Source organism: Vipera ursinii, assembly GCF_947247035.1.
Source record: "Vipera ursinii genome assembly, chromosome: 1".
Taxonomy (NCBI): Eukaryota; Metazoa; Chordata; class Lepidosauria; order Squamata; family Viperidae; genus Vipera; species Vipera ursinii.
The window spans coordinates 158,861,380-159,005,558 of record NC_139512.1 but is presented as its reverse complement, the minus strand read 5'-3'; the positions used below and the strand labels follow the sequence as shown (position 1 = coordinate 159,005,558).

The 144,179-nt window shown below is 40.8% G+C and overlaps 2 protein-coding genes and 1 long non-coding RNA gene across 8 annotated transcripts in view; 2 read left to right on the top strand and 1 right to left on the bottom strand.

Annotated features, from left to right (window-relative positions):
* OLA1 (Obg like ATPase 1) overlaps positions 1–1,370 on the top strand; it is a 108,908-nt gene extending 107,538 nt beyond the window's left edge. For all 4 annotated transcript variants that reach the window (XM_083348098.1, XM_083348099.1, XM_083348097.1 and 1 more), the window contains one exon: positions 851–1,370. In XM_083348098.1, coding sequence (XP_083204224.1) covers positions 851–952 — 102 coding nt within the window. In that variant the 3' untranslated portion in view covers positions 953–1,370. The remainder of the gene's footprint in view (positions 1–850) is intronic.
* A 49,888-nt stretch (positions 1,371–51,258) lies between these two features.
* On the bottom strand, positions 51,259–70,603 carry LOC310631570. The gene is made up of 3 exons (XR_014490664.1): positions 70,460–70,603; positions 52,400–52,814; positions 51,259–52,049 (listed from the first exon to the last, which is right to left on the bottom strand). It is a non-coding gene; the product is annotated as an uncharacterized lncRNA (long non-coding RNA).
* On the top strand, positions 69,086–93,576 carry SP3 (Sp3 transcription factor). 3 transcript variants are annotated; one of them, XM_083348085.1, is made up of 7 exons: positions 69,086–69,574; positions 70,016–70,167; positions 70,422–70,523; positions 79,827–81,183; positions 90,896–91,088; positions 91,407–91,603; positions 91,839–93,576. In XM_083348085.1, exons 1-7 carry the CDS (start codon positions 69,568–69,570, stop codon positions 92,153–92,155), a joined length of 2,325 nt encoding a protein of 774 aa, XP_083204211.1. In that variant the 5' UTR covers positions 69,086–69,567; the 3' UTR covers positions 92,156–93,576. The 3 variants fall into 3 exon arrangements, with proteins under 3 accessions (XP_083204211.1, XP_083204210.1, XP_083204212.1); XM_083348084.1 differs by lacking the exon at positions 69,086–69,574 and having other exon boundaries at positions 69,737–70,167; XM_083348086.1 differs by lacking the exons at positions 69,086–69,574; positions 70,016–70,167; positions 70,422–70,523 and adding an exon at positions 76,689–77,204.
* The last annotated feature ends 50,603 nt before the right edge of the window (positions 93,577–144,179 follow it).

The following is a 144,179-nucleotide window of genomic DNA, read 5'->3' as shown; positions in this document are numbered from 1 at the left end:
TTACAGCTAGGACATTTTCCCCAATGAGCTACCAAAATCTACTTCCTTGTAATTTAATCCCATTCTTTATTGTCCTGTCTAATTACCTGAATGTTTCTGCCCCATATTCTGTATGACAGTCCCTCAGATGCCTAAAAATATGAAGTCTTGCCTTCTCTTGGTCAAACCTAATCAATGCCTCCCATCACTCTTCATAAGCTTTTCTTTCCAGGCCTCCTATCATTTGAGATTTTATTTTTGCGACATGCTGTATTTCCTTAAATCAGGGGTCCCCAAGCCCCAGTCTGCACCGGGTCGCAGCATACTAGCAACCAGGCCACGCAAACAAATGAAGCCCCATCCGCTGGATGTAGGCAGCACACGAAACCACACCCCCTCTGGTCTGCGGAAAAATCTTTCTCCACAGAATTGGTCCCTGGTGCCCCAAAGATTGGGGGCCTCTTCCTTAATTGTTCTTCCTAATTGTGGTGCCCCAAAACTGGTGAACTCAGGCTAGCATAGCATACTAAGAATGCAAGAGTGTGGTCACTCTTATTCAGTAAGATGATTTTGGAAGTTTTTTTAAAAAAAAAATCTCTTCTCTATGTGTACTTTTAATATTAAATCATACCTATCAATGTAATGGAAATGCAGAATCCTGGTTACCATTTACCTGTACAAGTCAACTTCATAGCAGTGAATAAACAGTGATTATTTATGCCAATCAAATTCTGCTGAAATCAAGAAGTTTAAAGTTACCAAACATTTATGAATTGTACTGAAAGTACATACTGTTCTTTAAAATAGTTATTATCAGCTCTTTATACAGACACAGTTTTAATACCATCATCTGTTTTTCTATGTCTCCTAGGCTGCTGGGAAATACAGACAACAAGGCCGAAATTACATCGTTGAAGATGGAGACATTATCTTCTTTAAGTTTAACACACCTCAGCAGCCGAAGAAAAAATAACTACATCTGTTCATTATTCAGAATTAAATTCTATTACTTAAAAAAGCATATGAGTTTTTATTTAGATAGGGATATCATTGGGGTGGGTGGGGGCAGGGAAGATGCAAAGTGTATTTCTAACAATAAAGAATCCCCCCATATTAAATCCCTCATGTTTGTTTTGAATTAAATCAAGACACCTCCACTGAATGTACAAGTTCACTTAAATGTGAACAGCTCTGCATTTCAAGTGATTAAGACTACTCCAAATTGCAGCAGCTTTCCAGGAATCATATTACTCTCTTGATACTTCATTAATCTCCATCATATATGCCAAGCCTGACATGTTTGACAGTGAGGACAATGTGGCTTGCTCCTTTTTGAATCTACAGATAATGCATGTTTTACAGTACTCCAGATGTCTACACTCAATAAAACATTTGACAAAACCAGCCTCTGTGTGTTTGGGGATGTCTGTATTGACTGAATGGGGTGTGCTGAATGCGATACGGCACCTGGTGGATGCTGATTACAGAAGTTTAAGACGTGTGTATGATACAGGAAGTGGCGTTGTGGGGCAGCTACAATTGTATCTTAAGAGAAAGCCTTTTGCAATCAGTTGATTAGGACGGCTTAGCAAAGTTAATGTATTTGTAGATTGTGGCTGCAGTTCACTAGAAATCTAGAAGAAATTGTGTTTCTGTAGGAAACTGACTAAAAATCTGACAGAAATTATGATTTAAATGGCTTTTGAGAGAAAGCAAACTGCTTTTGAATCCAGTTCTTGGAATACTTGAACAAAATACTCTGAATGTGACTTAACTCGAAAACTAAATTGTAGGGTTTTAATGCACCGTGCTGTCCTCTTGAGAATAAAGTTACAGGTCATGGGCAGGGATGCTGAAAGTAATCTTCTGAAGAGAGAGGCCATGTTACTTCCACGAATTCAATATTTCCAATGAGAATCTACAGTTGAGCAGATGAATTGTGGAGGAACAAATTAATGAATAGGCTGTTTCATATTCTCTTTAGCCTCTTGATCACTATTATAGTTTGTTTAGGTATTTTGAAAAATAGATCCCAAGTGTTAAAATTTTAATCAGTATTTGAACACAAAATGTAAAGGAATAATAAAAATGTGCATGAAAAACCGGGGAGAAATATTTCCATGAAGCCCTGAACATTGCATATAAGGGCCCTACAGTGAAAAGGATGCCTGAACAATAGAAAATGTGGAATGTGGGGACAGAGCAGGTGGCATGAGCAGAATCTTACTAAAATGAGTGGGTGCAAGATGGTTGAGGGATTGGCTGATTAGGCATATGCTAAATTATAGATACTTCTATTTTTTCCCCCCAAATAAACTTCTTGTTACAAAAAACAAATGCTCCCAAGTCAGTACAGGCAGTCTTCAACGTACAGTGACGGTTTGAAATTACAACGGCACTAAAAAAGTGGCACATGTCCATTTTTCACACAACCTTGCAGTAACCTCGTGATCATGTGATCAAAATTCAGAAGCTTCTGGCTCATAGTTAACGACGGTTGCTGTGTCTCGGGGTCATGTGATCCCCTTTTGTGATCTGACAAGCAAAGTCAATGAGGAAGCCAGATTCACTTAACAACCGTGTTACTAACTTAACAACTGCAGGGATTCGCTTAACTGTGACAAGAAAGCTCATCAAAGGGGGCAAAATTCACTTAGCAAGTGTCTCATTTAGCAACAGAAATTGTGGGGTCAGTTGTGGTCATACGCCAAGGACTTCCTGTAGTGTACTTCTGAAGTAATCTATGGTACTTGTGGTCCTTGTAAGATCCTTAGAACATGCATCCCCATAATGCTCTTCCCTTTCAAAGTAAGCATCACTCCGCAGAGCGCCGAAAAGGAAATATTCAGCTAAAGGAAAGGAAGAACTGAGATGAGAAAGAGGAAAGGAAACAGAGCTACATTTACATTAATACCACTCACTGTATTTCCTTGTCCTTTTCTATCCTTCCTTTCTCCTTATCATCCTTGCTTTCATCATGTTCTTGTGTGGTTTCATATATTGCCTTAATAAGCATGACTAATTTCAGGGTTCACATTGAAATAGCTGTACATCTGCTTCTTCAGTGTACAACATACGATTAGGAATCTATGTCATTTCCCCAGCGTTGGCTATGGTCCCTGAACCTTTTCCAAAGTCGCTTCTGAGCTATACTTTTTTTAATTCACAGAAGGGAAATTATTAAATATTATTAAACATTAAATATACCAGGAGTTAATACATATTAACTATATCATTAATTTTAATTCCTGCCCACTCCCGGGTTGAAGGAAGAATGTGACCCTTTGCATTTCACTGAAAGGCTGAGGATATTCCTTTCCCAGAAAAACAGTGAACCATTGTTCTAGATCAGGGTTCTTCAAACTGGTCAATATCAACGCCTCCCCCAATGGTTGATGGGACTATCCAAGGCATCAATGTTATGATTCATAATACTATTAAATACTATTATTTTTTCATATAATAAATGTTTGGGGGTTAGTGAACAATCTGAAAGTTTATGAAGGGGTTGATGAGCTGAAGAGTTTTGGGACCCCTGGTCTAGATCAAAGTCCTTATTATAATATTACTGATACTGGTGTCTGTGTCAGTATTACAGTTGATGCTGGGAATGCTGTTCCTATTGTTTGAGCAGTGTAGCGGAATAAGACATTTATATAAAAATTGGCTCACAATAAGATGTGCTTATTCAATACCCTGTCTTGTAAAGTAGGGTATAGGTTTTTCCCCTTTCCCCTGGAAATTTAAGCCTTGCCACCATCACCCCGATACTAAATATGGTTTCCAATAATTGTAAATTGGTGCCATGTTTAACAGAATTTGGTACAGAGGAAAAGTCACCACAATGGGAGCACTAGCTTGTGCAGTCCAAACTGTTGGGAAGCAGAGCCCTTGGTTGACCCTAATATTTTGGACACCCATAATTCAGAGCAGCAAAATCATTTGAGAAATCTTTTGATATGATCACTGGCGCAAGCAGATGTGATATCTTTGAGTAGTTTTCTTTTTTCTTTTGGGAGTGGGAATCCTCCAGTTTAACTTCTTCCTCTAGTATGTTATATTCCTCTCATTTTTGCCTTTCTTGGATTGTGACTTTGGAAGCCGAGCTTATTTTAGGAACATCTCATCCTACACATTTCATGTGGGACCATGACTTTCTAAGATGTTGGAAAGCTGTTTTGTAGAACAATACTCAAAATTAGCAATCCAGTTTGCTTTGAACCCGGTATTGTTGTCTACATATTACAAAGAGTGTGGCCTGGAGGTTGATTATCAATTATGGACTAAAGATCCAGAGGCTTTGCCACTGGCCTATTATCCTTTTATTGACATAGAACTATATACAGAGAGGATGTTACAAAATCTAAGGTATATATTTTTATTAGTTTATAATATCAAATATAAAAATATGAAAGCAAATAATAGGAAAAGTAGGAGAGGGAAAAGGGAAGAGAGGTGTAGAGAAGAAGGGAAAAAGAAAAAAAAAGGCATTGCCTTCCAACTCCCTTGGGTGCAGTAGAATAAGAAGTAACATCAACCCTTCAATTTTTACATAGTACTATAAACTAGCCATTTCTATAAAAACAAATCTATCTAGTAATCAGTATAACCCTAAATCAGAGTTTCATTATTTTCCCCACATCAAGCACAAATTCCAGAAATGGTTTCCAAGTAGAAACACAAGTACTTCTGTTTTTTTTAATCAAAGCAGTCAATTTAGCCATCTCTGCTAACTCCATCAGCTTTTGCAACCATTCATCTATTGTGGGGATTAAAGTCTCCTTCCATTTTTGTGCATAGAGTAATCTTGCTGCCATCGACATATATAACATCAAAGTTCCATTATTTTTCCAAGTCTTTTTCCATTAAACCCAAGAGAAAAGTTTTTGGTTTTATCTCTATATTCGCTTTGAGAATCTTCTGTATTAGAATATGAATCCTACTCCAATATTTCTTAGCTTTATCACGTGTCCACCATAAATGATAGAAAGTCCCTTCTTTACATTTGTACTTTCAGCATTCATTTGAAATACCTTTATACATTCTTGATAGCTTATCTGGTGTTAAATACCAATGGTACATCATCTTATAAATTTTTTCTTTCCAATTGTAATTTAATGTAAATTTTAAACCTTTTGTCCACATATTCTCCCATTGTTCAAGCTTTACATTATATCCAAAGTTCCTTGCCCACTCTATTCATAAAATGCTTTACATATTCACTCTCCAAATTCAAACTCAATAATGTTTTGTAGACCCTAGCAATAATATATTCATCACTACGACACAATAGGGGTTAATTGGGTTATTTCTTACTGACTAAAGGAGTTGAAGTCCATGAGTCATAAAAGAGCCGAGGTTGCCTACCCATGCTCTAAAGTACGAAAAGGCCAGAAATGTATTTTTTTAAGGCTCTGAAGATGTAAAGTACCAACCAGACATCAGTAGGATGCTATAGAACAGCTGAATCTGGTTTGAAGAGGGTTATGGGTGCTGATCTGTGTTGCCAGTTATACCAACAGCCATCTCCTAATAGCAAAGTATTACATCTTTCTCTAGGCTTTTCACTCGAACGCTTCCTTTCATCCTAGCTTAGTTTTATAAAATAGTTGGTTTCCAGTGTTAAGGTTCCAGATAGCTGAATAACAGTATACAGATGCACCCGGTAGGAAAATTAGAACATGATTTCTCTTACCCTAACTCACCTCACAGAGTGGTGGCTGTGGGGATTTATAACGCAACAGACAACAACAATACTTTTGCTATGAGTAAAGTATTAACAAAGTAAAATCTGATTCTTAAAATGTTTGTGGTTGGCTGCTGTGGTCTTTTCAGAAAAAAAAATGCCCTACCTTGTCAAAGAAGCACTGACACACACAAGTGGGTTTTGAGAGTGGAAAGAGTAGCTGCTATGCGGAGTAATTTTTGGATTATGGCCTAAAAGTACATCAGTGCATCCTCATGGTACACATTCTTCTGGCATCTTCTGATTAAGTTTTATATTGCTATGTGGAGCTACTTTACCTAAGAAGCTGAAGGCTTCCTTGTTAAATATCTAGTTTGATATGGACTGGAGGAATATTTATTCAGTAGAAGTTGGAGAAGCCACACTAATAGATTGGATGCTTATAGCTAATTATATTTCACTGACTATTCTCCCTTCTGTTTCAGGATGTCAAAGGCCGTTCAGTTTTCTGCCATCCCATCTGTCACTTGGCCTCTCTCCCTGTGCCCACTCCTTTCTTTGCTTTGTCAGTTAAGCAACAGAAGAATAATCACTGTCTAATGCAGTCTTAAAAATAAGCTGGTTGTGAGCACATGTACAAATACATAACATGAACTCTGAATATCCATAAGCTACAAACACGGAAACAAGAAAAATAATAATCAGAAAATCCAATGGTGACAGGTTTAATATTTCAAGCGTATTAAGGGGGGGGGGAATCCAAAGCTTTTGTTTAACCCAAACTGGAATCTGTGCTCTGAGATAAAATTGTTAGCAGCTTTGGATCTGTGAAAAACTCTTCTGTTTTAAAAATCTAGGAGTTCTTCTTTCTGTCTAGAGTACTACTTAGAATGTCAATGAATTGATTTGGAGATGTGTGGCAGTTCTTAACAAATTGTTGCTTGGTCAAATTTAGGCATTCATCTTTGAGGCAATACATAGTCATATCCTATTGCCCCCCCCTCTAGAATCAAAAAAGTGTATTGGTTTTTATAAATAAGGTTTTTAAAAAATTACAACAGCTCTGTAGAAGTTTTGCTTGTGACATAATATTTGGAGTGAATATCATGTTGTAGTATCTACATTTTCCTGCTTAAATGGATAGATGAGAAATTTGGGAGGCATGGTGATCAACAGTCCATCATTGCAGGTCTGAAGTGGCCACAGCAGAAACTCAAGCAAGAAGCTCTATTCAAATTTTGATAATGCAGAAGAAAAGGTCCACTTGAGAACATTTGTTATGGCAAAATGGGCTGTAGAGGAAGTGTTCACGTGGGCACTTGATCGGTAAGTTTGCGGTTTGCTGGATTGTTTCAAGTTTGGTATATAATGGTGGCTTTTGATGATCCCTTGAATGAGATTTTGGCAGCAACATCCCTGCAGGCCATCTCTGGATAGCATTATGGTATCCATGGCAATCATTTAAGAGGTCATTTGGGAACTCTTCCTGTAAACTGATTGGATCAATTTTAATTTGTGGCACTTGAGAACATATACAGGTAGTCCTCGAGTTACGACCATAATTGAGCCCAACATTTCTGTTGCTAAGTGAAATATTTGTTAAATGAGTTTGCCCCATTTTACAACTTTTTTTGCCAGAGTTGTGAAGTGAATCTAGCTATCCCATTGACTTTGCTTGTCAGGTCGCAAAAGCTGATCCCGTGACCCCAGCACACAACAACCGTCATAAATATGAACCAGCTGCCAAGCGTCCAAATTTTGATCACGTGACCATGGAGATGCTGCAAAGGTTGTAAGTGTGAGGAACAGTAATAAGTCACTTTTTCAGTGCCGTTGTAACTTTGAACGGTTACTAAATGAACTTTTGTAAGTTGAGGACTACCTGTATTGTAGGCTTACTGAAAGTAGTATATCCCTCCACCTGATTTCTTCCTTACCCAACATAGTTTGTAACTTGCAAGCCAAAAAATAATTAGTGGTGTCCTAATTTATAAAAGCCTCTTGTTGTATAAATCACCTCCATCCACCAAATTGTTTCTGTAATGGTGCAGGGTAGAGGAGAGCTCACCTGGTTATATATTTTCCAAATCTATTCTGTTACTGCTGTGTGCTATAAAGTTGGAATAGCCAAAAGCCACTCTCTTTGGGAATCTTGCTAATTACCCACAACATTTATTCTAGTGGCTTTGAAAAGTTCTCTAATTATTATATAGATACTGTATGTCAGGGGTGTCAAATTGCCCACCCGCACGCCAGATGTGTCATGAGGAAACCATGCCCACCCCATTGCCAGCAATGGCGAAAAAGCTCTGATACATTGTGTGACATCACGTGATGTCGCGAGTTTGACATGTCTGCGTAGTTAAGATGTATTCTTATCCACAGTTCATCTCTCCCTCCCTCCCTCCCTCCCTCCCTGCTTAGGCTTCCTTTTTACCTCATTTGGACAATTAACTCCTTTAATGTTTACTGATTTTAATAAATAAACATCAAATTTTGTTTACTGGCTTTACCAAATATGTGTGCTTGCTCTGATCTGGAGAGAGAGGGATTGATTGGGAGTTGCTGATGGCAAACTAAATTGGAAATTATCCATGGTAATTTTGCAACATCTTCAAAGGATGGCAGAATTATTACGTCTTAAGGTCTGCATCAGACAATTTTTAAATGATGTAACTTGAAGGAATTTGTTCCTTGACCTAGAAATTACTCTAGACTAACCCATCAGTTTACATTCCAATTCCAAAGAAAGGCAGTGCCAAAGAATGTTCAAACTATCGCACCATTGCACTCATTTCTCATGCTAGTAAAGTTATGCTTAAAATTCTACAAGCTAGACTCCAGCAGTATGTGGATCGAGAACTACCAGAAGTACAGGCAGGATTTTGAAGTGGCAGAGGAACTAGAGATCAAATTGCTAACATACGCTGGATCATGGAGAAAGCTAGAGAGTTCCAGAAAAACATCTACTTCTGCTTCATTGACTATGCTAAAGCCTTTGATTGTGTGGATCATAACAAACTGTGGCAAGTCCTTAAAGAGATGGGCATACCAGACCATCTTATTTGTCTCTTGAGAAACCTATAAGCAGGCCAAGAAGCAACAGTGAGAACTGGACACGGAACCACTGATTGGTTCAAAATTGGGAAAGGAGTCCGGCAAGGCTGTATACTGTCGCCTTGCCTATTTAACTTATATGCAGAGCACATCATGAGAAAGGCAGGGCTAGATGAATCAAAAGTTGGAATTAAGATTGTCAGAAGAAACATCAACAACCTAAGATATGCAGATGATACCACTCTAATGGCAGAAAGTGAAGAGGAACTAAAGAGCCTCTTGTTGCGAGTGAAGAAGGAGAGTGCAAAACTTGGGTTGAAACTAAACATTAAGAAAACCAAGATCATGGCATCTGGCCCTCTCAATTCCTGGCAAATAGATGGGGAAGAAATGGAGGTAGTGACAGATTTTATTTTCCTGGGCTACAAGATCACTGCAGATGGGGACTGTAGCCAAGAAATTAAAAGATGCTTGCTCCTGGGGAGGAAAGCCATGGCCAATCTAGACAGCACACTAAAAAGCAGAGACATCACCCTGTCAACAAAAGTGCATATAGTCAAGGCTATGGTCTTCCCAGTTGCAATGTATGGCAGTGAAAGTTGGACCATAAGAAAGGCTGAGCGCCAAAAAATTGAAGCCTTTGAACTATGGTGCTGGAGAAGACTCCTGCGAGTCCCTTGGACTGCAAGGCGATCAAACCGGTCAGTCCTAGAGGAGATCAACACTGACTGCTCTTTAGAAGGCCAGATCCTGAAGCTAAAACTCAAATACTTTGGCCACCTTATGAGAAGGAAGGACTCACTGGAGAAGAGCCTAATGCTGGGAAAGATCGAGGGCAATAGAAGAAGGGGACGACAGAGAATGAGGTGGCTGGATGGAGTCACTGAAGCAGTAGGCGTGAGCTTAAATGGACTCCAGAAGATGGTAGAGGACAGGAAGGCCTGGAGGAATATTGTCCATAGGGTCGCAATGGGTCGGACATGACTTCGCAACTAACAACAAAAACCCACAAGGCCCAGGTCTGTCTTCACTCCATCGGAAACCTCTGGAGGAAATCACTCCCAAGTTTGGAATTAGAACTTTTCAGTGAGAGGGCTGTGAATGCTTTGAAAATGATCAGGGAGAAGTACTTTATAAGCACAGCAAATATCTGCTAGTCATTAAAACATGTGAATCTGAAGAAATGCTGCAATAATAAGCAGTAAGTTCACTGAAGTTAATGTAACTTGGAGCCTGAAAAGAGATAGGCTGCTTTAATGAATAACAGAGAGAGACTATGTTTGTTCTTGACAAACTCTGGAGAATTTCTTTCAAAGAATTTCTCAAGGGTGTACAACCCTCTTGTCAAAATGTGGATCATGTCCCCAACACCTTCTCTGTGACATCTCCATTGTTGCTTAACTTCTCTAAATACCCGCCTCAGCTGGTAACAGGTCTGGATGAGCGATAGTAAATTTAAAATGAATCCAGAGAAAATTGTTATTGGCATCATTAGTCTTACTTCTACAGTGGACCCTATCTGAAACAAAATGGCATATATACTGTGATTGGTCTGTGGGAACAAGATGGCTTGTTACACTTTGCAAATAGGGAGCATTCTGACATGAGTTTTCCATCAAGATCCTTCTTTTTCTCTCTCTCCTGTTTTCCACCTGATCACAGCTGTTGTCTTAAATCTTTAGGTCTGAATGTTTTTCAATACAGATCTCTTCTGGTGTAGCTGGTTATTGCTTATCTGGATCCAAAGCTGGAACTCATGTACTCAACTCTTGAACATAAGAAGCCACTTCAAACTCATTGAACAGGGTAACCTAAAATGAATCCATAGTTCACTGAACCTTCCCCTTCTAACGTCTCCCCATTGTTATATGACATTACACAAAAATGTAAAGAATTGCCAAAACATGCCAGAATCTGGAAAATTCACTTGAAATGGGATTTTTCAAAATCACAGCTATATTGTTTATTTTTATTAGATACCATTCAGTCCATAAATTATTACTACTAGTAATGGGTTCAAAGACTTGAACCCATTAAATATTTCTAGAGTCTGGGATGGTCAAACGATTTCTCCCCCCAACCCTTCTACAGAAATGTATTGGTAATACAATTAGAAATATTTATATTTCTTTGAAATGACAATTGCACTTTCTAATAAACTGGAAGATAGCCCAGAGTTACATTAGAACAAATAGCTAGACAAACACTGGAGGAGGAGGAGGAGGAGGAGGAGGAGGAGGAGGAGGAGGAGGAGGAGGAGGAGGAGCTAGTTTACCTGTCACCCATTGGAAATGTCAGATTTATTTATTTTCTTTGATATCTTCTTTGAGATTTCTTAATTCCCTAAATTAATAATCAGTGGTGTTTAAATGTACCTGCAAGTATATGATAACATCACTGATAAATGCAACAGATTGGCTTTTCTATGACAATTGCCCCATTTTTTTTTTCTCTAGGGCTCCAAGTGAGCCAAGGAGAAAGAGAATCAAACAAGACCAATCCGCCCAACAATGTCTCAATATTCTATATTTTATAGCCTTTGTTGTACGGTATTAATAGTTATAATGATACTATATTAAGATGCAAACAGCATCTTATGGTAATAATTGCACAATATAATATTAGGAGGTTGGCTATGGATGGTAAAAATTCATGTATATTTTAATGACAGCTGTTACATACAGTAGTTTCTCCAAGGTCATCTTTGTTGTCCCCTACAGCTGCAAGGATCTAAAGCAGGGGTGTCAAACTCAATTTCATTGAGGGCCGCATCAGCATTGCAGTTGCCCTCAGGGGGCTGGGTGGGTATGGCCTGGGTGGGCGTGGCCTACTGGGTGGGCGTGGCTAGAGTGCACATGGCCTACTGGGTGGGCGTGGCCAGCTCTACATCGTTCGCATCAAGGGTGCCTATGGGGGGCCTGGGCAGGAGTGGGACAGATCTGAGGGTCTCTGGCAGAAGGAAGGTCTCTGGGCCAGGGCCAAGGCAGTGGGAGCCGTTCCCTCACTGTTTCCAGGATGGCTTTGCGGGCCACATGAAACCACTTCGCGGGCCGGATCTGGCCCCCGGGCCTTGTGTTTGACATGTCTGATCTAAAGTGACACTTGAAACAGTGGCAAAAATCTTTAAATACTGTGTTTGATTCAGCACAGAACAATATGCAAACTGGTTCCTTTCAGGAATTTTGTCTCCTCCTCTTCCTCCTCCTCTTTTAGTAAATGGAACACGATGATACCTTATTTGCTTTCTGAATTAGGACACTGACATTTAATCCTATGGTGCATAAAGAAGGAACACCAGAAAAAGGAGAACTGGAATATATTAAATAATGTTAGCAAATTAAAATTCCTGATGCCTGTGGTAGACGTGCTTGGAAGGGAGGTGGGAGGAAAAAAACATCAACCCAAATGCAAGGGTTGGAAGACGCTTAGAAATGGCCTGTGATTTTTTTAAAAATCAGCAATTTCAGGTTCTCACAAGAAAATTCCTGATGCTGTCAGTAGGCACATGTAAAAGGAAGGTTAAAAAAAATCAGCCCAAATGAATAGGGGGGTGGGGGGAAATGAGAGTCAAGAAATTTTAGTGCACATATATATATATATATATATATATATATATATATATATATATATATATATATATATATATGTGTGTGTGTGTGTGTGTGTGTGTGTGTGTGTGTGTGTGTGTGTGTGTGTGTGTGTGTAAATTACTAACAAAGAATTTAGGGAGGCTGATATGCATTTCAGACTCATTAGTCTTCATCAGTCAGTCATACCCTTCTGAGATTCGAACCTGGGCTGCTTGCACGTTAGGCAGTGTTTTTACTTCTTGAGCCACAGGTTCTCTCTCGCTTTGTTAGCTTTTTTGCAAGGGGAGAAATATGTGTCATATGTTAACTCTTAGATTACCTTGCTAGGCCCCAAACATGGGGCAAATCTTTATTTCCTGTTTTCAGCCTTATCTCAAAGGCCATCAAACAGGCTGTAGTCACACCGGACAGTTCATATATTTGTGTAAATTACTAACAAAGAATTTAGGGAGGCTGATATGCATTTCGGACTCATTAGTCTTCATCAGTCAGTCATACCCTTCTGAGATTCGAACCTGGGCTGCTTGCACGTTAGGCAGTGTTTTTACTTCTTGAGCCACAGGTTCTCTCTCACTTTGTTAGCTTTTTTGCAAGGGGAGAAATATGTGTCATATGTTAACTCTTAGATTACCTTGCTAGGCCCCAAACATGGGGCAAATCTTTATTTCCTGTTTTCAGCCTTATCTCAAAGGCCATCGAACAGGCTGTAGTCACACCGGACATGTTTGGGGCCTAGCAAGGTAATCTAAGATTTAACATATGACACATATTTCTCCCCTTGCAAAAAAGCTAACAAAGAGAGAACCTGTGGCCCAAGAAGTAAAAACACTGCCTAACGTGTAAGCAGCCCAGGTTCGAATCTCAGAAGGGTATGACTGACTGATGAAGACTAATGAGTCCGAAATTCATATCAGCCTCCCTAAATTCTTTGTTAGTAATTTACACAAATATATGAACTGTCCATTCCATCACCTCACACGTACAAAACTCATTCCAATTCATAGAGATCATAAGTAAACTAAACTTACAGCCCTGTGACCTACTTGTGAGCTTCGATGTCGTATCCCTCTTCACCCAAGTGCCAATCAAAGAAGCCTTGACAGCTATCCGAAATAAATACAACCCCCCAAAACACATCCTAGATCTGACCAACCACTGCCTATCTAACACATACTTCATCTACAATGGACAAAGATACAAACAATTGGAAGGAGCACCCATTTGATCACCCCTTTCACCTGTCATCGCAAACCTCTACATGGAACACTTTGAAACCCTCGCTCTAGAAAAATCCAACCACAAACCCAAACTCTGGCTCAGATACGTAGATGACACCTTCGTAATCTGGCCACACGGCAAAGAAAAACTGGATGACTTCCTCACACACCTCAATACCCTACACCCCAAAATACAATTCACCATGGAAACAGAAGCTAACAATCAACTTCCCTTCCTTGATGTCTTAGTCTACAAGAAATCCAACGGCTCCCTAGGACACACTATCTACCATAAAAAAACACACACAAACCGCTATCTGAACGCACTCTCACACCACCACCCAGCACAGATCAACTCCGTAGCCAAGACACTCATCTCCAGAACAAAACACCTAGCTGAGGAACAACACCAAAAAAACGAACTACACACTCTCACTAATGTACTAACAGCCAATGGATTCCAAAGAAACACGATTACCAACTTAATCCGAAGAGAGACACCCACAAAAACCCAAGACAGAGAACAAGAAAATGGCAAAGCCCTCCTCCCATACTTAAAAGGGACCACAGACAGAATCAGCAAGGTCCTCCAAAAACACAACATCAAAACAGCATTCTACACAGACAGAAAAATATCCACCATCCTAAGAAACCCCAAGGACATAATTGGCTTAGAAAACCAAGGAGTATACGAAATCCCATGCACCACCTGCCCCACCACATACATCGGACAGACCAACAGAAGAATAAGTGCACGCATTGAAGAGCACAAAAACTCACTCAGAAAAGGAGAACAAACTTCATCCCTGGTCCAACACTTTGAAGCCACGGGACATGAAATTGATTTTAAAAAAACCAAAACTATCGCCAAAATTGAACATTTTAACAACAGAATAATCAGAGAAGCCATTGAGATAGAAAAACGCCCCCACAGCATAAACAAACGAGATGATACCTCTCGCCTACCAACCATTTGGAAACCCGCCTTGATTGACAGACGAGGCCCAACCACCAAGAATGATAGACCCAAAGTCATGACAACACCACATGACATCACCACCACACAACCATTCAAAAAGCAAATCCGAACCCACAATGATAACGAGGCACAACCACAAAACAGAAACCTAACTACAGCTGCAACATCAGCCACTTTAAACCCCTCCAAACCACACAATAAGCAAACTGACACCCACTATAAAAACATGGCACCACCACAAACACGAAGCCGAACAAAAGCAGCACAACTCACCAGCTCAGGTCTAAGGCTGGCAGCTGAGACCAGCCCATCCACTCAAAACACACCCCCACCCAATCAGAACACACCCACCATTCAAAACACACTCCCACCCAATCAGAACACACTTACTCCCCCACCCAATCAGAGCACACCTCCACACACAGAACACACCCCCTCTGGCAGTTTAAAAAAGAGGAACAAACAGCCACATGCTTCTCCCAGAAGAAGGAAGCAGAAGCCACCAGCCTGATGATGACGGATGGGATTCCGTCGAAACGTCGCACCTACACCTTTAGTTCTACGCGGGAAGAAACCCGAATGACCGAAGATCCACATATAAACACCCGCGAAAACCTCAGAATATATATATATATATATATATATATATATATATATATATATATATATATATATATATATATATATATATATATATATATATATATATACACACACACACACACACACACACACACACACACACACACACATACATATATATAGGTTTTCTGAGGTTTTCGCGGGTGTTTGTATGTAGATCTTTGGTCATTCGGGGTTTTTCCCATGTAGAATTGGAGGAAATCTCATCCGTCATCCTCAGGCTGGTGACTTCACCTTCGTTCTTCTGGGAGAAGTTTGTGATAGTGGCTGTTTTTTCTTCTTTTTTAAAGTGCCAGAGGGGGTGTGTTCTGTGGGTGGAGGCTTGGCTTTGTTCTGATGGGGTGGAGGTGTGCTCTGATTGGGTGGGGGCTTAGCTGTGTTCTGATTGGGTGGGAGTGTGTTTTGAATGGGGGCTGTGTTCTGATTGGGTGGGGATGTGTTTTGAGTGGATGGGCTGGTCTCAGCTGCCAGCCTTAGACCTGAACTGGTGAGTTGTGCTGCTTTTACTGTATATATATATATATATATATATATATACACAGTAAAAAAATAGCTAACGGTTCTGCTGAATTGGTGCAACCTGGCTGAATCCCAACACTGCACAGCAGGTGGAGGGACATCTGATGATGAAATGGTGATCAAGAAAGGGGCAGAATGCCTAAGAATTCCTCTTCCTTGTCCCAGTCCACAGACACACACACAGTACGAGTGCGTTTTCTTCCACACAACCAACCCTTAGTTATACCCCAGACCACAACTCCATGTGTGCAGTCTTTTAAAGTCCGTTCCAAGTGATCGAAACAGAACAAAGGCAACAGGAGCAAAAAGTTCACAGCCTTTTCTGCATCAGTGGCTCAGGAACAACACCAACCCAAGAACAACACTGGCAGGAAGACAACCCCCACAGTGCTCTGGGTTCAAGGTGTGGTTAATGCAAATGCAGTTTCAATGGATTCACCGCTCTCCTCTCCCCTCCTCTCTCCCCTTTCCTCTCCTCTCCTCTTCCATCTCCCTGTCCCCCTCCCCTTCTCCTTCCCTTTCCGTGTACCCACTGTCCATTTCCCCCCACCCTCTGCATCTTCATCCCCATCATCCCTATCCTCCCCCTCCCAATCCTGCTTCCACTTTATATCCACCTGCCCTCTCTATCTCCCTTACTCATTCTCTACCTCCCCTCCCTAATCCCAACCCTCACCCTTATCTTAAACTAACCCATACTCTAAACCTAAAAATGAAAAAAACAGCCTCACTCTAAATCTAACTCTAATCCTGGCCCTCATCCTAATTTACTTGTCTGAAAGTTGCTACAAAAAAGACAAAAGGTTCTCCAGAATCCAGGAGCCTTACTGAAGATCAGCTTACCTGTTTGAGAGCATCTTCCCTCTGGTAACTGACAGCAACTGACAGTTTAACTTGCATGGATGAAGTCATAAAGCCATTAGAATTCCCAAGTTCATGAAAATCCATCTTTCTCCCTCCCCCTCCCCTTCCAATTCCTCTTCTTCTCCCTCCCCTTCCCACGCTCCCAGCATACATGTCCTTGTCTTCCCTCTCTCTCCTTTCCCCTCATCTCCCTTTTACCTCCCCCTCCCCTCAACGCCCTTCTAATTGCAGTCCGCTACCTCAATTCCCTCCTCCACCATATAATCATTCCTCTTCCCATTCTCCCCTTCCCTTCCCTTCTCTCCTCTCTTCTCTCCTCTTCCTTCCTCTATCCTCCCCCTCCCGTCCCCTCTGCTCTGCTCTCCCCTCCCTCTCCTCCCCTCCCCTCTCCTCTCTGCTCTATCTCCCTGTCCCCTCCCCTTCTCCTTCCCTTTCCGTATACCCATCCACAGTTGCATTTCCCCCTACTGTCTACATCTTCATCCCCATCCCTATCCTCCCCCTCCCAATCCTGCTTCCATTTTTTATCCACCTCCCCCCTCTATCTCCCTTACTCATTCTCTACCTCCCCTCCCTAATCCCAACTCTCACCCTTATCTTAAACTAACCCATACTCTAAACCTAAAAAAAAACCAGCCTCACTCTAAATCTAACTCTAATTCTCACCCTCATAGTAATTTACCTCTCTGAAAGTTGGCTGCAAAAAGAGAACAGGTTTCCCAGAATCCAGGAGCCCTATTGAAGACCAACTTACCTGTTTGAAAGCACCTTCTTCACTATGATAGTTGACAGTAACTGACAGTTTAACTTGCATGGATGAAGTCATAAAGCCATTAGAATTCCCAAGGAGAGAACAGGTCTCCTTTGACATCCCACCCAAGGTCACCAACCTTTTCTACACAAGAGTGCCAGGCAAATGTCCCTAGCTAGTTACCAAACTAATCACTAAAGCTGCATATTTCTCATCTTTTTTAGAGAAGGTATAGCTCTTCGAATGTAGATTGCCATTTTTATAAAGGTTCACTAAGCCAGCTCACTGAGGAAGACTCCTGGCGGGTGATGCTGCGTTTTCGATAAGAAACCCAATGACATGGAGGATAGAAATGGGGAATATTTCTACAGGAATAAGAATAAGGAATAAATAATAAATAATAGTTAAGGAGAGGTTAATTTGGTGTGCGTGGGAAAAAGAAAAGAGGGATAATCATGCTAATATATTGTATAATGGTGCTTCATTTTCTGTTCTGTGAGCGGTAGCAGAATTTTATCCAAATACAGTGATTCTGTCCTTTGGGGAAAAATTGTTTTTAATATTTATATCCTATCGTAAATGGTAAGCCATTTCATTTCAGTAGCAAACAGCTATTGGGCATAAAAAATGTTCAACCAAGATGAAAGAAAATTGTTGCAATACAGTATTAGGAAACTGTATTGTCAAGTTTGTTTTCATTAGAAATATAGAGCAATATTGACTCTTATTCTAAATACATCAACGCTCTATTTGCTGTCTATAGATTTCAAAACAGCAACCAGTTGACAGAATGCAAACTACAGTAAGAAAGACAGGAGAGGCAGGGAGAATCTCCTATTTTGTTTCTCCTCTTGTTCCTAATACATTAATATCTTCTGGGTAAAGCCTTTACGAATGACCCTTTTCCATCTCACAAATAAGCAGTTCACGTGATGGGGTTAGCCAACAAGCTTAGACTTAACAGTGATACATTATAAATTTGATTTGATTAATGAAAGGCTATGATTACTATTACGAAATAGCTAGGGGAGATTCATTTAGTGACCATTCAAAGTTACAATGGCATGAAAAAAGTGACTTAGGACCATTTTTCAGACTTATGACAGTTGCAACATCCCAGTGGTCATATGATCAAAATTTGGCCGCTTAGCAACTGACTCATATTGATGACGGTTGGAGTGTCCCGAGATCAACTTTTGTGACCTTTTGACAAGCAAAGTCAACGGGCAACTTTAGTTTGCTTGTTTTTAAATTTGCGGGCTGCTCAGAGTTGCTATGATTCGGCAGTCATACACATCTACGTTATTCATGAAGGATAAAGAAATACCCCTTTCGGATGTGGCGCAAGGAAACATAAGAGATAAGGATCCTGCTTCAGATCAGGCCTAACTGTGAATGAGGAGAGAAGGGCAATTAAACTGAACATTTGTGGGGAGGGTTAGGGGTTTCCCAGAGGAAAAGACTGTAAAATGAATTGGCAACCCAGGGTAATTCATTAGGATCATCAGAATATGGCCACAGGTTTTATCTTAACAAGGCTGATACTGTGAAGAAAAGTTTAAGTTTAAGTTTATTGAATTTTTATACCGCCCTTCTCCCGAAGGACTCAGGGCGGTGAACAGGGCATATGAATAAAAATACAAAAGTACAAAAGTTAAAAAAGGATTAAATTATTGCCCAAGTTAAAACAATCAAAATATACAAACATTAAAACCCTGACTCCCCATCAGGCCAGGCCAGCTTGTTCGAATAAATGGGTCTTTAACCCGCGCCGGAAGGAGCGAAGATCTGGTGCCATCCGGAGCTCAACCGGCAGTTGATTCCACAAAGACAGGGCGCCCACAGAGAAGGCCCTCCCCCTGGGGGCCACCAGCCGGCATTCTCTGACTGGAGGCACCCTGAGGAGGCCCTCTCTGTGGGAACGCACAGGGCGGAGGGGAGTCGACGCCGGCAGCAGGTGGTCCCCGAGGTATTCTGGACCCATGCCATGTAAGGACTTAAAAACCATCACCAAGACCTTGAACCTCACCCGGAAGACAACTGGTAACCAATGCAGCTCGCGGAGCAAAGGTGTAACATGGGAGTACCGGGAAACTCCCAAGACAACTCTCGCGGCCGCATTCTGTACCAGAAAAGACAGTAAGTTCAGGGTTAGGTGTCAACGCTGCTAACATTGGATGTTCCCGCTCTGACAACTGAAGAAAATGCAGCCATTTTCTCTTCTCCTTTAACATGCTTTTTCTTGTTTTTAGAAATCAGGTGCAGTGGGGGGGGAGGGGTTGGAATGAAAGCTCAGCTAGCTATAATAATAACGCTGCTGTGGGAACCCAAGGACAAACTGATAACATTTTGGCGGGCTGAGGAGCTAAGGAGAAAGCCTGCACTTTAAGCTAATGGGGGGATGTGCTTTATGACAGTTTATTGTGGGGGTGGGAATTGCACTTTGTTACTTTGTATCCGGGGGAAGGGAATTTAGTTTTTGGGTTCAACTATGTAGTGCCGATACTTTGTTTCCCGAATAAAATGTTCTTTAAGGAAGAATTTTGCCTCAAAGTTCTTTTGATGGGTTTCATCTATCAGAATCATGACTTTATGATTATTATGAAAACATGCCAGATTTTAAATCAGCTTTACTAGTTTCCATTACAATGTATGATTATAATTGTTATGGTTATTTATACCTCTCCGGGAGTTATGGTTATATATGTTATTACAGTTACAAGCTACCACTAACCATTTGCTCTATGCAAATATGGAAATAATGTGCAAATTACATGATACATAAAGCACATTACTGTGCAGTTTCCCTATGGATTTTCTTTATTCCACTGTGGCCTAATCTAGATCAAGACTAGTAGATATGGAACTGGCAAGCTTAATTCTTCTCTAGAGTCTTGTTTTTGTATTTTAATTCCATTTGAATTAAGCAATATTTTTCAAATATTTACTAGACCTTTTTCAAGGCTAGCCCCAAGTCAAATGTTGAAATAATATCCCAGGAGAAACAATGGTGCCAAAATGACTATGTCGTAATCAGGATAGGTCTATAGAATCCAGAGAAGTAGAGCTTGCTTGGAAGAAGACTTGATTTTAATCTTGATGCACATATTCTAAAATCCTTTTGGCCAGGAGGCAAGAAACATTGTTTAAGGCAGAAGTCCCCAAACTTTTGGGCACCGGGGACAAGTTACGTGGAGAGAGGTTTTTCGGTGGACTGGAGGGGGTGTGGTTTTGTGTGCTGCCTACATCCTATGGACAGGGCTTTTCTTGTTTGTGCGAACCAGTTGCTGTACCCAGTACTAGTCCACGGACCTGGGATTGGGGACCTCTGGTTTAAGGAAAAGTGATGCTGTCTTGCATTTGGAACAGAACCATGCAAAAACCATCTCAAGGAACACCCTGCTCTTGACCCCAATAGGTGCAATGAAGAGTCTCTGAAGATGCTGTGAACAGCTGAAGCTCTGAAGATAAACTATTGGTGTTGGAAATAGGAACCAGCAAAGATGGATTAACACTGGCAAAATACATTTAAAATATTGGCTCTGACTTAATTTCATAATGCTAACAGTAGTTTACTTGTACAATAAATTAGGATAGCTTTTCTCTAACTTTTATTTTTTTTACCCTGGAGGAACCCTTGAAATCATTTTCAGGTCCCAGGAAAGCCCTGCATAAATATTATTATATCTACAACTATAGCATTGTTCAACACGCAAAGTTGAAACACTTTTTTAAAATGATCTCTTGTGGAACCCCTAGCACAATGGCCTATGAGATGCAGCATGTAAAATTTCCAGAGTGTAAGTGTTACTATTATTCAGTATATGAAGTTTAAAGAATAACCTTTTTCACAGAATGCCTCTTGGAACCCCTGGTGACCTATCCTGGAACTCCTGTTTGACAAAGTCTGCTTTACAGAATCTCTTCCAAGGCAGTTCTCCCATAGAATAGATCAGGGGTGTCAAACTCAATTTCATTGAGGGTCGCATCAGCATTGCGGTTGCCCTCAGGGGGCCGGGTGGGTATGGCCAGGGTGGGTGTGGCCTACTGGGTGGGCATGGCCAGTTCTACATCATTCGCATCAAGGGTGCCTATGGGGGCCTGGGCAGGAATGGGACAGATCTGAGGGTCTCTGGCAGAAGGAGGGTCTCTGGGCCAGGGCCAAGGCAGTGGGGGCCATTCCCTCACTGTTTCCAGGATGGCTTCGCGGGCCACATGAAACCACTAAGCAGGCCGGATCTGGCTCCCGGGCCTTGTGTTTGACATGTCTGGAATAGATCATCTTGTAAATCACTGAGCAAAATACAATGATATCTGTCTAAAAGTGGATTGCGAAGAAAAATCCAATATCCCAAATGGAACTGAGGAATACACTTGCTACAAGGCAGCGTATTTTTAAAAACAGAGTTTTAACAGAAAAGATCTCATGAACAAAATCTGCATGGTTTCTGAGAGTTGACAATGACTTGATAGCAATCGAAGCTTAGGGATGACCTTTTCTAGCATTATAATAACGCTACCACATATTTGTCAGTTTCTTGCTGTTCTTGGAACCTGTTGTTTCATTACTAGGCTAGGTAATATCATTCATGGGAACGAGAAGGGGGGATAAAGACACCTGATAGGCGCCATCAAGGAGGAAGTCATCACCCCATTAAGACTAATAGGGCAAGATCTTATATATAAGCAGTCTAAACCTCCACTCTCCTTCACAGTTGATGATATCTAGCGTGGTAATGAAACTTTTGCAGGGAAATGTCCAAATTCAGAGAGCCTCAAGAATCTAAACAAAAAATTTGCTTGTTTACAATGATAATATTCAAGTAATTCAAAGTATGAGAAATTTAAACCAATAAGTTTAGCACTTTAAACGCACTTAGCACCCTCCCCCCTTCAGCTAATATCTGAATGATTTTCAAAGGAGCATTCATGGGAGGGATCTAAAACAAGGACAGAACAGAGCTAGTAATGCTAGCAATTTACAATCCCCATCTTTTCCCATTGTCTGTTTCTTTTTGAAGTCAAAATCAGCACTGAGGACTTGAAAATAAATGGAAATCATTTTGTTACTGTGAGGTGAACCTTTAGTCTCTCTCCCCCTTTCTAATATACGTGGGAGTGTGTGTATACAACGACGGATAAAAACATATTTCCTAAATCTAAGTTAGCAGCTTCATCTTTAAAGTAAGTTCATGGAACTTTTCGTAGCTACAGTATAAGCCAACTTAAAAAAAAAGATTGGCTCAAAGCTTAACTGAGTGATACAACAAAGGCAAGGACTGAAATACATAGAGCGAAGGATAGTTGACCTTTGCCCATTGCATCAAGAAAATGAAGAAAGGGGTGGGGGGGTGGGAAGAGAAATTTCTGGGTTGTCACAATGTCCTTCTTCAAAATGATGGGTAACCAGCCTATTAGTATTGGTGCAGGGAAGATAGCTTTTGTGATATCACCAAACACACATCCACTAGTCTGCTAAAAGATCAATCCTGTTACCTAAGATATCAAATTTAATTACAAACTCACTAAAAAGTGTAGTCTGGCCTCTAACCTTCACTTCTCAAAAGGATAAAGGGGGTGTTTTACACCATGTGTGTTACTTAATCAAAATTGATATTCTTTAACAAACCCTTAACCTCCAGCATGTTGGAGCCACTTGAGGCCAAGGGACATGTCACAGATCCAACTTGGGGTGCCACGTCCTTTGATTAAGAGGATAAAGATCCCTTGTTCTCGATCAGAGCCACACATTGTGGAGATGCTCCTTTTTGATTTGTCAGCATAAATCCCATCAAGAGGTTCAAGCCAAAGAGAGGCCAGGAAGCAGTCTTTGGGAGCTAATTTCTAAGTACCCCTTGACTTTAATGATCCTGTCACCTTCTGATATTCCACAGGCAGGTTTTCCTAGACAATCTGGATGTAAACTGATGCAAGCCTTGCTTTAAATTTGGGTTGTTTCTCAAAGGTGGTGGTGGGGAGTGTCTAAATGCACTTATTCTACAAAGCCCAGATCAGACCTCCCCATCCTTTTTTCTTTGGGCTTTATTATTATTATTTTTCAAAGAGACAGTGCTTCACGTGAGTGCTTTCTCCCCCTCATGGATTTTCTGGTTCAAGAGGTTTCACTGATTTTGCTTTCATGCTACTTTAGGCAACAATTTGAGGAGGTTCTGCTCTCTATAATAAAAATGCTACACATGGTCATTAGATTAAAAAAAAAGTTGCAGTGTAGTTTCACAGTGTTGTTCAAGGCACTTGCCAGCCAGCCAGACTTTTGACTATACCAGGGGTAGGCAACCTTGGCTCTTTTATGACTTGTGGACTTCAACTCCCAGAATTCCTGAGTCAGCATGGCTGACTCAGGAATTCTGGGAGTTGAAGTCCACAAGTCATAAAATGAGCCAAGATTGCCCACCCCTGGACTATACTCTTCTATTCCCCTCCTCCTTAGTTTCCCATTCCCTCCCAATGGATAATCAGTATTCCTATGGAAATCAAATATGCCCTGGCAAAAATCCTTGGCCTGCTATCTCCCAGTGACCTTGCCTTCAACCCCACCTCAGCCCATGGGAGTAGCTGAACTTCTACGCTGGCCTTAAGGAATATTTTCTCCGGCATTCTAAGTCTGTCCAAGGGCAGCTTCAAAGCATGCAGAATCTTTTAGGCTTTGTCACTAATGGCATCCATAACTAGCTGGGACAATGGCAAAGTGACAACAGGTGTAATGACATCCTAATAGAGATATAAAATCAAATTAAAAATATGCATTACTGTCTTTGACCAGCCTTTACAGTAGAAAAAGAATAGTTTAATACCACAATTTGTTATGGGGGGAGGGGGGAGGGAGAAAAGAAATCAATAAGAGAATTAAACAATGTGTCTAATTAAACATTCTGCACAATTGTGTGACTTGGCCACCTGGTATTTGAGTGTAGAATTAGCATCCCTTAAAAAAGTAATACACTTTAAATTTATCAGTATGAGCCTCCAATTTAGAGATGATTGGGATGATCAGAGCAAGTCCTGGGCCGTCATAAAAAGGGCACCATTTGAGACATGAGCAAGAGTTTCTACCTTCCTAGATCCACAAGGGCAAAGTCTCTGTGAATAAAAAATATGCCATGAAATATTTCTCCCAGTGGGGCTGAATGGAGATCATCAATGCAATAGCAATAGAATTTAGGCTTATATATAGCATTAGCACTTAGACTTCTGTACCGCTTCATGGTGCTTTACAGCAAAATCAACATATTGCCCCCAACAATCTGGGTCCCCATTTTACGGACCTCGGAAGAATGGAAGGCTGAGTTAACCTTGAACCGCTTGGAATTGAATTCCTGGAGTGAGTTAGCCTGTAGTACTGCATTCTAACCACTGCACCACCACACCTCTTCACTCCAGAATGCTTATAGCACTCTCAGGGCACTTTACAATGAAGAAGTATTATTTACATACTGCTTCAAGTGCTTTATAGCCCTCTCTAAGTGGTTTACAGAGTCAGCCTATTTCCCCCAACAATCTGGGTCCTCATTTTACCAACCTCGGAAGGATGGAAGGCCGAATCAATCTTCAGTCCATCAGGATCGAACTCCAGGCTGTTTGAGAGTTTGCCTGCAACTGTGCTACCAGGAGTCATAAAATCAAGCTCTGGGAAAAGACCTATCTAGATTTGCTTAAGGTTAGATAGTATAGATGCCCTACAGTAGAAGGCTTCTAGCTATTTAACATTTGGCAATAGGATTCATGAGAACTGGTGATATCATTTTGACATCAATGTATTTTTAAAAAAATATAAAAATCAACATTAAAAATAGATTAATTAAAATTAAAAGATATAAAGAACCCAATGAGAGACTGAGTGCAATAGTGGAGCCATCTAAATAAGTATCAGTTTTCCTGGGACCTCTGATGGCATGTTCAAGTCTTGAGGGACTTCTAGAACATCAAAAGGATGCAACTAACATACTGCCTAGTAGGGGAGACTGTTCCGTAAGGCGGATGCCCTGGTAGAGAAGGTCCACTGCCTGAGACGTGACAAACATAGGTCCCTGGCAGAGGTATCTGCAGCAAGTCCTCTCTTCCAGATCTAATGGACTAGGCTAATATAATCAAGGAGACGTGGTCCTTCAGGTAATCTAGTCCCATGCCATAAAGGGCTTTAAAACCAGCTCCTTGAATTGGACCTGAAAGCAAACTGGCAACCAATGCAATTCACAGAGCAGAAGTAAAATAAATGCTATCCTAGGAGCACATATAACTGCCTCCGCTGTTCTATTCTGTATTATCTGAAGCTTCCAGATACTCCCATGTAGACCTTATTGCAATAGCCCAATCCGGAGGTGTATAGAGCATGAGTGGCTGTGAACAGTACTTGCTGATTCAGGAATGGGTGCAACTGGTGCATATTGGATCCAGCCTAATTTTCTTCAATTTCTCCAAATCCTTTCTTCTGAAATCTGTTAGGCAGGTCTAACTCTTCTCAATTGTTCCTTCTCTGGATACGCAAATTCAAGGGTAACATGACAATCACTTTCTTCCCAAATTCACTTCAACAATTTCCCTCATTGGTGAGGGTTATGTCCAGGAGAGTATAAAGTAATGGTATGTGGGAATGACCTTGGGAGATCTGGACAAAAGATGCTGCCTATGGGATGGTCAGATAAGAGAGAGCATAGTCCACAGCCGCATAGTGGGCAGAGCAAAAGGCTCAGAAGGGACTCTTTCTTAATTACAGGGAGTCCTTTGACTTACAACAGTTCATTTAGCGACCGTTTGAAATTACAACAACACTGAAAGAAATGACTTACGACCATTTTTCACACTTACGACCATTGCAGCATCTCCATGGTCATGTGATCAAAATTCAGACACTTGGCAATTGACTCATATTTATGACAGTTAGTTGCAGTGTCCCGGGATCACGTGATCACCTTTTGTGACCTTCTGACAAGCAAAGTCAACGAAGGGAGCTAGATTCCCTTAACAACTGTGTTGTTAACTGAACAACTGCATTGATTCATTTAACCAGTGTGGCAAGAAACGTCGGCAAATGGGGCAAAACTCACTTAACAAGTGTCTCACTTAGCAACAGAAACGTTGGGCTCAGCTGTGATCATAAGTCGAGGACTAAACTGCATTCAGCTGTAAAAGTGATGGCAGGAAATTATACACTCAGATTCGCAAGATTCTGCTAGTGTAGCTTTACAATTAGGTATAATTAGCTTCCTTGCCCCTATTTCCTATCTAGTCTACATGGTAAGGTTGACCTCAGTCTTGCAAGTCTGAAGGACATGGAAAGAGTTGGGAAGCAGCTCTCATGCTGCCGCAGCGGAGATGGTCTCTCCACCTACAGATGAGAAGTCTGGTTTGTTTGGACCCAAACAGACTGCCGTTCTGTCAACATGCCTAAGAGTGCAACGGTAGGCCGACTGCTGTTCGTTCCAAACCACCTAGTCTATTACAAGAACCTTTCTTGAACTTTAGATTTATTATGAAATAAAATTGCTGGAAAAGCTGCTTTCATATTTGAATATGGAACAGCTGTAGGACAAGGTAATTGGTGCGAGGGTCCACTTGCCTGACAGTAATTCTTGACATGAAACTAGAGTCAACTGACTTTCCGCTCCATTGAAGGCCATTTAAGAGAAACCATTTTTAACTTACAAAGATGCACACAGTCTCAAATAAGAGGCCCGCTAACGGCAACTAAAAGAGAGGCTGTCAAGAGGCAAAACCAAGGAAAGGGAGGGAAAAAAAACCACCACTATTAGATGGCAGGGAATTTAAAAGTAAGGCTGTCATCTGTCGACTATGCATTCCAGCAGAATATAGACAAAAGGCATCCATTAAGTTGTATGACGTTACTGCTCAGTGTTGACATTTCATGTGTCTGAAATGTCGACAAATGTTAATAGCAAAAACTCAATTAAATATTAGCTTAGAAAGCAAACTCGGTTTTGTAATAGCTTGATGCTTCAGGAAGAGGGAGGGGGGACATTTTGAAGGACTAGGATGATGGGTCTGTTTAAAAAAGCAGAAGCATTCTTGTTTTCCAAAGAAATGACTATTTCTACTGCAGCTACAATTGAGGCAAGAGGAAATTGCTGGCAGTTCCCCCCGCAAATAATCAGCATGTCCTATTGTAAATTAAAATTAAAAGAAGGGAAATGTTCAAATGACAACCTCTCACCAAAGTCTGATTTGACCCGTTATAATGACATTGAAAATAATGTGTCATTCTTTGTATTGAGTCAGTGGAACTTTTTAGAATTCTTCACCAATGAAGTTATAAAACTAAGAAGGTATGTTTTTTTCTATAACAGTTATGTAATACAATGGCTGCTTTTGCTGAAAAGTCAGACTGGGAATATATACCTTGAATTGAATTGAACTGAAATGAATTAAAGGCTTCAATGAAATCTTCCCAATCTGATTGCCAAATTAGATTCCATTGACAAATAGGTTTTAACTGGGCAGATATGCCCAGCTGTTCAAAAACCGAGTTGATCTCCATTTCATCACCAGATGTCCCTCCACCTGCTGTGCAGTGGTGGGATTCAGCCAGTTCGCACCAGTTCGGCAGAACTGGTAGCTATTTGTTTCTTGCTCAGGCCCAGAATGGACTTCTGGAAGCGGCATCCACACAGTGAACTAGTTGTTCACATATTTGAATCCCACCATTGCAACTCTGGGAGTTGAACTTGTAACTCATCGATCGATCGATCGATCAACCAACCTCCCCCAAAATTCATCCATTTCATTACATTTGAATATTAGACTAAAGTTTTGCTGCATTTTAACTTCTAACTGTATCTTCAAGGCCAGATAATTATTTGAAAGTCTTCTGTATATTTAGTGGGATGTTTTACTCCCATGAAATTGTGTGTATAGCTGCAGCCTTAAAAACTTCCAAACTCAGTTCAAGAGCTTTTCAGTTTTTCTAATACAAGTAATGCTTCAATTATGACAAATTATAGCCCAGATCACATGTTTAAATACTTTCCGGAATTTGCATTATCTGTGTTTACTGATGTTTTCTGTTAAATGGCTTCCTTCCACATCTTCGATCAAAGAATCTGTTCATGTAGGAGAGGATTATTATCGAATTAATTGGGAAGTTGCTTTACAACTATTTTTTCCAGATGCCAGTCCTGGCCTTCCCCAGCTGCTGCTGCTGTCCATTTCAGTATTATCTACATAATTTCCAGGACATGCAGTAGCCGACTATTAACATTACCATATGGATTTTTTTCCATTCTCATGTTGACATTGCCCAGGACAGGGGTAGGCAACCTTGGCTCTTTTATGACTCGTGGACTTCAACTCCCAGAATTCCTGAGCCAGCTGGCTCAGGAATTCTGAGAGTTGAAGTCCACGAGTCATAAAAGAGCCAAGGTTGCCTTCCCCTGGCCTAGGACATGTAAAGAGCTTCCTTTATGATTTTTAAAAATCAGTTTAGGATTTCCCTACCCACTTTGCCTAACTGCTTTCTCTGCAAAAACTACAGGATTCCTGAGTTAAATTGTGACAGGCTGCCATCATTGTCCCACAAAAACAGGCTCTAATTTTGTAGGACATCATCTCCTTTACATTTCAACCAGCATGACCAATGCAGAGGGTAAAAGTTGTAGCATAATAACTCCAGAGAAAGTAGGCTGTGAGGAAGACTCTACTAAAACTGACAATAAGGAAGTCTTAAAGACCTTTGGGTGAGGAAAAATATCTCTTAATAAAAATGGGGGGAGGGAATAATATTATTGGGTGAGGAAAGATCCTTGCAGTGATTAATTTGTGCCAGGGACAAACAGGAGTCAATTTTAAATACATATTTAGGGGCAAGGTATTTATTCACCCTGGTTTATAAAGTGGTCCAGTCATAGAGACTTTGAATGACATGATAAAACAAACCAATAGAGAGTAGAATTTTTTTAAAAAAAACTGAAACAATTAGAACCAAATACACAGCACTGGATGACATCCCTCTCAATACACCTATATTTTGGAGTAGCAATGTACACCTACATCACTTATCCCTAAATACTCTGCTGAAGAGCTATATATCCATGGCTCTCTGAATGCTTCAAGGTTGACTCAGCCTTCCATCCTTCCGAGGTAGGTAAAATGAGGACCCAGATTGTTGGGGGCAATTAAGCTGACTTTGTAATAATGCCGCTTAGGGGTGTGTGTGAAAGCCCTAATAAGCAGGCATATACATAGAATGAAGGCTATTGCTAAGCTTGTAAGCCGCCCTGAGTCTTCGGAGAAGGGCGGGATATAAATGGAATTAAAATAAAAAAATAAAATAAAATGAGTCACATTTTATTCTCTGTAGTCTCTGCCCAGCTACTCATGAGCACTCCCATCATCCAGCAAGTCAGTCTTCTGTAATGCAGCTTTTTCCATGCTTCTGCATTACCCAATACAGAAACAAACAAACAAACAAAAATCGATAGGAAGAGATTACGCTGCCCCACATTTATGCCAGCTGCATCATTAACTTGGCCTGTCATACGTGGGAAAGATACTACGGATATCAAGTCGAGATGGAGAAGATGGAAAAAACCTTGGCAGCATTAACCTTGGAATTCCTGGTAGCTTTCCCCAAATGTAATTACAATTGGGGGGGGGAACCAGGCAGGATGTTCATGTGTACCCAAAATTATAAGACACAACACTAGAAGCATTGCAGAAAAGGTCACCTGTATTTGACCACTTACAAGCACTGCAATCATAAGCTTCAATTGCTAGCTTTGCAGAATGCTTTCTGTTCCCTCCACCCAATCCTTTCTATTGGAAAAAAATACGACAATATCGGAATGAATTGCAAGACTTGTTCATAGCTTTGGAGGTGCACAGTGGATGTTAGCAGAGGACTACTCTACCTAGAGGGCTTTGTATGTTCATGGTTATTTTCTAATCTGGCTGCTTTGTATAAGCCAGATATTTTTGAATTGTGTTATTTTTATAGGCTGTATCAATTGAAGCGCTGTGCAGGTAGTCCTTGACTTGCGATGACAATTGAACCCAAAATTTCTGCTGTTAAGTGAGACATCTGTCAAGTGTGTTATGCCCCACTTTAGGACCTTTCTTGCCACAGTTGTTAGGTGAATCTCTGCAGTTGTTAGTAACCGGGTTGTTAAGTGAATCCGGCTTCCCCATTGACTTTGCTTGTCAGAAGGTCACAAGAAGTGATCGCATGACCCTGGGACCAAGCAACATTCATAAGTATGAACCAGTTGCCAAGCATCTTAATTCTGATCACATGATCATGGAGATGCTATGAAGGTCGAAAATGCAAAAAAATGGTCATAAGTCACTTTTTCCAGTGCCCTTGTAACTTTGAAGGGTCGCTAAATGAACTGTTGTAAGTCAAGGACTATCTGTATCTATGGTCCGCCATCTGCTGATTCACAGTTTTTCCCCATGAATCCCCAAAGATTCTCCAGAGGGCTGTGGGGTTTATATAAATCCTTGTAAGAAATAAAATAGAAACTAACATTGTTTATAATCTCAAGGTGCATATTTGAATAACTCAATGTTCACCAACCAGTTACCCTACAAAAGCATCTACAACAAACCAGGATGACATGCTAGGAGAGATAACATCATCCCACAAATGTACTTATTTACCTGTGTCACAAAGTTTGATACAAGAACAACTGTTGCTGCATTTGAGTAATGACATCATTGCACAGATATTATAATTTGCCCTCCTTGCCCTCCCCCCTGGAGCCCAGGGAATCTTCATTATGTATAGCCATGGGATCTATTGGATGAATCTGAATAGCAATAGCAATAGCACTTATATGCTGCTTTACAGCACTCTCTGAGCAGTTTACAATGTTGGCATATTACCCCCAACAGTCTGAGTCCTTATTTTACCGAAGGATGGAAGGCTGAGTCAACCTTGAGCCTGTCAGGATCAAACTCCTGGCTGTGGGCAGATTTTTGCATGCAATACTACATTCTAACTACTGTATCACTAGGGCTCTTGGTGTTGTGATTCCGTGTCTGCCTGTGCTCTCAGCAGCTGAGTCCGAGGGATCTGAGGAGGAGGAGGAGGAGGAGGGGTTTGGAGAGCCTTTGGTGTCAGAGGGAGGCTCTGATGCATTACAGGACTGTCAGTCAGAGGAAGAGCCAGGCCCCTCCAATCATGTTCTTTATGAGGCTCAGCTGTGTGAGGAGGAGGATTCGGACTCTAAGGCTTCACAGATGAATCTATTCAGAGATGCTCAAAGTAGAAGGCAGTTTAGCAGAGCAGACCAGAGAAAGTCTATGAGGCAACTCAGCAAAAGGAGGAGAAGGCATTGAGAAGCCATGCCTTGGGGCTGCTAATGAAAGGGGAAGGTGTGGGTGGTGCTAGTTGCTGAAGGCAACCATTCCTAGAAGTCCAAAGGAAATCCTGGTCTGTTTATGTTCTTGCTGAACTTCTTGTTTAACTCTTGTTTGCTGTTTGAACTAATTATTTTGCTAAGGCAGTGGCGTAGCGTGGGTTGTCAGCACCCGGGGCAAGGCAAGTAATTTGCGCCCCCTAACCCGTGGATTTTAGCACTCGAGTCTCTTCCACTAGCTCAGGAATTCTGGGAGTTGAAGTCCATGAGTCATAAAAGAGCCAAGGTTGCCTACCCTTGAGTTAGGTTCAAGGCAAAAAAGGGTCTCTGGAGAAGAGGGAAAATTCTAGTTTAAAACTGAAACAAGGCAACTTTAAGGTGCCTCAGCTGTGATTTAGGATGAGACAAAGAGAGGACATGGCGTTGAAAATGGTTAATGGGGCATGTTTGTTCCACTCTTAGTGGATGTCAAGATAAACCCCACGAGAGAATGACCTTACAACAGATGTGAATAGGCTTGGACTACTGCCAAGCCGCCTCCTTCTCTTTGGCACCTTGCCCCAAAGATTCGCCGGACTGGCTGGAAACTCTCGCTGCTGGCGACGTGTGTCGGGGGGGCGTCCCGATCGCCTCCTGCAGGGGGAACCCAGTGGCCACAGAGAGTCAATACGGCAGGAGGAGGAGGAGAAGGAGGAGGAGGAGGAGCAGCAAGCAGCCGCAGGTGCGGCGGCTGCAGTTGTTACCTTTACCTCCGGGAAAGGAGGAAACGGGGGCGGGAGCTGGGTCGGGGGGGGCCGGGCTTGCAGGTTGAGAGCCAAGCGGAGGAGAGCCGCGGCGGGAGAAAGTGAGGGAGGCGAGACGCCGCCAAGCCTCCCCACCCCCACCCGAGAAAGGAGGCGATCCGCAGCCGCGAGAGGACGGGATCCCGCTCTGGCTGGGCGCAGCGAATGCGGTTGCTTTCTACGCTCCGCCCACTCGCTCGCTCCTCCGACCCTCGGCGAAGCAGAATCGTCCCCCTCCGGCGAGCTTAATGGGTGCCCCCCCAGATGTTGCGGCCGGTGCGGCCGGCCCCCCCTGCACCCCCCACGCTACGCCACTGTGCTAAGGAAAATATTCTGCTGCTTTTTGTTTTGAGGACTTCATTATTTTGAACTGTATATAAATAAAAGGGTTGGTTTTTTCCCCCAGCCTATTGATTTAAAAAGGGGCTTGTCCTTGACACGCAAACTGGGACGGTCGTAGGCTGGAACAGAACACTTGGGAGGACGTTGATGTTTTAGGTATCATATTGTTACATATAAATTGGGCTACCTGTCCTGGATCTTCTAAGTAATCTGCCATATCTAACATGACAAGTAAAGCTAGTCCATGACTTACAACTGTAATGAGTCTGCCCATTATGGTCATAAATTGTGACAATCATAAATCGGGTCACCCCTGTGACTGGCCTGATTTTTCCAACCTTTTTTGTCTGTGTGTGATTGTTGTTAAGTGAATGCTGTGGTTGTTAAGCAAACTCCTGGTTCACCACGAGCTGGTTTTGTCAAAAACTGGAAATAAATGTCCATTTTTCAGTATTTTAAGACACGGTCATGTGCCGATGGGGCACTGCAAACGGTTGTAAATGTGGCCTGGTTGCTGAGTTCCTGAAGTGGGGGGTCACATTACATGAGGGAAGGGAATGGTCAGAACTTTGAATCTGGATCTCTAAGCGACTGGTCGTAAGTCAAGGCCTACCTGTATTAAGAATTTTAAAACCATAGCTCCCAAAGCAGTTATTGTATTAAATAACAGAGTTCATTATAACTGAGCGATATGCCAGATTTTCACTTATCATCCTAAACGTATCTCCTAAGAAAGGAAAACTCTATGTAGAAATTCCCAGTACAGGAAAGGGCTGGCACATCATCTGTCCTTATTCTCCACTTAACAACAATTTAGTCAGCAATGCCATCCTGTCATCAGAACTGAACAAAATAAAAATGCTTAATTTTTCTTAAGGACATGATTTCCCAGGCATTTGATTTCTGTTGTTTTTCATTTGAACGTGGCATCCGTTGAATAATGACTGAATGCTTCAGATTATCTAATAATCAAACTCAATTTAAACTCCCATATGTCCTGATGAATTGGGCCACAATGACCTTGATTCCTGAGCTAGCTGTCTTACGAAAATAGCAGCATCTGTTCAGTATTTCAGTGCTTACTAGACAATCACACTGCTGAAACGTTTTTTGGGTTCTGTAATTTAACACCTTTTATGATGATAGCCAGTTCCTGCGATGCCCCAGGTAATCTTACACGGTCTTATAAGTACTTTGCAGATTGCTATATGCTGTAGGTGCTTGGTTCTAGGTGATATTGGTCATTGTCACAGCAAGTGTTACTCCTGCTACTCTCATCTCTTGTCGGAGGGATTGATACTCAGCCGGCTCCCACAGTTAGTTCTTCCAAAAGAATGGATTCTTGCAACTTCTATAAGCACCATCTGGGAGAGTCTTTTTCTGTGTAGCAATTACTTGCACAGTTGAGGTGATCCGCCTAATGCACTGAGTGAAACAATGTCGACTTCCTTTTTTTTAACAAAAGAAAGAAAGAAGGGCTTGGCTTTGATTCTCCTGATGCTCTGTACTGTTTTAAGGGAGCCATCTTCATGAGGGTTTTCTGCACAGGATTTCATCTCAGTGTCCCCCTTTAAGACTGCAGCTCCGAGTGTACGGATCTGAAAATAAGCATTTCTGAACTCAGTGGGATCTATTCTGAATAAACTCTCTTTTTATGACCCTGTGGTCTAGGTAGGCTCAGGATTGAGAATGGATGGAGCTGAGCATTTACTGGCTGGATGCCCTTCCTAACACCTATGCGGAGTACACAGCATTTTTTTTCTTTGATCCCTAGGAGAGAAACATCTGCTGCTACCTAGGACTGAACTCTCAATATTCCACGTAGGAATAAAGCTGCAACGTTATTTTTTTTATCAGCATCTCCATACCATGTGTCCATCGAAACCAATAATCTAAGGACAACTTTTAATCATGACATCCTTGGGAAATTAGTGTTCAATCAAGAATGTACAGTACATTTTTCAGTGATCATTTTTTGAAAACATTTTTTGATGTTACCAGGGTGTGACGTGGATATGGGAAAACTTTCATGGTTCCCTCTGGACCTCTGGAGGGGAAGGGGAGGGGACAGTAGGGGAGGGGAGAGCAGGAGAGGAGAGGAGAACTCAGTGCATATGAAAGCCAACATCAGCTAAGGAACTGGAAGTTATAATTTCACCTTGTGCATATAACAATAACCAATAAAGGCCTTGTGAGAAAAATAATATTCTCTTTGTGTTGGCGCACCAACTTTACACCAAGGTTTGGAATCACAGGACAAGAGAGCGTCTCCTCTCCTCCTCTCCTTTCCCCTCTGCCCAGAAAGATTGCAATTTTAAATACAAGTTATGAAGCCTAAATCTAAAAGGAAAGCATCCTGCGACTTCAATGAAAACAGAAAACAATGTCAATGCCTCAACTAGAGCAGTGTGTTGCCCAAACAGGGAGAACAAAAATAAGCATGCCAGGACAAATGCATGAAAAAAAGTGCTCTACGTAGTTAATTCTATATTTTTTCCCCTGTTGCTTCTTTCTCAGCTTCAATGAAATATTTGTATTTATATTTTCAAAAAACTTATTTCTGCTCCTATATTTATTGCACTGAATCAGCACAGAGGGAAACAGTGGCTTAAAATGATTCATTGTTGAAAATATAGACCCAGGGACATGATGATGATGATGATGATGCAACGTCAGAATCTAGACAATGTAATAACTTATTTTTAGAAATATTTCTTGTACCCTATTCAAACATAGGCTCCAAGGAGTCTCCATTCCAGGCCACTGAGCACCTGCTTAGTTCCAGCATCCACATAATATCTCATGCCTTCCAATCAGACCGGAATTCAAGGTTGCCCATTTCCCCTCTTATGCAAAAACACTGCATAAGATTTATAACCAAAGGAAGAATTTCAGAACAGTTATCTAACAAAATACAAATAAATGACAAATGTAATTAAGAGCAGACAGCCAGAGAAAATGTATTCATCAATCGTTCAATAAATATCAATGTACACAACATTCTATCATTGCCCTTTTATTTCCTCATATTGAATTAGGAAACTCGTAAATACAATGTCACACAAAAGCCAAATATGCAATATCTTATTATTTCAACAGCGAAGAGAAATTTCATAAGTCATTCATACTCAGTTGAATTAATGGTAAGGCTTACTGCTGGCTGTTAATTATCCACTATAAAGATTTGGGTATTGTGCTGAGCCTTAATAGAGGGAACAATTGCATGTTGAAGGAACAATACCTGAAGGAGGGCTGTAAAAAAATTGTGAAGAATTTTAACAAGTAAAAAAAAAAATCATACTGTGATTTTTGGATTTTTGTAATTCTGAGCTTTGAAAGTTTAGTAATTGCAAATAGTAATGATTCTAAATAATTGAAAATGATGTCTTGGTAAAATAGCAAAAAAAAATAGCAAACCTTCTCAGTTCATGGTTCAGTTCGGGCATTGTTGTAAGCCCTAATATTAATTGTTATTCCTTAATATATTTTGTGACCCAGCTACCATGATTTATGGCACTGTGTAATGCATTAACTCAGAAACTTAAAACTTATCCAATAAACTGGGTTAAAAAAAAATCCATAGCATTGTGTGAACCAATCACTGAGCTATATTCCACTTAGAACTGTAATGAAAATACACTAATTTTTCAGTTAAAAAAAGGCATTACAGGGAGAAACAAAGCTGCTCAGTTGTAAGTACTGTGATAAGGGGAGATGGCCTGCAAATCAAATTGGTGGGTAGGGTTTTGGTGTCTGAGCAATGGCTGTGAAGTGAAAAGGCTATTCAATTCCTGAAATAATTTGCTCTTCAGTGAATTTAGGACTTTTCTTGAGGAATTGAGATAGCAGTTGGATGTGGTCTGCAACTTTAGGAATGATCTCCCTATAAAAAAATGGCAAAGCCCATAAAACACTGCACATACCGTACTTCACATTTCAAGGTCATTTCTACGAAAATATGGATTGTACATTTGCAGAGTTCCTTTGTATGCTTTCTGTTGAGATCCTTTAACCCAGAGGTCCCCAATCTTTTGGGCGCCAGGGACCGGCTCCGTGGAAAGAGTTTTTCCACAGACCAGAGAGTGTGTGGTTTTGTGTGCTACCTGCACCCCACAGATGGGGCTTTGCTTGTTTGTCTGGACTGGTTGCTGGCATGCCATGCAGTGGTGGGATTCAGCCAGTTCACACCAGTTTGGCAGAACCGGTAGCTAATTTTTTGTTGCCCAGGCCCAGAACGGACTTCTGGAAGCAGCATCCACACAGAGAACTTGTTGTTCACATATTTGAATCCCACCACTGATGCCATGGCCCAGTACCGGTCCATGGAATGGGGGTTGGGGACCCCTGCTTTAACCCAGATAGCTTCAACTGGGGAACATTAAACATACATTTCTACCATTTAGAAAAAGAGCTTGTGTTTGTGGAGTCTCTTTAAGACAATTTTATATGACTTGCATGGAAGGTAAGATCCTCCAAAAAGATCCTGAATCTAGATAAAACTGCCTCCCCCCCAACAATTAACCAAGCTAAAAGACATCACATGTATTCAAATGTCTATATCAAATGCAGTTAATTATGCCTCTCTTTCATCCTGATCAAATTGTATGCACTTTTCAGATCCAACTTCATGAAAACATGTGCCCTTTGGAGGCGGTCCAGGAGACCTGGAATAAGATGCAGTAGATAGGGATCCCTAATGGTATATTAAAAAAAGTCTAAAATCATAAGTGCCTTAATAAAACCATAGTGTGTGTGTGTGTGTGTGTGTGTGCGTATGCGTGTGCGTGTGTGTAGGTGGGAAATTAAAAAGGTAGTTGTGTATCATTGAGATTGAGGAGACTATATCCTTTCTTCAAATTGTCATTCAGAAATTCCTTCACAATGGCTAAGTCTTGAATAGACATTTGATATTGCTTTGATCAGTGGAATCTGGGGTCCCAATTTCAAGTAGATGGTGCCTTTACACACTTTATGGGGGAAGCAGTGCCATTGCCTGCTCCTTCCCAAACACATTGTATTTCATTGGCAAAGCAGGAGAATCACTGTGCTAAATGGGCATGGGGGTGGGGGCGAGGGTTAGAGTAAAAAGCTTGCAATCAGTTTTGTTGACATTTTGGTGATGGAAAAGATATAATTCCTTCTTCCCAGTGCACATCTGAATTATGTAATTGTGTCCAATCAATTCTCAGTGCAATGGGACCTATAAGGAAGTCATCACCTAGAGTGGCAAATATTCCATGTCATCTTGTGTCATCAGCTGCAAGAAGATAATGCATCATGGGCCCAGTTCTGAGCATCTGCCCTTCTATTTTTCCCCATGAGCATCAGCCTTTCTAGTGTCTAATGGATAAACTCTTGTATTGTGGTCTCATCTATAAAACTGACTGTCACCCCCCTAGTCCACAAGGACAGAGAGTTGCATTTTCCAGCCTGAGTCTAAACAAAGAGCAACAAGAACAATACAATGCATTTGTTGGCTGTCCTTAATTGTCTCTTTAATTATTTCTCTTGGGAAGGAAGTCTGTAAAGTTTCTGATGCTATGGCCTTGGAGTTATTTGGGCACTGGCTTGCTAAGCAGCCTGTAGATCTACAAGTGCAGCCATTTTGTAGCTGAGTTAAAAGCATGAAGATTAGCTGTGCATGATCAGCAGGGCTCTGTAGTAAAAGCATAAAGTGAGATTGCTCCTTCTTCGTTTCTCCCTTGGTGACAGAGATTTCTTGGCGGCTCTAATGTGCAAGGATTCTTTGGTGCATCATCAGGATGCCATCAGAGGAAGGGCATGGGTAAAAATGTAAAAGCTTATAAACTGTCTTTCCTTTCATTTCTCCCTTTCCTCTGTTCCGATCAGCCATTTATTACTGCTCAAATGATCCTGGTGCCTTATCTCACCAATTTATCTCTCAGCTTGTCTACAAGTTCTTCTCTAAATTGGTCATTCAGAGCCAAATCGGGTAAATAATTTAAAATCTGATTTGGCAACCCAGAGTCTACACTGACCTTGCATGAGTTTGCAAATCTCACAACTGGCTATTGTTCCCCTAGTCCACAGGTCTGCAACCCGCGGCTCCGGAGCCGCATGCAGCTCTTTCAGCCATCTCCTGTGGCTCCCAGTCCTCTGCCATGTGCAGTCCAAAAAAAAAAAGTGGGACTAAAAAAGTTCAATTAATTCAAATATGCAGGGTAGGTGCATATCTCGCCTTGGCTCCACTCTTCAGTCAAATCCTGTTCTGCGCATGCGCACATGTACACGCATGCGCACACATTTTTTGCGGCTCCCAGTTTTTCCTTTTGTGAGGGAACCGGTTCTGAGTGGCTCTTTCACTGTTTCAGATTGCTGACCCCTGCTCTGGTCGAATCATCAAATGTAACTCTAAATCTCTGCATGATGTCATAAACATTGTCCAGTACTGGGCCATTGCCATCAATGACGGATATGGCAGATTTGGCTGCATCTTCTCTCAGCAACTTCAGCTCAAAATCCAGTTTCATATGGCCTGTGGGAAACTGCTGGTCAACCCAGCATAAACACTTCACCCTAAATTATGAAAGTCAAGAACTGGTCCTGGTTTCCTCCAAATGTCTCTAGCAAAATCTCATGAGAACTATGCTATAGGCTATGGTACCACTGTTGCCCAAGATAAACTGTGTTCCAAATACTGTGTTAGTTGCATCTTGGCATTTTGCAGGTTAGTTATTTGTGAGTCCATCTGTTGTTGGAGTTACAATAAAGATACAGCAAGGACAGTGGAGTGCCCTGACAATCAGATACCATTTCTACTAACAAAGCAAACATCCTTGGCCTCTCTTGAAAGAGAGTAGGGACTTGCACAGGGTCTTCGTATATCCCACTTCTGGCAGTCTGTCCAGAACAACACCATGATTAATGATACTGAAAGCTCCTGAGAGGTTAAGAATGACCAATAGGATTGCATGCCTTCTATTTTGTTTCTGGAATAAGTCTCAAGTAAACCAGGCTGGTTCCTGTTTCTGAATCTGGATTAAATGGCACTTGGATTGAATAGCCATTACCTGCTCAAACACTTTGCCTAAGAAAGGAATATTTGCCATTAGCTTATAGCTAGTTTCAATCTCTGGGCCCAGGTTTGGTTTCTTCAAAAGTCTGATCACTGCCTCTTCTCTCCTTCTCTCAAGTAAGACATCTATGACCTCCTGGACCCAGTCCCTTCTTACTAGATTTGATCAGGCACCTAAGTTGTGAACTGAACACATCAAAGTCCCTTGGCCATCTCAGGTCTCAATCACTAAAATCCCTCCGATAAAACAGTACAGGACTCTGGACATTTTCCTTATAGCATTATTAGCATTATAGTATTATAGAAAAGGGACGCGGTGGCTCAGCGGGTTAGGACACTGAGCTTGTCGATCAGAAGGTCGGCAGTTTGGCGGGTCGAATCCCGAGTGCCGCGTAACAGAGTGAGTGCCTGTTACTTGTCCCAGCTTCTGCCAACCTAGCAGTTCAAAAGCACGTAAAAATGCAAGTAGAAAAATAAGGACCACTACGGTGGGAAGGTAACAGCGTTCCGTGCGCCTTTGGCGCCTTATCCCGGCCACATGACCACGGAGACGTCCTCGGACAAGCGCTGGCTCTTCGGCTTTGAAACGGAGATGAGCACCAGCCCCTAGAGTTGGAAACAACTAGCACACATGTGCGGGGGAACCTTTACCTTTACCTTTTTACTCATTTCATAAAATAGGATTGTACAGCTAGAATCAATTCCTGCAAGCATTGCTTTCCAAATTTAGGGTTAAATCAACTGGCCAAACACAGATATTCTTCTCCGTTGTACATGACCAGGGTGTGTTTGAAATTTCTTGAATAGATAGAATGGGATCATCACCTTCATCGTCATTGTCTTCATCACCATTTTCTTTGTCATCAAATAAGATTATTTTCACATGGTAATGAATGTTTTCATCAGGGGTGGGGAGGGGGGGGGAAACAGACCACACTCCCAGTTCTGTTTCCTGCAGGGAAACCCATTTAAATATGCTTCTGTACTTGATTATGGGTCTGTTTCTATTTTAAGAAAAACATGCCCAGGCCTTAGGCCTATCTAACATCATCTGGATTCTGTCCAGTTTCCTTTTTTTCTAGTGAACATCAGTTCTGCAATTTTTAACAGCAAATTTTATTTTGGGGTGGGGCTGAATATTTTTTATATGTCTGTCAAGTTTAAACACATTTATGGCGTTAATGAGCAATGCCCAATCTCTTGTATAATGTTACAGAAGAAAAAGGAAGGAAACCCATGTTTTGCAATGTGCCAAGTTCGTGGGGAACCTTTTGGCTAATGCCACCTCCTTATCGTAAAGTATAGTGAACTTTGATCCTCTAGTCAAACACAGCAAGATGTCAGGTGAGATATGATGAGGCTGAGGACACTTCTTGATAACACTAGGACACATTCTTTGTCCTTTGCCTACAGCGTTCACTATTCAGATTGGAAGTACTGATGGAGGAATTGTCATTTCCTGCTTCTGATCTTTATATCTTTATATCCGGAGAGGAATGTGAGACAAACAGTATGTTCTTCCATGAGACTTCTATACCCACTTTGCTTTTTTGCAGTAGTATAATTGTGGAGTACTTGGTGCCCTCTGAACCTGGTTGTTTGCTTGCCGATGTTTCATTACCTGAGTAGGTATCGTCGGTGCTGGATAATGAAATATCAGCAAGCAAACAACCAAGTTCAGAGAGCACCAAGGACTCCACAATTCAATCCTGAGCTATAGATAGTTTCTTTGATTGATAGTATAATATAGTATAATATAGACAAGCTCCTATGGTTCCAGATATCACTAAAAGCTTCTGAGATAAATTATGATCAAGCTAAAGATGGGTAAAAGTGGACATAACAATTTAAACAAATAGAAAGAACTGGATGCTACATAAATTCCCAATGATAATAATAATAGCAATGGCTTTCAGATTCTCCTGACCCTTCAAGAAGAATTTTATCCCATTTAAGTACAAAAGTACCGCCCCAGACGCTTAATGGATCCTGATAGATTCCAAGCGGCGCTGGGGTCCCCACCTGCCTCCATTGCTCACAGCTCGGCGGATGCCTTAGTGGAAACCTGGGAAAGGGCAGCCACTGAGGCACTTGACCGGGTTGTACCCTTGCGGCCCCTGACCCGGCACAGATCCCAGCGAGCTCCATGGTTCTCCGCGGAGCTCCGGGAGATGAAGCGTCGGAAACGGGGCCTAGAGAGCTGTTGGAGGTCGAGCCAATCCGAACCCGACCGGTTGCGGTTAAGAACCTATATTAGGTCTTATCTCGCAGCGATGAGGGTGGCGAGGTGTAATTACTTCTCTACCCTCATTGCGTCCGCAGATAATCGCCCGGCCGCCCTGTTTAGGGTGACTCGCTCGCTCCTTAATCAGGAGGTGAGGGAGGATCCCTTGCAGGGTCGTGCTGAGGAATTTAGTCAACATCTGTCGGATAAAATCGCTCGGATTCGGACCGGTTTGGACTCCAGCTGGGCAGAGTCAGGCGATCAGGACACGGACGGTCTTGTCAATGTTATCTGGGAAGAGTTTGATTCTGTGACCCCTGATGAAGTGGACAGGATTATGGGGAGGCTGAGCTCCTCCACATGTTTGTTGGATCCGTGCCCTTCCTGGCTGGTTTATGCAGCTAGGGAGAGGACACGAGGCTGGCTCCAGGCGGTTATATCTGCTTCTTTGAGTGAGGGTTATTTCCCCACCGTCTTGAAGGAGGCGGTGGTGAGACCTCTCCTCAAGAAGCCTGCCTTGGACCGAGCTGTATTGAACAACTTTCGTCCAGTCTCCAACCTTCGCTTTCTTGCGAAGGTTGTTGAGAGTGTGGTGGCGCATCAGCTCCCTCTGGTCCTGGATGAAGCGGATTATCTGGACCCCTACCAATCGGGTTTCAGGCCCGGGTACAGCACGGAGACGGCATTGGTCGCTCTGGTGAATGATCTCTGGAGGGCTCGAGACAGGGGATATTCCTCTGTCCTAGTCCTATTAGACCTCTCGGCGGCTTTCGATACCATCGACCATGGTATCTTGCTGCGGCGTCTCAGGGGATTGGGAGTGGGAGGCACGGTTCTTCGGTGGTTCTCCTCCTATCTCCTGGGACGTTCGCAGTCGGTGTTGGCAGGGGGGCAGAGATCGGCCCCTAGGTCTCTCGTTTGTGGAGTTCCTCAGGGGTCGGTTCTCTCGCCTCTCCTGTTCAACATCTACATGAAACCGCTGGGTGAGATCATTCGTGGTTTTGGAGTTGGGTATCATCAATATGCCGATGATACCCAACTTTTCTTTTCGACCCCAAACCACCCCAGTGATGCCCTCGCTGTGATGTCCCGTTGCCTGGAGGCGGTTCGGGTCTGGATGGGGAGGAACAGACTTCAGCTCAACCCTGACAAGACTGAGTGGCTGTGCATTCCGGCATCCCGGGACATTCAAAATGTTCCATCTCTTTCTATGGGGGGTGAGCTCTTACCCCCCGTGGATAGGGCTCGCAACTTGGGAGTCCTCCTAGATTCACGGCTTACCCTAGAAGATCATGTAGTGGCCGTGACTAGGGGGGCTTTTGCCCAGGTTCGCCTGGTGCGCCAGTTGCGGCCCTATCTGGACCGGGATGCCCTGTGCACGGTCACTCATGCGCTCGTGACCTCTCGCCTTGACTACTGTAATGCTCTCTACATGGGGCTTCCCTTGAAGACCACTCGGAGGCTCCAACTGGTACAGAATGCGGCCGCGAGAGTTGTCTTGGGAGTTTCCCGGTACTCCCATGTTACACCTTTGCTCCGCGAGCTGCATTGGTTACCAGTTGTCTTCCGGGTGAGGTTCAAGGTCTTGGTTATGATCTTTAAGTCCCTACATGGCATGGGTCCGGGGTACCTCGGGGACCACCTGCTGCCGGCTTCAACTCCCCTCCGCCCTGTGCGTTCCCACAGAGAGGGCCTCCTCAGGGTGCCTCCGGTCAGGGAATGCCGACTGGCGGCCCCCAGGGGGAGAGCCTTCTCTGTGGGTGCCCCGGCTTTGTGGAACCAACTGCCGGTGGAGCTCCGGACGGCATCGGACCTCCGAACTTTCCGTCGTGGTCTGAAGACCCATTTGTTTGAATTGGCCGGTCTGGCCTGATGGGGGAGCTGGGTTTTAAATTGTTATTTTAGATTGTATTATTGTTTTTTAATTGGGCATTGATTTAATCTCTGTTTTAACTTTGGTATAGTATTGTATTTTTATTTATATGCCCTGTGAACCGCCCTGAGTCCCCAGGGAGAAGGGCGGTATATAAATTAAATAAAACGTAAAACGTAAAATTATGTTGATTCCTGCAGCTTAACTGGTAGCAATGTTCAGAATACTTAATGTATTCCATTTTTCAGTTTAAGACTTGGCCCCTATGGAAAGCTGCTATGGCAATATATATGACATTGATAAAACATAAATCACAATATATGAAGTATACAGTAGTTTAAAAGCAGATGCATAATTAGAAAGTATTACTTCACAAAAAGGGTAGCAGAAGCTTGGAACCAACTTCCAGTGGAGGTAGTGGGTCAATTATTAGTAACTGAGTTTAAACGTGCTTGGGATGTGTATCATCTGGCTTAGGCCCGGGATACTTGCAGGACCGTCTGCTCCCAGGAATGACTTCCCATCGCCCTGTGCGCTCACACAGAGAGGGCCTCCTCAGGGTGCCGTTGGCCAGACAATGTCGGCTGGTGACCCCCAGGGGGAGGGCCTTCTCTGTGGGGGCACCTGCCCTGTGGAATCAGCTTCCCCTGGAGCTCCGGACGACTCCAGACCTCCGGTCCTTTCGTCGTGACCTTAAGACATTTCTTTTCCAACAGGCCGACGTGGACTGATGATAATGGGGGTTTTAATCTGGTTTTAAGGTTTTATTAATTGGGGTTATAGATACAGTATAGTTTAATTTTAATTTTAATATTTGTATTCTCTTGTATTCTCTTGTTGTTAGCCGCCCTGAGTCCTTTGGGAGATAGGGCGGTATATAAGTCCCATTAAATAAATAAATAAAATCAATCATCTGACAAAAATTAATAAAATAAAAATAATAATAAATAAAAATAATAAATAAAAATAAAACAAAGGTCTCAATGGACCACTTGATGGACCACTAGTTTTTTTCTGATTATGTTTCTATAATCAGCATTGCAGATTACCCAGTTCTCTGCCGCAAATTGCATGTGTAGCTATTAAACGTTATGGTTAAAACAAGCTAATACAACAATTCAGCAATAAAACAGGCTGAAAGTACTGTAACGCAAAACTTTGCTGCAGTCATTTTTCTCTATGAAAGTGGAACGTTTAATTCATATGCAACTAAATATGACCTCCCGTTTAGACTACTGCAACGCTCTCTACATGGGGCTGCCCTTGAGGACCACTCGGAGGCTTCAGCTGGTGCAGTATGCGGCTGCGCGAGTTGTGATGGGGGTTTCCCGATACTCCCATGTAACACCTCTACTCCGCGAGCTGCATTGGCTCCCAGTTGCCCTCTGGGTGAGATTCAAGGTGCTGGTGATGACCTATAAAGCCCTAAATGGCGAGGGTCCGGGATATCTGAGGGAACACCTGCTGCCGGCATCAAGCTCCCTTCGTCCAGTGCGCTCCCACAGGGAGGGTCTTCTCAGGGTGCCGCCGGTAAAAGATTGCCGGCGGATAACACCCAGGGGGAGGGCCTTCTCAGTGGGTGTGCCTGCCCTTTGGAACCAGCTGCCAGTGGAGCTTAGGACTGCCCCCGACCTCCGTTCATTCCACCGGGACCTAAGGACCTGGCTCTTCGAGCTCTCTGGCCCAGGCTGAGAATTTTAATTTTATGCAATTATACGCTAGCTACAAATTATTTCATTTTCCTGAGATATTAGACAATAGCAGTTTTGTGAATGAATAAAAACAATTGTCATTACCAGAATTTTCACATAATATAAACAAGTCAGTATAAGGCTCACAGAACCAGCAAATAGATGTCAATAAAATTTTTATTTTATTTTATTTTAATTCCATTTATATCCCGCCCTTCTCCGAAGACTCAGGGCGGCTTACAAGCTTAGCAGTAGCCCTATACCCTTTCAGAAAAATGGTTGTCCAATCTCTTCTTAAAAACCTCTAGTCTTCACAATTTCTGGAGGCAGGTTGTTCCACTGATTAATTGTTCTAACTGTCAGGAAGTTTCTCCTTAGTTCTAGGTTCCTTCTCTCCTTGATTAGTTTCCATCCGTTGCTTCTTGTCCTGCCTTCAGGTGCTTTGGAGAATAGCTTGACTCCCTCTTCTTTGTGGCAGCCCCTGAGATATTGGAATACCACAGCTATCATGTCACCCTTAGTCCTTCTTTTCATTAAACCAGACATACCCAATTTCTGCAACAATTTTTCATGTTTTAGCCTTCAGTCTTAAGTGCCAAATAAAAGCATTTTGGCACTTCAATTCTGTGCCAAATGCTTTCTACACATCATACCTGTGGAAGGGAGAATCACACCCATTGTTGTTAATACAAGACCTGCTCTGAAAAGAGCAGTGTAAAATAGCTGGTTTGGGCTGTTCCAGAATGGATACTTCTCAAAAAAATCATTTAATTGACTCTATGGTGGGATGTGCATTAATTTGAAGTCATTAACCCTGAATCTGATATTGTATTGATTTTATTGACATCTATTTGCTAATTCTGTGAACCTTTGTACTGACGTTTATATTATATGAAAATTCTGTATGACAATTGTTGCTTTTGTTCATTCACGAAACTGTTATTGTCTAATATCTCAGTAAAATGCAATGCTTTGTAGCTAGCATATAATTGCATTGAATTATATGTTAATTCCTGCTACTGTATTGGAGTTTTTCATAGCTGATAGAGATTTGCAATTTTAAGTATTGTGTTACCAGAACAAAGATTGATGATCTGAAATTTCAGTTTCATGACAAAATCAAGATGAATACTTCAAAGTTATTAGTTACTGCACTTCTAAAACAAGTAGCAGAATAGATGGGAAAAAGCATTATATTGCATATAATCAAGAAATACTCTACTGTATATAATAATTGCTTAACCAGAGATAAAAAGACAACCAATAGTCTAATATTGGTACAGTGTTTTCTATGCCACCTTGTTTTATATATATGTAGATTTATTTCGGAGCTATTAAAGAGTTTTAAGGCTGTATAGCTTGATCCCATGATAGATAGATATTTATTTCCTCGTAAAGTTAAAATAAGGAAGCTGGTTACGAAGATTGTAATTTAATTTCATTGCTGTGATGCCTGGAGATTCTTGTTATAGAGCTGATCATTATTATCATTATCCCAGCAACAAAAGATTAAAAGTAGACTGCATGTATTTGTGTTTGTGCACACACAATCTCTCTCCAATAGTAATGTGGAGAAGAAAAATGAGTTTATCTTGAATTTACTGATGCCTTATTAGTTCATCTTTTGGAGGAATGAAGTAGCAAATTGTAGCATTTGGCTGTTAGTTTGCTGTTGGATTCCCACTTACCTTTACTCGTGTACAGATAGGCCCAACGGTGGGAGAACTCATACAGAGCAGAATATTGTAATTCAATTGATTCTCTTTAAAGATTCTATCAAGGGCATCAGCAGGGGATTATTGCATCAAAATCTGCAAGATGACAAATGTGACATTGTGTGTGTGTGAAAGAGAGAGAGAGAGAGAGAGAGAGAGAGAGAGAGAGAGAGAGAGAGAGAGAGGGAGGGAGGGAGGGAGGGAGGGAGGGAGGGAGGGAAGGAAGGAGATGTCGCTGCATGTACGAAGGTTGGGACTAGGACTGTGATGTTGCACCCACCGTTTTGCAGAATTTTCTATGGCTATTGTTGAACTCTCACTAGCCTATATATCCTGTTAGGTTCCAATTTGTCTTCAGGCTAATTAATAGCCAAATATGCTCACTGAGTTAGATGTCAGGTGCCACATTCCAAAAAGTAGGGGAGGGACAAAAGGAATGGAGGCAGAACAAAAACTGAATTTGATTTGAGGGTAAAGGTATAAAGCGTTGGGTGGAATGATGGCACCAGTCCCTCCCTGTCCCAAACAAAGCACCTAGGCCCGTGGTGGCGAACCTATAGCACGCGTGCCACAGGTGGCACGCAGAGCCCTCTCTGTGGGCATGCACCCTGTCGTCCCAGTCCTAGGCCTTCAGCTGGGTTTTATAAAACCTTTTTGTTTTAGGCCTTCACTGCTGTGTGCAAAAAAAAAAAGTTTCAATCAATCAATCAATTTCAACTTCTCGCGGGGAGAAAAAGATCTTGCAAAGTTGGAATTGATTGAACTTTTTAGTCCCACCCAGTCTGCCGTTACCACCGCAGCCACGCCCAGCCAATGGGCCACACCCACTCGGCACCCGATGATAGATAAGTGGGTTTTGGGTTGCAGTTTGGGCACTCGGTCTCCAAAGGTTTCGCCACCACTGACCTAGGCATTTGGATGTGATATTTATTGCCTATAAAAAGGAAAGAAAAAAGGGACAGAGAAAGCAAACTTAAGCAAAAGCACCACCTGGGATTCCGCTTCCTTCAAAACTCCGATCTGAAATAAAATAAATAAAAAATTCTTCACCTGTTTTGGAAGAGTTGTTGTAGGAGGGGCACAGGGAAAAGCACGGAGATGAAAGACAGAGAGACCAGAAGCCAGAAGGGCCCAGATCCCTTTTCAGCACCATTGCTGGCAGAATCCTACAGCTCCAGCCTGTTAGAACATCACCACTGGCAGATATTTTTCCTGCTGGGTGGTGACTTAACGTAGGGAAGACAGCTAAGTGAGAGACATCAACAGATCACTTTATTGTACCCATCAGGCCTTCTCCACGCAGTATTGGGACTGAGTCACAACAAAGTTCATGGAGTCAGGATGGGTCATAGCAACAAAGGCAGAAAAATTCATGATAGGGTAGTTTGCAAGGGTAGCGAATAGTACTTTAAACTAGTAAAAGGGATAGGTCCAAAGCTAAGGCATTTGAAGATCTCAGATTTATACATGCCTGTTTTTCTGCTCCCCCCCCCACCTTTATTTTTGCCTCACATTTACTGTAAACTTAATCAAATCAAATACATAATTGATACTTGTACGTTGTGAGGGCATTTTTCCTTTTAACTAAATAGCAAAATGCAGAGATGAGGTTCTGGATCAAGTCCACTTTATGGAAGAACGCTTTTCATCTTTCTTCAATCCTAATCTAAATTCCCCACCTGCATATATCTGCTGAGGAGAAAATTACTATTGGTGATAATGGGAACTGCCTGACATTCCGTAGATGTAGACTTTCATTGTGGCGACTTTTGAAAATTAATTTGAGCTGTTTGGCTGACTGGTAGTTCTTGATAAATGGAGTACGGTTGACAATGCAAGCAGCAACATCTTACAATAGGAATACAAAAGGGAAAACAATCATGACTTGTTCCAGTTTTTTATTTAGATTTTTAAACATTGAATAGTAATTTACACAAAGAGAAAAGTATTAAGCAAACAAAGAATGTACAAAGCTGTGAGGACAAATACAAAAAAGAAGATGAATAAATGAAAGGTAAAAGTCACCACTAATTTAAAAAGTCCAAAAGTTGTTCACCATATCCATATATAACAAGAATTGACAAGATTACACCTGTTGCAATTTTGTGTTTTGGAATTTAATCTGTCCAAGTATGATGATTGATTCTTGCCTCTGAAAGGTCATTATTCTACGTTTTATTAGCAATTTTTTTTTCTAATAAGGGAATCAAGAAAGCATTTGTAATTGAAAAATCAATTGTTACATTTTCAAGAAATTTAGGAATGTCATGCAATAAAGAATGTTGTTGCCTTAAATAAATTGACAATCAGTTTATTTTAAGTGAATTGTTGGATTGTACAAATAGATACAACAAACCTAACTTGGGAAACCATTTGAGAGACTGTTTTGTAATCATACTAATTTCACTAAAACTGAAATGTAGGTCCTTTCCAAACTTAATTTGTTTCAAATCGTTCCCATTTGAAACGCCAGACAAAATACTAATGAAATGGCAACAAAAACTGAAGGCTATAGTTTCAATTATAAGAAAACAATAGAAAGATTTTGTATCAGTCACAGGGAAGTTGGGGGCTCACAAATAATTATTATAAATCAGCAGGATTAAGCTATTTGATTCCATTTATAGTGAAGCACCCAACTAAGCAGAGGGCTAGTACAGATATTATATCAGAAGCTGGCAATCTTTTGAATTATTGAATTATTGAATTATTTGAATTTTTCCAGATGAAAAATTTCCCCAAAATATACAAAATTAATAATACTTGACTGGCACAATATTACAAATTTTGAAAACAAAAATAGTTTTGATGGGTGGCAATTTCCTCTAGTCCTTCTAATGACTTTTTACAGAACTTTAATATGGGTTAAATCAATTAAAATTTTTGAAGAATTATAACTTTTACAGGATTATTTATTTCTATACCAATATTGGGCCATGAAATAAGAGACTGGGCTGTCTGCCAGTTATATTGCTTTTTCTGGCAAGAGCTTAACACTGAAATATTAGGTAAAGTCAAGAACCTGCCCATATATAGAGAGTCTTCAAGTTACAACCATTTATTTAGTGACTGTTCAAAGTTACAACGGCACTGAAAAAGTGATTCATATTTATGACTGCTACAGCATCCCCATGGTCATGTGATCAAAATAAAGGCCTTTGGCAGGTTGCATGTATTTATGACAGTTGCCCTGTCTTGGGGTCATGTGATCACCATTTGAAACTCTCGTAGACTGCTTCTGACAGGGGGGGAAGCCAGATTAGCTTAATGATTTCATGATTCACTTTAGAACTGCAGCGATTCACTTAACAACTGTAGCAAAAAGGGTTGTAAAATGGGCCAAAATTCACTTAACTGCCTTGCTTAGCAACAGAACTTTGGGCCTAACTGGGGCTGTAAGTTGAGGGTTACCTGTACTATTTTTGAGAATTTAATATTATTGGACACAACCAAAAGAAATAATGTCAAAGATTGATACAGTATGCTATTATTACAAATTATGAAATTGTCTTTCCAGTTTAAAAGATGCTTGGAATACAGAATTAAGAAATCCAATAATTGAACTAGACTGGCAAGTGGGGAAATTAGGGTATTTTCATATATGTATGTATGTATGTATGTATGTATAGGAATTTGTCAAGTCTTTTTGAATGCACCTTGCTAATTAACTCTTTCTTTCCTGCTTTGGCCTGACTCAAGGCTTATCCACAGGATATAGTCAACTTATGACAGCTCATTATTTGTGTAAATTATTCAAATTGCTAATAAAGAATTTGGGAGGCTGAGATGATCATTTTGAACTTATTATGTTCTCATCAGTCAGTCATACCCTTTATCTGAGATTCGAACCTGGGTTGATTATATATTAGGCAGTTGTTTTAACTTCCTGAGCCACAGGTTCTTTCTCTCTTTTATTAGCTAGAAGGCAAGGGAAATATGTGTTAAGGATTATATATATATATATATATATATATATATATATATATATATATATATATATATATATATATATATATAATTTGTTTTCTGAGGTTTTCGCGGGTGTTTGCATGTGGATCCTTGGTCATTCGGGTTTTTTCCCACGTAGAGTTGAAGGTGTAAGAGCAACGTTTCGACGAAAATCCCATCCGTCATCATCAGGCTGGCTGCTTCAGCTTCCTTCTTCTGGGAGAAGCAATACATATTGAAGCCAGGTGATAACTGGGAAAAGGGATAATTTAAAAATATCCCAGTATTTTTCAAGGAATTTTCCAGCAAAAGGTTGTTAGGATAGGCTGCTAGAAATCAGCCTGAATCTCTTTTGTTTGGTTAGGGAGTTCCACACTAGGACTTCTTTTTTCACCTCATCTCTAGGAAAAATAGCAAATGCTGTGGCTTGTCCAGCCCTAAAATCCAGAAGTACTATATTTAACAATTTAGTGCCAATCTTTAAACACAAGGGGTAGCTAACCAACTGCCTCATCTTGCACTCAGGAAGCTAGTAAAAGAAAATCTCTGGATACAAAACACTTGGGGGGGGAAGGGAAATTCAGAAACGCAACAAAAGGCAACAACTGCCCAAACAGAATTCCAAATAAAACTACCATTAGATTAGCTAGTTACAAACTTACCTGCTTAATAAAATCTTGGGTTTCAACATGTGTTCTGAGTTTATTGCAAAGAAACTGGAAAGAAAAAGACCACAGGGGCTTCCAGACTGGATGTTATTAGACAGGCCTTTTTTTCCCCTCTTTTCCTTCTCTACCAGATTTGGCTGCAGCACTTTGAATAACCTTTAGGTAAAGGTAAAGGTTCCCCCGCACATGCATGCTAGTCGTTTCCGACTCTAGGGGCCGGTGCTCATCTCCGTTTCAAAGCCGAAGAGCCAGCGCTTGTCCGAGGACGTCTCCGTGGTCATGTGGCCGGCATGACTAGACGCCAAAGGCGCACGGAACGCTGTTACCTTCCCACCGTAGTGGTCCCTATTCTTCTACTTGCATTTTTACGTGCTTTCAAACTGCTAGGTTGGCAGAAGCTGGGACGAGTAACAGGCGCTCACTCTGTTATGCGGCACTCGGGATTCGACCCGTCAAACTGCCGACCTTCCGATCGACAAGCTCAGCGTCCTAACCCACTGAGCCACCTTTAAGTGGCAGCAAAGAGTTAAGAATGCTGCCACCTAAAGACCTTGGGGGTTCAGCAGCCAGTTTTCACCACTTATACTGTATACGAAGGACAGGATCTGAGAAAAAATTTAAGAAAGAAAAAAACAACAACTCCAGAAGATGAATTTTCTCTATTCAGGCTATACAACAGATGCTTGCTTGTTCTACTAAAATCTAGACGTTGTTTGCACCAAGCAAGAGCAAAACATAGAGAAAAATGAATGAAACTATAAATGTCAACAGAATTATCACTCCATAATCTTGATAATATTCATCTTCACAACATAGAGCTAACAGCTCTCTCCAATGTCTCTGTTAGGTTTGCAGCTTGTTCCTGGCCAATGGAAGGACATTCTCAGAAAAAGTCCACCAACTGTATTGAGAATATGTAACCTAGGAAGAAACAATTGTTAAATTATTTTAAAGGCAGTGGGTGGATAGAGGACAGACTCTTAAATGTAAAAGATAAGATAATGTGGCAATAGGTGGCAAATTGTACACATGAAAGTAATATTAATGTGTGGTTTTTTTCTTCAGATCCATCTAAATCCTGAAGTTTGGGTTGCTTCCATTGTTTTTTCTTGTTGTCACTGCACAATAATGGAAGAGGATTGTAATGGCAACACCTTCCACCTTGATAATGTCTTGTGCTTTTCTCCTAATTTTCCCTGCATTTTTTCTTAGCAGAGAACCACAATTTAGAATGGAAGATGGAATTGGACAGGGCTTTGGATTTAATAGTGCCAGGAGTGCCTTGTCTGGTAGCATTATGAATCAGATGTGAACATTTCTGCTTTTTAACTAGGAAGCTGACTCATGGACAAGTTAAATCCAGTTGAAAATGCTGTGTTTGGCAGCTGGGTGGGGGAGAGGTGGTAGTGGTGAAATTTCTCTTTTTCATGTAAACTCCCTCTCACAGCAGGAGCTCAGTTAGCTTGCTAGCTTGTTGAAACATAGCAGAACACTTGGGCCCTTGATGGGTAAAAATTCTTGTTTCATCCTAAAGCCACAAGACTGTAAATAACCATATTAAAGAGAGCACGTTTTTCTGGAAGATGAAAGTTCCTGTTAACTTTTGAAATGCTCTCAAAATCCACAGTCCAGAAATTATTTGACAGATTCAGTGGATTACAACATCATTTGAAATGTTCGCTAATTATATTCAAGATATACCACCTGCTAGTTTTCCTGTTTGCTATTTAGATCCACATAGTCATGGGTTCAAGGCATTGACCTAAGATGACACATTTACCATTTATAACAGGGATTCCCAATCTATGGGCTGTGGCCCGGAACCGGGCCGCGGGTTCTTGGCCAGTGGGTTGCGGAAATGGCTGCCTGGTGCGTGCATGCATGGGTGTGCATTTCCCCCCCCACTCGTGCTAGCACCCGCAGCCCCATTTGCGCATGCGAGCAGGCATAAACGGGGCCACTAGCCACCATGGGGGGGTGCACAGCTGTTTGTACATGCACACAGCGCCAGCGCATGCACGAACGGGGCTGTTAGTGCCGCGCCAGTGTGCGTGGCCCCGCACGCGCGTGCACGCGCACACCAATTTTGAAGCTGCTCTCCTTCCCTCTGGTCCGCGAGCCCGGAAAGATTGGAGACCTCTGATTTATAAAATAGTTCTGTAACATTAATTAGTAACCTAACAAATAGGTTATATAAGTTAGTCCAATAGGAATAAATGCTTTTATTCTCTGATTCTGATTAACCTTTTTATAGATAGAAATGTTATAACCATAAATATTCATGTTCAGAAGTTTAAAATTACTTAAAAATAATACGTTGGCTATTTTTAAACTAATATTTATATTATCATTTTTCTGGGCTATTGTTTATCATTAAAAACCTGAAACATATGTTATTAAGCAAATAAAAACTTTCCTTAATGCATGTACATTTAAAGCACAACAGCTGAGTTATCATAGAGACAGGAGAAACCAATAGAAGAGAATATCCGAGAAGGTAGTTCTTGATTTATGACTGGTCACTTAACAACAATTCAAAGTTGCAATGGACTTAAAAAGTTACTCATGACCTGCCCTCAAAGTTATAACTGCAGCACCACCCGTGCAGTCATGTGATTGCATTTTAGGTGCTTTTTAAATTGATTGGACCATCCCGTGGCCACAGGATTGCATTTTGCACTCTTTGGATAAGCTGAATTTAGAGTTTTCACCATGTGAATCATTTAACAGCCACAATGACTTAGTTACCAATTATGGCGGTAAAACTGAGTCTGGTCCTGTGATGATTGGACTTGCAACTGCAATGACTTACAACCTAAATTCTGGACTCAGTCAAATCAAAGACTATGTGCAGCTGATGACTGAAGTGTGGAGTCCTTGGTTGTCTGCTTGCAGACGTTTCATTGCCAACTAGACAGAATCTTCAGTGCCAAAGGTGTTTCAGGTAGTGCTTAAAGACGTTACCTCGTCTGCTAATGAACTATCTTCAAGCAAACAACCAAGCTCAGAGATGATTCCACAGAGGAGAATCTGTAACCTCAGCTTACTCATACCAGGATATAAAGTGTGGGCATGCATTTTGTTTTTTAAAAATTTTACTTCCCCAAGGCAACTTGTACTGATGCTAAGGCTACTTCCTATGGCCTTTTTACCCCTGAGTTTGAGGGAACAGGGCATTTCCTGTTGGACTGCAGTCTCCCTCAACTTACTTTTTCTTCCTTATTCGATTACATGGGGAAGATCAACGGTGGCACTTTTTTTTTTCTTGCACCCTCCTCTGTCCGTAAAGGTTGCAAGCTACCGTAAGTGTTTTTTTAATGATTCGAGAACTGTCCCCTAGCTGAAATTTTCAGGTCCGCTACTTTAGGTTACAAGTAAAACAACAACAACAACAACAACAAACTCTTCAGGTATCTCTACAGAACATAACATTAGGAATACACTTGGGTGATTCCAAGGCAGCCGCCTTCTCTCAGCCAGCTCACCTCACAGGGTTGCTGCAGTGGGGAAAATAGGAGGAGAAGCAGTATTGTGTGTTTTGAGTTCTTTATAAAAATAATAAAGAAGGAAAATAAATAAATTTTAAAAAGGCCAATTAAGTGAAATCTCCATAGGTAGAGAGCAATGGAGGTGGTGGGGGGGAGAGAATCAGATTCAATCTTTTGTAGCAAAATCCACATTACTGAATATAGGGTATACTTTTAATACATTTTACCTTTTAATAAATTGGAACGTACAGTATAGTAATTCTTGTTCACATCCCATTACATTAGATGAAGCCATAACGTTAAAACACTATATAGACTTAATATGCATTACAGAGCACAGAGCCATCTGGCTGGGTGCTTGGAAGCCACATCCCAAACCATGGTCAAAGTGCATGAAGCAAGGGAGTATCAAAAGGGCGAAATAATCTTTGTGGCTAAGACAAAAACAAAGTCTGATGTAGAACTGAGGTCAAAAATCTATGATCCAGAACTCTTCCAAATGTTCTTGCCAATCTGCGCTTTTTAATATGACAACAGAAAATGATTAAATACACAGGGGCCATCTTCGTTAAATTTAATGTAATTTTTAATCAGTCCAGTTTTTGCCCAGGAGATGCCACTCAAGGACCATTGGCTGAATAAACATTGCATTTCCTAATGTATGAGGGCCACATGGGTTTGAGGATGACACCAGGATGTAAAAAAAAAGTGCACGTATTAAAAAGTGGCCATGTCACCATACAAACTAGTGTGGAACCAGCCACTATGACAGATACCACTGATAATGTCCAATTAATTGTTTGAGACTACTACGGAGGGCGCTAATGAGATGCTATTCACCACTGCCTGGCTTCCTACGTTCAGTGGGCAGCTGCTACGAAGTCCTAAATTATGAAGTCTTAAATGTCAGACTTGCCTTGGGGTGACAGAGGGTCAAGCTGGATGGGATGTTAAATTGTGTGACAGCAATTAATGGGCTGCTTTAAAGAGCTATAAATAGAAATTACAAGGGTATCCAGAGAAGTCAGACTGCAGTGAATGGGAGGGAGAGTGGAAGTATGCTCTTCTTTTCTTATTTAACTCCAGATGAAAATGGTCCCATTGACGCGATCAGCCTAGTGTTCCTGAGTGCCAGTAGAAGGCCCCTTTAGTGCAAATGCATGTTTCAGTAGAGCGAGTTTTAATGAGACACAACAGAGGAAAGCATTTATCCCTCTCTCTGTCACTTCCTGCAGCTCTTCTGCTATTCCACAGCATTGCACTTTACAGCAGGGCAGTAAGTTAACAGAAACTGGGCCCCCTAAATGGCACATGAAGAACCCTGTCGGCTGTATATTGACTTAGAAAACCACACGTGACTTAGAAAATCACGTGACCACGACAGGCAGAGAGTCTTACTTGACCTTTGGCCATTCACTTGTGATTTTACTTCCGCCTTCTTTGTTTGATATGTCTTTCATCGAAGATTTTTTAAAAGAACAAAAACGGCACAAATTTTGGGGGAAAAAAAAGTAAAGAAAGTAATAAGTAGGTGAAAAAGAGACAGAGAAAGAGTAAAGAGAGGGAAAAGTTATAAAGAAGCAGCTTCCAATTTTCTTAACAGCGGTTACCTTCGTATTTTACCCTCTCTTTAAAATTACAACATAATTGCCTTCTTTACATATTCTACCCTTTCCAATCATCAAGTCCATAAATTAACAAATTCATTTTTTTCTTCTTTCAGCAAAAAGTCCATAAGGAGTTTCCAACAGCTAATAAAGGTGGTCATTGTTCTTTCTCTAATCAGACAAGTGCCATCTCTGTTAATTCTGCCATCTTCACCAGCCAGGTCAGAGCATGGGCACTTGAGAATCTTTCTATTGTTATGTACACAATACCCTCGCAGCACTTATTATATACAAAAACAATGTCCATAACTCTTTTCTAATTTTCTATCCATTAATCACAGCAAGAAGAATTCTGGTTTCAACTGAATTTTAACCTTTAATTTTTTTTCTGGTATAATTTTTGGACCCACAATTTTACTTCCGCCTTCTGTATTAATTCTGCCTGTTTTCCAAGCCAAACCTGAAAATGGCAATCACGTGACTGCAGGACAGAGCAACAGTCATAAATATAAGGACTGGTCACAACATTATTTTTTTTTAGCCATTGTAACTTTGAACGGTTGCTGCACGAGGCAGTCAGTAAGTGAGGACTACTTGCATTTAGTTTTAAAATGTAATGTTACGTTTTGTTGTATTTCGATTTTCCTAAATATTACCCAACAGGTTTTAATCTGGTTTGGGCTGTACCCAGGAGTGTTGTGGGCCACATGCCTGACACCTCTGTCCTACCGTGTCAATCCTCTGGAACCCAAATGATAAAGAATATGAAACAGGCCTATACATTCTAGAGGTCCAAAATCCAAACTATAATTAATAGCCTATCAAACTGAAGAATGCGTGAGGTTAATGACACCCAAGGCAATCAAATACTGTAATCATTTAGTGTTCAGTTGTTGCTACTAGCACTTTAAGGTTTACACAGATATTAAGCAGTTAGCAGTTTAGTGGGGGGGAAAAAAGGATGAAGACCGAGTTACTGTGACGATCTCACTAAGTGCATAAGACTTAAAAATGTTAACTGTTAACCAAAGTTAACATGGAAATATGGAACTGCAGTATCTGATTGTGATTACTGTATTTGAGAGTCCACCTCTCTCATTACATCTACCTGTCTTATCAGGTCGGCAGGAGGGGCTGTGGGAGCTTGAGTTGGCCAAGGAGCTTCATTCAGCAGGATGCAGAAAAGTCTTTTTGCCAAGGCACCCACCCACTGGAACATTTCTCCCCCTTTTCCCCCAAAGTGACATTGGCCCTTAAATCTTGGTTTTACCATTAGGTCTGGGGGATCCTGTGCCAGTGTAGAGCCCATTAAGAGGTTGTATTGTGTGTAGAATTAAAATGCACTCTCCCTTTGTTGTTATCACAGTTTTAACAGTTTTAACTTTAAAGGTTTTAATTATATAGTTTTGACGTTGTGTTTTTAATTGTGTGCCCCAGCCAGAGTCACAGGCTAAGACGGGCAGCTGTTTAAATTTAATAAATACATAAATAATGAACAGCACTCTGTGTCCTAGATTGGCTGTAGGACCAGAGGCAATAATGCTGGGGGTGTGTGGATGTCAGCTGACAAAACACTGCACTGACATCATACAGGCTCTGCACCTTCTGTCTATGGTTTTACATGCATCTGCAAAAGGGATGGAGCTTATATTGCAATGGCACAACGCCACTGTTGTCATTTTGATGAAATTGCCAGAATCTATGGGCCCCTCTCTTTTGGACAAATAGCAAGGCAAGTGGACAAAGCAAGATTAGGGTGGGGGTGGTTTGCTGAAATTGGTTGAGTGTAAAAAAAACCCCTAAGAAAATGATAAAGAAGGATCGATTACTTTCTGGAAAAGAGTCACCTGTCCTCATTCACCATCTTGTGTATAATGGACGTAGGTTCTCCTCTGACTAGCTGGCAACATTTTTCTATTGTTCTTGAGGAATTTAACAAGAGGGAATAAAATGAAGTCTTCACCTTAGGATTTGGGAAGCTGATGATTAAACTATCAGATAGGAAGAACAAACAGCTGAGAGGTGCTCGATGCTCTCGGGCCTTGGATGCTTTCTTGCAGATGTTTCATTACCCAAACTAGGTAACATGATCAGCGCTAGTGCTAGTAACATCACAGGACTGATGATGTTACCCAGTTTGTGCAATGAAACGTCTGCAAGAAAACAACCAAGCTCAGAGAGCACCAAGGACCCCTCATTTCAACCCTGTTACAAATATTCTCCTTTATTAGGAAATTCCTGAGCCCAATGAGTAAAACAACAGGCAGGATCTTGTCACTGATTCTCCTAAGCAGAGGACTTTTCTGAAGTGGGGTGAATTGGCAACAACAGCAGAATACGATAAAACTCTGAATGCTGGAATTAGCAATTGTACCAAGATTTAGTCCGTATTTTCATATTCAAAATCCAGAGAAGTATAAAAGCCTTTGCCTAAATAGGAAGTAGCACACATCTTGCTTGGCAATTCTGTACGTCTTGCTCTTAAGCAATGCCTGCAATTTTACAAGGGTTACCAGAAGGATGGAAACATTCAGAGCCTGCATCAGGGAAATTCTGGTGCATATTGCTTGGAAAGTGTCTTGCCTAAGTTTCATATACACTGACTGGAGGGCTTCTCCTGTGGCCTTTCAAGCTGGAGCGGAGCCTCTCCTTTCAGCTGCAGGCTAGAACGTGTGTGAACTTCCTAGCAATTCCCCTGTTGGGGCGTAGGCATCTGCAATAAATCTGCAGCAGGGTGGTTGCCAGCTCTCCTGCCTCCTCCTATAATTATCTGCATAGCCGATATTACCACAGTGGGGTAAAATGCAATGCAGAAATTCCAACTGCAGTCAAGTATCTCACAAATAGGTCTCCAGCAACTGTTTCATACATTAGCTAACATATGATTGATTGGTAATTTGACGAGCTTAAGGGCAATGAGGGATCTGACCCAAGAGACAGCAGGTACAGTGTACACTACTGTATAGCGCTGGCCAATGATATTTAGAAAGACACCATCATACAACAGCCGTTCCTTAGGGCGCGTGTTTACTGCGGCAAGTGTATTGTTGGAATAATGGGAATGACAAACCAGATCAGGGAAAAACCCAGGAAATATCAGGGGCTCCGCAATTAAGCAGAGTACCAAATTAAACTTCCTGGCATAAATGATGTGTGCAATAGTGTCTGTGGTTTGTTTAATGGCTTTCCTGATGGGCTGGAACATAATAAAGATGGATGGAATTTTCTAGACTCCTTTTCATTATTCTTTTTGACAAAAAGGTTTCCGAAGAGCTGCTGAGTAACTGCGTAATAGCTAGTAGTATCATGGTTTTACGAAAGGTTGATGATGTGGAAAAGCATGCTTCAATGTCTTTTAAAGAGTCACACCCTTGCCTCAAAGTGTTAGGCCCGAGATTGCTTTTAGTATCGTTTTTATTTCTTATTGTGTCAATGTTTTGTTGAATTGGAAGCCAACCCTTTGAGGTAGGCCAGACCACGAAAGAGGCATAAAAATATTTTGATTGAGATTAGCTACTATAGGAACAAAATTCTTGCAAGTCTCAAAGAGCTTTCCTCCCTCCTTCTTTTATATATCATGAACTAGTGGGGTGTCCCAAGATATTATTGTAACTCTGGGCTTCTGCAACGTTCGTCTACCCTGACATTTATTTATTTATTTTGACTTATATACCGCCCTATTCCCGTAGGACTCAGGGCGGTTTACAGGGCAATTAAAATCATACCATACAAAAGTTAAAAAATTTAAAACAATTAATTAAATTTAAAGCCCAAAATTTAAAAAGTTAAAACCCAATTAAAACCCCTCAGTCTAGGCCCGACAGCTCAAAGAGCCAAGTTTTCAGGTCCCGGCGGAATGAGCGGAGGTCGGAGGCAGTCCTAAGTTCCATCGGAAGTTGGTTCCAAAGGGCAGGCGCACCCACAGAGAAGGCCCTCTCTCTGGGAGTCACCCGCCGGCAGTCCTTCACCGGCGGTACCCTAAGAAGGCCCTCCCTGTGGGAGCGCACAAGACGATGGGGAGTTGAGGCCGGCAGCAGGTGTTCCCTCAGATTAATCTCTCTCTGCCCCCCCACCCCATCAAGGTCATATTCCTCTCTACACTGGGGGAGGGAGGTCAAGGTAAGGGCATTCCAAGGAAATCTGGCTTCCCAAGGGCCCCTTTCCAGCACAGAAGGGTCCCAAGCAAGTGAGCTGCTCACTGTGGTATTTTCAGCCTCATAGCAGTATTGGAAGGAGTTATGCATCCTCTGAGCCAACCTGAGCATACGTAGAATGCGTACGTTAACTGTATTAACTTAAGTAAGATAAAGCTTGGTTTGGCCCAGAGAGCGATAGAAATTCCCCCAGTGTTCCACGTATTTTAATCAACATTACGAAGTCCATCTGTGACTTTAGCAATGGCAAGTATCAGACTGTTTTCTTTACGCTGATAATCCAATCGTCATTTCAGTCATTGTCCCTCTGTTTTAGGAAGTCTGCCAAGTATACTATTTTAATGTGATTATTAGAAATATCCCAAATGTTTCACTCCTCATTAAATAATTTTTCTCAAGGTATCTTTTAACTACAGTGATAATTTATCCCCTTAATTAGATGTAATAGGCTAGCAAATGAAGTACAGACAGTTTGCTGGCTCAAAGATTTTAGTTCTACACTCTGCTCCCAGAATGGTCAACCAAATCCCAATGGGACATCCAACTGCATCCTCCCACTCATTTCCCAGGCAAGTTCTCTGCCTCCAGACCTGACTGTGAGTGTTCTAACCCTTGCAACCAGTAGCAACTGATTATCTATCTAGCATGTAATCCCAGACTAAGGAGACCACAGAGCTGGAAATATATCTTTACATTCAGGAACATAACTTAAAACAGTTTGTTTTCCTCACAATGCACACTACATGCCGTTGCCAGCAATGTCCTGAAAAAAAGCTTATCTTGTGACAATGTGCTTCAGTTAAGCACAAAAGATGTCAGTTGTAGCTCATTGATATACCAGAAAGCAGATTTTTGGTCAGGATTGTGGCAAAGAAGGAAGCATAGTGTGCATTATTTTCTTTAAAACATTACCCAAAGCATTCAAAATATTTAACTTTCCCCCATGCTCATCAAAGCCCCCAGGTAATTTCATACTGAGGCTAACTTTTAACTTTTATTCTAGGGCTCCCCACTGGAACCAAGGTTGTTTCTGTCCCTTAAAGTAGTATTGTCAGCACCAGATTGCCAACCCATTTTCTCCTTTCTAAATTCTACAATAGATCAGAGGTAGACATGGCTTTCAGTCTGTGACCCTGAAGGATTGACTGAGATGTGCCCATCTTGCTTAAATCTTTCCAGAAACCAGAGCAAAAGAAATGAGGAAACTGAGTTATAACAGAAATTAATCAAATCTTTCTTCATTGATATATCCAGAAATGTTTTGACTGTCATGGCTACTTAAAGTGAGAATTGTGCTGTTGAGTGTTGGAGCAACAGCATGATTGATGAGGAATAAATCAACAATTACTGAGGGGAAAGGGCTGTTCAATCTATTTTTAATTTCAATAATCACATTTCCATATCTATATGGATGAAGCATATATATCTATATGGATGAAGCAAATAATGGTTGGTTATTTTGATATTTGATATTTCCTTTTATCCTTTCCTCCTTCTCCTTCCCAAGCAATAGGCAGCTCAGGTCTGAACTGACACCTTGTACAGATTTGAAAATCTGACCCTGGGATGGATATGCCCACTCATTTGGAACACAAATTATTAAAGGGATAGCAGACTCGACTAGAAAGACTGGGGGATAAAAGATGAATAACAGAGGAGAAAATAAAACAAGTAATCGTAATTATCATTTTTCAAGCAAAAATACAGACAACATGAACATATTGAACAATATTCTGAATATTTACCAAGTTATTGGGAGGAGTATTAAAATACCATTCAAAAGATATTATGCAGCTGTTTGTTCTAATGGATTTTAAGCAGGTAAGACATAAGAAATTTTGGGAAGCCCTGGCTAATAAAAGGAAGAAGGTAGCATCTGGAATCCTATAAAATTATGTGGACTGTATTAGAAACTGTATCCTTAGCATAAGCATCTAACTTAATAGTCACATTGTTATTTCTGTCCCACGTTTATTATTTTTATAAGCAACTCAAGGTAGCCAACATACGTAATATCCCTTCCTCCTATTTTGCCAACAACAACCCTGTGAGGTGGGTTGGGCTAAGAGAGAATGACTACCAGAGTCACTCAGCTAGTTTTCATGATGCAAAAAAGGTAGAAATATGGGAAGAATACTGTGATTTCCCCCCATTTTCATCATTAAAACATTGGGGTGTCCCACAGAAGGCTCTGGACGGTCTTATAGCTTCCTAGGAAGCGCCTGTGTACTCCGCCTATTTTCCCCCAACATTAACAGTCAACGGTCTGTTAGAGGAGAGAAGCCAAAAACACTACCCAGATTTCTGGGAAGGAGAATGAAATCGCAATATGCAGAAAACATTAAGTGTGGTTTTTTTTTCAAACTGAAAATATCATGTCTCAGAAGCTCTGCTGAGCTATTCCAGGAAGGCTGCAAAATTGAATCTTGGAGCACTTCAGATTTCCGCTGAAAACAAAAACAGAAATGGAAAAAAAATCACCTGGAGGTCTAACTGGGTGAGGACAGCAAGGCTGGCATGTCACTCTTCTTCTCCTGCACGGCTTATGTGACAGCCATCCCAGTGCCTTCCTTAAGTAAAGACAACGGTGATGGTTAAGGGCAGGGGTAGGCAACCTTGGCTCTTTTAATGACTTGTGGACTTCAACTCCCAGAATTCCTGAGCCAGCCATGCTGAGGAAAAAGGGAGAGGTTTCCAAGCTGAGCCATACTGGCTCAGGAATTCTGGGAGTGGAAGTCCACGAGTCATAAAAGAACCAAGGTTGCCTACCCCTGGTTAAGGGGAAGCAGCGCAAGGAAGCCTTTCATAAAATCAGAAAGGGGGCAGGAGAGTTTCACTGTGGGACACCCATATCCTTTGCTTTTTCCTGCTCTCCCTCATTCCTTTGAAAACACTTCTGTCCAGAATACATGTTTTGGCCCAAGCCAAAACCAGACAGACATTTCAGTGCAAATACAAACCACTCCACCATTAGCTGTTCCATACATGGAACAGTTTCTGCACATGACCCTTTGCACATCCTAGAATAAAGTCTGTAAAAAGGAAGCGGTGATATTCAACAGGATTGCTTGAACGGAGGTCAATTGCTTCTCTCTCCCTCCCACCTAACCTGTTCAGAAACTTTTCTATAGCCATTTTTGCCCACTTTTGCCTTAAAATTATTGGGAATATATTGAAATAACACTCTGAAAAAGTTGGAAATAACATGTTCGGGGAAAAATTTGATGCAGTTCCTACTAAGCTGTAGTTAGTAGCTGGTTTTTTCCCCACTCTCCATGATATTAAGTCATTATAAATTTTCAAAAAAAAATCTGTGAGACTGCTACACCTCAAAGATTATCTATATATGAGCAATATATTGGACTTAGTGTGAAGTTCCTTTTTTTCTATAGCAAAGAAAGGGAAATCTATAGTGTGAAGGGTTTCAGAGGTCTTGAATGTGTCTCCAATGGGAGCAGATTCTCTCTTTTATTTCCTCAGCTTTTTCAGATTTTGAGGTCAGGAGAAATTACTTGTTTTATGCTTGTTGATGGATGGGAATAACTGGATATGGCCCAAGCCTCCTTTTGCTCTCTTTACCTCAGTTTCCAGGAACTGCTTCCAGCTAGATATTATTTTGTTGTTGATAAATCCATTTATATTATCACTATGGAAATACAAAATTTCTATTAAAAAGTCCATTTCAATATTTATATTATACAAGTTATCAATTTATCTAATGTGTTGCTGGAAATACCACTTTAACATAGAGGATTACTCATATGCTTTTCATTCTTTTTTGGATTATTTATATTTCTGTTATTGTACTTATTCATTCTGAATTTTTAAAAGGATGGTGTTTTGCATGTAATGCAACTAAATTTTGTCTTTACATCACTGCCAAGTATTCAGCTGCCTCCTTTTTCATCTGCAAAGTCTTTTAAGTTGCACACAATCAGTTTAATCAGCTTCCATTACTTGTTGAACTTACTCTGAAACATTTATTATCTGTATTGTGAGTCCGTCTATTGAACAAATGGATAAACTGATCTTATTTCTAAATTTATTTTAGGACAAGATATTTTTCAAGTAAATATACCTTAATATTGTAATGAAGTAACCATTTGAAACATATGAAACCATTCCTAAAAGTTGTAATTATAGTAATGTTACTTTATTTGAGCAAGAAGGAACAATCCCCATATCCCCATCTTCCTTAGTAATCAGCTTGTTCCATGAAACGCATGTTGCAGGATGTGGTATTTATCTAACACATTTGGCAGGTCTAAATGGACACTATTCCCTCAGCTTCTAAATGTCTAAAAACATTTCTTCAAGATCTGCATTTTTTAAAAAAGCAGACATTACTTCATACTGAAGTAATTTATGATAGTAAAAGTAGAAGAGAATTAAAAAATTGGGAACACTGAAAGAACTACAGTGGTAAAGGTCTAAAAAATCTACATAAACCACAAAGGATTACTAAGCCAAAAATGTTTCCATCCTACAACTCTTGGGAAACATTTTTCCTCCTGAGATCAGCCTTCAATCTTGGAAGGGAAATCCAATAATAATCATAATAATCATAATGATGATGATGTTGTTGTTGGAAGGGACCTTGAAGATCATCTAGTCCAACCCCCTGCTCAGGAAGGAAATCCATTTCGGACAAATGGCTGTCCAGTCTTTTCTTAAAAACTTCCAGTGTTGGAACATTCACAGCTTCCGGAGGCAGGTTGTTCCACTGGTTAATTGTTCTGTCAGGATGTTTCTCCTTAGGTTCTAGGTTGCTTCTCTCCTTGATTAGTTTCCATCTGTTCCTTCTTGTCTTGCCCTCAGGTGCTTTGGAAAATAGCTTGATTCCCTCTTCTTTGTAGCAGCCCCTGAGATATTGGAACACTGCTATCATATCCCTCCTCGTCCTTCTCTTCATAAACTAGTCATACCCAATTCAAGCAGCTGTTCCTTATATGTTTTAGCCTCCAGTCCCCTAATCATCTTTGTTGCTCTTCTCTGTACTCTTTCTAGTCTCAACATCTTTTTTACATCGTGATGACCAAAACTGGATGCAGTATTCCAAGTGTGGCCTTACCAAGGCCTTTTAAAGTGGTATTAATACTTCACGTGATCTTGATTCTATCCCTGTTAATGCAGCCTAGCACTGTGTTGGCTTTTTTGGCAGCTGCAGCACACTGCTGGCTCATATTTAAGTGATTGTCCACTAGGACTCCGAGATCCAATAGTTACTACTATTGAGCAAGGTACCCCCTGCTATACCTGTACATTTGGTTTTTCTTGCCTAAATGTAGAACCTTACTTTTTTCACCACTGAATTTCATTTTGTTAGATAGCGCCCAGTGTTCAAACCTGTTTAGATCCTCCTGTATCTTAAGCCTATCTTCCTGAGTGTTCGCTATTCCTGCCAGCTTGGTGTTGTCTGCAAATTTGATGAGTTCCCCATCTATCCCCTCGTCCAAATCGTTGATGAAGATGTTGAAGAGCACTGGGCCCAGAACAGAGCCCTGGGGCACCCCACTACACACTTCCCTCCATGTAGATGCGGTTCCATTGAGGACCACACCACACTATATCAGCCGTCAGTTTTCTTTATGGCTGTTTCTTTCAAGACAGAAAATTTCAACTTTGGAAAGCTACAATATAAGCTGGTAGATCATTTTCAGCATCCTCAGCCTATTTAGATCTGGCATTTGCATGTGGATTTCAGGGATACTAATATACTCAATCACTTTTCCTTTGGTTTGCCAGGTCCCACTCCTGAATTTTTACATTAAAAACAAATATTTTAACTACAAAAAAGAGGCATATAGAAATTTTAATGGACAGCTGTATCTGTATATTGTTTGGAATTGTGTTTACATCCCCCCTAAATAGTAGCCTTAGTAGAAGAGTAAGGAGCATCCTATTGCATGGATGAGGGATGTTAGTATTCTGATAAATTGGTTTCCTCCGAGTATGCCCCCAAAAGCAAGCATTTTGTGAATGGGGAAGCTACCCCAGCAGGATGACAATATATTCTCAAAATACTACAAGCCCTAAAAGGTTGGGGGTTCCTCATTTCAATCATTGAGAATGTCCAAATATTTTCCCTCATTGCTACTTAGGGAGGGAAACATTTAAACTTTTTTTAAAAAACAAAATTTGGTAAATTACACCAAAAAAAGCTGTTTCCAATCTTGTATCTGGCTTATCAGTCTTCAACCAATAAGGATTTGAGCGTTGCTAGTATTTTGAATTAAACAAGAGTTCTTCCTTAATTTTTTGTAGTATGCTTATTAGATTGATTCTCTTACAGAGTTGTGGGTTAAACTTGTACTTTTTCTTTAATTACTGTGCTATGTGTGATAGCAGATGCAGAATAAGAGTTGGAAAGGACTTTGGAGATCCTTCAGTGCAACCTCCTGCTCAAGCAGGAAATCCTATACTATTTCAAATGATTATCCAATCTCTTTTTAAAAACCACCAGTGTTGGAGCACCCACAACTTCTGGAGGTGTCATTCCACTGATTAATTGTTCTAAATGTCAGAAAAATTCTCCTTAGTTCTAGGCTGGGTCTCTCCTTGAGATAATATGCATAATGATTCAGTTCTAATGTAACTTTTTAAATTGATCTTTAATTTATATACTGCCTGGGGAATTGAAAATCACATATTTCTAGAGTTTCTGAGGTTGAGAAACATTGTAGATGACAGTCTACATAAAGGAATGTTAAACATTTATCTAGCTTTGTGATCATTGTTTACAAAACCAAAATAGCAGGAAATTAACACCTCAAAAAGTGGGTCTTTTAGAATTAGGCTATGACCTACTTAACTCCATATAAACACACAGCATTCTACATGGCAGATTGAGATTTCAGGGTTAAGTGCAAGTGAAATTCAGTGAGACCCAGTAACTAAAAAATGCCTAAAATGGATGTTGTGATATAATATTTTGTAGAGTGGGATTTCTAGCAATGGAAAAACCCCATGTAGATATAAAAATGCCATTTCAACCAAGGTTTCATTAAAAAAAACACACCCGCTTTAACTTCACTGGAGAATCAATCCCCAGATCACTTCGAACCAATGGTTATTTCTCCAGAGTTCACTGAGATGCAATTGTTTCTCGGAGGAACAATTCGTAAGAATGAATCCCAATGGAAGTTTTGCCATTCAGTTTTAAAATGTGGATTGGGCCTTCTGTTTTTTTTTAAAGCTAATTCTTTTAAATAAGGCCATTTTACTTGAGGGTGTCTTTTCTACACTCTTTACCAGGATCTGCGAACGATTGTTCTGAAAATCTGAGAACCGGGGCGCTATTTTAAAAACAAAAGGATGGAAAGGCCAGCTCTCCGTTAAGAGAACCCGCAAAGAAAACGACCCCTTGGGGGCCTCGGTCTGAGGCACATCCCTAAGCCCGCTTGGGCCCAAAACGCGCGGTCTGGTGGTATTTTAATGGGGAGGTTTGGGTTCCTGCGCGCTTCTTCTCGTCCTTTCTGTAGCGCAACGGCTGTGCGGGTTCCACGTTTCCTTCCCGCCCTCAGTCCGCTCTGACGAGCAGTTTTAAGAGGCATCCGGGAGAGAAGTTTCCAACCTCTCCCCATGTACACTGAAAGCGGACGCGACCCGCTTAACACCCTAGCGCTCCTGGCCCTTCCGAAGGGCAAGGGGGAAAGCAGCGGCGGGCAGAGCAAGCGTAGGCCCTCCGCCGTAACTGGGCCCTTTTAACCCCGACTCTACGGTGTTTTCGAGAGGGGAGCGGTCTCGCCGCTCCCGCTCCTGCCTGCCCTTCCGTGAGGCAACCAAAGCCCCGGTCTCCTTGGCCCGCAGCGCGGATACCTCCGAGAAGGCCGCGCTCATTGTCTCTCACACAAACCCTGGCAAACAGGAAGCCACCTCGGCAAGAGAAGGAAGGGGGGGGCACCCGCAGCGCAGGAGCGACAGCCCGGGCCAGCCAGTGACGGCGCGGAGCTCGGCGGACCGCAACCAATCAGCTGACGGGAGCGTCCTGGGAAGGCGGAAATTCCGGGCTGGCGGGCAAGGCGGCGGTGGTGGCGGCGGAGTCGGCCGGGCCCCCTCTTCCCTTGCTGCAAGCCCCACCTTTCGGCTTCCTCGCACCGTCAATCAAAATAGGGGAAAACCCCGGAGTGGGCTCCAGGCCGCCGCCGCCGCCACCTCCACCAGCAGCACCGCCGCCGCCCGCGCGCACCATAAGCATGTCCCCGGCAGCGGCCGCGGCCGCCTCGCCTTAGTGGCAGCAGCGGCGGCAGCAGCAGCAGCGGCGCAAGCGGGGCCTGCGCGCGTCGGGCAGGGGAGGGGGGGGAAGAGAGAGAGCGCCTGCCGCCAGCCAGCCAGCGCTCGCTCGCTCTCCTTCCTTCCTTCCTGCCTCTCTCGCTCCCTCCCCGCCTGCCAAGTCGGCAGAAGGCGCCGCTGGCTCCTCCACGCCATGACGGGTACGTACGGGCCCCGGCGGCGGCTCCTGCTGCTGTCGCTCCCGGGTCCGGCGGGCGGGCTGGCGGGCGTCTGCTCGGGAGTGTGGCTCGAGCGGCACTGAGCAGCAGCAGCAGGAGGAGCAGAGCCAGGGGGAGGAGGGAGAAGAGGGGCAGGGGCAGCGGCGGCGGCGGCAGCACGGAGGGAGGAGGAGGAGGAGGAGGAGGAGGGCTGCGCTTGGCGGGCGGGAGGAGGAGGAGGAGGAGAGCAGGGCGGGCTCCTCTGCGCGGGAGGGAGCGCTGGGGCGATGGGGAAGGGAGGGGGCAAGCGCTCCAGTCAGTGACTCCCCTCCCCTCCCCCGCCGCCGACAACCGGCCCACCCCCCCACCCCCCACTCCCCGCTTCCCTCCGCCTTTCTCCTCTCCTCCCCCCCCCGCGCCTTCGCTTCCCCGTTATGCCCGCAGCTCCCGAGAAGCCCGTGAAACAAGAGGAAATGGCTGCCTTGGACGTGGACGGCGGCGGCGGCGGCGGCCCCCACGGGGAGTATTTGCAGCAGGGAAACGGAGCCGCGGCAGCCGCTTCGGCCGACGCCTCTGACGAGGCCGGAACAACCCAGGTAAATGCGGAGCCCGACGTCTCCTCCCTCCCCCGCGGCGATTCTCCCCCCCCCACCCCCCGTCCTGCCCGGTGACACGTCGCGAGCGCAGGACTCGCAGGCGCCCCCGCCGCCGCCGCCGCGCGCGCTGTCCGGAGGGAGGGGGAGGAGGGAGGCGGCGGCGGCAAAAAAGGCCGGCGGGCGGGCGCCCTTCTAACCTCCCCTCCCGCTCCTCTCTCTCTCTCTCCCCCGTCCCCGGCCTGCCCTCCGCCTAGGACACCCAGCCGTCGCCGCTGGCGCTGTTGGCGGCTACCTGCAGCAAGATCGGGCCGCCGTCGCCGGAGGAGGACGACGCCGCTTCTCCATCTGCCGGAGCGGTAAGTGCCCGCCCCGCCGCGCTCGCACGGCCTGCCGGGGGGGGGGGCGAAGAGAAGAGAGGAGACGGCGCAGATCGCCCGCCCGCCCGCCCGGGGGGAGGGACGGGGAGACACCGCATCGTACTGCCCGCCCGCCCGGGGGAGGGACGATCGCAAGGCCGACCTGCCGGAGAGGGGTCCCCAGGCTCCCCTGCCTCTCCAGGAGGAGCCGGTCTCCCTGAGGGATGGAGGAGGCGGCGCTGGGACTTCCCCTCGCCGCGACGCCTTTCCCTGCTTCTCGGCGGGGGTGGGGGACGGGCGGGAGAGAGGCGGGAAGACTGCGGGCTCTCCCCCCTCCCCGGCAACTGGGAGGTAAAGTCGGGGTGTGTGTGTGTGTTTGTCCCCGGAAAAACCGAACGGCCCTCTTTTCCCTCCTTCTTCTTCCTGGACGTCAGCTGTCACACACACACACACACACACACACACCCGGCACCCCACAGTCAGACAAAATGAAGGCTGGGCTGAAAGGCAGGATGCACTTTAAGCAGTAAAATGGCTGTTTGAAAAAAGGAGTCAGTACTCCCTAGCCCAGGGGTGGGCAACCTCGGCTCTTTTATGACTCGTGGACTTCAACTCCCAGAATTCCTGAGCCAGCTATGCTGGCTCAGGAATTCTGGGAGTTGAAGTCCACGAGTCATAAAAGAGCCGAGAGGTTGCCCACCCCTGCCCTAGCCTAGTGGAAGCGAGAGAGCTGCTTTTTGAAGGCCGTTTCTGGGCTGGGTCAGTGTGCGGTTGCAGATGGTGGGAGATAAAAAAGTAGTCAAAACTTTTTTCCCCACCTCCCACCCCTAATGTTTTCGCCTCTTTATGTCCTTTGGGGATTCCTTTAAGAGGGCTTCGGTCCTTGAGGTTACTAGGAACATCTGAAAGGCTCCTGGGGAAAAAAAAAGTTTGTTTTGCCAACTTGAATGAGGAGAGGATTACATTTGACGTGTGATCGTTTCTTGATGGATGACTTGTTTAGTTCATGCCTCAGGAATTTAGCCGTATAAGAAAAAGCAGAAGTGCAGGGTTTTAATGTTGAAAGACTGTGGTGAACACTGCACTTATACCTTGAATGAAAATTTGCACCATTGTTGAGTTTTCTGAGTTTCGTGTTTATTTAGGGTTTATGTTAAATGGGGTAACTATACTATAAGTTATTATCAACTTTGCTGTAACTTAAAAATACACTAATGCAGAGGTTCCCAACCTTTTGGGCACCAGGGACCGATTCCATGGACAGAGGTTTTTCTGTGGATTGGAGGGTATGTGGTTTTGTGTGCTGCCTGCATCTCGTGGACGGGGCTTTGTTTGTGCAGCCTGGTTGCTGGCATGCCGCAGCCCGGTACTGGTCCATGGACCGGGGATTGGGGACCCCTGCACTAATGGATTAAGCATAATAGCTCCATGTAGTAGACAGTATTATCTTCTGAGCACAACAGAAAAGTAATACATGCTTCCAAGTTTATCACTTCTCCGCAGCCTCAATGAGCTAGTGCCTGGAATGAAGCCGGTTTTACATGTTCATACACGTCCTTCCAAATGTGACATAGTGAAAAAAATAACACAGTGTGATCTCACATTTTTAGGCAGCGGAAGAATCTGAATTGAGGTTCTTTGGCATGATAGAAAGTTTTCATCCTAAAAGTGGTCTTGGCCTACAAAATTACTTATGACTTTTAAAGCAGAAAATTGGGAATTTACTGTGTGAATTCGGGACCAAAAGGTGCAAAGAGGTACATGAAGAAAAAAATCAGGAAAAGAGTTTGCCATGGTTGTAAGTCATTGCGGTTGTAAATTGAGGCATCATGCGATCAGATTTGAAGTTAGGATCATCGCTTACCATGGTCATTTACAGAAAACCAGCAAAAAATGACACAGATCATGGCTATGTGGTCATGGAATGCTGTGAATGGCCATAAAGATAAGCTAGTTGCCAAGTATCCAAAATGTCACCTGCCTGCAGGGATATGTGTGGCCATTGTAACTCTGGAAATAGGCTGTAAGTAATTCTGGGGAGGTCTGTCATAAATTTGAATGGTCATTAATGACCAGATGTTAGTTGAGGACTATCTGTAATGCACAAATCAAACTAAAAAAATAATCAGTCTCTGAGTAGCCAAAATAGAAGTTTAGAGAAACAGGTATGCAATCAGCAGTGGACAGGTTTTCAGGCCAGTTAAACACACCTGCTTGGAATCCGATCATGCTCCTAGATTCAGCTCTGGAGTTGTGTGCCTAGCTTTCATCGGTGGGTAGCAGCATAGTATACTATGACTGATCTTGCAAATGGTGTCCCTGATCATAGCGGTACATGCTTTTCTTTAGACCAGGGGGGTAAAACTGCCGGCCTGCCGAAACCGTGCCCACCCCATGCCGGCAATGGGAAAAAAGTCATGATACGTCACGACATGTCATGTGATGTTGTGAGTTTGACAGCTCTGCTTTAGACCCTGCTTTGACTGTTGTTAACTTACGCTAATTTAGAAAGCTAACCAGGATTCATCTTGGTGAATGAGAGACCATCTGAGAAATCTAGGGCTGCAGGCTGACTAGGGGATCAAAATAAGCATTCCAGAAAAAGCAGCGGTACATCACTTCCATAACTCATGAAAAAATTGTGAATGTCCATGTAAGTCATCAAGAGCTGAGACCATCTTGAAGGTGACTTGATTTTTTAAAAATATTTTTTTTCTTGTGAAGTGTCCTTTGCTAGGTGTCTGGAAACAAGAAGCATATGTCTTCGTTTCTAAAACAGCTGTGCTAGTTATTCGTCTACATCTCAGAATTCTGCTTGTGCCCTATGCAAATTGTGCCCCGATTGGCCTTTGTGGGCATGCTTGCTCCACTGCTGAATTAGAGATTTAAATTAGTTGTTTCCAGACAGTGTTGCTGATATATTTTAATGGAGTTATTTTATTTTATCTCCATTTTTTAAAATAATTTGAGTCAGGTTGAAGTGTATGTGTGTGCTATGGTGCATGGTATTCTTTTTGATAGAAAGGCATTTGGGAATTTAGTAAAAAGGGTGATGTTAATATAATACAATGCATACACATTTACAGCAGCTCACTTTGTTTCTTTGTGTAATTACCGAGTGTTAGAAAAAATAATAGTTATTGCATTAATTGCTTATGTTTTTTTTAGTGAAATTGTTTCTATACATTTTGCTATAATTGCTTTTGCTGCCTTTATTTTTGTTGATTTACACACACACTATGTATGTATAGTGTGTATATATAGTTATGTTATAGTCTAGCTTTCTGTCATAAGTAATTCATATATTTCATTTATTCTGTTGTTTACTTCCTGTAGTGATTGTTTTTTCTCATCTGTGCCATTTTCTCCACCCCTGTTCTTTTTGTACATTTGGAAGTTGAACATGAAGTTATTCATACTTTTGGGCCAGGCACCATCTAGGGCTGGATCCAGGAGTACTGTGGGGTAGGCTAAAGCATCCCATCCTGCAAATGAAAATTTGATTTCTAATTAATGTTATCAATAAGGGAAGGACAGTATATGACTTACATACCATAATCAATGTATTTAAAGTCTTTTTTGCATTATGATTTAGAATCACTTAATAAGAAAGTAAAGTTCATTTGAAGTTGATTGGATTTGCTTCTAATTAAATACATTTAGTTTGGGAGTTAAATCTAATAATGTTTACTGTAGATTTTAATTGTATGCACTTGTCCCAATTACATAGTGGCAATATGTATCTATTTTAATTATGTGTTGTTACAAAGACATATTGGATCGTTGAAGACTGACTGCTTAAATCTTTACTATGGAATCTTGTCCATAGTAAAGACTTTAAACAGTCAGTCTTCAAATGACCACCCAGTATGTCTTTGTAAGAACACATAATTAAAATTCCCCAGAATAAATGACTATCAAAATAATGATTACTGGCATCTTGTGTGAGTTAAGCACTTGATTTAGGTTCTGACATTACAAGTAATAACTGTGCTTTTCTTATACTTCATATAAGCTAAAGTTTTTGGTTTCAAGTAGCTTCTGATACCTTGATGATGTTAATTCTCAGAAACAGAGTTGATATAAGATTGTTTAATGTAGTGTAGAACCAATTTGTTTAATATAAACATGTCAAACTTGTGACATCATGTGATGTCGTGCAGTGTATCGGGACAGTTTTGCCATTGCCGGCAATGGGGTGGGTGCGGCTTCCAGATGACGTGTCCGGCCCGTGGGCCGGCAGTTTGACACCCCTGGTTTAATACATTCCCTTAGGTTAACTATTTGAAAGTACTTCTGTAAAATAATCACAAAAGCATTTTTGCCTATTTTTGCCTTCTAGACAATGTAAGTTGTACACGAATGGATAATTCTTTCCAAATAAGCTAAGCCAAAGCCATTAATTAAGCAAATAATTAATGCAGTTCAGAATATATCAAATATTGCATTTGGATATTGATTGGTTGAATTAAGAGTTAATTACAGTTTTTTTGATTGCATAAATAGTCAACTAAGTAAAAAAAAATGGAATCATTTTTCCTCCAATTTCTGTGAACCCAAGACTCATTCCCTCATTTACGATAGTTTAGAAAAGAAACTCTGTGTGAAATAGGGTAGAGTGGAGATAATGCAAAAAAAAAGTGGCCTTGGGGGACTATGAAGGGTATAGCCATGTTGTCTTTAGAAAAAGGAAAGCTATAATTTTCAGCCTTTTAGGAAGGCTTTACTTTAAAAATAACCCTCTCAAAAAGGAAATGTTCTGAGACAGATGGACCTTGGGTGGCTATTTAAAAGGAACATTGGTTTTCAACCCTGACAAGTTACTCTGGTTGCTGGGCTCCACCCTGCAACCCCCAACACATCATCTCTTCGGGTGAGGTATTCAATGTGTGAGCATACTCCTGGTAGCCTACTGGTTGGAAAGCTGCAGTAGAGCCTTGTATGTGGCAGCTTTCTTGGTTTCCTGCTGCTAGTAGTGAAGGAGAGCATATGCTGCTGTACTGAATCAAGATGACTATAATGGAAGGAAAGCAATATGACTGCCATTTTTCCTTCCAGCTATGTTGCTCGGGACATTGGTGGTGGTAATGTAGAGTCCATATAAATATGATCGGGGTGATGTTTGAATTAGGGAAGGTGCACTGAATGGATAGAAGGACTTCTTGAAAACGAAAGTTAATGACAAAAGGAAATTTGTACTTAGGTCATTCATGCCATATCCATACACATTCTTACCTCTCTTTTACCTATCAACAATTATAGCAGATCTTATACATCTATTACTGCCTCTAATAATAGAAACAATAGGCTTTTTTAAAAGAAACCCCCCCCCCCATGAAAATCTAACGTTTCATAATTGTGGCATTTTATTATACAAAACATCATAAATTGCTAAGGTGTTCTTTGTGAGTGACTTAAATTGCTAGTTACTTGCTGACAATAGGAGTTCTGCCGTATTGAGAAGGGAATGAAAAAGTTAAGTCACTTTAGATCAGTTGCTGTGACAAAAGAGTGTTTTAATTGTACACTTGTGTATGAAACACATTTTAGGAAAGTCAACCAGCTGCACATGGAAGACACTGGCAACGGTTACCTGCTTCCTTTGGCAGGACGGATCCTGCTGACCTACAAGTAGATACTCTTCTAGTTATAGAATGTGAAATCTGGGTTCAGACCGATGTGTGCTGCTACTGTTAACCTATAAATACCATTTTATTTTGCTTTCCAATTCTATGAACGTTTTTACTAAGGCAAATAAGCATTTCCTTTATATCCTTAAAGGTAAAGGTAAAGGTTCCCCCGCACATGCGTGCTAGTCGTTTCCGACTCTAGGGGCCGGTGCTCATCTCCGTTTCAAAGCCGAAGAGCCAGCGCTTGTCCGAGGACGTCTCCGTGGTCATGTGGCCGGCATGACTAGACGCCAAAGGCGCACGGAACGCTGTTACCTTCCCACCGTAGTGGTCCCTATTTTTCTACTTGCATTTTTACGTGCTTTCGAACTGCTAGGTTGGCAGACGCTGGGACGAGTAACAGGCGCTCACTCTGTTACGCAGCACTCGGGATTCGACCCGCCAAACTGCCAACCTTTTGATCGACAAGCTCAGCGTCCTAACCCACTGAGCCACCACGTCCCTTTTTTTATATCCTTATTTATCTATTATCTGATGTGTTGAAATGCAAATTGCATTTATTAGTCTGTGACCTAGTTCCCTTTCCTTTTTATTTATTTAGCTGCTCAGTGTCACCTTATAGGGCAGATGGGTGGCATAAAAAATTAATAACTATTTTTACATATCATATTTTATCTTGAACACAACATTAGAACTGACCATACAGTACTTCAGTAATTCCGAACTTGAAGTAATCAAGCGTGCTTATAAGATTTATTCACATTTCTGCGAGAGCTCCAGATCAAGAAAAATGCCAACAAATGTTGAGATGGCAATGCCCATAGATAACAAATTTAATTTTTTTTTTAATTTTGGAATTTCTTGGGATCCCATCTGTGGAGACCATCTATGTGATGATGTGCACAAGTGCCACATTGCCAGCTCCTAACATATTAGATGGTCCTCAAACACTTTGAAAGATGATGGAATGGATTGCATAAAAGAAAAAATTAAGGAGGTCTATTCTTGCCAGCGACATTTTGGAACCAATAAGAATTGGTATCTCACACATGTAAGAGTTCTTTCCGTTGTTTTTTATTGCATGAACATAATGAGAAATGTAGGGTTTTTTTTTTTAAAAAAAAAACAACTACATTTTTACTGTGACTTTTTAAAATGCCCTTTCCACATTCTGAAGTTTCAAGAAACCCCTGGGGAGGAAAATAGCTACAGGTGTGCAACTTTAGCATTTCAGAAAAGTTAGAAGTAGTTAAAAACATTTTCAGTAAGATCATAAGAATCTTGGAAGATGTGTATCTTGCGCATAGTCACTCATGCGCTCGTGACCTCCCGATTGGACTACTGCAACCTCCCTTCGTCCTGTGCGCTCCCACAGGGAGGGTCTTCTCAGGGTGCCGCCGGTAAAAGATTTCCTGCGGACAATACGCAGGGGGAGGGCCTTCTCTGTGGGTGCACCGGCCCTTTGGAACCAGCTGCCTGTAGAACTTAGGACTGCCCCTGACCTTCGCTCATTCCGCCGGGACCTGAAGACCTGGCTCTGAGCTCTCTGGCCTGGACTGAGAATATTAATTGGGATTTTAATTGTATTTTAATTGGGAATTTTATTTCAATTATAATCAATTATAATCTTTTAAATTGTTTTTAAGTTTTGTAATTTGTTGTATTGTTTTTAAAAACCTTGTGAACCGCCCTGAGTCCTACGGTAGAAGGGCGGTATATAAGTCTAATAAAATAAAATAAATAATAGAATCTGACTATATAGAAATCATAGAGCTGTACAACCCTGCTCCTGGTTGCCACATGTATGAAGATACCTTTCAGACTTTAAAGGAAAGAGAGACTGTCATTTCAGTTTTTGAAACTCTGCCCAGAGCATGAGAGAGGGACAGAGAGAAGCTCTGTTGTTCCTTATACTTCTTTGGCTTTGTACATCAAATATTTTAAAAATAACCATGCGGGAAGATTCATGCAAAGGAAAAATATAAGCACATTTGAGTTCAGAAGAAATAGACACCTGTAAGGCCAAGACTAGAAATCACGTATCATTTCCAAGGTTGGGCATAGATAATCTTTGGAGAGTTTCTTAAGTGGGAGATGATTAATAATGTAAACTGTAAGGAGGAAAACTTTCCTATTTTCAAAATTTCTCCAAAACATTTTTAATAGCTAAGTTATAGTGGCTGCGTCTTTTGTACCCATCTTGCATTCTTATAAATGCAGCAGCTAGTATTAAAAAAGGACCGAAGATGTTATTGTGTTAGATTTGTTCATTTTTCTTCCTTGTGAATTTTTTGACCAGCAGAAAAGAGTAGGCTGTGTGTAGTGTTATCTGAAATTTCCTTAATTTATAGAGCTGTGTTTTGAGGGGGAAGAAAGCTAGAATGATTAAGATCTGCAGTTGAGAGTTATAAACTGAAATACCTTGATTTCCAGTGCCCTTATTCAGGCTGACAGTGCCCTTGGTGTGGGTGGAAAGTACTTATTGCTGCTATTTATGCAATGTAATTTTAGCTTAAAATATATCTATTATAAGTATCAGTATAGCTGTGATTCTCCTGTAGGTTCCTGAATCATATATTTCTTAATCTCCAAAAACAAATCACTATCACTTTTAATGACTCTGTAAACCATTTTTTCATTATGCATCTGTCTTAAAACATACTGATGTTTTGAAAATGTAAAGGTCAGCATTTTATTGCTTCAAATGTATTTTTGCTAAGGAGCTACATGTGTAAGTGCAGTATGCATTAATAAAGTCTGAATTGAAAAAGTTTTATAAAGAGGGACATCCAATACACCATAGATGGGGCTAAGAAACTTTGGGATAGGCAATACCCTGATATATGCATATTTGTACAGAATTACTTCCGTCAGGTCAAACTGTTCATATCAGAGGTAATGTCAAAGAAAAGACCTCTTCTGTTTCTTAATGTAAGCAGTCATAACTTGTTAACACAAGAGATGCATAAATTTTGGGCTCCACTTTGGGACAAGTTGATAAACAAATAGGATGTATCTTGCTAATGATAGTTTCCTTTTTATTTTAATTGAGAAATTATGATTAACAACCTCAGAACCTGACAAGTTATCAAACTACCCTCAAACTATGGTTTAATGTTCCAGAGCTGTTGATTATAGTTTTCTAGTTCAGCTAAAGTAGGAATTAGTATATAATAGACATTTTTCTAATTACACTTACTGACATGTAAAAATGAAGAGGCTGAATTGATAGGATTATCTTGTTTGCATGCTGGCATAACAAGTCAAGTTCTATTTCTTGTTCTTCAGTTATTCAAATATATGTATCTAAATGCACAATTTTGGAACTAGTTTCTTTTTAAGAACCCATTGTTTAAACAAACAGTATACTAAGTTAAGCAAAAGCAGGAAAAATACATAAAATACATGTAGCTACTTGCCTGTTATAGGTACTGTTCTACAATTAACAGTTCAGAATTTAGATTAATGTAAGGAATGAATGATTATAAAGTATTTAAAACAACAATGGAAGAAAGATTTCTGTGTGGAGAACAATTGATTTTTTTCCCCATTTAACTTTATGTGGCACTAAGGTTGAACTATTTGGCCTACTAGGTATGTGCAAGTAATGTATTGCTCATCTGTAGTTTGCACAGATGTTTAAATTTGATTTTTTGTTTTTGCTTTTGTTTAGACAGGAGATTTGGCCTCTGTACAGTTAGCAGGAACACCAAATAGATGGGAGGTATTGTCTGCTACACCCACAACTATTAAAGATGAAGCTGGCAATATAGTGCAGATCCCAGGGGCTGCCACAGTAACTTCAAGTGGACAATACGTTCTTCCTCTTCAGAGTCTGCAGAATCAACAGATATTTTCTGTTGCACCTGGTTCGGATTCATCAAATGGCACTGTGTCCAATGTCCAGTATCAAGTAATACCCCAGATACAGACAGCTGATGGTCAGCAGGTTCAGCTTGGTTTTGCAGCTTCTTCGGATAATGGTAGTGTGAATCAAGAAACTGGTCAAATTCAGATCATTCCTGGCTCCAATCAAACCATTATTGCCTCTGGAACATCCTCTAGTAACATCCAGAATATTTTATCACAGACTGGCCAAGTCCAAGGGGTTACAATTGGTGGTTCATCTTTTCCTGGACAAGCACAGGTAGTTGCTAATGTTCCTCTTGGACTGCCAGGAAACATTGCATTTGTTCCCATCAATAGTGTTGATCTAGATTCTCTGGGACTAAGTGGTTCTCAAACCATGACTGCAGGCATTAATGCCGATGGACACTTGATAAGCACTGCACAGGCAATGGATAATTCGGACACTTCTGATAGGACTGCAGAACAGGTTTCTCCTGAAATGACGGAAACAGCCACTGATACAGACTTATTTGTGCCAACATCGTCATCCTCACAACAACTGCCTGTAACCATAGACAATACTAGTATATTAGAACAAAATTCAAACAGTTTGCCCTCTACTAGTGGGCAGGTCCATAGTTCAGATCTTCAGGGAAATTACATCCAAACATCTGTCTCGGAGGAGACACAGGCCCAGAATATTCAGGTCTCAACAGCACAGCCTATTGTACAACATATACAGCTTCAAGAATCTCAACAAACTACGAGTCAGGCTCAGATTGTACAAGGTATTGCGCAACAGACAATCCATGGTGTGCAAGCCACCCAAAGTATATCACAACAGGCTTTGCAGAATCTTCAGCTTCAGTTGAATCCTGGAACTTTTTTAATCCAGGCACAGACAGTGACCCCAACTGGGCAAATAACTTGGCAAACATTTCAAGTCCAAGGAGTGCAGAACTTGCAGAATTTGCAGCTTCAAAATGCTCCTGGCCAACAAATCACATTGACCCCTGTGCAGACCCTCACTCTTGGTCAAGTTGGAACAGGTGGGGCCTTGACTTCGTCTCCTGTTAGTCTAAGTACTGCTCAGTTGCCAAACCTACAAACAGTTACAATAAATTCTATAGACTCTGGAGGTATTCAGCTGCATCCTGGAGACAATGCTGACAGTCCTGCAGGTATTGTAAAACTAATGCTTTGAATTATGGTAAAATTAATCAGAATTATTGAAGCGCACAAAACTTGATGTTGCCATTTAGGAGAAACAAATTATTTCAGCTGCCAAAATACATTTCACTTCATACAGTGAAAAATTCTGATGTTTTTTTCTTGGTTAAACGAATTGGTGATTTGTCAAGTTGACGTTTTTAAAATTATATTTTCCAAATTTTGGATTCCAAAGGATTTTGATACCAGATTTGGACATGAGTCCATTAGCTCATGTCATTTTGGATAGGTTTGAAACAAAAACAAGCTGTTAACAGCATAAATTGATTTTAGAACTGAAACACTAAAATTGGTTCTGAAACAGAAAGTCCAGATGTGTTTTTCTCTTAACCTCATTTTATGAAACCACTTGGCAAATTTATTTTGAAAACGAGGGGTTTCACAAACAGTGCTCTGATATGTGGGCTTGGTAATTATTTTATGGGAAAAAAATTAAGGGGAATATGTATTATTTTTAAAGCACTGTGAGATGTGAAGAAAGTTTTTTCCTGTCTCCAAATAATACAAACTAGTGTCATGAGATGAAGCTCAGTGGTGGAAGACTTGGGCAGGCAATAATAATTGTTATGTGTAATACTTGAATTGTGCCATTTGCTTTGCCAGCAGATAGCTTTTTAATTTAATGTTTTGTCAATGAACGTATCAGTGACTGCTAGTTATGGTGGTTATATATTGTATGTCCTCAGGATTCTGGAAATACGTCATGCAGAATAAAAGTGGAAGTGGACTGTTGCATTCATATCCTCTTTTTGAGCTATACTATTGGCTTCTGTCGCAAACAGGATGATGGACTACATAGTCTTTTGATCTGCTTCTGCTGCATTCTCATTTAAAATGGAATAATCTTTTATCTGGAGGGTTACATGCCACACATTTTTATTATGGACAATATGTGTGCACACGAATATATGTGTGTGTTTGTGTGTGTGTGTGTGTGTGTGTGTGTGTATGTATATATATGTATATGTATATGTGTGTATCTGTTTCATCAGTGGTAGTAATTTATCCCTCTAAAGAGATAGCATTAGAACTTTCCCAACAAACCACCAATCACCTAGTTTGCTCCTACCAATCTCCTGTTCAGCTGTTGGTGAATTGTAGAAAGCACTTTGGAAAAGAGCATGCTATGATAGTTTTGCAGGATACTTACGCCAAATCTTAAAGCAGCGCCTGTATATAGAAGTTGCAATATAAGTTTGAATGGCAACTATTGTATAGGCCAGGGATCAGCAACCTGAAACAGTGAAAGAGCCACTCGGAACCGGTTCCCTCACAAAAGGAAAAACTGGGAGCCGCAAAAAATGTGTGCGCATGTGCGTACATGCGCACATGCGCAGAACAGGGTTTGACTGAAGAGTGGAGCCAAGGCGAGATATGCACCTACCCTGCATATTTGAATTGATTGGTTGAACTTTTTTAGTTCCACTTTTTTTTTTATTGAAAAGTTTTAAGATACAATTTTCCTTTAAAAAACCCCCCTTCCCCCTCCCTCCTCCCCCCCCTACCTCCCCCCCTCCCCCCTCTCTCCTCCCCCCCTCCCTCCCCCCCTCCCCCCCTCCCCCCCCCCCCGGCTTCCCAGAGCTAAATACAAGGTATATATATAAAAAAAAGCAAACATAAACAACCATATACTAACAACTATAAATTCTAAAATCCATCACTCTCTAGCTTATATAGGATAAAACAAACCTTAGCAATATTAAATATATATAAAAAACTAAGATAGAAAAAGAAACACTCTCTAGCTTATATAGGATAAAACAAACCTTAATAATATTAAATATATATTAAAAACAAAAAAAAGAAAAAAAACCCAAGATAGAAAGAAAAAAAGAAAAAGAAAAAAAAGGAAAAAAGAGTTATTCAAATACTACATAACACTTCTTAACCCTATACTTATCCTAAATAGACTCCATCCATTTTGTCCATTCCATGATATAACGTTCTTACAGATAATCTTTCAAATTAACCAAAATCTTCGCCACCTCAACCAAATCAGAAAACTTTAAAGTCAACTCTTCTGTAATCGGCAGTTCCTCTTCCAGTGCCACATCTATAATTATTCCAAACAAAAAAAAGATTGCAAACAAAACTTTAACCTCCATTTAAGAATCTTCTGTATATTCCACCAAACTTTAATCCAAAAAACCTCACCCTTTCCAGAAAACCACCACATATAAAAATATATTGCGTCTACACCCAAATCTTTTCCCACCTCCCATTACTTGACTATAAATACGTTGTAAAAAATCCATAGACTTCTGCAAATCCTGCTATTTTCTCTTTTTAGATCGTTTTGCAGCAGCACGCGTCACCCTCTGTTCTATAGGATCATCCGACGAAGTTGTATCTTGATCTCCTCCAACACCGTTGTCTTCTATCTGACCATCTTCGGCCTCTTTATGCACTCCTTCTCCAGATCCCTTTTCAGCTTCCAGAAGTGTTAATGGCGTTGCCTTTAAAACATTATTGTAGAAATCACGCGCTTGCATCACAGTAACCAGACGGTACCTTTTACCTTCGTGCGTCACCATCAACCCAACTGGGATCTCCCATCTGAACCTTATATCTCTTTGCTTGAGCTCTTGCACAAGAAATGTAAAATCCTTCCTTCTCCTTAAAACCTTTGGAGGAATTTCTTTTAGGACCAAAACTTCTTGATTAGCAATCACAACTTTAGTATCATAAGCAGCTCGTATAACTTCATCTCTAATTTCCCTTTTTGCAAAATATACCACCACATCTCTAGGCAACTTTCTCTGTCTAGCAATCCATGAATTCACACGAAACACTTTATCCATGCCTCCTTTTATTTCAGATGCTGGCTGTTTCAATACTACTTCGAAAGCCTCAGAAACCAGCTGCTTTAGATCTTCCTTAATATTCTCCTTTAAGCCTCTAATTCTAATGGCAAACTGCATCTGGTAATATTGAGCAAGACTCAGTTCCTTATCCATTTTGTCTTCATTCTCCAATACTTTTGCTTCTAATATAGCATTCTTTTGAGTCAAATCTTCTAGCTTTTCCTCCAATTCTTCCACACATCCAGCCACTTTATACACTGAAGACAAGATGTCTACCTTCATCACTCTGAACTTCTGTTCCATCCTCTCCTCCATTCTCTCCTCCAATTTCTCCAATTTCTCCTCCATCTGTGCAAATCTATCATTAATTGATTCCAAAATTACCTGGGTGTGTTTTTCAAGAGCATCTTGTAAGTCCTTTGATGTCAATACATCAGGAGGATGCAGCGCCTGCAGTAATGATTGCTGCACCGGAGAAGTTCCAGCACTCCGAAGAGTTTTAGGGGGTGGTTTAGCCGCCATCTTTTACCAATTGTGACGCACTTTCACTTCAGATTTAAAATCCAAAAAAGTCCATCAAGCTGGAGAGTAAAATATAATAATCCTCTTCACCTTTTCCTCTTGTACCGCTCTGCCTGCTCCTTTAATCCATAGTCATTCCTTCAGGCAGGGGTGGTCGCAGACGCCTGGCTCTGCTCCAAGAAATCAGGAGCAGAGGCGCTGGCCAGCTGGGAGCAGCCCAGGCTACGGGGGAGTTCAATCCTTCAGCCGCCCAAGCCACAAGCTCAGGCGGCTCCGGAGAACTCGACCCCTACCTGGGGGCTCACCCCCTCCTCTTCTCCCGAGGAGGGGGCTTCAAATTCGCCCGAACAGCTGATCGGCGCTGTTTCGGGCGAAAATAACTCAGCTGAGCCGCGGGCAGCCCGGGAAGGCTGTCTCCGGCGCCGCGTAGCCACCGGAAGCCCGTTCCACTTTTTTTTTTTTTTTTGACTGCACATGTCAGAGGACTGGGAGCCGCTGGAGACGGCTGAAAGAGCCGCATGCGGCTCTGGAGCCGCGGGTTGCAGACCTGTGGTATAGGCTATAACCAAATGGAGTGATTCAGCTGTAGTCCAGAAGAAGCAGACGTGAAAGATATTAAGAGAGGTACAAATATTTTTTTGTCCTTTCCCACTGTTTTCCAGATTGCCCTTTACTGAATTTTTGTCTATTTCTTTTGAGTCTGCAAATTTGGGTTTACTTCATATGGAAGCAGTAAACACAAATATGAAAGTGCTTTGGGGAACGGGGAAATGAGAGCTGTGAAATCCATCTTAAAATAAGATTAAACATTTTTTTCCCATAGGAATGCATACAAGGATATTTTTCTTTTTTCTTTTTTGAGTAGATTGCATGAAGAAGGAAATTACTATCTTTGGCCAGGTTTCCTTAGTACATTTTTAATAATGATGATGATGATGGACGGGATCTTGGAGGTCATCTAGTCCAACCCCTGCTCAGGCAGGAAACCCTATACCATTTCAGACAAATGGTTGCTTGACTTCTGATTGGTACTGATACAAATAAACCATTATAATCGTCATTCTGCTTAGTCCTTCATTGTTCCCTGTTAAAAGGATAGGAATCCAGGGGGCAAGAGATAAGGATGTGATTTCTGTCAATATATGATTTTGGCAAGTAATGCAGATTCTCCACCTTCTTAGTCCTATGGGCCATTATTTGGAAGCCTGAAACTGAAGAATGTTTGGTCTAGAAACAGGATTATTGATTAATCACATTGACTCAAAAGCTTTCAAAAACGCACTTTTAAAATTATCTAGGTTTTCTAACCATACCAGAAAACCAGTTTGACGTAGTAGTCAGGGCATCAGGCTAGAAACCAGGAAGACCATGAGTTTTAATCTCACCTTACGCACAAAAGCGAGCTGGGTGACCTTGAGCCAGTCAGGTTCTCTCAGCCCTAGAAAGAAGGCAATGGCAAATGGCTTCTGAAAAACCTTGCCAAGAAAACTGCAGGGACTTGTCCAGGCAGTTTCTGAGATTAGGACATGATTGAACAGAAGAAACAACTTAAAATGTATTTTTATTACTTGTAGTAAACTGCCTATCTTGAATATTGTACATCTACCTTAAAAATATATATATATTGAGTGATATCCAGTTATGATCATGGCTAAAGGAATAGACTATGTTCCCTCTCTTCCTTATAGCCCTTCTGCATCCAGACCTGTTCAAGAATACTGATGGGGAGAGAAGATGAAAAATATCTTTCCTGGTACAGGGGATATTTTTTATCAATATTGGTAGCTTCTGACATATTTGCATACTGTTCTTAAAAAGATAGTTCAGCTTTTTAAATTATATTCTAAGAGAAACTGAAAGACAAGAAAGCAAAGAATTCATACTGTATTTAGAATGGTAGCCAGTAATTATTATTAATTAATAAATGTTTCTTATATTGACATATGACTATCAATTGTAATATAACTTTTTCATGCAGGCTGAATCTTAATGGGTTTCTCAATGTTTGAATAGGTTGCCTTCATCCTCCAAAATTTTATCAATCATGTTTGACAGTTGAGCAGACCAAATGAATTTTCACTTGAAATAGTCCTTTAACAAACATGACTTTACATAATTCTTATATTTCAGATCCATTTTTCTTTTCTGATGATAAAATATATTTGTAGTTTTAATGTAAATATACTTATATATTCAGCCATTTTGTACAAATACATTTAGTTTTAATGAGTCAGGATATAGTAATGAAATAATCTAAGTAAGGACTCAAGTTTGTGGGAGCTCCATGTATGTTTCTTGCTAGTTGAAATTTTAATGCTTTTATAAAGGAACACTTGAAGATATATCTGAATTAGCCAAATGCTACCAAACTTATATTTCAGTAAGAATTCCAATTTTTCAGAATTATTTGAAAATATAAACTATTTATATTTTATCATTTTGGGGAGGGTGTGCTTATGGAGCAACTTGTCTTGTGAATCAAGATGCTAAAACAATTGTTTCTCAGATGTTGCTTTGCTTGGCTAGCCTCAACATCTCAGTATTTCTGGATTGTCATGAGATCACAATTCCTGAACACGTATTGCATGCTGCTGTGGTAGGAACAGAGAATTAGCATTCTTTTGCATGCATGTGAAAGCATAAATGATTCTTTGGTTTTCTGAAAAGTAATATTTGGGGCAAAGAGAATTGAAACCAAATGGATCTGTACCAATGTTGTTCAAGATAACAGTCCTATGTATGCCCCCTTAGCTGGGAATAAATTCTGTTGAACAGAGTAGAACTTGCTTCTGAGTAAAGACTCATAGATTACACTGTGAAAGATCTGCTGGTTTGAGTGATTTACTCATTCTGGCTGGGAGAGATTGCTGTGTTGATGAACATGGAGAAAAAATGAGCTGGACTTCAGTTTATAGGCACATGGTATAAAATGACAGAAGAATTTGGTGGGGCAAAAGCCCTCCCCAAAAAAATGTTCATCAGAAAAGTAAAGGAAGGCATTGAGTAAAGGTGGCATCTTCCCTTTGTAACTCAGAGACGGAGGGGATGGGGTGGGGCGTATGACTATTTCCTACTGGCTATTTTAAAATTATGAGACGGAAGATACGATAGAGGTCCACGGGAGTTGCAGCTGAGCAAAGCTGCCTGTTTGTTGCCTTTGCTTTATAGCTTGGGAGCCTGTTTTTTACTCAAATTTGGAAGCTTGAAGTACACTTTGAGAGGCAAAATAGAGGTAATCTTGTGCGTGTTTCTTGTATATGGTGGTTTTTACACACTTTGGAGTTGAGTAACATTTATTTATTTATTTATTTTATTATTACATTTGTTTGCCACCCATCTCACTATGGTGCCACTCTGGGCAATTTACAACAGTAGAACATAAAATTTAAAAAATGTAAATGTAACAATAGTAAAATAATGAAGCAATAAAAATGAAGCGCAGCAAAATGAACTAGAAGATGGCCTGGAAGAGAACAGGATGCATTGGGTTGGGGGGGGAGAGACACACGTGGGGGTCTAATAGCCACCTCCAGTGTGGTTCTGCTCCATTAGGCCCCCAGGCCAACCGGCAGAGCCAGGTCTTCAGGCTCTTGTGGAAAGGCAGGAGAGTGGGGGGCAGACTTTGCCCCAGTGAGCAGGATGTCCCAGAGGGTTAGCGCTAGGGCAGCCCTTCTCCTGGATTCTGCCAGCTGGAGTTCCTGGACCAATGAAATCTGCAGTAGGCCTCCTTGGCCGGCCGGCACGATTGGGACGGGCCTGCTAAGTGGGATGAGACAGTTCATCAAGGATCCTGGACCCACGCCACAGAGGGCTTTAAACGTCATAATACCTTGAACTGCATCAGGGGGGAAAAAACGGCAACAAGTGCAGCTCACGGAGCGGCGGTGTAACATGGGCCGTTCTAGGGGATCCAAAGACTGCTCATGCACTAGTTGAAGCTGCCAGGTAGAGTGCATTGCAGTAGTCCAGACGAGAGATGACTAGGACTGTACTGACTTGAGTGCAGGGAGTCCTGATCCAGGAAAGGCTGCAGCTGGTGCAGAAATCAATGTTCTGCAAAGGCTTTCCTAGCCACAGCTGCCACCCACTCTTCGAGCAGGAGACATGGGTCCAGGAGAGAATCCCTGAGTTGCAAACTTGGTCTGAATAGTGTAGTGCAGGGGTAGGCAACCTTGGCTCTTTTATGACTTGTGGACTTCAACTGAGCCAGCATGGCTGGCTCAGGAATTCTGGGAGTTGAAGTCCACAAGTCATAAAAGAGCCAAGGTTGCCTAGCCCCTGGTGTAGTGCAACCCCACCCAGAACTAAAGATGTCAAAGAGCCAGATCTTGAAGCTCTGTGTACCCAAAGCCACTCAGCCTTGTTAAGGTCAATCATAGCCTGTTGTCCCCGATTCAGTGCCTACATTCTCCAAGTACTATAAGAAGGTAGGAACAGCATCACTTGGGTCACCAGGTATGGAAATATAAAGTTGAGTATCACCAGCGTACTATTGATACCTCTATCCATGGTGACAGATGATCTCATTCATGTAAATGGATTTTTATATTATATGAAATATGTAGCTTCCTCAACCATCCATCTTTAATACCAATGACAAATTGTAAAATATGTTCTGTGGGAAATTCTCAGTCTCTGGATGTACGTGTGCTAAATAATCTTCTTGAAAAATATTTTTGGTTCTTGTTTGTACTGAATATGAAATTTGTCCAGCAAGGACAATAAGTTAACATGTGTTTCTTAAATATCAATGGCAGTTAGATTGTCTTTTTTTGTTTTTACAAGTTATGCTTGCAACCCTTCACAGGTTTGTAATGATAATCTTCCTCAACAGAAGTTCCTCTTCATAGGTACATATGTCATATTGCAGCAACTTAAATGTCAAGATAAATTAAGTGTATTAAAATATCCTTGATACTGCTGGCAAATATAAAGATGGATATTATTAGGAAAAAAAATAGGCTAATCATAGTTTGGATGCTAAAACAGTACTATAAATGTAATGTAAGTGAATACTTAAGAGTTGTTTGTTTTTTAAAAAAACCCTTTTTATTTAATTGGTATTGGCTCTGTTTCTTTTGAAAGCTTTCCCTTGGCATTTAAGGATTCTCCCCCCCCTTCCTTTGGCATATTAGAATATTACCTTTCCTTGGCCTGGCTTTGCTGTGTGTGGGAAGAATGCTGCTTCCATATATAGGCTTCTTAAGGCTTCCCATTTAGAGTAAATGGCAGCGCTAAAACACTCAACACTGCATCAGGACTGGCATAGTTTTTTGCTGAGCTTTCGTGTAGCTCTGAAGATAAGGAGGGAAGGACAGTTAAATAGTTGCGGCCAGCTAGAGCTGATCCAAGGACAGGAAGCATGTTCTTTTTTGAACAGATGTGAAGGTTGGCTTGCGCGCTGGTGCGGCCATCCCACTTGCACACATAGCTGCAGAACCCCTCCAGCAAATGTACCGTTATTGTACTGGTTTACAATGACCAGTCATTTGTTTTAATTTCTTAATCTTTGCAATTTATGGGTGTATTTTTAATGTGTCAGTTTTATCATTATCGTTACTTGGTATGAAACGTCTGCTTGAGCTGTTTAGACAGCTACACATCAGCTAAGCTCCCAGCCCAAGAGAATGATTCGCAAGGGTTTGTTGCTTTTTAAAGCATTCTTGAAACATCATTTTCACATTTTAAAATCTTCTTTCTAGTTTCAACAGAATTCTTTACATTACATTGAGAAGCCCTCCCTTTTTTTTAAAAAAAAGGCTACTTTTACCCTTTCTAGCTAGAAAAAATATTGCTTTTGTTTGTAACGTGTTTAGTGGTGTTCTTAAAAGCATGCTTAGTTGATTCGACACGTGAAGCTAGATGTGGATTTTCAATAAAGGTAAAGGTTCCCCCGCAGGTGCATGCTAGTTGTTTCCGACTCTAGGGGCCGGTGCTCATCTCTGTTTCAAAGCCGAAGAGCCAGCGCTTGTCCGAGGACGTCTCCGTGGTCATGTGGCCGGCATGACTAGACGCCAAAGGCTCACGGAACGCCGTTACCTTCCCACCGTAGTGGTCCCTATTTTTCTACTTGCATTTTTACGTGCTTTCGAACAGCTAGGTTGGCAGAAGCTGGGACGAGTAACAGGCATAGAGAATGGCTGTTCAATAGAGAAGAGCTTATGAGTAAAAGTACATAAATTGCTATGTGGCATTCTGAGATTGGAATGGATCGATTGGTAAGATAGGATAAACAGATAACGAACATTTTTTTAAGGCTTAAGACCTTCACAGTTTTTTTTCCTTTCTGTGTAATGGGACTGATCGTTGATCTGTAATATCCCCCCCAACCTTTTAGATATTAGGATCAAAGAAGAGGAGCCTGATCCAGAGGAATGGCAGCTGGGTGGTGATTCTACACTGAATACCAATGACCTGACACACTTGCGAGTGCAAGTGGTAGACGAGGAAGGGGACCAGCCACACCAGGAAGGAAAAAGATTGCGAAGGGTAGCTTGCACTTGCCCCAATTGTAAAGAAGGCGGTGGAAGGTAGGCATTTCTTGTCTCATTGTGTAGCATACGTCCTTAAAATAAATGAGGCAAAAGTGAGAGTGATCATCAAACTGAGCACCTGTATCTGTGGGAAATCCGTGCACCTTGCTCTTTCGGTGCCCATGACAGATTGAAGGACGTGTCATTCGATTCAGCGGTGACGGCTCATGCTGCTCCTGAGCTAGTTAATACCCTCAATCACTGTACATCTATGCTGAGGTACACGAGCGCATTTTCTCGCAGTTCAGTATAAGATGCAACCTGTCTTGACGTCAGTGTTTTGAGCAATGTTTGTTTCATTGCCTGTTTTAACAGAGGCACCAATTTGGGGAAAAAGAAACAACACATCTGTCACATACCAGGCTGTGGGAAAGTCTACGGAAAGACATCACATTTGAGAGCTCATCTTCGTTGGCATTCTGGAGAGCGTCCGTTTATTTGTACGTGGATGTTTTGTGGGAAAAGGTTTACCCGTAGCGATGAGCTACAGCGACACAGGAGAACACACACAGGTGACCCAATCTCTCTCTCTATTTTTTTTTACTGATTTCTTTTGGTGTATGGGTGGGAATTTAAAGCACCGGTTAGTCGTTAAAAATGTCATTTAAACATCTTTAGCAGTACTTATAAGTCATATGTGATTTTCTATTTAAAGAAAAGGAAGAGCTGTCAAGAGTTTCAAATTTCAGCTGTGTGAAGGCTACGTGTGCTTTGGTGTGAAACTTCTTTTTTCAATATGTTGAACAGGTGAAAAGAAATTTGTCTGTCCAGAATGTTCCAAGCGCTTCATGAGAAGTGATCATCTTGCCAAACACATTAAAACCCATCAGAATAAAAAAGCTATTCATGCTAGCAGTACAGTGCTTGCATCGGTCGAAGCAACACCAGAGGATACTTTGATTACGGCGGGCGGAACAACGCTCATCCTTGCTAATATTCAACAAGGTTCTGTTTCAGGGATAGGGACTGTTAACACATCTGGCACCAGCAATCAAGATATTCTTACCAATGCTGAAATACCTTTACAGCTTGTTACCGTTTCCGGAAATGAGACAATGGAATAAATATACACAAAATACCTATTAATTGTGGTTATTTTTATACAGTAGTGAGAAGAATATTGTTCCTAAGTTCTTAGATATCTTTTTATTGATGTGCAAAAATTTTTGGATTGACAGTAACTTGGTTATACATGACACTGAAATGCCTTACTTTGTATGATATTCCATAGTATATTAAAATGGTAAAATTGCATGAGTTTTGTAGGTACTTTTGGAATCTAGAAGAGATTAAATTTTACCAACTTGTATAAAAAGAAATTTAACAATGGAAATGGTAGTCTAATCAAATGCATCAATCCTTTGTGGTTTAGTGTAAAAATGAGAACATGTTGGTATTTATCTATTGTAAGATAAAAGTTGATTGGTGAAAGAAATCATGTTATGATAAAAGAAATTTTGTAATTTTCTTGACTGGAATTTTTATTATGCATAACTGACAAATCAAGTTTCCAAGCAAATGTTTCATTGTATAGGCTTTACTTAGCTCATCAAGTTGTCATTTTGAAGCTAATTATTTTAATTAGGTTAACTATGTACAATATTTTAAGCATTACTCTTGTAAGATTTTGAAAATTACATTTTAACATGGAGCTCTAGGGATAGTCACCTTTTAAATCCTGTTGAAAAGCCATGTTTAAAGTTTAATTTTGCCAAAATAATGTCTTGTTAATAATATTCTTTAACTAATTTGGGCAATATAACCGATGTTTAAAATTATTCAAGGCTTAAATAAAAAAAAAAGTTGCTGCATTTTGGGTGATGAAACAAAAATAAAGATAACCTTATCTTGAATAGTGGAGGACCAAAAATTAAGGCTATCCATGTCAATTGCAATTTTTATCTAACCTTGTCTCCAAATACATCTGTCTGCCAGGGCCTTAAAAGCCATCATGTAAATTATCAGTAAAAAAAAGACACATAAGCACTCAGACACAGACACACATATACAAATGCAAATAATAGAAAATCATTTCCATAGGGACAATAGTCCATATTAATATTAGTGATAGTGGAATAAGGGTTTTACAATGCTTTTTTTCTGCCAAGCTTTGGTTAGTTGAGCTGCATTTAAATATCCACATCTTTCTTTTATGCTTCCCTTAAATTGTATGTATCCAGTACATTTAACTGATAAACATATATGTTTTTTATTAAGCTGATTTTTTTTATTTTTTAATTACTGTTTATATTTTCAACTATAAAAAATGTACACTCTTAATTTGCATAGCCAAGGCTGTAAGTGCTCTACCCATTTTACAAAAAAAAAAAAGTACAATAATTGCAATCGTTCACTATTTACAAACATTTGGAAATCTGTTCATTTGTTCAGACCACCTCAAATTTAAAGGCTACCTTATTGTACGTTTAAAAAGTGTATTATAACAGTGTGGTAGTTAATAAAACACTATTTTTTTTCCTTTTGACTTGGGATTCCTGGTTTTTTTGGCCTTAATTGTTTAAAAATGACAAATGACTCATTGAAATTCATAGAGGCAGATGGTGTTCCTTTTTACCATTTCTCTACACAACAAACCTTGGACACTTCATTGTTCACCAATAGACCAGTATAATTCTTCCTTTATGCCATTTCATTCAAGAAATGTGCAGTCCTCAAAGACAGCTATGTGTATTTTTTCCGATGTATTTTGAGGGATCTGATTGGATATATTACCTTTGATTTGGATTTGTTTACACATAATTTTGATGTCACTTGGAAAGAAAGGGAGGCTGGTGGTCCAGCAGGCATCCTTTTGGAAGTACCACACCAAGTGACTATCCTTTGTTGAGAGCACAGGTGTCAAACTCGATCACGACACGTGATGTATCGTGATGTTTTTTGCCTTTGTGGAGCTGGGGTGGGTGTGGCCTGGCCGTGATACATTCGGCCGCAGTCCTCCAGTTTGACACCCCTGGTTTAGAGCAATACCTAAATAAAAATGGTAAACTTTGTTGAAGTCTTTACTGGCAGACTTTGGAGCCTGTGAAGATGCCAGCCGGCGTGCTTCCTCACACTGGAACTCTTCACCAAGCTACGTTTGGTATTTTGCTTTTACGGTTGGCTTGGAATGAACAACGCTGCAGTGTTTTACTTCCTGTATAACCATAACCAAAACAACTGAGCAAAGAGAATGGCTTGTTTGATCATTTATGGTAGTGCCAGAGCTGCAAACAAGTCCATTGGAAGGATCTTCTACTGCAGAGCTGTCAAACTCAATTTCATTGAGGGCCGCATCAGCAATATGGTTGCCCTCAAAGGGCCAGTTGCTGTCCCTTTCTCTCCCTTAGGCTTGCCCCACAGAGAAGCCTCTCCTATCCCCTTCTCTCCCTCAGGCTTTCCCCACGACATCTCTCTATCGCCGCCTCTCTCCCTCACTACTTCTTCCCGCCAAAAACTCTCCTTTTATATGCTCCCCTCTCCCCCATGTGTTCACTCACTGCCCAGCTGGCCTTTTTATGCAGTGCTCATCAGCTGGAGCTGTGTAGGCTGATTCTGGGGTCCCCGCCAAGCCCTAGGAGCCCTGCAGCTCCAACTCCCTGAAGACTCTGTGCAGCTGCTGGCCAACCCCAAGACCACCAGAAGCCCCGATTAGGTGGAGCTGCTTGCGCCAATCCCAGGGCCTCAGCAGAGCCCCAGCAACATTGCAACTCCAGTTGACTCTCCCCAGACTTCTCTGGCACTGCCACCATTTCAGCTCGCCCCCCACTACATAATCACCTCCTGCTTATGGGCCAGATCTAAACACATCACGGGCCAGATCTGGCCTGCCTTGAGTTTGACATGTCTGTCCTATAGCATGAGGTATTCCATCATGCATTACATCCAGTTCTTAAATGCTACCTGATCCCTGTTGTATTACTCTTGAATTTTGTATTGTCAGTGTCTTCTTGTAGCCTTGTGATAATTACTGTAAGAAACTTGGATGCACCTTGATTATTTGCCCACTTTCTTAGCAAATACCCAATTTACTCCTGTAAAGACTTTGTAATTGGCCTAATTCTTTAAATGAGAATGGTCTCATTTTAATAAGCATCTGGATAGAATTAAAAAGGGCCTGTATGGGATCCCAAAGGTGCTTTTCCAAAAAGCAACTGGACTTTCTTGCTTCCCCCCCCCTCCCTTGAAACCTTTTTTCATCCAGGAAGCTTCTTGGAGGAGAAGAGAAATGTTTTCAAGGCGGGGGGGGGGGGGAAACCCCCAAGAAAGTCCAATTTTCTTTTGGAAAAGCACCTTTGGGACAACCATGACCTGGATAATTGAGAATCACCATAAACACCTATATGGGATGTATTTTCAAGAAATCATCCTGATTGTTCAGATATAACAATCAGATAAGTTGATTCAGTTGTTTGCCATGGGACGTCATGCATCATCTCTGCTTCTATCTATAATATGAAATTGGTTTATATTCTGAGCTTTTCCCCTATACAAGCCGGGTTGTACATCGAACAGCACTGCTCTTTTGAATGATAGCTTGTGGTTCAGCAATTACATTTCAGAGATTCTGAGGTGAAGGTTGCTGCCTCTCTATTTCACTATAATGTTTATAGCAGGGGTCCCCAACCCCAACCCCAGCTCCATGGACCAGTTCCAGGCTGCGGCATGCCAGCAACCAGGCCGCACAAACAAGCAAAGCCCCATCCGCAAGATGCAGGCAGCACACAAAACCACGCCCCCTCCGGTCCGCTGAAAAACCTCTCTTCACGGAACTGGTCCCTGGTGCCCAAAAGGATGGGGAACTCTGGTATAGGGGAGTTCCTGTCTGAGCAGGAGGATGGACTAGAAGACCTCCAAGGTCCCTTCCAGTTCTGCTATTCTGTTGTCATTCTGCTTTTCTGCTAATGATGGTTCCCTAACACCTGGACACAGCTAAGAAGCCACTCAGAGAATGACATGGAGAGCAAAAGGGAATGGAAGGCTTGCAATATGTTTTTTTACTTTGCTGAATAGTGGGAACATTTTAAAAATGTGCCGGTGTTTCTAGTTTCTACATAATGAAAGCAAAAGGTTGGTGATTAGTCCATCATACAACTGTTTTCAATTTTTCTTCCCAAAACATAAGAGCAAAATTGCTGAGGTGCTGTGATTAATAATTACCCACACTGTGAAAATGGTGAAATTTACCATATATTTTTGTATCAATGTTATATAGTAAGGTGCCATAAATACACAATTATTTAACAGCATGGGACAGCAGCAAAGAATAGCTTTCCTCCTGTATTTTTTTTGTATTTAGCTCGTTTGATATCTTCTTGAGTTACTAAAACGGCCTTTAAAAATTAAGGTTAATTAAGTTTAATATTTTAATTACTCATGCTATTATGTACTTAACTTACTCGAACTGAGTGCATTACAATATTGCATAGGTTTACTTAAAGTTTAGATGCTCCAGGTTCTCAGTTAATAACATGCAATGAGGGAGCTGACTATCCTTCTTTTAATTTTGTAATATTTGAAACACACACACACACACACACACACACACACACACCTCTTCTAGAAACAGCAAGGCCTGAATTTTTATGGATATAAAACCTAACAGAAATTTATATCATAATAGCTCCTTCAGGAAGACAAAGAGAGAAAAGACATCTCAAAAGCTCCAGAGGGAATCTTCATTGTCGTAACCGTTCCGCAGATAGTCGGGTGTGAGTCTCTCTTCTTGAGATGCGGCCCTGGTGCGCAGTTGGGCTTGCTGCTGGTGTACCTTTCGCCTAGTCACGCAGCAGCAGCCCTGCCTGAACTTCTCGATGTCCTCTCTGGGTTGGTGGTTGAGTTCCCGAAACTTATAGTTTTGGGGGACTTCAATCTACCATCTCTGGGAGGATCATCTGAGTTGGCTCGGGAGTTCATGGCTTCCATGACGGCCATGGACCTGACGCAAGTAATTTCAGGACCGACTCATGAGGGAGGCCACACCCTTGACCTAGTTTTCTTATCTGGTCGGTGGTTAGATGATCTTGGTGGGGGCTCTCCAATTATTATGCCCCTGTCATGGACCGATCATCATCTCCTGCGGCTGGTCTTCCGTTTTGCCATCCCCCGCCGTGGGTGTGTGGAACCAGTTAGATGGTACCGCCCCAGACGCTTAATGGATTCCGCGAGATTCCAGGCAGCGCTGGGGTCCCCACCTGCCTCCCCCACTCACAGCTCGGCAGATGCCTTAGTGGAAGCTTGGGAAAGGGCAGCCACTGAGGCTCTTGACCGAGTTGTACCCTTGCGGCCCCTGACCCGATGCAGATCCCGTCGAGCTCCATGGTTCTCCGTGGAGCTCCGGGAGATGAAGCGCCGGAGACGGGGCCTAGAGAGCGGTTGGAGGTCCAGCCGATCCGAATCCAACCGATTGTGACTAAGAACCCATATTAGGTCTTATCTCGCTGCGATAAGGGTGGCGAGGTCCAATCACTTCGCTACCCTTATCGCGTCCGCAGATAATCGCCCGGCCGCTCTGTTTAGGGTGACTCGCTCCCTCCTTAATCAGGAGGTGAGGGAGGAACCCTTGCAGGGTCGTGCCGAGGAGTTTAACAATTATCTGTCGGACAAAATCACTCGGATTCGGACCGGTTTGGACTCCGACTGGGCAGAGTCTGGCGATCAGGACGCGGGTGGTCTTGTCGATATCATTTGGGAGGAGTTTGATTCTGTGACTCCGGAGGAAGTGGACAGGATTATGGGGAGACTGAGCTCCACCACATGTTTATTGGACCCGTGCCCTTCCTGGCTGGTTTATGCAGCCCGGGAGAGGACACGCACCTGGTTCCAGGCAGTTATATCAGCTTCTTTGAGTGAGGGTAGCTTCCCTGCCGTCTTGAAAGAGGCGGTGGTGAGGCCCCTCCTCAAGAAGCCTGCCTTGGACCCAGATGTATTGAACAACTTTCGTCCGGTCTCCAACCTTCGCTTTCTTGCGAAGGTTGTTGAGAGTGTGGTGGCGCATCAGCTCCCTTTGGTCCTGGATGAAGCGGATTATCTAGACCCGTACCAATCGGGTTTCAGGCCCGGGCACAGCACGGAGACGGCATTGGTCGCGCTGGTGAATGATCTCTGGAGGGCTCGGGACAGGGGTCATTCCTCTGTTCTAGTCCTATTAGACCTCTCAGCGGCTTTCGATACCATCGACCATGGTATCCTGCTGCGGCGTCTCAGGGGATTGGGAGTGGGAGGCACGGTATTACAGTGGTTCTCCTCCTATCTCCAGGGACGCTCGCAGTCGGTGTTGACAGGAGGGCAGAGGTCGACCGTGAGGTCTCTCGTTTGTGGAGTTCCTCAGGGGTCGGTCCTCTCGCCTCTCCTGTTCAACATCTATATGAAACCGCTGGGTGAGATCATTCGTGGCTTTGGAGTTGGGTATCATCAGTATGCTGATGATACCCAGCTTTTTCTTTCTACCCCAAACCACCCCAGTGATGCCCTCACCGTGATGTCCCGTTGCCTGGAGGCGGTTCGGGTCTGGATGGGGAGGAACAGACTTCAACTCAACCCCGACAAGACCGAGTGGCTTTGCATACCTTCATCCCGGGTCCATTCGGATATTCCATCTCTTTCTATGGGGGGTGAATTATTACCCCCCGTAGATAGGGCTCGCAACTTGGGAGTCCTCCTAGATTCGCGGCTTACCTTGGAAGATCATATGGTGGCCGTGACTAGGGGGGCTTTCGCCCAGGTTCGCCTGGTGCGCCAGTTGCGGCCCTATCTAAGCCGGGATGATTTATGCACGGTCACTCACGCGCTCGTGACCTCTCGTCTAGACTACTGCAACGCTCTCTACATGGGGCTTCCCTTGAGGACCACCCGGAGGCTCCAGCTGGTACAGAATGCAGCCGCGAGAGTTGTGTTGGGAGTCTCCCGATACTCCCATGTGACACCTCTGCTCCGTGAGCTGCATTGGTTGCCAGTTGTCTTCCGGGTGAGATTCAAGGTGCTAGTAATGGTGTTCAAAGCCCTCCATGGCATGGGGCCGGAGTACCTCAGGGAACATCTGCTGCCGGCATCAAGCTCCCTGCGCCCTGTGCGTTCCCACAGAGAGGGCCTCCTCAGGGTGCCACCGGTCAGAGAATGCCGTCTCGTGGCCCCCAGGGGGAGATCCTTCTCTGTGGGCGCCCAGGAGCTATGGAACCAGTTACCGGTTGAGCTCCGGACGGCGCCCGATCTGCGCTCCTTTCGCCGCGATCTGAAAACATACTTGTTCGAGCAAGCCGGCCTGGCATGAGGGGGATTGGTGGGGTTTTTTATCATTTTTATTGGGGTTTTTACTATGTATTAATTGTATTTTAATCGGGCATGCATTTAATTATCTTTTAATTTTTGTACATTTCTGTGTTTTATTCTTGCCCTGTACACCGCCCTGAGTCCTCAGGGAGAAGGGTGGTATAGAAATATTAATAAATTAAATTAAATTAAATTAAACTACCATTTAAATTCCACAATGTATGTGTGTGTGTGTGTCTGTGTGTATACCTGTGTGGGAACAGCATCAAATGGCAACCTAGCCAATCCCTTCAGACCCTGCTCCTTTTTATATATAAGATGCATTTAAAAAAAGGGGTAGCCATTTGATCATCTGGTTGCTTCTACCATTTTTATATTATTGATCACACTAGGAATGCCTCTGTCTCTGTAAGCAGTATTTAAATCATATTTACTGTGATTTAGCATTGTTTATGCAGCTGGGAAGCTATTTTGGGAGAACTCTTATTCTGAAATATAGCAGATAAATAAATGAAATTGATAAATATTATAATGTACTGGAGTTTGTAGCTTTGTTGCTATAAATTATTAGTAGCTGTTACTTTGATAAAAGGAGGATACATACAGTGTGACATATTTTTTTTAAAGGAATCTAATTTTAATGGAAGTTTTAAACGCAGAGTAAAAATTAATGCAAAGTAAAATAGAGTAAGAAGGAAAAAATAAAAATAAAAAGGAAAGCTAAAGGGCAAAAAGACAAAGAAAAAAATTGTAAGAAAAATATATATAAAGAATTGGCTTATAGCAATAATTACAATTGTAAATGTGTGACTTTCTTTTTTCTATAATCTCTTTTACATAACCATCAAAACCATACATCAAAGGTTCACTTTTTCCTATTTTATGCAAAAAAAAAGTCCTTAAAGGGTTTTCTGTCTAACTATATTGTCTTTTCTCTAATCAGACAGGTCAATTTGGGCATCTTAGCAACTATCATCTTCACCAACCCTTCCTGCATTGTAGATATTGCCAAATCTTTGCAACTTTGTGTATACAATAACTTTGTTTTTCCCAAGTGTTTATCCATCAGTCCCAAAAGAAAAGAAATCTGGTTTCAGTTGTATATTAATCTTTAAAATCCTCAGATACATTGTATGTATCTGGACCCAAAATTTTGTACGGTAGGTTTTTTTTTTGCATCATGATAAAATGATCCTTCTGGTTATTCACATTTCCAGCATAGATTTGAGGCATTTTTATAAATTCTAGGTAATTTTTTCTGGTGATACATACCAACGATACTTCATTTTGAAAAAATTCTTAAGATTATAACTTGTGTAAAATTCCATCCTTTCAACCAGATATTTCCCCATTGCTCCCTCTATATATTATAACCAGAATTTTAGCTCACTTCATCATTTATTGATCATGCTTTGCTGAGAGTTCCAGAGCTGTACCCTCAACGTAATGTTAGAATGAAAGGGCTGAAAGAAGCTATTGAGCAGTTGAAGATGCCTTTAATTTTCTTCATAACCTTCAAGTTCTTGAAATTACTCTAAACCAGGGGTGCCAAACTCACAATGTCACGTGATGTGTCACGATGTATTAAGATTTTTTCCCCCATTGCTGGCAATCGGGTGGGCGTGGTTTCAGCATGACGCATCCCGCCTGCGTGTTGGCAGTTTGACACCCCTGCACTAAACCAAAAGAAGTTTTAAAATCAAACCAACATAGGAAAAGGGAACTTCCAGGCTGGAAGTAAAACACAGTTTAATTGTGCCTCTTTTTTGTTTCTCATGTTTTAAAGAGCTTTTCAATATATTAATATTAGCGCTATTCTGTTTTTAAAAGAGCTGCTTTTCACCTCTAAATTTTGTAGAGCTATGTTTCATAGTTTTACATTTTTAGTAAACATCTGAATTCTAAGTTATTATAGGTACCTTTTGGGCTGACTAAATAGATAAAGATGTGTATGACTGCATCCTAATTTTCATCTGGAATCTGCCATCCAGCTGCTGACTTGAAATAGGTCTTAAAAATGCTGCATTCATTATTTTTTTTGACAACAGCTGTTGCTGGTATTTTTATTCGTAGTAATGCAAAGTACATGACAAAATTAATAGTTTGATATGGCTGCGGTGATATGCACAAGTAGGAATTTCTAGCAGGTTCATGTGATGGCTTAATAGCCAAATTTAAGAACTCAATTTGACAAGTATGTCTTATTAGTAATATCATGTCTGCCCCAAATCCCAAACCAAACCAATAGTTTTTCCCTTGCATGGAATTGTAGGAATGTGGTTCCTTTTGCCCTCTAATTTTTCTTGAGTTTTTTTTTTTAAAATGCATCATACAGATTCCCAGCTTTCCCTTTTCTCAAAGTATGTGGATGGCCAAGTTCAGATTGCCTCTCTTTGATATTCATAAACAACAAGACAATACTTAGAAAACAGGCAGTACACAGTCCAAAGCAACTTGCTCAAATGAAGGCTAACAAGAGGGATTAGGGAACTCAGCTAACATTCTCTCCATGGTAATTGATCCACTGAATTGCTATGTCTTTTGGGGAGTGAAGAAATAGGTGGTGTTAAATAGGTGGGATGGGTGGCATTGTTTTGCTTTTTTTAAGAAATGTTTTCAAAGTTTGATCTTACTGTGATGCTTTCCTGACACAGAATAGCATGCCATTGATATCTTCTACCAGGAAGGCCTCTTTGGAGGTCTCTGCTACCTGGATCTGCTATGGAAAAAGAGAATGACTCCTTGATGCTATTCTATTAGCAAATGTTTTCTTTTTCCATTAGCCACTCCACTGTGTTGTGCCAGCAGAAGGCAACAACTTGTGCTGAACTCAGACATGAAAATCTTGTCTGCTTGAATATTGTTTTAGCAAAGGATCTTGAGGAGCAGGATTTGGTTCCATTAAACCGACACCTTCATTTTCAGTAGACAAAAACCAAATGTTTTTGCCTGTTTTCCTGAATAGAAATCAGCATTAGTTCTAGGTAAGATAACTGACAAGTGCAAGGCCTGGAATGTTTACAAATAGGAGGTCTGCTTATATTCGGCCATGACAAGAGCTAAAAGCTTATAAAAGCCTGTTAGTGGCTGGAGACAATTTGTCCTCCAAATATATCCAGTTGGAAAAATGATCAGAAAAGGCATAGTCAGCCAGACTGGGCTTCTTAGAAACTCTGAGCAGACAGCCAATAAGCAGAGAGTGAGACCTTGAGTACTGAAATATCTCAGGAGCATGGAAAAGTTTTTAAAGAAGTTTTATTACTACTATAGTTTCTGCTTCTGATATGTTCACTGTGACATAACTGTTAAAAGCTGAAAGCTACGTTGTTATAGATCAACAATGACCCATTTGATATATTAGTGATTTGGGTATACACCCAAATCACCAATATGAAAACTCATCGTAGTCATTTGTGTTACAACTGCTTACAGATAAAATGTGCTGGAAATGATTTATATAAAAAGGAAGTTTACTATTTTAAAAAAAGTAGAAACGATCCCATCAACCAAGGTAGAAATTCTTGCTAAATTCCTTATTGAGAAATATTCCTATTCTGAATGAAGGTAATGAATATGTATCCCAGGTTCTCGTGGGTACTTGCTCTCCAGTTGTTTTGCTTGCTGGCTACTACAGTGTGTTCTCACCCTGCCATATAGTGTTCTCATGCAACTCTTTTTATGTGACAGTGGATGGTTACTGTTGAAACTCAGAATGTGCGAGTGTTGGTAACCTTGCGATATACCGTAGTTTCTAGGCTGCCATCTTCCTGTCTGTCGATAAGCACATGTAAAAATGGCAATTGTTTAGCCATTTCTTCCTCCACTACAAATTGCACATCCAGGAAGATCGGGGTTCACCAAAGTCTTCCAGCTAATTTCTTCTAATGTTTACATAGGTACCTGCTGTCCAGTTGTTCTGTTTGCTAGGTACTACAGTATGTTCTCGCCCTGCTGTACAGTATTCCTATTGTCTTTTAGGCAATTGACTAGAAAACAACACATTTCACCAGTATGGTAAAAACATTTGTCCAGCAAAAGGGATTTAAATTTTTTTATTTGACTGCAACGGACTCACCTTATATACGAGCCCAATTTTGCTATCTGCTTTTAGCTCACTGTCATTTCCTTTGAGTCTGGAAAATAGGAAGGCCCTAGTATAAAATATGTCCCACAATTAAGTCTACAGGTCAAGCCTTGTAATTTATATGCAATCTTCCTGCATTTAGAACAGTTACTGAACAGGTTCTAAGGCTGATGATTCTTGTGTCATTTTTTTTGTTTTTGGAGGCTTTTCCTTCTATTTATTTGGAAGAAAGAGAATGGTTACAGAATTACCCCAATCTGGTTGTAAACTGGAGACAGAACTGAAGAATTTTCATGTTGGCTTCTTGACCAAATTCCAGATATTTCATTATGCTTCAGGTTGCTGAGTTTATGGAAAGATGCCTAGGCGGATTTTGCTTTTCTGCATTTTCACACATACACAGGCTAACATTGATATGATCTACTTGAAGCTTCTTAAATTATTTTGAGGTGTCAGTGGTATAAGAAGAGCTCATTATAAAGTATGCTGATAGAGCTGCCTCATCTCTCAACCATGTTGCCAACACTTGCTGTATGTGCAAATATATACCATCAGCCAGCAAATATTTTGCTGAATAGTTAAAATGTGGTTTGTTTGATTAAGTGGCTCAGCAAATTTAATACATATATGAAAAGGGAAAAAGGTAAGGAGGAAGTTGCTTTGCACACAGTTCTCTTTTTCCAGTATCATTATTTAGTTGTGTAACTCTACAAAGTTTCTTTTTTTTCCTCATGCAGGTTTTCATGTATTTATCACGAACCCCAAACCCAAGAATCACTACATGAAATAGGCTTTAATAAATGTCACTAATAACACTCTGGAAGAAAATCTGTGACTCATGTCCAAACTGTGTTCGTGCAGATTGCCATCTTAGAGTTTGGAATAGACTGAAAATAAAGCTACACAAAACCAGGCTCCGTATAAATGCAGAGCGTAGAACAGCTCAGTGCCCATATTCTGGAGAGAGAGAGAGGTTTCCTGATGACGGGCTCCAAAACGAGCTTGGAAGAATAAAACTTTGGTCCTGGTGACCGACTCAGTTTGGATCCTGCAAAATAAGCAAACTCTGTCTAATACAATATAGAGGTAGGATTAGATTTCCCCAAAGACACCAAATAGTTGTTAGTTCCCCATTTTTGAAAAGATGAAATCCAGCTGTTTGTCCCCTTTACAAGGACTCTTCATTATACTGTATATGTGTATTCACAAACACACACACACATATTCATATGTTTAATAAGTGTTCATATATGTGTGCATACATCAAACAAGAGTCAGGGTGGTGTAATGTTAATGTACTGGAGTAGGAATAGGGAGATCCAGGTTCTAGTCCTCCCTTAGGCATAGCAGATAGCCGGGCCCATCACTCTCTTTCAGTCTTAGACTGAGAACTTGAAAAGTTATTATCACCTGCTATGCCTAAGGTCAATGTTTCAATTCATGACCTGTAGTGAAGAGGCTATCATCATACAAAGGATTGATTTAGGCCTGTTAATATAAGGTGCGCGCACACACACACATATGTCCATATATACATAGCTTGTTCAGGTATAGTTCAGCTTACAGAAATAATAAACCAAAGAGTTTATAATAATAAACTAAAGTGTTCCAAAGAGAAAATGGTAAAATAGTTTCTAAAACTGTGGTAAAAGTTCCCAAGCGAGTGAAAGAGGGAATTTACAGAATAAGCATCAATACAAACAACCAGAGCAAACAACACGTTTCAGAGGATGTGCATTTATGTTACACAAGTGGTACATTCTAATTTCTAAAAGTTTCCATCAATTATTTCCAGCTGTTTCAGATTTAAATCCTTATAATTATTTAGTTGATATAGTTAGCGAATGCTGGTTCACGGAGAAGAATGACTTTGTAACATTACAGTATCTTCTCTTGCCTGATTTCTTAACTCATTAGTTGTTTTTTTTAGCTCTCCATCTCCAGATGTAATGTCGATTGTATCTTAAGGTCTTATTGATTAACTTTGAGGAGTTCTTCCCATTTTCAGCTAGGCTAATTCTTTATTCCCTTATATCCCTTTCTACATTTTTTGTGTCTTTTGTGTCTGTCTCTCTCTTTCTCATCTGTCTGTCTGTTTGTCTATCTGTCTGTCTGTCTGTCTGTCTGTCTGTCTGTCTGTCTGTCTGTCTGTCTATCTATCTATCTATCTATCTATCTATCTATCTATCTATCTATCTATCTATCTATCTATCTATCTATCTATCTATCTATCTATCTATCCAGTATGGGATTCAAATATGTGAACAACTGGTTCTCTGTGTGGATGCCGTTTCCGGAAGTCCATTCTGGGCCTGGGCGACAAAAAATTAGCTACCGGTTCTGCTGAACTGGTGTGAACTGGCTGAATCCTACCACTGTATGTATGTATGTATGTATGTATGTATGTATGTATGTATGTATGTATCTATCTATCTATCTATCTGTCTGTCTGTCTGTCTGTCTGTCTGTCTGTCTGTCTATCTATCTATCTATCTATCTATCTATCTATCTATCTATCTATCTATCTATCTACCTAACTACCTACCTACCTACCTATCATCTAACTAATTTATATAGCTGTATTTGCGTGAGCTGGACCCATTGTCCATTTACCTTTGTCTATCCAGATAGGGTAGGTGGTTTCCTAGAAAGGTGTTTCCTGATCATAGTTCTCAAGTTTTATGCACGTAAAACACGCCAAACATGTGCTCCAAAATCCTCCCCTTGTTGAGGAGAATTTATGCATCATACATTCTCTAGGCCAAAAGCCAGCAATCTATGGCTGTGGGCTACTAACCCCCACTCCCCTCCCCACGAACTGAGCCAACAGAGATACAGTCCTCAAAAGCGATGGTAAATTACTGTTTGGAGAAGGGCTCAACCACAGAAATCTATTATGCATCTATAACTTATTTTGAGGATGTAAGCACAAAGCCGCAGCTGCAAAACAAACGACTCTCCACCTCAAACCAGGTTGCAGAAGCAGAAGAGGACCCAGGCTGGAATCAGGCTTTATATCAATTCAATAGAAAGCAGGGGCATGCGTTTGCCTTATATTAAGAATAGCGGAATAATTTGCAACCAAAATTGACTTGATATTCTTTTTTTGCCAATCTCATTCTTTTTTTTCAATTTTCAAGGTATTTACTTTTATCAAGGGCCTTAATAATGCCACATTGCTACTTAGAGGAATACGGTTCCTCTGATATTATATGTCTCATTATCCCCTTTTTCCTGTATACCATCTGTCTGGCTTGGGCCCATTCCAAGGTATCACTGCTTCCCCAATGGAATTGTTATCCTGCTACAGGAGTTTGCAATGTTGTAATTGACAGGGATGGGAAAATATACTTTACATGTCTCAGTTAGCAAGTTATGTTTCTTTGATTAAAGCACTTAAGCATTTAATATGGGCCTTTGTCATATGACATTGAGGACTGAATTAATTATACCCTCTTTGGTGGTCCAAGTTGAGTTTTGCCTTGCTGAGAATCCAAGCGTTTTTTAGTTTTTAAAAAGGTCTGCCAGTCAGTTGCCAGTTACTTTAGTATCTTCAGCCCCCAAATGCTATGACCAGGGCTTTTTTTCCTCATAGAACGCTCAGAACGGAGTTCCGGCACCTTTTTTGGATGGAACCTTGTAGGGTAGGCAAGACAGGTTGTATGACATGTGTGAGTTCCGGCACCTTTTTCTTTTTTAAAAAAAAAGCACTGGCTATGACTATCATACCAGTTTATTCTTACACTGTAGAACAATTACTGCAAATCATGTGGTTTGATCTGCAATCTTAAAAAGAAGTTTGAGATCATAAAAAACAATTGCAGTGATGTAGAAATATTAACTCACAGAGGGATTTGTGATACAGATTTTCAAATGTCACACAACGAATTTCATTTTTCTGAAATAAAGTTGCTGAGCATTCAAAGGCTTAACCTCCTTAACCTACTGATTGTACTGAGTAGGAGCCACTGTAAGATAAATTTTACATTTTCAAATGGTGTTGCCAATGGGAAAAAAACTCCTTTGTGCTGTCTACTGATTCCTTTAGATCTGTTGTTGCTTCCAAAAGCGACCATAAATACATTCATTCTTAGAAAGCTCCAATTCTGAAAATTCTCTTCTTTTGCTTGACTGTAGGGCTGTGCAAAGCTTCAAGTTTATTAGAAGGCAATTGCCATCCCTTCAAAGGCAGGCAAGGTAAGAAAACATTGTAGGGGGAAGGAGTTGTAGAATCCGGGGCACAATTAAAAGAGAGATCAACTTAGAATCTCTACATAGCCACAAGTGATCTAAATCAGAGATACCAACCATTTGAGCACCAGGGACTGGTTCCGTGGAGAGAGGTATTTCTGCGGACCGGAGGGGTGTGTGGTTTCATGTATTGTCTGCATCCCACGGATAGGGTTTTGCTTTTTTGTGTGGACTGGTTTCTGGGATGCTGCAGCCCAGTGCCAATCCATGGACTGGGGGCTGGGGACCCTTGATCTAAATCCAATAGCCTTGAATCCCATGGACCCTTATGTAACTCCAAGCAGGTGCTAGCTATTAGTTCAGAATATTCCTGTGCATACAAATGAGTAGCACTAAATTTAATTGAATCTTCTTGTGTGGACCTTATCTATTGGACCTGACATTGACAGAGTCTTAAAATGTATTTTAATGTGGTTAGGGTATTATAATGTCACTGCTACTTTCTACTACAACTTATACCTAACAAAGTTAAGATGGAGTTGTTTTCTGATTTCCCCCCCCCCCCCATGCTTCTTACTTTCCTAGGACTCAAGTATCTTTTCTGTAACAGTTTGACATTCTTCTCCCTGGCCTCTGAGTCAACCCAAACCACATCATCACAATCAGAATCCATCACAATAATTCAGCTGCAGCTTCCACTCAATGATGTACACTGAACTGCCCAGTCCACTCAATGTATTGAATTGAACTGTATGACTTTGAATTGGATGAATTTGGTAATTTTTGTCCATATCATGAACGTGCTTTGCATTAAATTTGACTTTTCAAACTTGACCAGGAATAAAATCAATTATACAGATTAAGTCAAACAATTGAAACAATAATTCAGATTAGATTTTGAGTGATTGACACAACCTGGCTGGACTTCCTGGTGTTTAATCTATTTTTGTTTTATATGTAATATTTAGATGCAACATTGGAGAAATTAAAATGAACCCTCTTTCCTTTTTATTATTTTTCAGATTTGATCTTAAGGGAGAAGTCTTAATTGTGTTTTAAACCCTCACTCCCCAAAACAAGCAAGTTAAAAACGATAGAAATCAGAAAAGTTTCTACATAGTGGCTAAACATTGTGGCTGCTTATATACCCTTCACAGTGCTTTACAGCCCTCTCTAAGCAGTTGACAGAGTCAGCATATTTTCTTGAACAATCTGGGTCCTCATTTTACCGACCTCGGAAGGATGGAAGGCTGAGTCAACCTTGAGGCAGTCAGAATTAGCCTGCTACCTACTGCACCACCATGGCTCAGATGTTACCCTTTCCTTGACTGCTCAACTTCTGATAATGCTTTTCCAACTCTATTTTTTATCTGATTTGCTATTCAGAAAGAGATCCTAACCTTTAAGTATACTTGCATGTTTGTTTCTCTTTTTTAAATGTTAGTGTAACTGCTATTAACTTTGATCTGCAGAATGTTAAAAAACAAAACACTCAACAAGGAAGTCTGCTGATGTATAGAAATAAAGAGTTCCTTACTGAATCTATTTTTAACTTGAAAGAGATTTTATATCAACTGTTGACTTTCTCATATTAGGGGGGGGAAGAGTTTGATGTGTCTTGAAGGAAAGATTCTATCTGACTACACAAAATATATTCAGCGGATTAGCAACTTTGAAAACTGGCTGCAGACATTACCAAACTATGTGTTTCAAAAGCCCAAGGACTTAAAGGCAATTTCACGAAAAATGTATTATGAATTAGAATTATAAGTGAATTAGATTACAGACGAATGCTACTCTCATTCAAATAAAAAGGACAAATTAGTCATCATCAACTTATTGCCACTGGTTTTATTTTATGTGTGTGTTGTGTGAGCATGCGTGTTTACACACACAAACGTGCTCACATATTTTGTACTTTAAACTTTCAAATATCTCACATACTTGATAGTTTCAATGGGCATCTGATGAGGGACTTTGGAACAAGCTTTTGAAAATTTCAGAATGCGTTATCTTTTGAATAGCTCTTATTTATTGAGTTATTGCTATCCTAAAAACAAAAATGAAAAACAACTTACTCTGCAGATACTATGTTGGTTTTCTTCAGCATGACACACTCAATTATGTTTAATGATTTTATCTTGAATACTTTCCACCAATTTACCCATATTCATCATTAAGCTGTAATGTAGCTATAATTTTCATTTAAAAAAACCCCTGGAACTTCATTACTCCTTGGAGATGGTTGACTGTCTTAGGGAGAAGTTACATTTTTAAAAAAATAGGAAGCCCTTAATGCATATTGTCTGAGCTGGATAATTTCACTGTTTGTTTAGTCTATTAGGCATACAACTTATCTCTTGTTGTCTCTAGTTACCTAGGTTTTTCAGGGAAAACCAGTTCAAACCCTCACAACTTCACAGAGAAAGCAGTTGCAAATAATGCACTGAGCTTTTCTGTAGTGACCTCAACCCTCAAACCTTTAACACAGTTTAATGCCAACTGTGCCATAATCTTATCTGACTGTCCATCAGATTTCAAATTAGTCTCATGTGTTTTAGCTATTGACACCTCATCTCTTATTGCCTTCTTTGTATTTCTTCTGCTAGGATTTACCATACGTTCCTTTATTTCCTTTTGATTTTTGTCTCTTGAAACCTGTCTGTAAATTGCTTGTAAATAATCCTGGCATCATCTTCCAATTCCCTTTTTATATTCCTTTCTTTTGAGGAACATACTACTTTGGGATTCAAACATGAGGCCTTTAGACTTTTAAAAGATTCTTCAATTTATATGCATGGTAAATATAGCAGCACTCCTATTCTTTTTTAATATTATCTTTAAATTAAACTGATGCTTCAGTTAAGAAGCAGAGCTCAGATTAATAGCAATAGCTATACTATATACAGTATATAGTATATATAAAAAGGTAAAGGTAAAGGTTCCCCCGCACGTGCGTGCTAGTTGTTTCCGACTCTAGGGGCCGGTGCTCATCTCCGTTTCAAAGCCGAAGAGCCAGCGCTTGTCTAAGGACCTCTCCGTGGTCATGTGGCCGGCATGACTAGACGCCAAAGGCGCACAGAACGCTGTTACCTTCCCACCGGAGTGGTCCCTATTTTTCTACTTGCATTTTTACATGCTTTCGAACTGCTAGGTTGGCAGAAGCTGGGACGAGTAACAGGCGCTCACTCTGTTACGCGGCACTTGGGATTCGACCCGCCAAACTGCCGACCTTCTGATCGACAAGCTCAGCGTCCTAACCCACTGAGCCACCACGTCCCTTATAGTGTATATATATAAACCTATATATACTGCTTCACAGTGTTTACAACTCTCTCTAAGCAGTTTACAGAGTCAGCCTATTTCCCCCAACAATCTGGGTCCTCATTTTACCGACCTCAGAAGGATGGAAGGCTGAGTCAACCTTGAGCCGGTCAGGATCAAAGGAATCGAACCCCTGACAGTGAGAGCAGAGTTAGCCTGCAATACTGCATTCTAACCACTTTGCCACCATGGCTCTAATAGGCATAGGATGGTAGCATTTGACTTAGTTATGATACATATGAAAACAATTGTAATGGTTTATGAGAATGGCCTTGGGAGACAGAGCAAGAAAATGCAGTCAAGGGAATAATCAGATTATCTTTTAATTTAGACTGCACAGAATTGTACAGGGGCAAGCAGCTTAGTTTCTTGGGCTGTGAAAGGGATGGGAGGAGAAATGTACTTTCAGACTTGCAAGGTTCTGTTGATGTAACATTAAAATAGAACAGAATGAGTTCACTTGGCCATGTTTCCTACCTGGTCACAAGTAGCTTCAAATAGAGGTTGATTGCAAAGTGAATATGAGCCAACAGCATGTAATTCCAAAAGAACAATGAAATCTCAATTTAATAGGTTGAATAGATCCAGCATTTATACACCATTTAGCAGACTTTAGATGCAATGGATCCAATTTCCGTCAGAGGGTCCATTGTATCTGAAATAATGCAGATGAGATAGTTAGGCTTATTTACTTTTACATTATTTTTATATCTTTTGAGACAATTTACATTATTTGAGTGATAGCAATAGCCAGTGCTTTTTTTGTAAAAGAAAAAGGTGCCGGAACTCACACATGTCATACAACCCGACTTGCCTACCCTACAAGGTTCCATCCAAAAAAGGTGCCGGAACTCCATTCTGAGCGTTCTATGAGAAAAAAAGCCCTGGCAATAGCATTTAGACATATACCCCTTTATAGTGCTTTATAGCACTCTCTAAGTATGATGCCATTACACAATAATGCTAATGATATAAAAATACCCAAAATGACGTATTTTGTGACAACTGAGCTAGGTTTTTTTTAAAACCTTCTTTTTGCTTATGTAATTCTTTATGTTAATCTTTAATTTTTTTATGTTATATGTTGAAAGCTACCCAGAGACATTATACATAAGGGCAACCTAGAAATTATCTAAATCAATCAATCATAAGAAGAGAGACTGCAGGAGCTAAGAAAGTTTAGCTTTTAGGATTGATGACTGGAAATGTGCTCTTGGATATGAATAACATTTTGCAGAACTATAAGAGCTCACTGGGATACACATTTTACATGTAAGAATAGTTTGAAACAGGATGATTTGCCCATGATCATTCAGTGAGCTCATAGCTCCGCTAGATTTAAGATGAATCTGTCACATCTAAATTCAAAATTCTGTCCTCTAGATTGCTTCCAGGTATGGTATCCATATTTTTTGACTTGTTCAAACAAAATCAGAAGCAAATAGAGCCTTCACTTTTGAGTTATGAAGAAGAGATTTGGAGTGTTAAAAAGGGGGAAATAACCCTAACCATGAAGCCTTCTACTCTTCAAGAGTTGCATAAGGTTGAACTGCACAAATCCCATTACGGTCAATGGGGGTTATTTCCGTCACTGTATGAACTGTATGACTGGATCTTTTGCAAGATCTTTGAAAATATAAAGTCAAGTGACAATTTGCAATCTTTATAGTGGAGGAAACCAAATGTAAAGTATCAGAGAACAGCATTATCTGAGAAAATTAGGAAAATACCTTACAAAATGGAAATGCTGATAGAAAAGAGAGGTGGGAGGAAAGGAGATGGTTGAATTGATGAGTTAGGTAAGAATCGGCGACAAAATTCATAGGGTTTTAGAAAATACAATTTCATCAAAAGCTGAAGGAAAATGAAAAGGCCAACAGCAGGTGTAATTGTGGTGAAGAATAGTTTCCTGCTGAGTCAGGAGAGATTTACCATCAGCTCTGTAAGAAAACATCCAAGCAAATACAATAAACATAGAAATAAATGTATCATGAAATCAAGAAGACAGGACAAAGAGACTTGACGTATGTACTGGAGAAGAGGCAGAGCAATGGGGAGAAAGTAGGAAAAGACAAGTGAGAAAAATTACACCTTCCCAGGGCCCTGCAGGAACAGGAAAAGAAGACAAGAGAGTCAGGGCACTTAAAATGCACCAAAAAAAATAATAATATTTTGGACAGATTGCAGAAAACAACAGAGACTGTATTAAAAATAGATTGTCAGAAGACTGAAATCCCTGGTTCTTCTTCGTTGTGACCTCTACGCACCATACATACATGTTCTACAGCTGTGCTGATGCCTTCACTGGCATCTCTTATGGCTGGGGTTTGATAAAAGAGCAGGAAGCTCTTTTCATATATCTAGAAGTATGGCTCACACATATCCCTACTGGTCTTTTCTGCAGCAGGCAGATAACCAGCAATTTCTCCATAAGATTTAGCTTTATGCATATAGGGCAGGGGTGTCAAACTCAATTTCATTGAGGGCCGCATCAGCATTGCGGTTGCCCTCAGGGGGGGTGGGTGGGTGTGGCCTACTGGGTGGGCGTGGCTAAAGTGCATATGGCCTACTGGGTGGGCGTGGCCAGCTCTACATCATTCGCATCAACGGTGCCTATGAGGGCCCGGGCAGGAGTGGGACAGATCTGAGGGTCTCTGGCAGGAGGAGGGTCTCTGAGCCAGGGCCAAGGAAGTGGGGGCCGTTCCCTCACTGTTTCCAGGATGGCTTCGCGGGCCACATGAAACCACTGCACGGGCCGGATCTGGCCGCCGGGCCTTGTGTTTGACATGTCTGATATAGGGCATATAAGAGAGTAGCAGAATAATACACAACACCCCTTTCCCCTATCAAGGATCAGACAGTATACTTTATAACACTCCAACTTAGCATCTTACACTTAAACTTTAATACAATGAATGATTGACCCCATTCAAGCTTATATTCTTCTGTAATCCTTTCTCAAGATTATAAAACTCACTCCCAACCACCAACATTAATTCTGAGTGATTGACCCCGCTCAAGGTAATATCTTTATCACCCATTTTCAGGGATTATGAGCTTTCCCCGTATTTGGTTAAGCGTTTAACCTCACTCAAGGTAGAAGTTTTGTCAAATGCGACCTTCTTGGACATGAACATATGGGTTGATGCCCATAAGATCACAACAGACTGTTCTGCTGTTCTGCCAGTATCCTTGTACTGACAAGTGGTACACAATGACCCAGTATGAGTCTATGAATAGACTTCTTTTGTAAGTTCCCTTACAAAATGAAATATACAGATAAATTAACAAAATCCCCAAAACAAGAGGCATGTTTTCCCAACTAGAATTCTTTACATACTTCTTTCTCTAATTGACCACATAATCATTGAGATATGCAGGTGGCCTATGAGAGCATGAGGAATGTCTCTGTGGTTCCTTCACCTTGTAGTGTACGAACTCATTTGGCATGCCTCATGACCCAGTGTCCCTCTCAGTTGGAGACTCCGAAGAATTTCTCTGGCTGGCCGTATTTGGTAGGCCCACCCCAGAGTCAGGTCCTGAAACAGGATCAGCACAGTGGTCCGTGATGATGTGTTGATCCACTTGTTGCAGGGGTTCCTCTTGCACCTCTGGATCCTCCTCAGACTGGAACTCAACTGAATGCTGAAATTGCTGGTAGGGTGAATAGGAGCTAACCTGTGTGTGTGTCAGCTTGAGAGCTATGTGAGGGATTGTCACTTACGCTTAGTGACCGTTCTGGAAATCGTTTCCTTAATTGATTTATGTGCCGTCTCACTAGACGCCCTTCCTCCACCCCTACTGTGTAAGATAGGGGCCCCGTTTTGTCAACCAACCTCCCAGGAACCCACAAGTATTCCGGTCCATAGTTCCTGGCCCAGACCATGTCACCTGGTTGAAGTCCCCTTGGGGGCTTGGGTTGAGCAGCATCGGATGCCACTCTGTCAGGGTGCAGTCTGTCCAGTTTGGTGATGAGGCGTTTGCCCCAGTGCAACTCTGCAGGGCTTTTCCCCGTGGAAGTATAAGGTGTGGAGTGCTGGCAAAGTAAACAGTCCGCAAGCCTGTGATGCCAGTCACCTGTGATGATGCACTTTAGTGAGTCTTTGGTTGTTCTCATCATCCGTTCTGCTTGACCATTGGACGATGGGTGGAAGGGCACAGAAGTGGCGTGTCTAATCATGTTTGCTCTCAGGAAGGCCTGAAATTCAGCAGTGGTAAATTGAGTCCCATTATCAGATACTATAACATCAGGAAGCCCATGAGTGGCAAAAAGTTTCCTGAGTACCTGGATTGTTTTGGCCGAAGTCATGCTAGAGACTGGAACAACTTCCAGCCATTTTGAATGACTATCAACAACAATTAGAAAGAGCTGCCCCTGAAATGGGCCAGCGTAATCGATATGTACTCTGGACCAGGGCGTGTGTGTTGGCTCCCATCTGTGAACAGGTGCCTGAGGCATCTCGGGTCTAGACCTTTGACAAATATAACACCCATGTACCTGCTCTTCAACAGCCTTGTCTAACCCAGGCCACCACAAAGTAACTACTGGCTAACGCTTTCATGCGCACTATGCCAGGGTGTCCCTCATGTAGAGACTGTAGTACCCTATCTCTTAAGACAGATGGTATGATAACCCTATTTCCCCATAGTAAACACCCTTTGTGGGCTGATAACTCATGCTTTCTTAAAAAATAAGCTTGGAATTCAGGACCCGGACTTTTGTCTTGCCATCCTGTGAAAACCCAAGATAGAACTCTGCTCAGAATTTTATCTGAAGCAGTTTCAGCCGCTATGTCCCCTGCGTGAAGGGGAAATTCTAGTAACTCTTGAATGGACAGTATTTGAGTAGCAGGGGCTGGATCTGGATCAATAGCCTTCTTAGGCCATCAGCATGGCCCATTTCTTTCCCAGGTTTGTGAATTATTTTAAAGCTATAGGCAGATAAGAATATGGACCATCTAAGCATCCTTGGTGAGAGTATATGAGGGGTTTGCTTGTCAGTTGTGAATAAACCTAAGAGAGGCTTATGGTCAGTAAACACAGTGAAATTCCTACCATACATGTAATCGTGGAATTTTCTGGCCCCAGTAACAATAGCCAAAGCTTCCTTGTCTATCTGAGCATAATTCCTTTCAGCCTTTGATAGGGTTCTTGAGTAATAAGCGATGGGGACTTGTTCCCCATTCCTTCCCAGATGGCTTAAAACAGCTCCCACTCCATAAGGGGAAGCATCACAAGCGATGCAGACAGGCTTGGATTTGATATAGTGGGTGACAGTGGATTTGTCAGATAAAAGGCTTTTAAGTTTTTGAAAACTCTTCTCATGTAAAGTGGTCCACTTCCATGCAAATTTTTTACCTAGCAGCCTGTGGAGTGGCTCAGCTATTTCAGCCTTGTTAGGCAAAAATGAGTGGTAAAAATTTAATAACCCTAAAAATGCCTGAAGCTCTGCCTTATTTTTAGGGCAATTTAATTGCCTTGACTTTTGACTCTGCAGGGTGAACTCCACTGGCATAAATTCTGAATCCTAAAAACTGTAGAAGTGACCCAAATTTTACATTTGTCTCTTTTCAGCTTGAGACCAGTAGAACGAAATCTGTTTAACACAGCTCTGAGTCTATTTGCTAAGATTTTCTCAGTTTCTCCCGCAATTAAAACATTGTCAAAATATGGGCAGACACCCGGAATGCCCTATAAAGTACGTTCCATTACCTCTTGAAAAATCCCAGGTGTCACACACATGCCAAACTGTAGTCTGTTGACTTTAAATGCTCCCTTGTGTGTTACTATGGTCTGCGCAGCCGTGATAGCCTCACTAACAGGCAGCTGCTGGTACGCCTGCGCAAGATCGAGCTTTGCAAAAATGGCGCCACCTTGCAGGGAAGCAAGCACATGGCTGACCATGGGGACTGGGTAAGCATGCTGATTAAGGGGTTTATTCAGGGTACACTCGTAATCAGCGCAGATACGAATTTCTCTGTTCGATTTGAGTGGGGTGACTATAGGGGTCTCCCATCCCCCCCTTGATGGGCTGCAGCAATTAGAACATCCTAATTGAACTAAATGAACTGTTGTAAGTCGAGGATATCCTGTAATGTCACCCCTAACATATCCACATGTCCCTGCATTATCTTGGCTGCCCTCTTATGTCAGATATTGAAGGTTATTGACAGAAGCAATAATGTTGCCTTTAAAGCCAAGCTGGCATCTGAAAAAGATTTCCCCCAAAAGACCAGCTGGGTCACTAAGTGCATCTTTGCTGCTAAGTCCATCTGTTTCAAATCAATGTGCCTTAGAACAGTGATGGCGAACCTTTTAGAGACTGAGTGCCCAAACTGCAACCCCAAACTCACTTATGTATCATTGGGTGCTGGGTGGGCGTGGCCCATTGGGTGGGCATGGCTGCAGTGGTAAGGGCAGACTGGGTGGGACTAAAAAGTTCAATCAAGCAATTCCAACTTTGCGCCAACTTTTTTTGCCCCTGAAAGAAGTTGAAATTGATTGATTGATTTAACCTTTTTTTTTTCGTTGCACACAGCGGCGGAAGCCTAAAGCAAAAAGGTTTTATAAAACCCAGCTGAAGGCCTAGGACTGGGGCAATGGCACGCATGCCCACAGAGAGGGCTCTGTGTGCCACCTGTGGCACCCGTGCCATAGGTTCTCCACCATGGCCTTAGGATGTTCTAATTGGACTTACATATTATTAGACACAGTAGGCTCTATCTTGAGAGATGACCTCAGTGGAGCTTGAACATATGTAATTGTGTCTGAATTTCCTTTGAGTTGCCTATAACCTAGACAGATGCACCAGTTAGGTTGTTTCATTTCCTCATCAGCAGCATTTCCAGAAGGACTTCATTTTAGAACTTAACACCTGGAGAGAGCGCTCGCTTTCTAAAATGAAAACTATGATTATGAGAAATATTCAAAAGCAATTTCTTCCAAGACAGGATGGATATGGTGGTTGGATGACATAAGTTTTGGATTCACCAAATGGATCGATCATTAATCTACCCCTAATGCCAGCTGGAACCCTCTAGAATCACTTATATTTCCCATAATTCTAGACCCTTCAGTGCCTTGAAAATATGTTTGGCCATCATGTTTGGAAAGGTTGTATCAATTCATCTTCAAAACATTTATGCATCCATCTGGTCCGGGAGCATTACCTATTTTAGTCTTATTTATTGTTTCATTAACTTCCCTTATTTTTGTATATTCATTCATCATCTGTTTTTTCTTCTCATTTCTGGAAACTCTGATTTCTTTAAATATTCTTCTACTTTTTTCATTATCCCTGGTTTAATTTGCTACAAAATTATTTGTCTGACCTGTGGAACTCATGGTTGTATCATGTCAATATGGCTGAGAAACTGTCATTAGACTCTCCTCCTAGCTCCCCCAATAGGAACTAGATTCCATCTGGTTTCTTACAGAATGCAAAACACATTTATCTGAAATGTTAGGTGAACATCAAGACTTTTAAATAGACAGGCAGTGCAGATATTTGCAGGACCACTTCTCCTTAAGTGTATCTGTTTGTCTCACCAGATCAATCAGCATGCTCTAGATAATAATAATAATAATAATAAAATAATAATAAAATAATAATAATAATAATAATAATAATAATAATAATAATAATAATGATGATGATGATGATGATGATGATGATGATGATGATGATGATGATGTTGGAATGGACCTTGGAGGTCATCTAGTCCAACCCCCTGCTCAGGCAGGAAACCCTATACCATTTTAGACAAATGGCTGTCCAGTCTCTTCTTAAAAACTTCCAGTGTTGGAGCATTCACCGCTTCTGGAGGCAGGTTGTTCCACTGATTAATTGTTCTAACTGTCAGGAAGTTTCTCCTTTGTTCTAGGTTGCTTCTATCCTTGTTGTCATCTAGTACACAGTTGTGGTCATCTAGTTCCCCCACCTTTCCAGGTTGGCGGAAAGCCATCAAGAGTTATCTCTTTCCCCAGCCATTGCTGTGAAGGGGGAAAGTTGAAACTGGAAGACAGTGGTGTTGATTGCCTCAAAGGAGATTGGTTGGAGCACCAGGTTTTTGTTTCCGCTTTTATCTTTTTACATAATGTTTGATTTTATACAATTGTTGTAAGCTGCCCAAAGTTGTGGTTCTAAGATGAGCAACCAGAAAACCCAACAGGTAATAAAATAACATAAAATAAAGTAATAAAACAATACTTGGAGGGGTTAGCTGAGGACTATATTTCAGTCTTTTTATAAGTCCAGATGGATAATTGTATAGATTCACTAAGGCTAACTCTGCAAAGCACACAACAGTTTTCTAGAAGGACGAACAGCAGGGAGATCCAGGCAGAGGGATGAATTGATGCCTGAAATGGGAAGATACAACAGAGATAAATAAAATACAAGATGCAATAAAATAAAACGCTGTAATTTGGGCTGTCAGCATGTGTGTGAGGAGAGTTCATAATAGTACTGAGCAAGTTGTTATGGGGTATTTTGCTCCATTCCCCAGGACAGCCCACTGCTGTTTGTATTCAAATACAGGAGCTATGCTATGGAGGTAAAGGATCTCAATCCTCAACTGTAAACTATTTGATTTCGTCGTTTGAATTTGTCCACAACACACTTGCCTTTTGCTTTTCTGCATAGCGTGTTTCTCAACTTCGTATTATTCATCCTGCTCAAAGTTCAGAGACCTTGGGAAGGACATGGGCCTAATGAATAGTTGTGTGGTCCTGAAATAGAAGATAACCTGCATAGGGTCCCTCAGAGTAAGTGTGCTTGATGTGGCATATGATGTTAGAAATATTTTTTTTTGAAAATGTTTATTTTTGTGCTAGAGTAGCAATGAATAAACACTCTATGTTCCCAGTGAAAAGCAGCAACTGACCGGCACAAATACAGTGGGATTTCCTTTTCATGAACACCCACTTCTGCAAATATACTTTGCCTACAGGAAGACATTTCTTGAATATATATATATATATATATATATATATATATATATATATATATATATATTCATTTATTTTAGGAATATAGAGCAAAGCACAATCATTTAAAACACACACACACACACACACACACACACACACATCTCCTGGGCCCTACTCCCAGACTAGGTCTCTTCTTGCCATAGTTCTCTTTATAAAAATGTAAAAAGCCCAGTGATATATCCATAATTCATACATCTTTTTTAATTCAGCCCTTAGGCTAGGTTTAGACCTTAGAGTAGGTCAGCTATGAGTGTACAACACGGCTGCAGAATGGTGTTTAGAATTTGCCAAAAAAATTGTATAGAATTCAGTAAATCCTCTTACCTTACCAGTGCCAGTAATGATTCATTCTTCTAGATCAGACATGTCAAACTCGCGACATCACATGACATCACGCAATGTATCAGGACAGTTTTGCCATTGCCAGCAATGGGGTGGGCATGGCTTCCAGATGACGCGTCCAGCCCACAGGTCAGGAGTTTGACACCCCTGTTCTAGCTAGTGTGAAGTGTGGAGGACTGTAGTGCAGAAGACCATTGTATTTCGAGGAGCTGAGTGACATATTTTGATTTCTCCTTTATATTAAAAACATTCTTGCAATTTAAGGTTCATTTTGAGCTAATCTGCCTGTTTTTTCACTCTTGGTGGTGGTGGTGGTAGTAGATCTTCACACAGCTTATTTTATACAAAACTGTGATGGTGCAATGGCTATAACGCAGTACTGCAGGCTAACTCTACCGAATGCCAGCAGTTCGATTCTGACCGGCTTCAAGGTTGACTCAGCTTTCTATTCTTCTGAGGACAGTAAAATGAGGACCCAGATTGTTGGGGCCAATGTGCTTACATTGTAAACTGCCCAGAGAATACTGTAAAGCATCATTATGGGGCAGTATATAAGCCTCAACTACTACTACTACTACTACTACTACTACTATTGCCATTATCTTCACACAGAGCCCTGGCTTATCTCAGACTCTCCTTCCCATCCCAGAGTTCTGTCAATTTGCATGATAAACAAATGCACCAAGGTCAAGGTCATGTCTTGCAGACTCGTAAGCATGGGAGCAGGATCATGACCCAGCCTTACTAAAAATCCTAGTGTTGCCCTTTTAGCTTTGAACTTTGGCATAGACATGAGCACTTAGTGCAGTGCACCCCGGCGATTTGTGATCTTTCTGCTGTTGTTACTGGGAATCTCAACAGCTTCTTGCTTGTTACAGTATATGCTTTTATGTTTCTGCTGAAGTTATTAATGAAACTTAAAATCTCCTTACCCGGTGGTGTGTTCATTGTCTCTGGATCCTCAAAGCAATAGCAATAGCATTTAGACTTATATACCACTTCACAGTGCTTTACAGCCCTCTCTAAGCAGTTTACAAAGTCAGCATATTGCCCCCCACCAATTTGGGTCCTCAGTTTACCGACCTCGGAAGGATGGAAGGCTGAGTCAACCTTGAGCTGGTGAGAATTGAATTCGAGTCTGGGCAGAGTTAGCCTGCAATACTGCATTCTAACCACTGCGCCACTATATGTGCAATTGTCTCGCACCTGGGCACTGCCTGAAACTTGACAAAACAAGAAGTGACAAAGAGTTATGACTCCTAGTGACATTAGTGCTTATCTGAGGGGGACTGCCACTTGTGATGAAACCATTTCTCAAATCAAAGTTCTGTGCATGACACAGATAAGTCATCTAATGAGAAGAAAGACACAAAGGTTTGATTTTATACCTAAATTGCACGCTTTCATTTTAGCACTCAGATAGTTGAAAGAGTCAGCAAAATAGGCCATCAAAAGCATGCAGTGGTCAGAAGTACACTATTAAGAAACAGTTGCATGACAACAAAATGGTGGCATATATGTTTAATAAATAAATAAATAAATAAATAAATAAATAAATAAATAAATAAATAAATAAATAAATAAATAAATAAATAAATAATCCAGTTTCCAAACTGTACATTAATTTCCTATTTTCTTCTATTATTTCATTAGAATCAGGCAGTCTCTATAAGTCTCAATTATGAATGCAAACTATTCCATATTACTACTGTTAAATTAATGCCAATATTATCTCTGGGTTATAATTTTAAACTGTGTTTTCTGAGAAAACACTAAATAATTAAAGATCTTCTTGTTCCTTTAATATTTAATTAAACGTCTGTGTCCATCTGATAAATGGAATGCAGGAATATAAATACATGAATTCAGATGTAAAATGTAATTCCATTTAAAACACAAGCTACATTTTTATTTATCTGAAATACTGTTTAAATTTTAATACTTAAATTACATTTTGGCAAAGTAAAATATACAGTAAAATTATTGTATCCATTTTTAGTCTTAACAAGTCAATTAAAAATGCATTTTTTAAAAGCTGAGATGAGAACTGACATATATGCTATTGTTCTTTTATTTTTTTAATATAATTTCTTCAAAGGTTTTGCAGATATTTGGAAAATGTCTGGAAAGGGTTGTCAAATATTCGCCTTTTTATCGAAACATCCCTGTTCTTTTAGAGTTTGATGAAGAAATTATCTGCTCTAAGTCTTTGACCATCATACAGGAGTAGTAGGTAAGAGTCTTTGGCATTCTAACTTAGTATAGCACATTATTTACTTACTTATGGAGACATTCATTTTATTTTCTCCATGATGAATAGTGGTTTTTGTTAAGTCGAGATTAATATTGCTTTGTGTTTAAATACAAACTGAAAAAAGCAGCTTTAACAATGAATTGTTTTTTATATATATTCTTGCCTAATAATAATAATAATAATTTAATTTTTATACCGCCCTTCTCCCGAAGGACTCAGGGCGGTGTACACGGCAATACAATAAAATACAATATATAAAAATTAAAAGAAATATTAAATACAGTAGCCCAATTAAATAAATTAATACAAAATGTTAAGATACCCCTAAACCCATCAGACCAGGCCGGCTTGTTCAAATAAATATGTTTTTAGGTCATGTCGGAAGGAGCGAAGGTCGGGAGCCATCCGGAGCTCCACCGGTAAACGGTTCCAAAGGTCTGGCACGCCCACAGAGAACGCCCTCCCCCTGGGGGCCGCCAGTCAACACTCTTTGACCGACAGCACCCTAAGGAGGCCCTCTCTTTGGGAGCGCACTGGACGAAGGGAAGTTGATGCCAGCAGCAGATGTGTCTGTGATTGGCGCTGGGTCAAAAGAAAAGTAATATTCATCTTCAATTCTACTCAATATATCTCCTTAGAGTTTGATGAAACACCTTCTGCAATCTCATCTGTGGGGAACCACCATTCCATTGATTTACAGAAGGTTGTAAATCACAAGATTTGTTTGTTTGTTTGTTTGTTTAAGCAAATTTAGGTATGCACCGCCCATTCACTCTCAGTTCTATTTACTTGGAGCTCTCCAGGGTCCTGCTAATTTTTAAAATTCTTGATTTATTTTTATTTTTTTCATGACTGACTTACAACTCACTCTTGAATAGATTAATTTGTACTTTGGAACAGTGATTCTGAATCCCACATTCTCCAGCAAATACTCAGGGGAGGAAAATTTACACGCATTCCCAGAGATATCAAATGTAATAAATTCTGGTTTCTAATACAGCCCTTGCTCCTTTAGTGTTGACAAAGCAATGACAGAACTCTTAACGTCTCCCTCAGTGGAACTGCATCTACATGGAGGGAAGTGTGTAGTGGGGTGCTCCAGGGCTCTGTTCTGGGGCCAGTGCTCTTAAACATCTTCATCAATGATTTGGATGAGGAGATAGATGGGGAACTCATCAAATTTGCAGACGACACCAAGCTGGCAGGAATAGCCAACACTCCAGAAGATAGGCTTAAGATACAGGAGGATCTTGACAGACCTGAACATTGGGCGTTATCTAACAAAATGAAATTCAATGGTGAGAAAAAAAAGGTTCTACATTTAGGTAAGAAAAACCAAATGCACAGGTATAGTATAGGTGGTACCTTGCTCAATAGTAGCAACTGTGATTAAGTGGACAATCACTTAAATATGAGCCAGCAGTGTGCTGCAGCTGCCAAAAAAGCCAACACAGTGCTAGGCTTCATTAACAGAAGGATAGAATCACGATAACGTGAAGTGTTAATACCACTTTACAATGCCTTGATGAGGCCACACTACATCCAGTTTTGGTCATCACAATGTAAATAAGTATGTTGAGACTCTAGAAAGAGTACAGAGAAGAGCAACAAGGATGATCTGGGGACTGGAGGCTAAAACATATAAGGAACAGTTGCTGGAATTGGGTATGTCTAGTTTAATGAAGAGAAGGACGAGGGGTGTCATGATAGCAGTGTTCCAATATCTCAGGGGCTGCCACAAAGAAGAGGGAGACAAGCTATTCTCCAGAGCACCTGAAGGCAGGACAAGAAGCAACGGATGGAAACTAACCAAAGAGAGAAGCAATCTAGAACTAAGAAGAAATTTCCTGACAGTTATAACAATTAATCAGTGGAACAACCTACCTCCAGAAACTGTGAATGCTCCAACACTGGAAGTTTTTAAGAAGAGACTGGACAGCAATTGTCTGAAATGGTATAGGGTTTCCTGCCTGAGCAGGGGGGTAGGACTAGATGACCTCCAAGGTCCACAACAACAACAACAACAATAATAGAAGAATAAGAAGAAAAATGAAGTTTGAATGACTGTGAATCAAAGTACAGAAAAATTGATGCAGGCTGTGAAAACAGAGAGCATTATCAAAATAACAGAAACAAAGGCAGAATATAAGGAAAAACGGCTGGATGATAGATTAAATAGATGGAAAACCAAAGCTTTGTATGGACAACATTTGAAAAACATTGAAGGAAAATGTGATAACAACTTGACATGGGTATGGCTTAAGATGAGAACCATCAAGAAAGAAACAGAAGGCTTAATACTGGCTGCTCAAGAACAAGCACTACAAACTAATGCCATGAAAGCGAAGATACAAAAATCTACTGACAATCCAAATTGCTGACTTTGCAACAACAAAGCTGAAAGTGTTTCACATTTAATATGTGAGTGCAGCAAAATCGCGCAAACTGATTACAAAGCTAGACATGACCGAGTTGCTAAACTAATCCACTGGGCATTGTGTAAAAAATACGACTTGCCTCTGTCCGAAAAGTCATGGGAACATAGGATGGAAAAAGTTGTCAAAAATGAGAGGGTGAAGATCTTGTGGGACTTCTGAATACAGACAGATCACCATTTGGAACACAACACGCCAGATATCACAGTTGTAGAGGACCAAAGCATACAACTGATTGATATCGCTGTACCAGGAGATGCCAGAGTCAAAGAAAAAGAACTGGAAAAGTTACAGAATTCTGCAACCTGGCCATCGAAACTGCGCAATTATGGATGAAACGCATAACAGTGATACCCATTGTCATCGGGGCACTGGGAACTATGTCCAAAAACTTTACAAAACACATCAAGAAATGGCAACTTCCTGCAATAACTCCAGCAAAGCTACAAAAAACTGTGCTACTCAAAACATCTTACATTTTAAGGAGATACCTGGTTGATACCTAGGATGCTGGCAGCAGCCCGTGTCAATCATTAGTGCCAGTCAATTTGAGTGTTCAGTTGACTGAGTTCCATGTTTTATGAATAAAAGTTTTATAATAATAACAACAACAACAACAACAACAACCTTCACACAGAAGTAACATGCAAGAACCATAAAGAATAAAACAAAGTTCTACCATTTAGAACAAAAAACACAGTTGCTACAACTGTGGTTCAAAACTGAGGGGGCATGTCTACATCTTATCCCTGAAAGGTCGGACATCATAGACAGAGGAGGACAATCAAAACCAATTCTTCTAATCTGCTTCTCCAGATATAAGAGAATTAGAAGCATTTCACCATTGGAAAAAGCAGTTTACACTCCCCCCCCATCCCACTCTTCACTCGTGGTGCAACAATCATTGATCACATTAGAGTTTGAGTAACTGAAGAATGTTTATTGACAGTGTCTTGCAGTTTTAATACAGAACATGTTAAGAAGGAGCTTCTACAAAACAGAAGAGTTGAAATTCATCAGGAGAACACCTACTTTGCATATAAAACATTCCCGGTTCAGTATTTTGAAACTGAGTTATATAAAACTCTTGCTTGAAACCACAAAGAATAAATATTCCTATATTAACAAGCTGGATGTTACGAAATTGTTTCCTGGTTTCCTTCGGTTGAGGATGCCTGGGTAAAAGCAGCAGCCTTGGCTTGGTTGGAGGCAAAGCAGACCAGCTGGCCAATTTCCAGGGCATGAAAGGAAGAGCGTACAGATGAAAAATGACAGATAAAGAAAGTTTTGAGGTGATAGAGGTCTTGGGACAGAGGGATTAGGTGACCAGGAGGTAGGCCTAAAAAATCTAGAGAGTTACTTTGCCTCTTAGTTTGAGTATATAAGGCCAGGTTCTTAAACTTCTTTTCAAGAGCATCCATCTTTAAAGCTTCTTTCTGGGTTCATTACATATCCACTGACAGTTGTGGGTGTCTTGAAACAATTTTAACTTCGAAAGTTTCCATTCTTTCTACCAGAATCCAGAATATGCAATAAATTGCTGTGTTAATTCCCCTCTTGTATTAAGTACAGATGAGGCTTTAGCAAATATTTCAACAGAAGTCTAGGATTCTTTTTTTAAAAAAAATAAAACTGGATTTTCAAATGACTAATTCCTTGAGCCTGTATTTGGAAACAAGCTACATTTATTCCAGTGGAATTCAATTCTAAGCAGTTCTGCTTAGATTTGCAGCCTAAGCCTGTTTCAGCAGGTAAATTCTGCATTCCCCCGCCAAAGGGAACATCCTTGAATTTTATTGCTGGTTTTACTGTGATGCATTCACAGTTCATCATCATAACAGTTTCTGTTTATTTAAGTTAAGGAAACGAGGCAAAGCACTCCATAAAAACATGCCAGTGGCTGCAGGCAATTTAAAATGGTCTCAGGAGTTATGAGAGAGGCTGCTGAACCATAGAACACATTTTAGGCACATCACTCATCTGTAAGTAATGCTATCACATTGTACAATAAGGCTTAAGCCACTTCCCAAAGCACCTTCCAATGTGTCCTCCGAAGTGGCATTGAAGAGAAAATTCTTTCTCTCTCTTCAGAATTCAGCAGGCAGACGAAACTGTTTCGGTCTTCCAGAACACGAAAAAGGTTGCAATTGTAAAATAAAATTAACAACCACAAAAATCATAGCTTTGAGTGCAAGAACTATGTTTCCTTTGGTTCCTCAGTCCACTGGTTCTCAAATATGACAATAGTGGATTATTTCAGGTTAGCTTTAATAAACAAGGTAATCCCAGTAGTTAATCTGTTCTTTACCATGAACTTTTAAAGGATAAATCTGGAGAATGAGAACTGGAGGTTGTAAGTGACTCTCATTGAGATGAATCTCAGTCTTGTGAGATGCACTTATGATTCAGAGGTTCCTCCAATAAAACCTAGGAGAGACTAGCTAGGTGGAAAGAGGCCTCCAGATTGGTCAGACTAAATATAAATAGTAGAGCTGACTTTTGCCACTTCTTCCTTTCTCCCTGTTTTTGTGGGTGTGTGTTTCAGAACCTCCAGCTAGAATTTTTGGTCCAGCAGCTTCTTTCATCTGGTCCCTGTAGAATGTTGTTGGGCTCTTTTTTCCAATGTCCAACTTTAATTTGTCCAGGAACAATTCTTTCCAACTCGTAATTTCTTTTGGTAGAACTGTGCTTTTCATCCTTCTCCCATATTTGCTCCACATTTCCTTTTATCCAGCAGTTCATTTATCTAGCTATATTTTCCATTTATATCCTTTTCTCCAGAGAATCAAAATGTCTCACTTTTGTCTTTCCTTCCTTCTTTCCAATTTTATTCTCTCCACAACCTTCTGGGTCAGAGCAGCTGGAAAAAATGATGGACCCAAAGTCCTTAAGTAAATGCTATGGCCAAGTGAATATGGGGACTGGAATCCCATCAGGCTTCGTGTAAAAATCTAACAAGTACAGCACATTGGCTTTCTACCTTTCTACCTTGCTTGCATACGATTAAGTATGAGCATGAATATAGTGGATATATCCTGTCCCTAGTTCCTTTCCAGAAAATATCAGCATTCATGATTGATTGATTGATTGATGAGTTCTGACAATCTAAGAGATATTTTCCTCTTAACTAATGTATATACAAAAATGAAATACTCATACTGAATTTTAAGACATAGAAATGCATGCAATGCAATCTATGGTCTTTTCCACCTGAACAAATAAATAAATAAATAGCTGGATAACATAATTGAGACTGAAGCAGTGGCATTCATGGGAACTTGCCACTTTTATTAGAACAATGAAAGCAGTATTGTATTGCGACTTTGCTGCACAAGCTTTGCCCCCTTTGGACATGCAGGCAATATCACAGCGCAGGTAGGCGTGGGTAAGGCTTATGCTGGATTATCCTATGAGGGAATTCCAGAGTAGTTGGTAGCTTCCCTAACAGCAGTGAGTACCCCTTTGCTTGTCAATCCTAAACCATTAAAATTCTGCTGCTGGGAAAGCTATTACTCTAGTTGTAGATGCTGAAAATCACACATATTTTAAGGGTAGAACTTCTTTAAAGAACATTGTGTGATTTGCAGGACCTAGAAGAAGAGAAGCACTATAGTACAATGAAAGTAAATAACTTGTTTCTTTGAGACCCCAACTCAAATTATGCAGTCCCATGAAACTAATTAGTGCTGAGGTAATTTTATTTTATTGTATTGACAGTGGAAATATCGGCCTCCTAATAGACCTGCATTGAGCAGTACATGAACCCAATATTCCCATCTCTTAAATAGCCTCGCCACCCATGGACATCACCTGAAGTGAGACCTCCAGGGCATCTTATACTTACAAAGCAGAATTGGCCATGGGACTTGTAGTTCAGTGACCAAATGGGAATGACAGTCCCAGGGGGGCCTGGCCAAGTGGAGCCTTGCTGATTGCCAACTCCTGAAAGATTCTTCTCTGTGCACTCTAGGATGTCTACATGGGAGGTCTTTTTTCACAGCTGGGAAAATCCTACTTCCACCTAAAGCTAGACTGAGTTGCCTCAGTGGCAGGCTGGGAACAAGAGAGGGCTGTTGTGAGGACATACGCTCCATAAATATTTAGCCAAGTTATTTTGCCCAGTGGCAATTGATAGTAAGAACAAGCCCTTTGTCTAGCTTTATGCTATTTAGTCCAAGAATTCAGGCTCCCCCCCCCCCGCCTCCCAAAGTATATCTCTAAGTATGACAGAACATCAATATACTTGATTGTGATAGGAAATAAAGACTGCAGTACAGAACCAGGCATCCTAGAAAGTTAGCAGTGGGTGCAATTTTAGTGAACCTGGAATGGACAGGCACATTGCAGACAGAACCACGGGCACCCAAGGTGAGCTGTAGCAATGGCCACAGGGGACAACCCACCCTCTTGATTTCAATACTTTGGGTACTGTGCATTCATGGCATATGTTCAGAAAAATGAAAATTGTAATGCAAGTTAAATTTACATATTGCAGAGGTGATGGTGGTGGTTAGGCAAGTGGAATATCTGGACCAGCGTTGCCTCTGGAGGTTTCTTCCACAAAGAGAAGCAAGGACATTTTGAAGGCAATTCTGGAAGCATAACCAGATCATTTACATCTTCTCTGTAGCTCTCAGCCCTGCTCAGGAAAGTGAAATGCCTCGAGGTTTTAAAACATCCAAATGTATCCAAAGGTGCCATGCTATTGTATTCCCAGAGAGAAACTCTTTTCAAGGTAAATAAAAGTGATTCTTTATGAAAGATGTGTGTGCATATAAAGAAATGGGAGAAAATTGACATAACTGCAGTAATCTGTTTGTGTCTTCGAATATCCTAAAGCAAAGCAAAGAGTGCACAGCTATTTTTCCTAATTATTTTGTCAGCTGAATGGCTGTTATATTGTAGTATGTACTTAATCTTGCATTTCAGTCTTACTGCATGCATTTGTGTTTCTTTGAATACAATGGGCCCTCTTTCCTCTGTTGAATTAGTTTGCAGTCCAGTTGACAGCCAAATAGCAGTGTTCAAGTTACAAAAAGGGCGGAGGGCCAAGCACTTCCACTACATTTAGGATCTTCGTATATGCCTTTTCTCTAAAGGTACTGAAGAAAAGAACATGGGGAGAAGCATGAGCCCTCTCATCCTCTCCAACGCCTTCAATAAAAACACCAGGAGGAAGACATTGCTCTAACCCCAGGTTCACACCAAGTGGGAGACCCATGAGATCTAGGAAAACTCAGGGAGAGTTTTCAAACTCTTCGTCATTTTTCCTTGCCTTAAGTTGAATTTGTCCCATTTCCAAATCCCTTTAAGTTTTTAAAAATGTATTAACGTGTTCATGTCTCCACAAGCCTTTCTCCTAACATGCCATTTTGCCTCAAGGAACATATATCTGTAGAATTGTCTGCCATGACTTTATGGAGTTTTTGTATACACCTGTCCCCTAATGTGTAATTTTTGTACATTCTTTTAAAAACTGAAAAACACATTACCAAAATGGCAGAAGCGTGTATTTTGAATGACAATTAAGATTCGCTTCAGGTAGCAGTTCAAAATAATGAAATAACTAGGTATTTTGCATTAAAAAGTCAACTGAATTAAACAGTCAGGCCGTTTTATGCTTAAAGATGTCATCTAGAGCACATCCCAATTTGAAAAAGCTGAATTAGTTCCTTGCCTCATTGCAAGTGTTGAATCCAAAGTATTTTTGCAACCTTCTGGAAGATGAATATCTTTGAGCTCTTTTTTCCCCCCTCCTGTAAAATCTAGAGCAGCCTTTTTTTTTTGCCTGACAGTTTCTAAAGAAGCTGGTTCAGCAATTCCTGGAACTGGGAATTCTGGGAGTTGTAATCTTCTTAGCTCATCTGGGGAAAACTGCTTTATATTGTGAGAACTCGCAGAGATCACTACACACCTCCAGTTGCGAATGGCAGCAAATATATTGAAGGCTGCTGAGTTGTCCTGCTTTATTTGGCTGGCAAAGTAAGAGACGTGAAGTCTTTAATTTGTGTTAGATAACTGAAGTTTGCTAGCTGTAGGCCAGCATCACAAAATAAGTATGCATGCCCAGTAGAAAAGTATACAAGATTTTTTTTTATTTTTTATTTTAATCCCATTTATATCCCGCCCTTCTCCGAAGACTCAGGGCGGCTTATAATTTAAGCACAAACCAATGTGCTTAGCAATAGCCTTCATTCTATGTATATGCCTGCTTATTAGGGCTTTTGCCCCGCCCCCCCAAGCAGCAATATTACAAAGTCAGCTTAATTGCCCCCAACAATCTGGGTCCTCATTTTACCTACCTTGGAAGGATGGAAGGCTGAGTCAACCTTGAGCCTGGTGGGACTCGAACCTGCACTAATTGCAGGCAGCTGGTGTTACTTAAGGAGGCATTAGCCCACTGCTCCACCAAGGCTCTTGGTGGATAAATAATAAAAGGAGTAAAAGAGACAAAAATCTTACAAATAAATCCTAAACAAACAAAATTCTCATGGTGCTATAAACCTAAATCATATAAACACATCAATCAGAAACAGGATAGCAAAAGTATAAATTGTAAACAGTTAATGTTTGTGTTACCTTTCATCCTGCCTTTTGTATTATAGCCAAACAGGAAAAACTATCAAATATGAGAGCCAGGGGCAACTGGCATAAAGAGTCTACCTCTTGATGTGTCAAACAGCAACATCCAAAATACATTCTTCTTCTGAGTAAAACCACGTCACATAAAACTCATCCTATAAAGCTGATTTTAAATCCTCAGTTGTGTGAGATCCAACTCTTGTTCAAGCTAATTGAAATTCAGATTTAATTCAAACCTCCTGACTTATCTTAGGATAATGTGGCCAGCATCCATAGGAACAATAGTGGCTCCAATGTCCATAGCCTCCATTCTCTTAATATGTCTTAATAATGACCAGACAAGGCTTGACAATAACATTATATAGGCGTATTAACTGTGTTTCAGATCATAATTCATGATACTGTGTGATCTGGCCAGAGGAAATGAATTATAGTTTCTAATTTAAATCAGCTTAAATGTATCCATCCATCCATCCATCCATCCATCCGTCTCTTGCATACATTACACCATCTAATTATACTGGGTTTTCAGTTCATGCTAGCATAAATAACTGATCTTTTCTTAAAATACAAGTATTTAAATTTATGCAACTTATTTAAATTTATAGAGCTCCGCTTCTTTTACTGAATGATACAAGCCCTTCAAAATATGTTAGGAAACAGATGCGGGAATATATGTTAATGTGTAGGGTATGGTAACAGATTATGGAGAAAATCTATATCTGGGGTCACTAAGAGTCATCATTTTCTGGATAATAAGCCAACATCAATAATAACAAAACAATGAAAGCTGTCTGACTTTCCTTCTGCCCCGTTATACCAAACAGAATCAAGGTGGGGTTATTTTTACTTCCTTTATCACATCCATCCTTTCCTAGGACTGAGTTGTCAGCAAAAGAGACCCATCTCTTAATGGATCTTCTAGCAGCTCTTGGAAAACTAGAGGACATCTCTGAACGCCTCTTCAAAAGGAGTGATTCAGCCTTTGGTCACAAGGAATCTAAGGATACCTCGATGAATGATTCATTATAATATTAATAGTTCAGAAATGTTTTTTATTAATCCATCCTGCTAGTTCTGAATCCTCCTGCTCTTCTTCCTTTTCCTCCTCGGGGGAGGAGAAAATAAATAATTTTTTTTAAGTATATTGCCATTTTAAATTGAATTACCCGGCAACATAGCCAAATATGAAAGATGGAAGGAAAGAGCTGATGGGGCCAAGCACAGCACAGTGGATGGACTCAGTTACAATGGTGTTTGGTGTACTGATGGAAGATGTGAAGGACCATGTTGGGGACAGATCATCATGGAAGAAACCTACAGTAGCTGTGTGGTTGACGTAGACTTAATGGCATACAGTCCATCAAATAACCAATATGGAAGGGAGGTCAGTCTGAGGTAACAAAGCTAACAGTGTGTAAGAAAAAGATGCTTTTGATACATTGGTTTGGTGGAATGAAAAATGGAAGGAATATCTTGAACAAATCAGGGAACTTGCATAAAAAGCATTTAAGCAATCTCCAGAATGCCAAGGATAATATGAAATCAGTTCAGCTCTTTGCTTTGTGCACCGTGACATTCTTTGTACAAAAATGCTCTCCACTTCCTTGCTGCTATACCTTGATATTAATGAAAATTGTGTCAGGTATATGGGATAAATTCAAGAAATGGAGAAAATAATGTTAATTATTTTATTTTAATTATCAGTTAATTCAGGGGACACCTGTGCAGGTTTTCATGTAGATTATGTAGATGAAATGGATCCTGCCTTTCTCTCTGGAGCTGAAGACAGCAAACAGACTACCCCTTCAACTATTTCTTCTCGCAGCAGCAACATTTAAAATAGGTTGGGCTGAGACAGAATGGCTGCTTCAAAGTCACCTGGTCAGTTTCCATACCCAAGGATGCATTTGAACCAATAGATCACAGAGGACAACATCTGCAAAAATATCCATAGGAGCAGCAGAGCAGCTTTATAGATAGTTCTTAAAGAAGAAAGTCAAATTTCAAAACAGAACATTCCTGCAGCAACAGACTTGTGTCACTGTACAAAAGGATGAAATCCCTTGTTTTGTCCACTCCAAGCTTCCCACAATACTTTTGCACTGTGTCTTTTTCCTACTTTACCTTCAATGTCTTATTACCACCGAGGACACTTTCTTGAGCCCCTGAGGGTCTTCTGGATGCAAAGGTCACTCAGATGTGAAGAGAGCCCTATTTTTTTCTGAATATACTATTTTTTCTCCACTATATATTAACAAGCAGTGCTTTTCTTTCTTTTTTGGCATAGGTAACCAATATTATGGAGGGTTTTAAGGTCAGGATAGAGAAGGTTAACATTATCTCTTTGTCTCATGGAAATTGTACCATACCTCAAATTGTCCCAATCCATCTCAGACTGCAGGCTTCATTCATCTAGTTCAGGGGTAGGCAACCTTGGCTCTTTTAGGACTCATGGATTTCAACTCCCAGAATTCCTGAGCCAGCCATGCTGAGGGAAAAGGGAAAGGTTTCCATGCTGAGCTGGGAGTTGAAGTCCACGAGTCATAAAAGAGCCAAGGTTGCCTACCCCTGATCTAGTTAATCTCCTTATTAGGCAACACTACAATTTTTTTGTGTGGGTTTGGTACTGCACATTAAATAATATTATGATTTTCAATATTATTGAATGTTGTGTTAACTGTAAGCTTCCCACTCACTTGTCTCATTCATTCACCTCCTGAAACACAGCATCATTTTTTGTTTATTTCAGATTTATTCTTCCTCTTTCTATTTAAGAGCACCTTGCTATGGCAACAGCGTTTCATGTTATCTGAGTAGTCGTCTCTGAAATTGCATGACAACAGATTCTTTGGGAGAAATCTTAAGTTGTTAACAAGATTTGAAATGTGGCCTCTTGGTATTTATTTTCTAATAGAATTAAGCCACTTTTCTGCTTTGTGAGAGGTTTTCTTTGGGGTGGGGGAGAGGGGGCGAGTTAGTAACCAAGACGTTAATTTATCTACTTATTGTTGGATCCGGTCTTGCTTCCTATTCTAATCTGAACATCTTCCCACAGCATAAAATTAAATCACCAGCTCAATTTTCGCCATAGTTTTATTTTCACTTTTAATAGGATGTGATGAGATGGAGACACTGGAGACAAATCACTAAGCAACAATGTGCAGAGTGCGGCTCAGTCATTGATAAGAGTCAGAAATATCAAAACAACTTTAAGAAATGCAGCAATGGATGGATGATGAAATCAGCTTTATGAAACATTTCATTTCTCTGCGCTGAAAAGTGGGAATTAAATGCAGACTATGAACTTCAAAATTACTCTTCACAATCACCTTACTTTAAGTAGCGGGTACTTTGTAATTATTTTTTAAAAAATAAAATCATTTTTTAACTAATTCTGTTGCGTTCTGTTAAACTATTTTCATTATTTGTGCACTTAAAAGCCAAGTGCTATCATAATATCTAATGCCTCGCTATTAACATTTACAAAACATTGCATAAAATCAGAATTTTCATAGCTGGCTTGATGTTGACATAAAGCTTTTAAAATGTCCACATTGAATTTTTTTAAAATGCAGCTGGATCTTTAAAGATCATTTGCTTCACTGTATAACCCAAAGGCACCCGGATTTAATATCTTTGACATAGTTTTTTGAATATTATATATTTTACTAATTCTCATATCCTACCACCTCATCTTTAATGGTACAGTAGAAACAAGAACATGAAATTAAAATAGTGAGCAAAGCCTTGACACAGAATCTTCCTAACATGGTCCTCTATTGAGTATGACTCAAAATGTACCTCTGTCTGCAGCATAGAAGCCTCCTCATATGGTCGTCCATGTGGGCTGGAATCCACATCACATTGGATCGAAGCTTGCATTGAATGCTATGCATGAAGTGATTGCTAGGCATAGGTTGCCCATTGTTAACATCCATGCTGATACAGTCAAGTTAGAATAGTACATTTGGGTAGTATCTGAACAAAACCAATTTGTCAGTCATCAAAATGCCATACAGACCACATGTCATAACTAAACCTTTCCTACCGAGGATAGAAATTCTGGCAGTTGTTACTTCACTGACAATTTTGGGAGTGTAAGTCAACACATGTGGAGGGCACCAGGTTGAAAGAGATGCAATAGATTAGTGATGGTGAACCTTTTAGAGACTGAGTGTCCAAAAACTGGCCGTGCCTCGCCCCACCCCCGCCCACCCGCAGAGCCACTCAACACCTCCATGGCCCATTGCAGATCACCCAGGTGGCCCAGTAGCGCCATGGCAGCCACACCCTCCGCCCACACCCCACAGTATCAACTGCGTGTGACGGGGCACAAGGGCGGAGTCTTGTCCCTGCTGCCCAGCTGCCATGTCCTTGGCTGCGCTCCTTCGTGCAGGCCGTGCTCGGGGGCAACTCTCCTCTGGGGGGGCTGCTGTTGAGGAGTGGGCCATGGGGGAGGGACAGGGCTGGGGCAATGGCCCACGTGCCCACAGAGAGAGCTCTGAGTGCTGCCTCTGGCATGCATGCCATAGGTTCGCCAGCACTACAATAGATGATAGAGACATCAGGAGAACTATTTTCATATAGAGGTCATTACTGTAATGGCTTGCATGGAACTAAAAGACAAACACACACACACACACACACACAGAGAGAGAGAGAGAGAGAGAGAGAGAGAGAGAGAGAGAGAGAGAGAGAGAGAGAGAGAGATGACGTTCTAAACAACTTACTTGGGTCTGAGTGCTGGAAATATGTTACTTACACTCAGTGGGGATATTATTTAGCTGGATCACACAAAAAATACTATATTGTAGTATTGCCAATGAAGACATCTGGAAAAACTTGCTTTATTTGTTACAATCATTTTGAAATTAGTTCATTTAGGAAAAAGAAAAAGGCTTGTCTAAGTAAAGAAAGAAAATCATGCAGTTCTGGTTGAAATAATGGGTCAACCTATGATTATCTGTGAGCAGTGATCAGCTTTTTAAAAAATATTTAAAATCTGGGATGGGATTGCTGCAAAATTATAGATTTTTGTTTCTATTTAATGCGCCTTTTTAAAGGAAGATTGAAGGCGGTTGGGGATTATATCAAACTCAGAGTCATCTTCCTAAGGATATACATCTTCATCTACACCTACAAATTTGTAGATGTAGAACAGGTTTGGACTGAAAAAGCCTTTTCCACGGAGCTGGGATGAACAACTTTTTAGAGTCAGAGGCTGCACTTTTATTTATTTTGGCCTCCAAAGTATGTAGGAGATTTAGTGATGCTGCAGTGGTGACCTTGGAAGGATTCTGGAGCAATTTGCCAGGTTCTATTTTTTTGCAAAAGTCATTCCCCACCCCTACTTTTGGTCCAAAATGGTAATATATGCTTTCTAGAATCAGTTTTTTTCTGCCATATTTCAGGTCATGATCTGGGGTATTCTGGGAGTCATAAAAATGCCTGGCTTCGACCAAGGACTCATTTCTGCAGCAAAAGCTGCTTCCATACAAGAATTTCATACAAGTATTTTCTGACATGCTTTCGGATTGATGTTTGTCAGTGTAAACCCATTTTGTCACTTTATAAGGCCAAGAAGCAAACCTATCCCCTCTGGGCTGGATTTTCTGCCAGGGTTATGTGGTGAGGCTTAGCAGCTACAAGCATCAAACCAGCCAAGATCTTTCAGGTGGAAACCGTCCCAGGTTACCTGCTTCCTTGATTGTTGAACGACAACGGCCACATTTGTTAATAACTGGAAACCCCTTTATGATTTTTTTCCCCAAAAATGAAAAACATATACTTACGATTTACATTTTTGATGATGAGAAAAAAATGGGTAATAAAAAAGTGAGCTTTCTTTCATAATCAGAACAAGAGAAAACTTTGTAATAGCATTTAAATTTACTGCAAGGGAAATAACAAACTTCCTCTATTACTTTTTATTCTTTCTTTCTACACTTTTGCTTTCTTTTTCTTCTTTTCTTCCATGCTTTTACTTTTTACTAGTTCTTGTTATTTTTTATGCTTGTAAATAAAATAATATTTCTTTTTTTAAAAAAAACACCAAAGGAAAAATGGTTCTGCAGATTCAAAAACCCATTCTGCAAATTGCGCATGGTCCAAAACATTTCTTCCAAATCACCTTGAAGCTTGCACTGTATAAATGGATGTGCCATGGAGGAATCTGAGAGGCAAGACGGCTGTCCCAGCTTTGCTGACTGAAGCCCTTCTTAAGTATCAAAGGGATGGGATTTATTGCAATGAGACACCTGCCATCTTTTGACCCCACCTTTGTAGACACTGGGGACGCGGTGGCTCAGTGGGTTAGGACGCTGAACTTGTCGATCGGAAGGTCAGCAGTTTGGCGGGTCGAATCCCGAGTGCCGCGTAGCAGAGTGAGCGCCTGTTACTCGTCTCAGCTTCTGCCAACCTAGCAGTTCGAAAGCACGTAAAAAATGCAAGTAGAAAAATAGGGACCACTACAGTGGGAAGGTAACAGTGTTCCGTGCGCCTTTGGCGTCTAGTCATGCTGGCCACATGACCACGGAGACTTCCTCGGACAAGCGCTGGCTCTTCGGCTTTGAAACGGAGATGAGCACCGGCCCCTAGAGTCGGAAACGACTAGCACACATGTGCGGGGGAACCTTTACCTTTACCTTTACCTTGTAGACACTGTCACATACAATGGTACGGTACTATTCAGTTAATTTGTAGGATTTCCCCCTCCTTGAGAATTTGAATATTTTTCCCAAAGGTCCAGTTCTTCTTCACTGTGTATTTACAGAGCTGAGAAACAATTAGGAAATTATATAAAGATGACAAAGATATTTGAAAACTTTTTACTGCTCCACCTTTGATAGCACATTGGAGAATTTTGTTGAGGTGTTTTATTTTCTGCCAAAAATGTGCTAGGGATAAACAATATGTTAATCTGTTTAACATCTTGTTCCAAATCTTTGTTCCACAATCAGTAAAATATAGCAATTTCGTTGCACCTAGTTTTGTACTTAAAGCTGTAGGGGTCCCCCTCCTGTTTTCTTTTTTTACTCCTTGCATATTTTTTTCTCCTTCAAGAAATGAGAACACTTCACGCCAGGTATAAAACTTGAAAGATTATCAACTTGATTAGCTTATTTTTATTCAGATCTAAATTCTTATTTACTATTAAGTACTCATTGGAAAATGTATTTTGGACTATGGAAACAGTGTTTTTTGAGGGGCAATTTATACAGTATACAGAAATGTCTTTGCACCTTTATTTATAAGCTCATTGTCCATAGATTACTTTGTGTACATTAAATTCTCACCCAAGTGAATGAAAAATTTGGCATCCCATTTCAAGGGCAAGTATTGTGACTTGGTTCCCAGAAATGGTACTGCTTGATATAGTTTAAGAAGCATTTCAAGGGTCCTTTACAGGTTTGATTAAAAGTATGGTTCCTCCTTAGGTAAGTTTGCTTGACTCAAGATCCTCATAGATAGAAGATTTCAGTCTTAGAATTTGTAGTGGGGTGTTAATTTGCATGAGGATGGATCATGCAAATCACCCAATGAAATGCCTGAGCATTTTATACTTAGAGCAGCTTCCAGAATCAAGATCACATGAAGTGTTAGTACCTTTAGATGTTGAGACTCTAGAAAGAACCCAGAGAAGAGCAATAAAGATGATTAGGGGGCTGGACACTAAAACATATGAAGAATGGTTGCAGGAATTGGGTATGTCTAATTTAATGAAAAGAAGGACTAGGGCTGACATGATAGCAGTGTTTCAATATCTGAGGGGCTGTCATAAAGAAGAGCTATTCTCCAAAGCACCTGAAGGCAGAACAAGAAGCAAGGGATGGAAACTAATTAAGGAGAGAACCAACTTGGAACTAAGGAGAAATTTACTGATAGTTAGAACAATTAATCAGTGGAACAATTTGTCTCCAGAAATTGTGGGTCCTCCAACACTGAAGGTTTTTAAGAAGAGATTGGACAACCATTTGTCTGGAAAGGTACAGGGTTGAACAGGGGGCTGAATTAGAAGACTTCCAATGTCCCTTTCAACCCTGTTGTTCTGTTATTTATTTCAGGGCCCTAAGCTTGATTTCCAGCCATTACACCTACAGTAAAGACAATTCTGGGAGTGGTAGGGCTAAGATATCTGTAGGTCTTTAGTTTCAAAGATGCATACAGTCCAGACTTGTCATTTTTGTTTACCCATTTTAAACTGAATTAACCAGGTCAAAAACAAAAAACCATCAGGCAGAAAGTAAAAAAAAACCATAGCGAAATAATTATAAAACTGGAATGACATGTTTTATTACTGTAATAATAAAGCAGATCTTAGCCACAGTTAGAGAAATAAATTAACACTGATCATGTAATAACAGTTATGAAATTGTGGGTCTGGGCAATGTTGTACTGCTCAATAAATAATAAGCATCTCTGTTGGTTCCATTGCCACTGCCACACTGCTCATCACCGAACAGCCTATCAGCATGCCAAGTGTTGCCATTCAGTTCTGCTCTGAACTGGCACATAAATTTCCTGAAAACTTAAGAACTGGGCTCACAAATTGGCATCAGCTGGCCCCAGGACACCACCAGATCTGGGTGAACTCAAAATCTGACCAAATGGGATGTAAGCAGCAGGACTTCTTTGTAATGGAGCAAAACATGAGCTAATGTTTCAGCAGCTATCTTATCATAGAGGCACACTTTTTGCTCAAATGAGATACCCCACAATTTCCCCTCAAGAAACAGTGGTTGGGAGGGTATGAAATATTGCCAGGGTTGACCTCTTTTGCATTGGGGAATGGTTATCTTGCATAGTTATCTAGGCTTCTTGAAAAAACAAGGTGAATGCTTGCCCAAAGAGCATATCTGTGTGGATGATTGGGTGTCCAAAGCCTTGGTGTGCTGATCTATATGCACAGCCATATCCATCATCAGAATTGCATCAAGGGAGAAACCATCGATTTCTGAAGCACTTCAGTTTTTCGTGCAATGTTCTATCCTCATTGGGGGGGGGGAGACTTTAACCAGTAAGGGAAGTTGCATGTCTAAATATGAGTTTCATTTTTGATCACCCCAGCCAGCTTCATGGCACAAGTCCATATTAGGAACACATCATGGTATCTGAAATATGTTCCTTAAGAATTTAGATTGCATCCTTGGTGAAGGAGAAAAAGAACCACATGGGCCCAACCAGTTCTGAACAAAACTTGTGCGTACACTTTAGCTGAAAAATATTTTTAGTGAAGCAAGTTTGAATAATGCATCTCAAGTATAGTAAAAGCAGCTGGTTCTGATTTCTTTGCATTTTGGACAACGTACACTCTATGGCAGTGGTGGGATTCAGCTGCTTCACACCACTTCGGCAGAACCGGTAGCTAATTTGTTGTTGCCCAGGCCCAGAATGGACTTCAAGAAGCAGCATCCACACAGAGAACCAGTTGTTCACATATTTGAATCCCACCACTGCTCTATGGGTCTTGCATTTATGGTAACGTGAAGCATTATCCCCAAATGCTTGAAGACTTTGATGTGTTCAGTTGGATGCTTATTCAGTTGTCAGGCATGGATTTTAGAGCACTTAGCAAATACTAATATCTTAGGTTTGCATAATTAATTTTGAGTGCTTCTGCACCACAATATATGGTTAAAGCACTTAACATGGGCTTTAGACCCACGGGTGCTTCAGATAACAGCAAAGCATCATCCGCATTGCAGGAGGACTGCAATATGTCAGTCCTTCGGCTTAGGAGGATATTGAGTAAGATTACTTATCTTGGCCTGAGGAGAATTGATATATAGTTTGAACTCTACCATAAAAGTGCCAAGATACATCCTTCCCTAACACTACTGCCAACAAAAAAACTTCCTACTATAATGGCCCTGTGTAATGATACCTAACTTTTAAATTAGAGATTTCATTGAACTTATGTTTAATCAGAAGTGGTCATCTAACTATGGTAGAGTTATTAAGTTTACAGCATAAATTATGTCTAAAGATGAGGTCAAAAGCGAATCTGAAATTAATAAAAGTCCTAAAATAGATTTATCATCTTGAAAAAAAGAAACAGTCAATTTTTCCTGCAAATAAAAAAAACTTTTGGTGGTAAGCGCATAACTGTGACACTGCCCACTGTTATTTTCACTTTTAGTGCACTCTCAGAACTGTAAGTGTTCCCATTTCCCTGACTGATTATATGCTACCAGGTCAGGTTATTGATGTTCCTTCTTCCAGTTTCAAAATCCTTCTGTAGTTCTTCCAGTCCAGCTTCCCTCAAATTGTATTCACTATATAGGATGAATGAATGAATGAATGAATGAATGAATGAATGAATGAATGAATGAATCAATCAATCAATCAATCAATCAATCAATCAGAAAGAGTATATATATTTTTGTCTAACTCTTTTACCAACCTGCAGCCAGTCTGTTTTGCCATGTTCATCAGGATTATAGCTTCCAAACCTGTATATAGGCTTTGTATGAGGACAGTGAATTGTTCCGGGATTCCCATTTTCCTAAGGACTTTCCATACTGACATGATTGACACAACTGAAGACATTTGCATAATCAATGAAGCACATAGTTATTTCTTTTTGACAGTCTTTTGATGTATGTCATGACTGTATTATTTTAAAATTGTTAACCCTAACTTAATTTTTAATTTTAATTTTTCTACATTGATTTTCTTATCAGTTATACTATACTATACTATACTATACTATACTATACTATACTATACTATACTATACTATACTATACTATACTATACTATACTATACTATACTATAAATATTATATTATATTATATTATATTATATTATATTATATTACTATTATATTATATATTATATTATATTATATTATATTATATTATATTATATTATATTATATTATATTATATTATATTATATTATATTATATTATATTATATTATATTATATTATATTATATTATATTATTATATTATATTATATTATATTATATTATATTATATTATATTATATTATATTATATTATTATATTCCACCCCACACCCCCTTTTGAGGGAGATGAGTAGTTTAGAAATATGAAAGGTAAGTAAACCAACGTTTGGCTTTCTCAATTATCCAGTATGCAGCTGAGTTGAACTTCACATCTTTAGGGATCCTGCAGGGATGATCCTGCTTGGTGTATATTCTTGGCATACTCCTGGGATATCTTTATGGCATTTTTCTCTCATCCTTCCCAGGAACACCATTATCTACTATATGGCAGCATAGCAAGCTTTGAGGGGGCTTACTGCCCTACCCAATCCCGATCTAGGAATACTACTTTAAATATAACAAAAATATGCTGTAGAGATGTACAAGGTCATCCACTTGACATAAGTGAAGTTTACGGATGCCAATTTGAAGAAAAGCTTAGGATTTGAAAGGTCTGAAATGATGACAAAGTCTCCTATTAATTGGCTTACTGGTGTGTTTTGATATACTCCAATCTCTCTCTATCAGCCCTTGCAGGACCAGCAGCATTTCCTTCAAGAAACCTCCATGAGGAAGTAAATGTTTTATTGCACTTTAAGTGCAATTGCCAGAACAAAAGGAAAATCAATAGCTTGAATTTCAAAGTTGGAGAGAAATTAATCTCAAAAACCAGCCTGCAGAAGTCTGATATGGAAACAGTTCTCTGTAGTATACATTTCTTCCTTTAAGACTTTTTCACCTTCTGAAACATTATTGACTTGGGCAAACATTCCTGTTCTAACATAATGAGGGAAGCGCCCATTAGAATGTGCTTATGCATTGATTTAAAACATTTTTATGGTGCCTTGCAGTTAAGCAAAACTCTCAGAATGGCTCACAAGAGTCATAAAAAAAGAATGCTAACGGAAGGACATAAAGAATAATAAAAAATGATTAGAAAAAAATAAATCCTGAGCTGAGGGATAAAAACCACAATCTCATTAGAAAAGAATAAATCAGCTTAAGAGGTGTTTTGATTGCATGCTAAGAGTCTTGCTTAAATAGACATGTCTCTACTCCTCCTACTAAAAAGCCATTGTTTATGACTCTGCTCATTCAACCAGCTTCTTCATGACTCCAGAATCTGCTTCTCAGGGCCAATGGAATTGCTAGACAATGCTAGATACGGCTATGGCAGTAGTGGGGGTTGCAAAAGAAGAGAAGATTGAAAACTGCACAAAACTTTACTTTGCTACTGATGAAAATATTGCACTAATTTTCAAGTGGAATATACATAAAACATATTGTACTGTACTTTTTTTTTAATTATGAGCCATGATGAGTTCATGATTGGGGAGAATAATGAGGTGGAGAATAAAAAGTATAAAAAAATATAAGAAAAGAGAAGGGGAGAAGGGGAGAGAGGAAGAAGGAGAAGGTGAGAGAGAGAGAGAGACACAGAGAGACACACAGAGAGAGAGAGAGAGAGAGAGAGAGAGAGAGAGAGAGAGAGAGAGAGAAAGGAAGAAAGAAAGAAAGAAAGAAAGAAAGAAAGAAAGAAAGAAAGAAAGAAAGAAAGAAAGGAAGGAAGGAAGGAAGGAAGGAAGGAAAGAAGGAAGGAAGGAAGGAAGGAAGGAAGGAAGGAAGAAAGATATGTCCAATCTTTTCTAAGTGAAAGCTTGTTGGC

What these genes read in the sequence shown, in the direction of transcription:
- SP3 (XM_083348084.1), top strand. Translation starts at nt 70,006, where the DNA reads ATGCCCGCAGCTCCCGAGAAGCCCGTGAAACAAGAGGAAATGGCTGCC. An exon ending in TGTAAAGAAGGCGGTGGAAG is followed by an intron (nt 91,089 to 91,406) that starts GTAGGCATTTCT and finishes CTGTTTTAACAG; the next exon opens with AGGCACCAATTTGGGGAAAA. An exon ending in ACACAGGAGAACACACACAG is followed by an intron (nt 91,604 to 91,838) that starts GTGACCCAATCT and finishes TATGTTGAACAG; the next exon opens with GTGAAAAGAAATTTGTCTGT.